We start from the raw sequence: 144,179 nt of genomic DNA on the forward strand, positions 1-144,179 counted from the left end.
TAATAATTATAATGGAAAACAAAGGGGGGAATTTTCCCATTCTGCCCACCACAGGAATCATAGCAGGTGGGGAGGGGGGGTGGGGTGGGGGGTTGGGGGGGGGCGGTGGCACAGCCCATGCAAAAGATCTGTTGACCTCAGGATGAGCGTGGCTGGAAAATCCCGCCCATGGCTAACAATTCTCGCTGAAGGTCCTCGAGAAAATTGATTTGAAGGAACCTTTTCATTTACCATTAGATGTGGGCGTGTGTAGTTGTGGAAAAAGAAAGCCAAACATCGACCCTGCTATATGGCGCGTCAGGGACATCACACAATCACAGCATGCCGTTCCACAGATGTAATGTATCCTGAATGAATTGGCAGTATCTCTTAATCCTTTTAAATTAAAACAATCCCGTCTCAAGTCGTTTCACCCTGTTTGACCAGACGAGCAAGGCAATGGAAACAGTGCAGTTTCCAAGCTACAGGGCATTTATTACATAAAAAGATCAAACCACTTAATTGTTATGCACTTTAAAATGATTCAGTAACTCGCTGGTTAAACCTTTATGACCCAAAGGTACATCGCGTTGAAATAGCTATCGTTGTGCTTGGAAATTGAATTCAATCCACAGCAGAGCCACCATCATTCACCGGGCGGGACAATCTCTTGAAACTGCTGATCACATTTGACCATCGTTGGCTTTGGGGCATTTTTTTCCATAATCTCCCCCCCCCCCCCCCCCCAACATCCCCCAGTTTCTTAAACCCTTTGATCATCACTGCGACACACCCGTTGCTTCCTAAAGGATAGGTGAATGGAAGTGCTCTTCAAATAAACTCAAAAGGTATTTTTCCCTTCCATGCGTTGTTTAGTATTTCACGGGAACAGTGTAGCATCTGGGTACAGCCGTAAGGCAGTCCTTTAAAACCTCGAACCGAAAGAGAAGATCTAGGAGGATGCACTCCGTATAAATCATTCTGTCCATTAAAACCAGACAGAATCACAATTACATTAAAGTTAATACTAATTCTCTGTAACTTTCGTTTCAGAGGGGGTGACAGATGGTAGGTGGCAATACTTAAGTATTGAGTGTCTAAGATCAGAAAGCTAGATTTCTACAGTGTTAAAATATTGTACTTCCTGGTGGGGCAGTAAGAGGCTCTAAAATGAAGCAAGTCACCTGAACACAGCATTCTCAAGTTTAAAGTTTGTTTATTAGTGTCATAAGTAGTCTTGCATTAACTCCGCAATGAAGTTACAGTGAAAATCCCCGAGTCACCACACTCCTGTTCGGGTACACTGAGGGAGAATTTAGCACGGCCAATGCACCTAACCAGCACGTCTTTTGACTGTGGGAGGGAACCGGAGCACCCGGAGGAAACCCACGCAGTCACTTGGAGAACGTGCAAACTCCACACAGACAGTGACCCAAGCTGGGAATCGAACTTGGCTCCTGGTGCTGTGAGGCAGCAGTGCTAACCAGTGTGCCACCGTGTTGCCTCATCTGACATCTCAGGTCAGGTGACATAGTTATTATACAGTAAATATCATCATTGGCCAGATCATAATTAAAATCCCACTTAAAGGGTGGCATTGTGTCACAGTGGTTAACACTGCTGCCACACAGCGCCAAGGACCCGGGTTCAAGTCTGACCTCGGGTCACTGGCTATGCAGAGTTTGCATGTTCTCCCCGTGTCTGCGTGGGTTTCCTCCGGGTGCTCCGGTTTCCTTCCACATTCCAGAGATGTGCAGGTTAGGTATATTGGTCATACTAAATGGCCCCTTAGTGTCCAAGGATGTGTAGGTTAGGAGATGAGCGGGATAAATAGATGGGGTTACGGGAATAGGGCCTGGGTAAGATGCTCTGTCAGAGAGTCGGTGCAGACCTGATGGGTCGAAGGCCTCCTTCTGCATTGTAGGGATTCTACGATCATAAATGCTTCTACTTGTAATGTCCTTTTTGTATTTGGAGTGAGTGCAGTACAGTGTCGAAACAAATGTAGTTTCAGGAAATAACATCTGATGTCTGAGGCCAATAGGTCACGAATTCTCCACGCTGACGATTATTACAAACTGCACTGTGCAAAGTTACAACTTCAACTCATTTCAAAAATGAAGCATTGGCTTCATTGCGTTGCCTGGCTATAGCTGTAAAACTGCCAGTGATTAATTTTTTCAACACAATCACTTCCTTTTGCATTCTGACATCCAGAAGGGATCTTTAAATAGCATTGACTAAGTGACAACAAGTTTTCTTTTGCTGAATGACAAACCACAGCTTTGACCCGTACTCTACGTTGTGGTAACCAGTCTCACTGAGTGTAGCAATCTGCCTGAGTGATTGTGATATGGAGATGCCGGCGTTGGACTGGGGTAAACACAGTAAGAAGTCTAACAACACCAGGTTAAAGTCCAACAGGTTTATTTGGTAGCAAATACCACTAGCTTTTGGAGCGCGCTGCTCCTTTGTCAGGTGGAGGGGCACGTCATCTTCGTCAGAAGGAGCAGCACGCTCCGAAAGCTAGTGGCATTTGCTACCAAATAAACCTGTTGGACTTTAACCTGGTGTTGTTAGACTTCTTTTTTTGGACAGGGAGGCGAGGGATGGGGGTGGGAGTAGATGGGGGCTGCTTCCCTTTGAAGGCTATTCTGAAGATTGTCGTTCAGGCACTGGGGGAAGATAAGAGTGGCTACTCCATAGCTACAAAGTCTGATGACACACTACCAAGGCAGCACTGGAAGGGGTGAGGTAGCAAACCCGGCCTCTGTAGAAGCTTACCCAGAATAGCTCCATGACCAGAAATGGAGGTTTGCCACGCGACATAGCGATGTAGGTGACACCTCACTGCTTGGTCACCTCTCGCCTGCACTTACCAGAATGTTGCCAGGAATGTGAGACTTTAGCAACATGGAGTGAAAGCAAAAGCCTCAATTAACTTCCATAGACTAGAGCAGAGGAGGCTAACAGGCCTTTCGGCTAAGATCAAGTGTCGTCGGATCAATCCCAAGATGGGGTGCGATGTCTTATCTTGTCAGCTTGGATCTTGTATTGGATCTTGTGGGGACCGTGAATTGTATTCAATTTGAATTGGTTTTTGGAGCAAGCAAGGAAATGGATTCCGGTCTGCCCGATCCACTCCGCGCATAGGCTTTGTAACTTTTAAGAATGGAGGTTTTTTTTAAATAGGAAGGAGGAAAAATGCGTCCAACACTGCCCTCATCCCGATGGCCACCTTTGTGTGTGGCTGCATCAAGCCGTACATTAATCCTCAGTACGCGAACACCAAGTTCGGGGCAGCACGGTGACACAGTGGTTAGCACTGCTGCTTTACAGCGTCAGGGACCCGGGTTCGATTCCTGGCTTGGGTCACTGTCTGTGTGGAATTTGCATGTTCTCCCCGAGTCTGCGTGGGTTTCCTCCGGGTGCTCCGGTTTTCTCCCACAGTCCAAAGATGTGCAGGTTAGGTGGATTGACCATGCTACATTGACCCTTAGTGTCAGGGGGACTAGCTAGGGTAAATACATGGGGTTATGGGGATAGGGCCTGGGTGGGATTGTTGTCGGTGCAGACTCAATGGGCTGAACAGCCTTCTTCTGCACTGTAGGGTTTCTATGATTCTGTGAAGTGTCACGACGTACTGAGGTCCTACCTGTCCCCGGTGTTGCGAAGTATAGGTCTGGCCATTCTGCTGCAGAATGTTCCAAGTAGTTGGACTGTGCCATAGCACCTGTCCTTTCTGGAAAAATTTGTTCAGGAAAAACACCTTTGATCACAACAGTGATCCAGCAGTGGTCTGCACATAATGTCCTCGAGGCCCTGAGGGAAAAGGATCTGATGGGGAAGGTTTTTCTCACCACCAGCCAAGCTAGGTATGGGTGCCTGTTTGAAAGTTCTGGTGATGAGGAATTCTGCCAAATGACTCTGACAGTCTGCTCAGGGAACCATCCGACAGGATCCACCACCTCCTTTTCCCATAGAGCCTCTGGGATGGCACGTACGAGGCAAGTTTTTTACACAGAGGGTGGTGAGTGCCTGGAACTCGCTGCTGGGGTAGGTAATGGAAGCAGATACGATAGTGACTTTTAAGGGGCATCTGCACAAATACATGAATAGGATGGGAATAGGGGGATATGGTCCCCAGAAGGGTAGGGGGTTTTAGTTCAGACGGGCAGCATGGTCGGTGCAGGCTTGGAGGGCTGAAGGGCCTGTTCCTGTGCTGTAATTTTTTTTGTTCTTTGTTCACTGCCCGATGTGGTCAAAGGTGTTTCTCTGCATAAATATTTCCACGAGGGGCAAGTGGTACAGCATGGTTCAACTACATGGAGTGTTCCATGGCTGTGTGGCCAGACCCATCCTTCACAACACTGGGAACAGGTAGAACCTCAGCATGTAGTGACACTTGGTGGTGTGTACTAAAGGTTTACACACAGATGCACACAAAGGTGGCTCACAGTGCTAAGGACCTAGGTTCAATTCCAGCCTCGGGTGACTGTCAACGTGGAGTATTCACGTTCACCCGTGTCTGCGTGGGTTTCCTCTGAGTGCTCCGGTTTCCTCCCATGCTCCAAAGATGCGTAAGTTAGGTGGATTGGCCATGGTAATTTGCACGTTAGTGTCCCAAGATGTGTAGGTTAGATTGATTAGCCATGGTAAATGTGTGGGGCGACAGGGAAAGGGCAGGGGAGCGGGCCTGGGTAAGACACTCTGTCAGAGAGTCGGTGCAGACTCAATGGGCCGAATGGTCTCCTTCTGCATTGTAAGGATTCTATGTAATTCTGTGTAAGATGGACTGATTGGCCTCCTCTGTGCTGGATGATTTTAGGGATAACAGGGTTGCCATAAAATCCATCATAATTGCTTTGCGAATTTGTGAAATGGGGAACAAGGAACCAAAGATATAACTCAAATAATTAAAAACGATAAGCCAGAGTACAAATTCGTAGAAAGGATGAGCATCTAGGTCCTTATTGCTATATTATTGCTTTGGTTTCCATGCAGATGAAAGATGTGCGAGTTAGGTTGATTGGCCATGCTAAACCACTCCTTAGTGTCACGCGGATTGGCACGGTATGTGAGTTCACGGGGTTAGGGCCTGGGTGAGATTGTTGTCAGTGCAGGTTCGATGGGCTGAATGGCCTCCTTCTTCATTGTGAGAATTCTATGATTATTGAATTGTAGAATGTAATGACTTCAATCAGGCCATTGAGGTTGGCCTATTGGAATATGAACTCCCTGATTAAGGAGTCAATTGATGGGCCAATCAGGGAGTCTTTTCCTTGTATTTAACCAGGAGTGTCAGTTCTTCTCGCACTCCCGAAAGTAGACTGCTGACTGATCGCACTCTGGGTACTGCTGTCGGAATTTTAAATAAAGGGATCATGGTGAAAGGACTTCTGCCTCTAAAGACTTATTACATAGAAAAAAAACGGTTATAGGTTTCGTTGTAGCTGTCCCTTTAAAACAGAGAGCAGAGGTAAAGGACCAATGGTCCATCTGCAAAACTGTAATATCCTACCTCACATCAAGTCTGTGTGTCCACGTTCCACAACAGGTTGTGGAGAAAATCAGCCTCTCGCTTCTGTATTCCTGCAGTGGATGACATTGGGCCACTTCAAGCAGCAGTCTGCTCTCTGCAAGGCAGAGGCCAGAATCAGATGTTTATAATGTTACGACTCAGTGGCAGCAGCCGAGATTCCAGCAAATAAACCAGTGTTTTGTTTGGAATAAATCTAACTTAGATTTTTGAGAGTTCAGGGAATGGGCCAGAAGGATTGCTTTGCCTGCCTGTGTCAGTTAAGATTACCAGAGCAGTAATGGTATGGGAATTACAATTTACAACTTTGCACTTTGATAATGTAAGGCTGTTGTACGTTGATTCTCTCCAAATGAACGAAAGGCTTGTATTTATATAGCACCTTTCATGGCCAGAGGACATTTCAAAGTCCTTTGTAGCAAATGGGTTCCTTGTGGAAATACAGCTGTAATGGAAGACTCACAAGAACCAGTTAGCACACAGCAAGCTCAAAGTAACAGAAATGTGATGGATGATCAGATAATCTGCTTTTGTGATGTTGATTGTGGGATAAATATTGGCCAGGGGCTCTGGGGAGAAAAACACTGCTCAATTTCAGAATAGCAATGCCCATTGCTGTAAAGAGAGACACTTTGCCAAAGTTGATAGCACTCCTGCTTCTGAGTCAGAAAGTTTATTTATTATTTGATTTGATTTATTATTGTCACATGTATTAGTTTACAGTGAAAAGTATTGTTTCCTGCGCGCTATACAAAGCATACCATTCATAGAGAAGGAAAGGAGAGGGTGCAGAATGTAGTGTTACAGTCATAGCTAGGGTGTAGAGAAAGATCAACTTAATGCGAAGTAGGTCCATTCGAAGGTTTGACAGCAGCAGGGGAGAAGCTGTTCTTGAATTGGTTAGTATGTCACTGCAGACTTTTGTATCTTTTTCCCAACGGGAGAAGGTGGAAGAGAGAATGTCCGGGGTGCGTGAGGTCCTTAACTCTTGTGGCTGCTTTTCCGAGGCAGCGGGAAGTGTAGACAGAGTCAATGGATGGGAGGCTGGTTTGCCTGATGGATTGGGCTTCGTTCACGACTCTTTGTAGTTTCTTTCAGTCTTCAACAAAGCAGTGATACAACCAGAAAGAATGTTTTCTATGATGCATCTGTAAAAGTTGGTGACAGTTGTAGCGGACATGCCAAATTTCCTTAGTCCCCTGAGAAAGTAGAGGCGTTGATGGGCTTTCTGAACGATGGTGTCACGTGTAACACTGCAATGAAGTTACTGTGAAAATCTGCTAGATGCCACACTCCGGCACCTGTTCGGGTACACTGAGGGAGAATTTAACATGGCCAATACACCTGACCAGCATGACTTTCAGACTGTGGGAGGAAACTGGAGCATCCGGAGGAAACCCACGCAGACACGGGAAGAACGTGCAGACTCCGCAGAGACAGTGACCCAAGCAGGGAATCGAACCTGGGTCCCTGGCGCTGTGAGGCGCTGTGAGGTGATACTTAAGATACAGCTCTCACCTGAAGAAGGGGCTTGCAGCTCCGAAGGCTTGTGTGGCTTTTGCTACCAAATAAACCTGTTGGACTTTAACCTGGTGTTGTTAAACTTCTTGCTGTGAGGCAGCAGTGCATGACCTGCTAAGCCTCCTGGGATACTTTATCCACAATTCCTCTGTTTATTTGTAGTTCATTTCAGAAGTGGTACAATGGGAGGTGTAATGGTGACTCTCAAGGAACAAGGAATCAGATACTTTGATTAAAACAACTCCAATTTACCCTTCAGAGGGAAGAATCAAATCTAAGTGAATCCTTCCCCCATGCCCAGTTTAAAAGCTACCTCTCACATTTACTCCAATTATAAACTGTGGCATGACATTATAAGGAGGCTCACTCGCCTGGATCCTGCTCTGTAGGGTAATGCTTTACAGGTTTCCACTGATTAAATTTCGTAGGTAATCCAGGATTTATGGTAATTACTATTACTTTGCATAAAATAAGATACAGTGTTACCTGTCCTCGACCCAGTTGATTATAATATTAATTGACACAATTGATAAATCTCATTTAAATCAGACAGATTATTATTTTCCGCCTTCCTTTTTATTTACTATTAAAGGCTTGATGCCTCCCATGGATGTATTCTGATAGCTGTATTTCCTTCAAGGACATTTAATGTAGGTTTTAAATTCAGCTGCTGTTGGACCACTTTTCCTGCCACTGGAGTTATTTTTTATTCATTCATGGGACATGGGCGTTGCTGGCTGGCCAGCATTTATTACCCATCCCTGGTTGCCCTTGAGAAGGTGATGGTGAGCTGCCTCCTTGAGCGATTGATACAGCTATGTGTTGTTTTTACAGTGTTCTTTTCAATTTGATTGATTTATTATTGTCGCATGTATTAGCGTACAGTGAAAAGTAATGTTTCTTGCGCGCTATACAGACAGAGCATACCATTCATAGAGAAGGAAATGAGAGAGTGCAGAATGTAGTGTTACAGTCATGGCTAGGGTATCGAGAAAGATCAACTGAATGCAAGGTAGGTCCATTCAAAAGTCTGATGGCAGCAGGGAAGAAGCTGTTCTTGAGTCAGTTGGTACGTGACCTCAGACTTTTGTATCTTTTTCCCGACGGAAGAAGGTGGAAGACAGAATCTCCAGGGTGCGTGGTGTCCTTAATTATGTTGGCTGCTTTGCCAGGGCAGTGGGAAGTGTAGACAGAGTCAATGGATGGGAGGCTGGTTTGTGTGATGGATTGGGCTACCTTCACGACCGTTTGTAGTTTCTTGCGGTCTTGGGCAGAGCAGGAGCCATACCAAACTGTGATACAACCAGAAAGAATGCTTTCTATGGTGCATCTGTAAAAGTTGGTGAGAGTCATAGCGGACATGCCAAATTTCCTTCATCTCCTGAGAAAGGAGAGGCATTGGTGGGCTTTCTTAACTATAGTGTTGGCATGGGGGGACCAGGACAGGTTGGTGATCTGGACACCTAAAATCTTGAAGCTCTCGGCCCTTTCTACTTCATCCCCATTGATGTAGACAGGGGCATGTTCTCCTTTACGCTTCCTGAAGTCGATGACAATCTCCTTCGTTTTGTTGACATTGAGGGAGAGATTATTGTTGCCGCACCGCTTCACCAGATTCTCTATCTCTTTCCTGTACTTTGTCTTGTCATTGTTTGAAATCCGACCCACTATGGTGGTGTCATCAGCAAACTTGAAAATCGAGTTGGAATTTGTCCACATAGCCATAGGTGTATAAGGAGTATAGTAGGGGGCTGAGAACACAGCCTTGTGGGGCACCGGTGTTATTTCTTATTCATTCGTGGGACATGGGCGTCACTGGCTGGTCAGCATTTATTGCCCATCCCTAGTTGCCCTTGAGAAGGTGGTGGTGAGCTGCCTTCTTGAATCGCTGCAGTCCACGTGCTGTGGGTTGACCCACAATGCCGTTAGGAAGGGAATTCCAGGATTTTGACCCAGCAACTGCGAAGGAATGGCGATATATTTCCAAGTCAGGATGGTGAGTGGCTTGGAGGGGAACTTGCAGGTGGTGGTGATACGGAACATCTTGTGGAGATACTGCTGGTGTTCTATCTCCAGCTGTAGGGTTCCTGCTGTAGGGTAACCAAGGCTCCAAAGCATGTGTCAGCATGGGGATCACTGGTGCCTGGTAGCTGCTTGTCCCTGTTAACCTCAGGTTTGAGACACTGATTCTCAAACACTTCTTTCCTCAGTCTGCTGAAGGCTAATTTGACACATCGGTGAGCCAATGAATTGAGTGAGCTATGTCTCCCTTCGTTGGGAGGAGGTTTTAAGGTGGCGATGAGGAGAATTGATTTCTCTTAAAAGGTCACTAGAATACAGAATTTGCTTCCTCCGACAGCAGTAAAGGCACCATCAACAAATTTTTTCATTTGATTTTTGATTTGATTTGATTTATTATTGTCACATGTATTAACATACAGTGAAAAGTATTGTTTCTTGTGCGCCATACAGACAAAACATACCGTTCATAGAGAAGGAAAGGAAAGAGTGCAGAATGTAGTGTTACAGTCATCACTAGGGTGTACAGAAAAATCAGCTTAATGCAAGGTAAGTCCATTCAAAAGTCTGACAGCAGCAGGAAAGAAGCTGTTCTTGAGTCGGTTGGTACGTGACTTCAGACTTTCATTCAAGGGCAATCAGGGATGGGCAATAAATGCTGGTTTATGTGCGTGTGTCATTGTGTGTTTGTGTGTATGTGACACTGTGTGTGTGTGTGTGTGTGTGTGTGTTTGTGCATGAGTGATTGGGGAACACTTCAGTGGTCACGGGCATTCGGCCTCTGATCTTCGGGTAAGCATTCTCCAAGGCAGCCTTCATGACACACGACAACGCAGAGTCACTGAGCAGAGACTGATAGCCAAGTTCCGCACACATGAGGACGGCCTCAACCGGGATCTTGGGTTCATGTCACACTATCTGTAACCCCCACAACTTGCCTGGACTTGCAAAATCTCACTAGCTGTCCTGTCTGGAGACAATACACATCTCTTTAACCTGTGCTTAATGCTCTCTCCACTCATATTGTCTGTACCTTTAAGACTTGATTCGCTGTAAAGGCTTGCATTCCAATCATTATTCTGTAAATTGAGTTTGTGTCTCTGTATGCCCTGTTTGTGAGCAGAACTCCCACTCACCTGACGAAGGGGCAGCGCTCCGAAAGCTAGTGGCGTTTGCTACCAAATAAACCTGTTGGACTTTAACCTGGTATTGTTAGACTTCTTACTGCCCATGGTGGGCAGGACTGGAAAATTTATCCCCAGGTCTTTCCAGATTTCTCCCTCTCTCTCTCCTCCTTTAGGTGCTCCATAAAACCTACCTCCTTAACCAAGATTTCTATCCTAATATGTCTTTATGTGGCTTGGGGTAAAATAGTATTTTTTTTGTTATTCACCTTGGCATGAGCATCATTGGAAAGTCCAGCATTTATTGCCCACCCTAATCAGAGTGGCTTGCTAGGCTATTCCCGAGGGCAGTTGAGAGTCAACCATATTGTTGGGGATCTGGAGTCACATGTAGGCCAAATCAGGTAAGGACAGCAGATTTCCTTCCCTAAAGGACATTAGTGAACCAGATGGGTTTTAGGATAATCCAGTAGTTCTATGATTAGCATTATTTCAGATATATTAAATAATTGAATTTAACCAGTTTCCACTGTGGGATAAATCACATTTTCAAATCATTAGGCTGGACCTCAGGGTTATTATATGTGACTGTCGCCGTCTGTCATGTTTAATGTTTATTCATTAGTGCTTACATTGACACTGCAATGAAGTTACTGTGAAAATCCTCCACCCGCCACACTCTGGCGCCTGTTCGGGTACACTGAGAGAGAATTTAGCACGGCCAATACAACTAACCAGCACATCTTTCGGACTATGGGAGGAAACCGGAGCACCCGGAGGAAACTCACGCAGACACGGGGAGAACGTGCAGACTCCACACAGACAGTGACCCAAGCTGGGAATCGAACCCAGGTCAGCCATGCTAACCACCGTGCCACCGTGCTGTGGTGGGGTTGTCTAGACCCGAAGCATTGGAATTCCCTTCCTCAACCTCTCTACCTTTTTTTCCATTTTTAGGCAATCCTTAAATCTACTTCTTTGAGCAAGTAGAGAGGTCACACGACATGAGGTTATAGTCCAACGGGTTTATTTGAAATCGCAAGCTTTTGGAGCGCTGCTCCTCTCCAACAAGAGAGGATCTAACCATCGCCCCTTCGCATTCAATGCAATTACGATCGCTGAAACCCCCACTGTCAACATCCTTGGTGTTACCATCAACCGGAAACTGAACTGGACTAGCCATATAAACGGAAGAGCAGGTCAAAGGCTAGGAATCCTGCAGTGTGTAACTTACCTCCTGACTCCCCAAAGCCTGACCACCATCTACAAGGCACAAGTCAGGAGTGTGATGGAATACTCCCCACTTGCCTGGATGAGTACTCCTTGGGAGTAGTGCTCCAAAAGCTTGTGATTCCAATTAAACCTGTTGGACTATAACCTGGTGTCATGTGACCTCATGTCTTGTCCACCCCAGCCCAACACCGGCATCTCCACATTTTGACTAAGAAGCTCACCTTTGTGTCACCTTAAGTGGCTGAGTGTCGCATTTTATCTCCAGACAATGTTCTTGCAAAACATTTTGGAACATTTTGATGTCAGTCATTGGCACCTTAACTACCATGCTGCTCCTCAGTGTTCTCCCAGGAGAGATAAGCTCCTGTCGCTGGGGTCCTGACGAAAGGGATCACCAGGCTGAAAGGTGAACCCTATCTTGCGTCTTTAGCATTGCCCGTCAGATTTTCAGCAAGAGTTCTTTAAAACATTGCAGCTGTCGGCTGGTTTGAGCATATGTGATTCATCCTTTGGCCTCTGCATCATTCCGGTGAACCAGAGCCCCTTGCTGACTAAAGCCCATTGATGGCACGGAACCTCAAAGAAATCTGATAAAAGGACTCTAAGAATCACAAAATGACTCATTAGTGTTCGACTCAGGGAGCAGATTAATGTGTGAGTTCTGAAGCGCTGTATTATGAGCTCATCCAATGATTTATTTTTGCCTTTTGTAAGAATTCACACTTGAAATGATTTTGAATTAGTAGTACTGTTCCTCTGTCTTCGGGAGAGGTTATTGCCAGGAATTTCCTTGAGGTAATTACAGTAACTTAGCCATAAACTTTGATGGAGCCACGAATATGCACGTACTGCAGTTCCAGCAACTTTATAGGGGAGAACAAAGAGGGGCCACTGAAGAAGTTACTAGCTTGGGAGGTTGCAATGACTCCCGCACTACAACAACATGTTGCATTTATTTATCACCTTTAATGTGTGGAATTCACCACCACTGAATGTAGTTGAGGCCAAAACGTTGTCTGATTTCAAGAAGAAATTCGATACAGCTCTTGGGGCTAAAGGGATCAAGGGATTTGGGGGGAAGGTGGGGAATCAGGATATTGAATTTGATGATCAGCCATGATGAAGATGAATGGCGGAGCAGGCTTGAAGGGCCGAATGGCCTACTCCTGCTTCGAGTTTCTATGTTAACATTGTCAAACATCTTGTGGTGTTTCGGAGACACATAATCAAACAAATCACCACCCCCTCAAGGGTAATTAGGGATGGGCAATGAATGCTGGTCCAGCCAGTGATGTCCACATCTGGTGAAAGGATTGTCTGACACAAAGGAAGATGCTTGTGGTGGTTGGAGGTCAGTCATCTCAGTTCCAGGACAGCACTGCAGGAGTTCCTCAGGGTAATGTCCTAGGGCCATCCTCAGCGGCTTCATTAATGACCTTCCCTCCGTCATAAGCTCAGAAGTGGGGATGTTTGCAGATGATCGCACAATGTTCAGCATCATTCGCGACTCTTCAGACATTGAAGCAGTTCATGTCCAAATGCAGCAAGACCTGGACACCATCCGGGATTGGGTTGGCAAGTAGCAAGTAACAGTCACACCACACAAATGCTAGGCAATGACCATCTCTAACAAGAGAGGATCTAACCATCGCTCCTTAACATTCAATGCAATTACCATCGCTGGATCCCCCACTATCAACATCCTGGGGGTTACCAGTAACCAGAAACTGAACTGCACCTGCCATATAAGTACAAGAGCAGGTCAAAGGCTAGGAATTCTGTGGCGTGTAGCTTATCCCCTGACTTCCCAAAGTCCATCCACCATCTATAAGGCACAAGTCAGGAGTGTGATGGAATACTCTCCACTTGCCTGGATGGGTGCAGCTCCAACAACACTCAAGAAGCTTGACAACATCCAGGACAAAGCAGTCCGCTTGATTGCAACTCCTTCCACAAACATTCAATCCCTCCAACACCGATGGACAGTGTGTGCCACCTATAAGATGCACTGCAGGAACTCACCAAGGTTTCTCAGGCAGCACCTTCCAAACCCATGGGCCCCTACCATCAACAAGGCCAAGGGCAGCAGACACAAGGGAACACCACTACCTGGAGGTTCCCTTCCAAGTCACTCACCATCCTGACTCGGAAATATATCGCCGTTCCTTCATTGTCGCTAAGTCAAAATCCTGGAACTCCCTCCCTAACAGTGCTATGGGTGTACCTACATCTCAGCGACTGCAGCAGTTCAAGAAGGCAGGTCACTACCACCTTCTTAAGGGCAACTAGGGATGGGCAATAAATGCTGGCCAGCCAGCGACGCCCACATCCTGTAAATAAATAAAAAAGTTTTTCAAAATGCCACTAAGCCAAATAAGGTCGTGGCCAAAAGTTTGGTCAAAGACATGAACTTTAAGGAGAGTCTTAAGGGAGAAGGAGAGAGCAAGAGGGAGAGAGAGAGAAAAGAAGAACAGTTTAGGGAGAGAATTGCAAACCTAAAATTGGGATTGTGCAAGAATGCAAGAAATGACTACTTTCGACATACAATCCAGTAGATGCTAGCCCAGATGTTTAGCACATCAGGACAAGGTGTCCGTTTATTGGAACATTATTGGCTGCTCGGGGAAGCTGCTTTTTAACCATGACACTCTTGCCCAAAAGTAGCCGGAAATGCAACAATCTGGATAAAACTTCATCAAGCTGAAGCCAGTAAGGTCCACGTCTACATCTGCTGAATAGTTCCACACTCAATCCTTACAAAAGACATACCAGTTGCGAAGAGGGCAGGGCCTATTGTTAAAATAAGAGCACAGTCGCCACATTGGCTGCAATGATATAATTTACTGATTCGTTCACTTTTCCACTCTACGGCCACTGGGCATCACCATTCCCCTCATTAACGTACCTCGAACCATGTCATTTTCAACATGAATGTTAATCTAATTATGATGTGCAGATGCCGGCATTTGGTTGGTGTGGGCACGGTAAGAAGTCTCACAACACCTGGTTAAAATCCAGCAGGTTTATTTGTAATCACAAGCTTTCGGAGCACCGCTCCTTCTTCAGATGAGTGGAGAGGAAGGTTCAAAAAGACGGCAGATACGCCTCTCCACTGGCCTAATGAAGGAGCAGCGCTTCGAAAGCTCGTGATTCCAAATAAACCTGTTGGATTTTAACCTAGTGTTGTGAGATTTCTTACTTAATCTAATTATGAAGTTGCCCACCGAAATATCAGGGCAAACCAACTTACCGCTGCTGGCTAATGGGTAACTTAACTGAAAATAACATTGGTAAATTCCTGAGAACCACAAGCAGTCAGTTAAGTGCAAATGATGAACTTTGTAATAGCCAGTCAACAGCTGATTTGCCAAGTGTAACCATTCATTGTGCTGACGAATGTGGTTTTGTTTTACCAGGCCCCGACCTCAGAGGTGGGAAGGCCAGCAAGATGGTGTCGAAAGGCAGCGGATGGCATGCCCCTTGACTTCCACTCGGCATGCCATGTTGCCAGCAATGGGGAAGGTGTTGGGTGCGCTCTGTTATGTGGGGAGACCATGGGGTAACTTTGGTGCCCTCCCAGTGGACTCCGATGTGGGGTGACAGGTGCTCTCCTTTTCAGGTGTTCTTTTGATCTTGGAAGGGCTCCCCCCTGGTAGCAATGGCAGCCCATGCAGCAACGACGCACCCGCCCTCGGCGATACCACACTCTGGGGTCTCCCTGCCTCTTCCTAGCACTCCCAGGACCCACTTACCCAATCAGTGCACCCTAATCTGTAGATGCACCCCGCCCCCAGTACTGACCTTGCTAGCCTTTGACGGTTGGAAAATCTTGGGGGCTACCTATCTGCTTTATGGCAGCTACTGCTGCAAAGAAGGGGCGTATCTTCCTGACCTTTGACTTTCTTGCTCTCGACACAAGGTTCCAGGAACCCGCTGAACTGCCCATTTCTCAGCTGGCCTGAGCCGGTGGGTCGAGTGAGAATGCACTTCAAGGTAGGTAACTAGGAACAGAGTGGCAACCTGACTGCAATTGTCACTCCGTGAACTTACGGCCCATTCTCTACCATCTCCCCCGTCAAGCCCCCTTAGAATATTATATGGTCTGGTAAGATAACCTCTTATTCTGTTAAACTCCAATGGGCAGAGATCCAGCCAGCTCAGCATTTCCTCATAAGACATCCCTTCACCCACCAGAGTCAGCCTGGTGAAGCTTGTCCGAATGGCCTCCAATGTGAATATAATCCTCCAGAAATAATGACATTTGAATTGTACATTGTACTCTAGGTGTGAACATAAGAACTAGGAGCAGGAGTAGACTATCTGGCCCCTCGAGCCTGCTCCGCCATTCAATAACATCATGGTTGATCTTTTCGTGGACTCAGCTCCACTTACCCACCCGCTCACCATAATCCTTAATTCTTTCTCTGTTCAAAAATGTATCTATCCTTGCCTTAAAAACATTCAATGAGGTAGTCTCAACTGCTTCACTGGACGGGGAATTCCATAGATTCACAACCCTTTGGGTGAAGAAGTTCCTCCTCAACTCAGTCCTAAATCTGCTTCCCCTTATTCTGAGGCCATGCCTCTAGTTCTAGTTTCACCTGCCAATGGAAACAACTTCCCTGCTTCTATCTTATTTCTCCGGGGCGGCACGGTGGCACAGTAGTTAGCACTGCTGCTTCACAGCTCCAGGGTCCCGGGTTCAATTCCCGGCTTGGGTCACTGTCTGTGTGGAGTTTGCACATTCTCCTCGTGTCTGCGTGGGTTTCCTCCAGGTGCTCCGGTTTCCTCCCACAGTCCAAAGATGTGCGGGTTAGGTTGATTGGCCATTCTAAAAATTGCCCCTTAGAGTCCGGAGATGCATAGGTTAGAGGGATTAGCGGGTAAATATGTGGGGGTAGGGCCTGGGTGGGATGATGGTCGGTGCAGACTCGATGGGCCGAATGGCCTCCTTCTGCACTGTAGGATTTCTATGATTTCCCTTCATAATCTTATATGTTTTTTCAAGATCTCCTCCCATTCTTCTGAATTCTAATGAGTATAGCCCCAGTCTACTTTCCTCATAAGCCAACTCTTTCAACTCTGGAATCAACCGTGTGAATTTAGGTGTGATCTCCACCCTGCACTGTTGTGGCTCAGTGGTGAAACTTTGCCTTACAACGGCCTGGTGTGCTAAAGGTGCTATATAAATAGAAATTGTTATTGGGTGAGATTTTCCAATCCCCCCATTGCCATATTTTCTGGCGTGGAGATGCCGGCGTTGGACTGGGGTAAACACAGTAAGAAGTTTAACAACACCAGGTTAAAGTCCAACAGGTTTATTTGGTAGCAAAAGCCACACAAGCTTTCGGAGCTGCAAGCCCCTTCTTCAGGTGAGTGGGAATTCTGTTCACAAACAGAGCATATAAAGACACAAACTCAATTTACATGAATAATGATTGGAATGCGAATACTTACAACTAATCAAGTCTTTAAGAAACAAAACAACGTGAGTGGAGAGAGCATCAAGACAGGCTAAAAAGATGTGTATTGTCTCCAGACAAGACAGCCAGTGAAACTTGATTAGTTGTAAGTATTCGCATTCCAATCATTATTCATGTAAATTGAGTTTGTGTCGTTATATGCTCTGTTTGTGAACAGAATTCCCACTCACCTGAAGAAGGGGCTTGCAGCTCCGAAAGCTTGTGTGGCTTTTGCTACCAAATAAACCTGTTGGACTTTAACCTGGTGTTGTTAAACTTCTTACTATATTTTCTGGCAGCAGGGCTGCCATTGGTGAGTGGTAAGATCTTTCTGTCCTCTTGATGTCTACACGGTTTTGCTTGCCCCAGGGTACGTGCGGCAGTGCGAGGGGAGTGGGGAGGGGCATTGGCGGGAATGGAAGATTCTGCCAGTGGGAAGGGCTGGAAAATTTCAGCAGTTGTTTATTATTTCAAATTTCCAGCATCAACGGTCTTTTGATTTTGACATTTGGTCATTTCATTTAGGTGTCCAGATCACCAACAACCTGTCCTGGCCCCCCATGCCGACACTATAGTTAAGAAAGCCCACCAACACTTCTACTTTCTCAGAAGACTAAGGAAATTTGGCATGTCAGCTACGACTCTCACCAACGTTTACAGATGCACCATAGAAAGCATTCTTTCTGATTGTATCACAGCTTGGTATGGCTCCTGCTCTGCCCAAGACCGCAAGGAATGACAAAAGGTTGTGAATGTAGCCCAATCAATCACGCAAACCAGCCTCCCATCCATTGACTCTGTCTACGCTTCCTGCTGTCTCAGCAAAGCAGCTAGCATAATTAAGGATCCCACGCACCCCGGACATTCTCTTTTCCACCTTCTACCGTTGGGAAAAAGATAGAAAATTCTGAGGTCACGTACCAACCGACTCAAGAACAGCTTCTTCCCTGCTGCCATCAGACTTTTGAATGGACCTGCCTCGCATTAAGTTGATCTTTCTCTATACCCTAGCTATGACTGTAAACCACATTCTGCACTCTCTAATTTCCTTCTCTATGAACGGTATGCTTTGTCTGTATGGCATGTGAGAAACAATACTTTTCACCGTATACTAATACATGTGACAATAATAAACCAAATCAAAAAAATCAAAATTTTGTATTCCTCGTGAGAATTTATAACCAGAAACACCAGTAATTGGGTAACTGCGATAACACTTTAAATATCTTTTTAAACAGAAAATGATTCTGGGCTATGGGAACCCTAGCTGAGAATCCCAACTTGTCATTTCCATTCCGGGCTTGAAATATCCCAGGACTGGGAACGTAGGAGTGTTATCATCAGTTGACCAATAACTGCAGCAAATTTGATACAAATCTGGAACCAGTATCGTGTGGCTTTCATCTCTCAAAAGAGCTTTGAAAAAGTAATGCGATACATTAACTGTTTGTGATCTTCTGTGGATCGCTTTGCAGTGACTGGGCATGTGTCAAGATGAGCAATTATAATTCCCTACCCTTGAAGATGTTTTTAGATTGCGATACAGAATTGAAAAATCATTAAAGGGCCTCGATTCTGCGGATGCAATAACGGCAACTTGCATTTACATGGCACCTACAATGCTATAAAAACACCTTGGGGTTTGCACGGTGGCACAATGGTTAGCACTGCTGCCTCACAGCACCAGCGACCCGGGTTCGATTCCTGGCTTGGGTTACTGTTTGTGTGGAGTTTGCACATTCTCCCCGTGTCTGCGTGGGTTTCCTCCGGGTGCTCCAGTTTCCTCCCACACTCCAAAGATGTGCAGGTTAGGTGGATTGGCCATGCTAAATTGCCCCTTAGTGTCAGAAGGACTAGCTAGGGTAAATGCATGGGGTTATGGGGATAGGGCCTGGGTGGGATTGTGGTTGGTGCAGACTTGATGGGCCGAATGGCCTCCGTCTGCACTGTAGGGGTTCTATGATACCATGATTCACATGAGTGCGTTCAAACCAAGTTAGACACCATGCAACAGAGAGGAATATTGGGACAGACATGGTCAAAGCGGTAAATTTAAGGAGTGTTGTAAAGGGGTAGAAAGGGGCTAGACAGACAGCCAGGCTCAGAAGGAGATGCTGGGGTTTTCTGATCCCACCTGCGTGGGACTGAAGTTTCCCGCCCCAAAGTCAACGGACATTTGGGCTCAAGCTGTCCAGTCAAATTTTACATCCTGCCCTGCGTCGATCCCTGTAGTGGATGGGATCTGGATCCCTGCAGGAATTCCAGGAAAAAAGTAAAAAGAAAGATTTAGCCCCTTTCCTGAACACAGTTTGGGATCCTTTGTTTGGTTTGCTTCAGTTAATGCAGAGACTTCATTTAAAAATATTTCTGCCTTTGTAACTAACTCTGCTAAGCTTTAAAGTTAACTTGGCCACATTTTAAGACTCAGCAGGCATGCTGGGATAAGCTTAGAAACTGACTGCATTTTTGAAAGATAAACACAGTAAGAAGTCTCACAGCCCGAGGTTAAAGTCCAACAGGTTTATTTGGTAGCAAAAGCCACTAGCTTTCGGAGCGCTGCTCCTTCGTCAGGTAAGTGGAAGTTCTGTTCACAAACAGGGCATATAAAGACACAAACTCAATTTACAAAATAATGGTTGGAATGCGAGTCTTTACAGGTAATCAAGTCTTAAAGGTACAGACAATGTGAGTGGAGAGAGCGTTAAGCACAGGTTAAAGAGATGTGTATTGTCTCCAGCCAGGACAGTTAGTGAGATTTTGCAAGCCCAGGCAAGTCGTGGGGGTTACAGATAGTGTGACATGAACCCAAGATCCTGGTTGAGGCTGTCCTCATGTGTGCGGAACTTGGCTATCAGTCTCTGCTCAGCAACTCTGCGTTGTCGTGTGTCGTAAAGGCCACCTTGGAGAACACTTACCCGAAGATCAGAGGTCGAATGCTCATGACTGCTGAAGTGTTCCCCAACAGGAAGAGAACACTCTTGCCTGGTGATTGTCGAGCGGTGTTCATTCATCCGTTGTCGTCGCGTCTGCATGGTTTCCCCAATGTACCATTGCCTTTTTGAAAGGTAAACAGGCTTTCTTATAAGCCAAAACAAGGCTTTCATGGCCACAGCTGCAAATTGTTTATGAAAGTGAGAGACTGCCTGTACCAAGTAATTTCATAACACGGATAACTGAAAAGTTAGAATGCTCTCTACAGCTATATGCGTGCAGTGTGAGGTTTGGGTCAAGTCTGTGTCAGAACTGGCTTTTGCTGGTACCTCTATCGCTCTTTCTCTCTCTCTATCTTTCTCCAGTAAATCAGTTTTTTCACTTTCTGTAATGTGCTCATTTCAAAATTCTGCTCAATAAAAGAGATTCAACTTACAAGTGCTGTCTACGTCTATTCTGAGGAATGAATGGACCTTAAACTCAGGATGTCTCAAAGTACTTTACAGCCAGCCAATGAAACACTTTCAAAGTGTAGCTACCATTGTAATTTCGGAAATGTGGCAGCCAATTAGTGCACAGCAAGCTCCCACAAACAGCAGGGGGATGGTGAGCTGATGTTCTGTTTTTGTGATCTGGAATGAGTGATGAATATTGGCCAAGGCACCTGGGATAGTAACTTTTTTGCAGTGTTAATGTAAGCTATTTCTGACATTAATAAATAAACTTTAAAACTTCGTCACACCATTCAGACGTAGTGGAGCAGAATTGAGCGTGGGCGGGAAGACAGAATTTGATGGTGTGCAGAGATCTCAGAGAGTTGTCAGGCGGAGGAGGTTACAGAGAAAAAGAGGCAAATCCTTGGCAGAATCTGAAAATTTTAAAATCGAGGTGTTGCATCATAAGAACCAATCAGTTCTGTGCACAACCAAGGCCAAAAGTTAACATTACAAAAAAGCCAATGAATCTCTGTTGTCACATTGACTCATCAGCTCTTTCTATATTCTACGTATCTCTAAAAACATAAGAATTAGGAGCAGGAGGCGACCATTCGCCCCCTCGAACCTGCCCCGACATTCAATAAGATTGTCAGAATTGTAGAAATCATAGAATCCCTACAGTGCAGAAAGAGGCCATTTGGCCCATCGAGCTTGCACCGACAACAATCCCCATAACCCCACGTATTTACACTATTGATCCTCCTGACACTAAGGGGCAATTTAGCATGGCCAATCCACCTAACCTGCACATCTTTGGAGTGTGGGAGGAAACCGGAGCACCCGGAGGAAACCCACGCAGACACAGGGAGAACGTGCAAATTCCACGCAAATTCCACGCAAATTCCAAGCTGGGAATCGAACCCGGGTCCCTGGCGCTGTGAGGCAGCAGTGCTAACCATCATGGCTGATCTTCTACCTGATCACTACTTTCCCACCCAACCCTTGGATTGCTGCGTTATCCAAGAATCTATCAGACTCACTCCTGAATGGGCTTAGTGACTGAACATGCTTGGCCCTCTGTGGTAGAGAATTCCAAACATTCTCCTTATCTCTGCCCCAAGCGGTAGATCCAAAATCCTGAGACTGTGATCCCTAGTTCTAGACTCTCTAGCCTTGGAAATCCTAGCCTCTTAGCATCTTGCCTGGTGTTTATTATTTAATGGCTCTCTGTGTCTCTAAGGATGCCTGTAAATAGGCCGGTGACATTTTCTCTGCTCCCAGGGATTCCTCCAATGTCACGCTAATCTGCGGTTGGCAACTCAGCAACGCCGTGACCTGGAACTAGTTGCTGGAGCACTCGGGCAATCCAAGGTCATTTTCTTGGAGGTGTCTTAGCCCCTTTTAAAAAATGTATTAATTACAAGCTAAGTTCCTTGATAGTTACGCCAGAGGGGGAAAAAAAATAGGTGGCAGTCAACCAGATGTCTTTTTATTTTGAGAAGAAAAAACAAAAAAAGCTCGAAATGCTCAGCTGGTCTGGCAACATCTAGAATCATAGAACACCGACAGCGCACAAGGAGGCCATTCGGCCCGTCGAGTCCGCACCAACTCTCCAATAGAGCACCTTACCCAGGCCCACCACCTGCCCCATCCCCTAACCTCATGCATTTACCCTACTAATCCCCCTAACCTACATATCATGGGACACTGAAGGGCAATTTAGCATGTCCAATCCACCTAACCTGCACATCTTTGGACACGAAGAGGCAATTTAGCATGGCCAATCCACCCAACCTGCTCAACTTTGGACTGTGGGAGTATCTGTGGAGAGAGATACAGAAGAGGAATCATATTGGATGCACAGTAACTGTTTCTTTCTCCACAGATGTGGTCAGACCTGCTGAGGATTTTCCAGCGTTTTCTGTTTTTGTTCCTGTTTTAGGGGGCATAACTATAGGGTTCATGGTGGGAGATATAGGAAGGATATCAGAGGTAGGTTCTTTACGCAGAGAGTGGTTGGGGTGTGGAATGGACTGCCTACAGTGATAGTGGAGTCAGACACTTTAGGAACATTTAAGCGGTTATTGGATAGGCACATGGAGCACACCAGGATGATGGGGAGTGGGATAGCTTGATTTTGGTTTCAGATAAAGCTCGGCACAACATCGTGGGCCGAAGGGCCTGTTCTGTGCTGTACTGTTCTATGTTCTATGTTCCAGATTTCCAGCATCTGCAGTATTTTGTCTTTATTGAAAGGGAAAGCTGTGTCTACCTCTCTCCACCTTTGGCTAAGAACCCCGGAAAAGCTGAGACTTTGCAATCATCCTGGCAGATGAGTTTACAGTCAGAAGCTCTCTTACGGGACTTCCGCAAACATCTATGCCGAAGATCTCTGACGTCGCCCACGGCTGGGATTCTCCGATTGGGAAGGTCGGGAGCTGCGAGTGAGGTGTCAAAGGGCTGCAGATTGTGGACCCCTGGTTTAAAATCTCAGCTGAATGACAGCACCTCCGACAGTGCAGCACTCTCTCAGTCAGCCTGTATTATGTACTCAATTTCCTGAAGGGACCTTTGAATGCACATAGTTCTGACTCGGGAGGGTGCGGGTACTATCATTGAGCCCTGACTGTTGCAATGAGTGGCCATGGTACCAGTGAGCAGACTGTCTCGAAGAAGTTAGTGAGTGAATTTGATGTTACATGAGCTGAACTGGCAAATTATGGTGAAATGGCTCGATCACTGAAGAAACCTGGTTATTGGCTGTGCATCGAACCACTTGATTTGCAGCAATATTTCAGACAATTTGGGTGGGATTCTCTGGCTGTTCACTCCGGCGGGATTTTCTGGTCCTGCTGCAGTGAACAAAGATTTGACTGAGCGCCAAATTCTCTGTGGCAGCGGGGTGTGAATGGCTGGAGAATTCCAGCCTTTATGTTTAATGTGTGACACAAAATTGCTATTTTTGATTTGATTTGATTTATTATTGTCACATTTATTAGTATACAGTGAAAAGTATTGTTTCTTGCGTGCTATACAGACAAAGCATACCATTCATAGAGAAGGAAATGAGAGAGTGTAGAATGTAGTGTTACAATCATAGCTAGGGTGTAGAGAAAGATCAGTTTACTATAAGGTAGGTCCATTCTTAAGTTTTAAACTTTATTTATTCGTGTCACAAGTAGGCTTACATTAACACTGCAGTGAAGTTACTGTGAAAATCCCCTAGTCGCCACACTCCGGCGCCTGTTTGGGTACACGGAGGGAGAATTTAGCATGGCCAATGCACCTAACCAGCATGTCTTTCAGACTGTGGACCATGACATTCTGCCACCACAACATAAAACACCCACAAAGAATAAAAAGTCACCCCATCCCACCAGCTCTGGGAGCCCCCTCATCCCACCCACCCTAACAGGCACACACTGGAGGTGAAAGCACCAAGGCAGGGGAGGACAACAAACTACCTTCAACCAACAACCTACCCACCAACATCCCTATCAAGAAATTCCCAGGACTTTTTTTTCCCACTGCCTGACCTCTTGCCCCCTCCCCAACCGCCCCCCCCCCCACCCCGCAACCCCCAGTAGCCCACCCACTAACAAAACCTTCCCCCCCACCCTGAAAAAACAGAATCGGACTCAGCAATAGACACAAAACCTCCCCAGCCAGGAAACCCCCAAAAAACAACTCTCCAACACACACACACCACTTGGGCATCCATCCCAGCCCCCGGAAATACATAAACCCTGGACCTATCAGCCCCATCCTCCTAACACACACCACCTCAACAACCATTTCCCCAACCACTTAAAGTACGACAGAAGCAGACATCACCATGTTTTCCTTTGTTCTTTCTTTCTCCCCCCCCACTACTCCTTCTCCTCTGCCACATGGGGGTACCCCCCACTCATCACCCCACATAAGAAAAAATTAACACAAATCATAATATATAATATATCAGAAGAAAAAGGCCCAGGAGGCAAGAAGTCAACTATCCACAAGATAAGGGCAAGGCATCCCAGGGAGCAACAAGGTTGGACGTGAACCGAAAGAAAAGTGGCAGAACACGAAGAAAAGGGGACATGTCCTCTCTGTGTCCAACCCTAAAAAACTCTTGGAGATATGTACGCTCCTCTAATTCTGGATTCTTAAGTTTTTTAATTTATTTATTAGTCACAAGTAGGTTTACATTAACACTGTAATTAAGTTACTGTGAAAATCCCCTAGTCGCCACACTCCGGTGCCTATTCGGGTACACTGAGGGAGAATTTAGCATGGCCAATGCACCTAACCAGCACGTCTTTTGGGCTGTAGGAGGAAACCGGAGCAACCGGAGGAAATCCATGCAGACACAGGAAATGTGTAGACTCTGCACAGTGACACAAACTGGGGATCGAACCGGGGTCCCTGCCACTGTGAGGCAGCAATGCTAACCATTGTGTCACCATGCCACTCTGAGCATCCCAACTTTTAATTGCTTCACCATTGATGGTTGTTCCTCAGGCTGCCTGGGTCCTGAGCTTTGTAATTCCTTTGTACACCTCTCTGCCTCTTGGCCTTACTCTCTTTCTATCAGACGTTCCTAAAAAAATCGACCTCTTTGACCAAGCTTTTAGACTTCTGATTCACTACCTCTTCACAAGGCTCGGTGTCAAGTTTTGTTTTCTTATGCTCCTATGAAGCACCTTGGGATGTTTTATTATATTAAAGGTGCCACATAAATGTAAGTTGTTGTTCTGCCTGAAACAAGATGGCTGTTCCTGTTTGCGTTAATCAGATAGACCACAATGCATTATTGTGGTAAATCTGGTCCTCCAATATCAACAATACTGGGCGGTATTTTCTGGCCGTGCTCGCCCAAGGCTGGAAAATCCTGCTCGGATCAATGGACTTTTGCACGGTCTGAGTCCCGCCCACTACGATTCCCGTGGTGGGTGGGATGGGAAAATTCCGTCTACTTGAGTTTTTCGCCGTGGACCACATTGCAACTCCCAACCATGCAATGGACTCTACACAATGGGCTACTGAGCCAATGGCTTTGGTGCGCACCAGTTCCCGGCAGTTGACCCAACCACAGGGGCATCCATCCCCTCCATTTTTGGGGGAGGTTACCCTTATCACTGCTCTCTTTCTCTTCCCTGAATGCTGAAACTTAGCAAAGAGGAGAGTGTTAATCTGTTGCCGATCTTGCAAGTTAAATGAGGATAATTGGTGCTCTGAATGAATGGATGTGGGTAAATTTGATGATTCATGAAGTTGTTGCTTGTTTATTAAATGAGTCTCGTGTTTGTTTTTAAGGCTTTCATGTGAATTTTATTATTTACGACATATGGTATTTTAATTTGACTGATGACAATATTAACTCAGATGCAGAAAGATTGTTCCTAAGTGGCTTCGTCGATTGCCATATCTCTCACCAAAAAGGAGGCAAAATCTACCAAAGTTCTTGATTTCCATTGAATCTGCTGAATTATTCTGAGTTATTATCTTGCATATTTAAGGATACCACTTTGCACATTCTCTAATTCCTTCACCTCTTTGTTGGTGCCCATACTTTACCATACTCTCCTGGTCCCTCCATGCCGACACTATAGTTAAGAAAGCCCACCAATGCCTTTACTTTCTCAGGAGGCTAAGGAAATTTGGAATGCCCACAATGACTCTCACCAACTTTTACAGATGCACCATAGAAAGCATTCTTTCTGGATGTATCACAGTTTTGTCTAGACCGCAAGAAACTACAAAAGGTTGGAACGAAGCCCAGTCCATCAGTCAAACTAGCCTCCCATCTATTGACTCCGTCTACACTTCCCACTGCCTCGGGAAAACAGCCAGCATAATCAAGGACCCCATGCACCCCCGGACATACTCGCTTCTACCTTCTTCCATTGAGAGAAAGATACAAAAGTCTGAGGACGCATACCAACTGACTCAAGAATAACTTCTTCCCTGCTGCCATTTGACTTTTGAATGGACCTATCATGTATTAAGTTGCTCTTTCTCTACACCCTAGCTATTCCTGTAACACTACATTCTGCACTCCTTTCCTTCTCCCCTATTTATTATATGAATATGAATATATTATATGCTTTATCTGTATAGTGCTCAAGAAACAATACTTTTCACTGTATCCCAGTACATGTGACAATAATAAATCAAAGCAAATCAAAAATTTAATGTTTGATATTTGCTTTGCAGATATCTCCACACCACCTCTCTCTCCGCCTTTAAGGCACTGCATAAATCTTACCTCTTTGGCCAAACACTTGGTCACCTGCATGTGCAAGGGTCAAATTTTAAGTTGATTACATTCCTTTCAAGCTCACAGTATTTTAGTACTAACAGCATTGTTAAATACAAATTGTTTTGCTCTAAGGCATTCAGAGTCCAAGTGATGTCAGAAGTTGTTTCTCCTGTATAGCTATTGGCCTCTCAGTCAAATGATTCTTCAACCTACTCATGTTAATTGAATCTAAATATACATTAAGTGAATGTTTTTAATCTATTTGTTGATAGGAAGTGAGCATTGCTGGCAAGGCCCTTACATATTCCAATCCAATTCTCTTCCCGCACCTAGTGGCGCACTAAGGCAGACTTTCATCTGTTTCCATAGTTAGTAATTCCTGGAACAGGTCGCTAGTCTGTCACTAGGGGCTTATAGCTTGGTGGCGCCGCTACACATCAAGTGTGGCTGACCAGGAGTCTCTCCCACTCTTACCGCCAGTTATTGGTGTGTTTGGAAGGATTTTGCAGGTTGGCACTCAACCTGTTTGGCCACGTTATGAACGCAACTTCCTTGACCATCAACTCCTGGGGTGGGACTCGAAGTGGAGATGCCGGCGTTGGACTGGGGTAAACACAGTAACAGTTTACTGTTACTGTGGGACTCAAACCCAGAGCTTCTGGCTCAGAAGCAGGGATGCCAGCCATAGCATCACATGACATCCCCCCACCTCCCCTCAGGATTTATTGCCTATCTCTAATTGCCCTTCAGAAGGTGGTGATGGCTTCTTGAACTGCAGTAGTCTGTGCGATTTGGATACACCCCCGCCGTGCTGTGAGGGAGGGCGCGACAGAATTATGAAGCCAGCGACAATGATGTCGTCCCAAAAGGGGATACTTGTGACTTGGAAGGAACTTGGAGATGCTTGCTGTCCTTGGCCTTCCAGGTGGTAAGGGTTGTGGGCTTGGAAGATGCTGTTGAAGAAGCCTTGACGAATTGCTACGGAGTGTCCTGTCGATGGTACGACACGACCGTTGTTGCATCACTGGTGAATATTTAAGGTTGTGGTGGATAGTTACGTAAAATTTGACCTTAAAACTCAGATTAGCAGAGGATATCTCCGGTTTCCATAGCAACGAGGCCCGGGTTAGCTGGATTGGCTATGGGAATGCGTGGGGTTACAGGGATAGGGTAAGGGAGGGGGACTGGGTAAGGTACTGGGTCAGAGAGTCAGTGCAGACTCGATGGGCTGAATTGCCTCCTTCTGCACTGTAGGGATTCTATGTCATCAGAAACCCAAAACTCTTGTGCTTGTCTCTTTCAAAACCAGGGTTCCAAGTTCAAACCATAGATTCCCGACAATGCAGAAGAAGTTCATTTAACCCATCGAGTCTGCACCGACCACAATCCCCTCCAGGCCCTTTTCCCGTAACCCCACATATTTACCCTGCTAATCCCCCTAAACACTAGGGTCAATTTAGCATGGCCAATCAACCTGACCCGCACATCGTTGGACTGTGGGAGGAAACCGGAGCACCCGGAGGAAACCCACGCAGACACGGGGAGAACGTGCAAACTCCACACAGACAGCGACCTGAGGCCGGAATTGAACCCGGGTCCCTGGCGCTTGAGGCAGCAATGCTAACCACTGTGCCACCGTGCTGCCCACATTTACCAATGTGCCTTTAATAGACATTTTTCTCAGCTATCGTGGCCATGAGGTCTTCTTTAAACGCATAGATGGGCGGCACGGTAGCACAGTGATTAGCACTGTTGCTTCACAGTGCCAGGGACCCAGGTTTGATTCCCAGCTTGGGTCACTGCCTGTGTGGAGTTTGCACGTTCTCCCCGTGTCTGCGTGGGTTTCCTCCGGGTGCTCCGGTTTCCTCCCACATGTTGAAAGACATGCTGGTTAGGTGCATTGACTCGAACAGGTGCCGGACTGTGGCGAATTTCACAGTAACTTCCTTGCAGTGTTAATGTAAGCTTTACTTGTGACTAATAAACTTTATAGATGTGAATTAACGCAGTCCGTAATTTTTTTGTTTGATTTGCCACTCGTTGCAACAGTCAGTTTATTTTCACAGCTTGGTGAAGCATTTCCAAATACAAGGGCATTAAACCAGATTTGCACATTTCTGCATAAAATCCATGTGGTATTTAATGTGAATAAGTAATGCCTGATTACAAGCCATACTCTGAATGTTTAACCGGATTGATTCTGAAATTATTTGTATTGTAAGCTCTGTGCTCCAGAAAAGAGATACAGTTAATTTATTGTCTCGCGCTGTAGGCTAAAAACGTTGAGTCATTTCCTCCAGAGTACATGTCAGGACAGATTAAATGTCACCCAGGGGAGAGGGACAATCTAATATGAATAACCATGGCTGCATTCTCTAAATATTGTCAATGAAGATAGGAAGACAGGTAAAATTCCGCTTTGCTCTAATTTTCGCTTTTCCTTCTTCCGACACCTTGAACTACGGAATAGTTTTTCATGAATGTGATAGGGCATGATGGATGGCATGGTGGCACAGTGGTTAGCACTGCTGCCTCACGGCTCCAGGGACCCGGTCTCAATTCCGGCCCCGATTGAGATTGATAGATTCTTGGATACCGTGGCAATCCAAGGGTAGTGTGGAAAAGTAGCGATGAGGTAGAAGATCAGCCATGGTGGTTAGCACGGCTGCCTCACAGCGCCGGGGACCCGGGTTTGATTCCCGGCTTGGGTAACTGTCTGTGTGGAGTTTGCACATTCTCCCCGTGTCTGCGTGGGTTTTCTCCGGGTGATCCGGTTTCCTCCCACAGTCCAAAGATGTGCTGGTTAGGTGGATTGGCCATGCTAAACTGGCCATTCTGCCGTTTGGCCATTCACACTTTCTATTCTCTCTATGGGCTGCCATTAGCAGCCTTTCCCCTTCTTTCTGTGGCTGTGACTCATCTTTCATTCCCTCACCCTACAGTATAAATATCTCCCACTTTCTATGCCTTTTAGCTTTGACAAAGGGTCATCTGTACTCGAAACATCAACTCTTTTCTCTCCTTACAGATGCTGCCAGGCCCCAGCATTTTCCAGCATTTTCTCTTTTGGTTTCAGATCCCAGCATCCGCAGTCAATTGTTTTCCTTGAGGTGCTGGATTAGAATGCTTACAGTGCAGTAAGAGGCCACATTTGGCTCATCGAGTCTGAACCAACTCTCTGAAAGAGCATCTTACCCAGCCCCCATCCCCTCCCATGCCATATTCTGATAACCTCACACATTTACTATGGCTAATCCATCTAATCTGCACATTTTTGGACACTAAGGGGCAATTTAGCATGGCCAATCCAGCTAACCTGTATATCTCTGAACTGTGGGAGAAAACCGGAGCACCCACAGGAAACAACCGCAGACACAGCTAGAACACGCAAACTCCACATAGACAGTCACCCAAGGCCAGAATTGAACCCTGGTGCCATGGTCCACAGTCTACTCCAACTCACATCTCCCACCAAGTTGAAGGAGTTGCAAACAATAGAAGCAGGGGCAGAAGCAAGCAATATAGAGTCATAGAGTCATAGAGGTTTACAGCATGGAAACAGGCCCTTCGGCCCAACTTGTCCATGCCGCCCTTTTTTTTAAACCGCTAAACTAATCCCAATTGCCCGCATTTGGCCCATATCCCTCTATACCCACCTTATCCATGTAACTATCTAAATGCTTTTTCAAAGACAAAATTGCACCCGCCTCTACTACAACCTCTGGCAGCTTGTTTCAGACATTCCCCACCCTCTGTGTGAAAAAGATTGCCCCTCTGGACACTTTTGTATCTCTCCCCTCTCACTTTAAACCTATGCCCTCTAGTTTTAGACTCCCCTACCTTTGGGAAAAGATATTGACTATCTTATCTATGCCCTTCATTATTTTATAGACCTCTATAAGGTCACCCATCAGCCTTCTACACTCCAGAGAAAAAAGTCTCAGTCTATCCAGCCTCTCCTTATAACTCAATCCATCAAGTCCGGGTAACATCCGAGTAAATCTTTTCTGCACTCTTTCTAGTTTAATAATATCCTTTCTATAATAGGGTGACCAGAACTGCACACAGTATTCCAAGTGAGGCCTTACCAATGCCTTGTACAACTTCAACAACATGTCCCAACTCCTGTATTCAAAATTCTGAGCAATGAAACCAAACATGCCGAATGCCTTATTCACCACTCTGTCCACTATGACTCCACTTTCAAGGAGCTATGAACATGTACTCCTCGATCTCTTTGTTCTGTAACTCTCCCCAACGCCCTACCATTAACTGAGTAAGTCCTGCCCTGGTTCAATCTACCAAAATGCATCATCTCGCATTTGTCTAAACTAAACTCCATCTGCCATTCGTCAGCCCACTGGCCCAATTGATCAAGATCCCGTTGCAATTGGAGATAACTTTCTTCACTGTCCACCATGCCATTAATCTTGGTGTCATCTGCAAACTTACTAACCATGCCTCCTATATTCTCATCCAAATCATTTATATAAATGACAAATAACAGTGGACCCAGCACTGATCCCTGAGGCACACCGCTGGTCACAGGCTTCCAGTTTGAAAAACAATCCTCTTCAACCACCCTCTGGCTTCTGTCTTTCATACAAACATCTTTCATAGAGTCACGTTTTAACTAGAGTTACGGCAGGACTGTTTTGTATTTCTTTTTATTCATTCATGGAACATGAGCATTGCTGGCTGGCCAGCATTTATTGCCATCTCTAGTTGCCCTTGGAGGGCAGTTGAGAGTCACCCACATTGCTGTGGCTCTGGAGTTACATGTAGGCCAGACCATGTAAGGATGGCAGATTTCCTTCCCAAAGAACATTAGTGAACCAGATGTTTTTTTCTGACAATTGACAATGGGTTCATGGTCATCAGTAGATTCTTAATTCCAGATTTTTTTTTATTGATTTCAAATTCCACCACCTGCTATTATCGTTGGATTTGGGTACAAACAACACTGAAACCCAGAGGACTTAACTTCCAAGCTTTAATAACTTGTGCACAAGTAAGAACATGGTGCAGCTGAATTCATTGCAAAGTGTTCTGTTGATACATACAAACAATTTAGCAGTTATAGTTAATTAGAGCAAATGAGAAACAAGCAACTTGCTAATCCTTCATTTGCATACATATCCACCAATCATAGCATAACTTTTTGTCCTTTCTTTCCAATAGAAAACTCCTGCTAACCCTTTATTAGCATAATATGTCCCCATATCTTGCTCTTTGACATTTTGTTGTGGAATTGTCTTATTTCCCATCCTCTGATGAAGGCTGGGAACAAAATATTTACGGAACTTACACAAGATGAAGATTAGTCACTTATCCTGAATCCGCAAGCACTGGCTTCACTGAATACTAGTAAGCATTTTCCATTACTTTACAGAGTTTTTTTTTGACAATTATGGAACTTTAATTTTCACAATTGTTGTAACCTAACTTCCACACCATGGTGGGATTTGAACCTGGGTCCCCAGAACTTTAGCTGAGTTTCTGGGGGACAAGAGAGGTGGAGAGCACAGCAATGTCAGGTTGGGAGTGATGTTGATTACACTGGGTGCGTTATTTAGTATTGCTCGTACAGTTCATCGCCTCCAGTGAATGTGGTACGTCCGAATTACTTCGCAGTTGAAATTGTACTTGTAATGATAGCACCAAACACATGAATCCATTTGTCTAAAATTCAAAGGTGTCATTCAATTTATTTTCAAGTAATTCCACACTAATTTCAACCCAGTGTGGTTTTCTGAATTTATTTTTCAAATGCAGATTTTAGCTCCTTTACCTTCTTTAAAAGCTGGTTAAGCAGGTCCATGGCAAGTATAAATTGAACATAGCCCTTACCACAGCGGTGTATATTGTTTAAAGTGCTTCAGAAGGTGTGCTTTTGATGAGCCAGATAGCCAGTATTTCCATCCAATACAACCTTATGAATTTCACATGACGGTTTTAAATCATGCATTAATATATTTCTCTGCAATTAGCTGGTTTGATTATTCCGCTTTCCCTTTCAAGGTTTTCAGCCTCTAGTGTTAACTTCCAAATGAGAAAAAGCGACGCGGCTTCTTGTTGTTGTTGGGTTTAAGAGGAATCTTTACAGTTAATGGTGTCACCTTCTTAAATTGCTTATGACAACATGCTACGGGCAATCACTGTAGCACTTGAGGCCCCAGCTGTTCCCATCCAGTCTTCATTTCTCAATGACCGTTCTCCTTTATCAGTACGCTTTGCTGAAAAGAGCACATCACTTGAGCTCACCATGGGCTAATTACAAACCAAAGACCCCTGTCTTGGCCAGCTGCAGGAGTAGACGGTGTTTAGTCCTCTCTCTCGTCTTCCTGGAGATTGTTTCTCTGCTCCAGATGTTGCTGACTGGCGAATGCCAAGCTACTATCAGCAAGTCGGGAAATCGGTAATGATCAGTCTATTCTAATTCCTGCCCCCCACTTAAGACCAAAAGGAAGATTTGCACGCAAAGAAATTACCGCAACAACCTCTTTACTGTTGCTTTCAACAGTAAATGGGAGGAATCTTCCCGTCCCGCCTGCCACAGGAATCGTAGCAGACGGGACACGGACCATGGGCAGGATTTTCTGGCATTGGGGCGATCATGACCGGAAAATCCCGCCCAATGAGTGAATCCTCTATCTGTATTTGTGCTCCAAAATGCACAGTGGTTAGTGCTGCTACCTCAGCTCCAGGGACACGGGTTCAATTCCGAGCTTGGGTAACTGTGCGGAGTTTGCATCTTCTCCCTGTGTCTGCGTGGGTTTCCTGCGGGTGCTCCGGTTTCCTCCCACATTCCAAAGATGTGTAGGTTAGATGGAATAGCCACAGTAAATGGGTTAGAGGGATAGTAAGAAGTCTCACAACACCAGGTTAAAGTCCAACAGGTTTATTTGGTAGCAAATACCATAAGATATTAAGACAAGATAAAATACCATAAGTTTATTTGGTAGCAAATACCATGCTACCAAATAAATCTGTTGGACTGGTGTTGTGAGACTTCTTACTGTGTTCACCCCAGTCCAATGCCAGCATCTCCACATTAGAGGGATAGTACAGAGGAGAGGGCCTGGGAAAGATACTGGGAGGGGTTTTCTGGCCACACTTGCCCCAAAACTGGAAATCCTGCCCGAGGTCAACAGACCTTTGAATGGTCCACACCCGCAGTGTTACCATTCCCGTGGCGGGAGGGACAGGACAATTCCCCCCACTGTTTCGGTGCAGACTCGATAGGCTGAATGACCTCTCCTGCACTGTAGGAATTCTATGATATTGTGATTCTATTCTATGGAAGTGCTCTGATAGAGCTGATTCGAACTCCTGATGAGCTACAGCGAGGCCTGTGCAAACTGGAGATGATGTGGAGAGATTCCCAGATCAGATCCCGCGCGGGAAGAGCGATGGTGACATTGTCTGGCCAGCTGACATTCTGACTTTTTGATGAATACCAATCACGCCGCCCAAGGTACCGCTGTCACTCCATGTGCCGGAGTTTAAATACCCGAGGCACATCCTTACACAGCTCAATGTTAAATAGTTTATCAGCCTTCTGCCTTCACCAATTGATATTCATTGTCATGCATGTTAATAATGAATCCGATAATGTTCCACATTTACATAGGTGCACAGGGTCATGAAAACAGAATAATTATCTCGCCCTTCCCTCGATATTTTCTCCCAATTAAACATAAATTGCACTCTTTCCCCCCGTCTAATTAATGGAATGGCGGAAAGGAAATGGCATTAATATCGTATCTCCAGCCCGACCAGAACTGCAATGTGGACAGAGTTAGGGACAAGGTCAAGTAAGTGAGGGTGTGAGACAGGAAGGGGTGAAAATTCAATCTTCCAAGGTGAATGTTTCGGACTAAATTATTGGGCAGTGGAATATTATTGGAGGGTACTAATCGCAGCGCGGTGGCACAGTGGTTCGCACTGCTGCCTCACAGCTCCAGGGACCCGGGTTCGATTCCCAGCCTGGGTCACTGTCTGTGTGGAGTTTGCACGTTCTCCCCGTGCCTGCGTGAGTTTCCTACGGGTGCTCTGGTTTCTTCCCACAGTCCAATGATGTGCGGGTTAGGTGCATTGACCATGCTAAATTGCCGCTTAATGTCCTGGGATGTGTAGGTTAGAGGGATGAGCGGGGTAAATATGTGGGCTTACGGGGATGGGGCCTGGGTGGGATTGTTGTCGGTGCAGACTCGATGGGCCAAATGGCCTCGTTCTGCACTGTAGGGTTTCTATGATTGTATTATCAATGGGTTGAACACACAGGGTAAATCTCTTCCCTGCTGACGGGAGGAAGAAGCCTGCAGGTCAAACAAAGAAGGTGTGGTTGAAAGTTCCCTTCAGGGCTGTGTTGTTAGACCCATGGATTTAATGACGGCAGCATGGCTTAATAATCTAAACTGGGCAGCAAAGGAGAGTAGAGTAACACATCCACCTACATTGTGATGTGTATATTATCCCAGATGCCTCATTCTGGCTCCCCAAGTCGACATCAGCACATCACCGCTCACACTGATCCGCCTTGCAGGTACACCCACTCCGCTCTGACCAAACAATTCCTGTTTATAGTTTATTTATTCGTGTCACAAGTAGGCTTGCATTGACACTGCAATGAAGTTACTGTGAAAATCCCTAGTCGCCACACTCCAGCGCCTGTTCGGGTACACTGAGGGAGAACTTAGCATGGCCAATCCACCTAACCAGCACGTCCTTCGAACTGTGGGAGGAAACTGGAGCATCCGGAGGAAACCTACTCAGACAAGGGGAGAACGTACACACTCCACATAGACAGTGACCCAAGCCGGGAATTGAACCCGGGTCCCTGGCACTGTGAGGCAGCAATGCTAACCACTGTGCCACCATGCTGCTTCTCCTCACATTCCCCCCCCTGTTCATTCACCACTCGCATTTTCATTCTTTACATAATGCCATTTCTCTCCCTCACCGTCCCCCTCAATGAATTCTCTTCGTCCATCCAATCACATACCACTACTCTTACCCATAGGTCTCTCTTTGCCCTCCTTGCAGGAGAAGGGTGCACAGAACACAAGAAAAGGCATAGGACCTGAGATGGCCCTGCAGCTATCTAGTGCATGACAGCTTCCAAGGGGAAGACTCTGGGTGCCAATGGAGTCTTGACGCATTTGGCTGTCAGTGATCAGAGATCCGGCTAGCTGGTGTCAGAGTTTGTTCTCTCCCTAACTTGGCTTTCACCTGTCAGGAAGGTCAAAGTGGCTCCCTTGTTCAGGCTCAGTTAAAATTGCAGTTGGTTATAAATGATACCACCTGGCCCCATAGGAACATAGGAATGTAGGAATTAGGAGCAGAAGTAGGCAAATCCAGCCCTTCGAGCCTGCTCCACCATTCAATCGGATCTTGGCTGATCTCTTCCTGGTCTCAAATCCACCTCCCCACCTGTTCCCCATATCCCTTTATCCTTTTTTTAATTAGAAATATATCTATCTCCTTCTTGAAACCATTCAATGATTCAGACTCCACCGCGCTATGGGGCAGCGAGTTTCACAAATTCACCACCCTCTGTGAGACGTAGTTCCTCCTCATCTCAGTTTTAAATCTACCGCCTCATCAAGCAAAGAAGGACCCCACCAGCTGTGGTTGGTTTACTGCCTGCCCAGAGGGACACATTAAAATTCTGTCAAATGGGATGGGATAAATCACCACTGCAGTGAGTAATCAGTTTGCCGCGATGGGCTCACATCTTCTAGGAACTGGTTGGATATTACTTGACTACCCAGATATGGTTGTGTGATCACTTTACTCATTCAGTCTGTAAGTGTGACAACTATCTTCTGGTTGTTTGCTAATTCTCCTCCCCCCTCCCACTGTAAGTTTTCTATCCTCAGCATCCTACACCGATCCAGTGAAGCCCAATGCAATCCTGAGGAACAGAAACAGTTGTACTTAAAGATGGCGCTGGAGTGAGGCGACTTCTTGCAAACTGTGCCCGGCATACCTTCTAATTCTACCTTTTACTCTCGTTCTGTGCTTCTAAAACTTAATTCCTTTTTAAACTCTCTAACAATGCTCTAATTGACATTCTGCACTCTCTCCTTTCCTTCTCTATGAACGGTATGCTTTGTCTGTATAGCGTGCAAGAACCAATTCTTTTCACTGTATGTTAATACATTTGACAATAATAAATCAAATGAAATCATCTCTCGATTAATCACCTTACAGACTTCTGGTCTCAAAATTGTCTTCAACAATTTCAAATGGTAACCATCACTCCAATTTTCTTGAACTGCAGGGGCTAGTAATGGTTTTACTGTAGCCATTTACACCTCCCTTTGACCCTTAAGAGCTCTCTCTATTTGCTTTAACATTTGAGAGGTGCTTAAAAAACAGACATTCTGTTTAAGATTTCCATGTAGTGCTCAACAGGACAGATCGCAAGATTACCAACAGTCAGGGGAACAACAATTTATACCGCATGAGGAGAGAATTGGCAGTTGGAGAATGCAACAGGGAACAGCTGACTGGGACTTCCACCCCTCAGTGTAAGGCAGTCCAGCCCTCAAGAGCTGTTGGCCATTCTGATTGGCTGGCGGCTCTTGCAGTAAGAAGCCTCACAACACCAGGTTAAAGTCCAACAGGTTTATTTGGTAGCAAAATCCACTAGCTTTCGGAGCGCTGCCCCTTCATCAGGTAAGTAAGGAGCAGCGCTCCGAAAGCGAGTGGATTTTGCTACCAAATAAACTAATTGGAATTTAACCTGGCGTTGTGAGGCTTCTTACTGTGTTTACCCCAGTCCAACGCTGGCATCTCCACATCATGGCTCTTGCAGTCCCAGGGACGCCAAAACTCAGTAGTGGGTGAAGCTGGTACTGCAGGCAGTCCCACAAAGATCGAAGGTGGATGCTGGACCCAGGTAAGCCCCAAGCTTTTTTCAGCAGGGAGTGCACAGGCCCTTGGGCATGTTGTGGAGAGGTTTGTGGGGTGGGGGGGGAGGTTGGCGGTCTGGAGGGGAAGCACAAAATAGGGTATGATCTTGCGGGAGGCTGCCCCCATTGTGATCACTTGATCCTCCTCAGAAGGTATCCCCCATTCTTCATGCCAACTTTGGTGACCAATAGCTTTCCACTTTCACCTTTATTCCACAGCCCATCACCTGAAAAGTAGTGTAGCCGGATTGATGTTTGATTTGATTTGATTTATTATTGTCACATGTCAACATTAAGAGCATTCAAATGGTTATTGGATAAACATATGGATGATATTGGAATAGTGTAGATTAGAGGGGCTTTAGATTGGTTTCACTGGTCGGCGCAACATCGAGGGCCGAAGGGCCTGTACTGCGCTGTAATGTTCTATGTTCTAATGTTCTATGTATTAACACACAGTTAAAAGTATTGTTTCTTGCGCGCTATACAGACAAAGCATACCGTTCATAGAGAAGGAAACGAGAGAGTGCAGAATGTAGTGCTACAGTCATAGCTAGGGTGTAGAGAAAGATCAACTTAATGCAAGGTAAGTCCATTCAAAAGTCTGACAGCATCAGGGAAGAAGCTGTTCTTGAATCGGTTGGTACGTGACCTCAGACTTTTGTATCTTTTTCACGACAGAAGAAGGTGGAAGAGAGAATGTCCGGGCTGCTTTTCCGAGGCAGCGGGAAGTGTAAACAGAGTCAATGGATGGGAGGCTGGCTTGTGTGATGGATTTGGCTACATTCACGACCTTTTGTAGTTTCTTGCGGTCTTGGGCAGAGCAGGAACCATATCAAGCTGTGATACAACCAGAGAGAATGCTTTCTGTGGTGCATCCGTTAACGTTGGTGATGTCATTACGTGGTCCTTAATTGGGTGGCCAAGGTCCTCAATAAACCTAAGAGCAGTCTAGTTGGCTGCCTTATCTACATCCCCCCTCCTGTCCCCCTGCATTATGGGGAGGGTTCAGTTTGGATGGGAGGTGGTGGGCTACCCACTTGGTGTATTCTATGTACCTCCCTGCTGAGAATGCACCTGGTGGGGGTATATTTAATATAGCCCCAAATCTTCCACTCCATCAATCTGAGTGGAGTTCTCAGGCTGAAAGGAATATTTTCTACATATCACATCACGCAAACTTCAAATGAAAAGGCCTTTTAATTCTAAAACACTGACTGTCTTAGTAGTCATAGAGAGGGCCAAGGGTAAAAGGTCATTATAGAGATAATGAGGGACAGGATAAAAAGAAATAGCATCACAATTTTTGGGTGTGAATATTTAGGGCTTTAAGAATTATTAGCCATTACTTAATTGAAGCAATCCTATCAACCTTGAATTCCAAACACTATCCTTCACAAAGTGGCAATCTACCTAATCTCTGCCAACCAAGAGTAAATACCTCGAGTCCGTTTGTGACTTCCAATTTATCAGCATAATTTTCTTACCTCCCAACAGCTGAATTGGAAACGATTGTTTTTGTTTTTTTTTAACCTCGGGTCACTTAAAATTGCGAATACTGGGGAAAAGGAGGAATGTACTTCCAATCTATTTCTAAAGAAATCTACTCACAGCAAAATATCAAGAACAAAGTCCTGGAATATAATGATACGTATGACGGGGCTATCGAATGGAGGCTGTCAGGATAGTGAATTGGTAGCCCATTATATATTCTGTCTGATTTCAACAACTTGTAACGCGACAACTTGCATTTAACTGGTAGCTTTATCTCAGTAAATTGTCCGAAGGTGCTTCGAAGGGGTGATTATCAAACAAAATTTGACTTTGGGCCAAAAGGGCGGCACGGTGGCCAACTGGTTAGCACTGCTGCCTCACAATGCCAGGGACCGGGTTCAATTCTGGCCTCGGGTGACTGTACAGAGTTTGCATGTTCTCTACGTGGGTTTCCTCCGGGAGCTCCGATTTCCATCCACAGTCCGAAAGACGTGCTGGTTAGGTGCATTGGCCATGCTAAATTCTCCCTCAGTGTACCCAAACAGGCGCTGGAGTGTAGCGACAATGGGATTTTCACAGTAACGTCATTGCAGTGTTAATGTAAGCCTACTTGTGGCACCATAGAACTATATATATTTGTGTTCTTCCTCTACTGGTGCATTCCGATAGTATGATTCCTATAACGTCCATGAAAAACTATTCCGTAGTTCGAGTGCTGGAAGAAAGAGAAGCGAAAATTCGACCAAAATTGAATTTTCCTATGAAGTATCCCACTAAAGATCTGGGTGGCATGGTGGCACAGTGGTTAGCACTGCTGCCTCACAACGCCAGGGACCTGGGTTCGATTCCTGGCTTGGGTCAATGTCTGTGCGGAGTCTGCACGTTCTCCCCTTGTCTGTGTGGGTTTCCTCCGGGTGCTCCGGTTTCCTCCTACAGTCCGAAAGACGTGCTGGTTAGGTGCCTTTGCCATGTTAAATTCTCCCTCAGTGTACCCGAACAGGTGCTGGAGTGTGGCAACTAGGGGGTTTTCACAATAACTTCATTACAGTTTGAATATGAGCCTACGTGTGACACTAATAAATAAATTTGATTTGATTTATTATTTTCACATGTATTAACATACAGTGAAAAGTATTGTTTCTTGCGCGCTATACAGACAAAACATACTGTTCATAGAGAAGGAAATGAGAGAGTGCAGAATGTAGTGTTACAATCATAGCTAGGGTGCAGAGAAAGATCAACTTAATGCAAGGTAAGTCCATTCAAATGTCTGACAGCAGCAGGGAAGAAGCTGTTCTTGAGTCGGTTGGTACGTGACCTCAAACTTTTGTATCATTTTCCCGATGGAAGAAGGTGGAGGAGAGAATGTCCGGGGTGCGTGGGGTCTTTAATTATGCTGGCTGCTTTGCCGAGGCAGTGGGAAGTGCAGACAGAATCGATGGGAGGCTGGTTTGGGTGATGGATTGGGCTACATTCACGATCTTTTGTCGTTCCTTGCAGTCCTGGGCAGAGCAGATGCCATACCAAGCTGTGATACAACCCAGAAAGAATGCTATCTATGGTGCATCTATAAAAGTTGGTGAGAGTCGCAGCTGACATGCCAAATTTCCTTAGTCTTCTGAGAAAGTAGAAGCGTTGGTGGGCTTTCTTAACTATAGTGTCAGCATGGGGGATCAGGGCAGATTTTTGTTGATCTGGACACCTGAAAACTTGAAGCTCTCGACCCTTTCTACTTCGTCCCCATTGATATAGACAGGGGCTTTAATAACATAGAACATAGAACATTACAGTGCAGCACAGGCCCTTCGGCCCTCGATGTTGCGCCGACCAGTGGTACCAATCTAAAGCCCCTCTAATCTACACTATTCCAATATCATCCATATGTTTATCCAATAACCACTTGAATGCTCTCAACGTTGACGAGTCCACCACTGCTGCAGGCAGGGCATTCCACGCCCTTACTACTCTCTGAGTAAAGAACCTACCTCTAACATCTGTCCTATATCTCTCACCCCTCAATTTAAAGCTATGTCCCCTCGTGCTAGCCAACACCATCCGAGGAAAAAGGCTCGCACTATCCACCCTATCTAATCCTCTGATCATCTTGTAATAAGCTTTAATAAGCTTTAATAAGGAGGACAGGTATTCAAAAACTTGGTGTAGGTTTTAAGGAATGTCTTAATGAAAGAGAGGTGACACTTCAAGGTCAATATATCCATCCGAAGATGTGATGCCCAGAACTGTTCACGGTACGCCAGGTATAGTCTAACCAGAGCATTGTACCATTATAGCCTGACATTTACTCCTTTCTTGTGCTCTATGTACAAGAGTGGGCATGAGATTTTTGATTTTCTTTGAACCTGTCCATAACATTTAATAATCTATTTACACAAGTCCCTTAAACCTCCACTTCTTTTAGTTTTTCACCTTTAGAAAGTACTCTGATCTATCCAATTTAAGACCAAGTTGGATGACCTCACATTTACCTACATTGAAACTTGTCACAGTTTTGTTCGTCCATTCAATATATTAATCTCTCTTTGTAAGTTTACACTTCCATCTACACTGCTTGCAATGCCACCTAGCCCAATGCCTAGTGTCATGGCTCTTGACCCCATTACCTAAGTCATTAATAAATTTGGTGAATAGTTGAGGAACCAGCAGAGATCACTGTGCCAACTGGAGTACCTGACCATTTATCCCTTCTCGCTGTTTTCTGCCAGTCAACCAATTTCCCAGCTGAAATAACTCATCAGAGGCCAGTGTCCCTTCTCCAGATTCCCTTTATTTACAAACTTAACTCCACTCCTAAGAGTGCTTCAGTTACAAAGTCAGAATCTGGAGTGTCAGTAGCCCTGGCACTCCCTCATTAGAAATACACAGGTGAAGCTCCCTGATGGAACAAAGAACAAAAAATAAAGAAAATTACAGCACAGGAACAGGCCCTTTGGCCCTCCAAGCCTGCACCAACTATGCTGCCCGACTGACCTAAAACCCCCGACCCTTTCCGGGGACCATATCCCTCTATTCCCATCCTATTCATGTGTTTGTCAAGACGCCCCTTAAAAGTCACTATTGTATTGGCTTCCACTACCTCCCCCGGCAGCGAGTTCCAGGCTCGATAGATAATCGATAGATAATCCCCCGCTGTTACCTTTCTTCAATATAAAATCAATCAGTTTCATCAAGGCACAGCCTCCCCTTTATAAATCCAGGCTGGCTCTCCCTGACCAGCTGAACATTTTCCACGTCATAGAATCATAGAATCCCTACAGTGCAGAAGGAGGCCATTCAGCCCATTGAGACTGCACCATCCACAATCCCACCCAGGCCCTATTCCCATAACCCCATGCATTTACTCTAGCTAGTCCCCTTGACACTGAGGGGCAATTTAGCATGGCCAATCCACCTAACCCTCACTTCTTTAGACTGCGGGAGGAAACCGGTGCACCCGGAGGAAACCCACGCAGACACGGGGAGAATGTGCAGCCTCCATACAGATGGTAACCCGAGGCTGGGAATCGAACCTGGGTCCCTGGCTCTGTGAGGCTTTTGAGGAGCTTGTGTGGCTTTTGCTACCAAATAAACCTGTTGGACTTTAACCTGGTGTTGTTAAACTTCTTACTGTGTTTACCCCAGTCCAACGCCGGCATCTCCACATCTGTGAGGCAGCAGTGCTAACCACTGTGCCATCGTGCTCAGTGATGCTCCAGTGTAGCATTTGGTGCATTCCACTGTGTTAACGGTGCTACATAAAGGCCAATTGCTGTTGATTTTATTTCCCGGTCTACATCTGAATTGTCTTGGAATGGTGAGAAGTGCTACCTACAGCAATTATTCTACCATGTTTATTATTCTGAAGCAGTTTGAGCCTACTAGGACGTATCTGAAACATTATCCCCACAACCGAGCTGCTGAACCCTCCACCGGAGAAACGGCTGCCTCCTTGCCTCCCCTGTGACCTCGTCTCACAGGAGTGGACAAAAGAGCAGTCTGAACTTGAAACAAGTGGAATAATTTTTGGTGGTGCCGATCCACTAAGATTTATTGCACTTGACACAGCAGTGTTGTGGCCTAACAGAATGATGAAAGACCTTTATGGTGTTAAATTCCATTGGCAGCTACCATTTTCTCAACATATATTAGTTTAATCGATTTTTGTCGCTCACTGTAAAAGCCAAGACCCTAAACAGTTGGACGGTAAAGATAAAGAGCTCCTCCTATGTTATTTATCGATGCAACTGCATATGTGAAGGGGCAATTTATTTATATCCATCTGCGATAGATTGGGAAAAATGTAGATGTTTATTTTCCAGTCACCAATCTATACACATTTGTTTCACTCAATCTGGTGGCATATTTGACAAGCTTTGTTTCAAACCATCTAAGAGCGATGGAACCTCACGGGTGGCACGGTGGCACACTTGTCAGCACTGCTGCCTCACAGCGCCAGGGACCCGGGTTTGATTCCGGTCTCGGGTCACGGTCTGTGCGGAGTCTGCACATTCTCCCCATGTCTGCATGGGTTTCCTCCGTGTGCTCCAGTTTCCACCCACAGTCCGAAAGACGTGCTGGTTCTGTGAGTCTTCAACTACGGAGCAAACAAAAATAAGTTCCCTAAACTCGGTCTTCCAGTCGCATCTCTGCTAAATTGATCAGTTTACTGAGTTCGTTATCAACTATTCAGTTTACTAGTGTCCTAAAAGCTTTTTTTAAAATCAGAGACCTTAAAATTCCTGTCCTCTCTCTCTGACTCACACTGAACTAGATCATAGAATCCCTACAGTGCAGAAGGAGGTAATTTAGCCCATCGAGCCAGCACCGACAACAATCCCACCCAGGCCCTATCCCTGTAACCCTGCTAATTCCCCTGACACTAAGAGGCAATTTAGCATGGCCTGTCCACCTAACCTGCACACCTTTGGAGGAAACCCACGCAGACATGGGGCAAATGTCCAAACTCCACACAGACAGTTACCCAAAGCTGGATTCGAACCTGGGTCCCTGGTGCTGTAAGGCAGTAGTGCTAACCACTGTGCCAACGTGCCGCCGTGCCACCCTCAGCTTTGGCCACTTCTGACCATGCAATGGAAAAGGGCAGCCTGTCTCTCTTGAGCTCCCTTCAACCACATTCCAATGCCTTTGTCTCCAAGGCAACGCCCCCTTCATTTTACTTTTAGTTCACCCCATGGAGACCACCACTCATGCCCACTCTAGGCTTGCAAAGAAGATTAAAGTAAAAGTTAAAGTTTATTTATTAGTCACAAGTAAGCTTACATTAACACTGCAACGAAGTTACTGTGAAAATCCCCTAGTCGCTGCCCTCCGGTGCCTGCTTGGGTACACTGAGGGAGAATTTAGCACGGCCAATGCACCTAACCAGCACGTCTTTTGGACTGTGGAAGGAAACCGGAGTATCCGGAGGAAACCCATGCAGACAAGGGGAGAACGTGCGAACTCCACACAACGTCAGGTTAAAATCCAACTGGTTTATTTGGTAGCACGATGTTTCGGAGCGCTGCCCCTTCCTCAGGTGAGTGGAGAGTTGGACGCACAAACAGGGCATATATAGACCCAAACTCAATTACAGGACAATGGTTGGCGTCTTACCAGGTAATCAAGTCTTTACTTGTGCAGACAATGCAAGTTGAGAGAGGGTTAAGCACAGGTTAAAGAGGTGTGAATTGTCTCAAGCCAGGACAGTTAGTAAGATTTTGCAAGCCCAGGCAAGTCATGGGGGTTACAGGTAGTGTGACACGAACCCAAGATCCTGGTTGAGGCCATCCTCATGTGTGCAGAGCTTGGCTATCAGTCTCTGCTCAGCGACTCTGTGTTGTCATGTGTCTTGAAGACCGCCTTGGAGAACGCTTACCCGAAGATCAGAGGCTGAATGCCCATGACTGCTGAAGTGTTCCCCGACAGGAAGGGAACACCATTCACCTGGTGATTTTCGAGTGGTGTCCATTCATCCGTTCTCGTAGCATCTGCATGTTCTCGCTGATGTACCATGCCTCGGGACATCCTTTCCTGCTGCATATCAGGTAGACAACGTTGGCCGAGTTGCAAGAGTATGTACCGTGTACCTGGTGGATGGTGTTCTCACGTGAGATGATGGCATCCGTGTCGATGATCCGGCATGTCTTGCGGAGGTTGCTGTGGCAAGTTTGTGTGGTGTTGTGGTTACTGTTCTCCTGAAGGCTGGGTAGTTTGCTGCGAACAATGGTCTTTTTGAGGTTGTGTGGTTGTTTGAAGGCAAGTAGTGGGGCTGTGACCTGTAACCCCCATGATTTGCCTGGACTTGCAAAATCTCACTAACTGTCCTGGCTTGAGACAATTCACACCTCTTTAACCTGTGCTTAACCCTCTCTCCACTCGCATTGTCTGCACCTGTAAAGACTTGATTACCTGGTAAGACTCGCATTCCAACCATTAGCTTGTAATTGAGTCTGTGTCTATATCTGCCCTGTTTGTGAACCCAAATCTCCACTCACCTGATGAAGGAGCAGCACTCCGAAAGCTCGTGCTACCAAATAAACCTGTAGGACTTTAACCTGGTGTTGTGAGACTTCTTACCGTGCCTACCCCAGTCCAACGCCGGCATCTCCATATCAAACTCCACACAGACCCAAGCTGGGAATCAAACTCGGATCCCTGGCGCTGTGAGGCAGCAGTGCTAACCACTGTGCCATCATGCCACCAGTGGCACTGTTATTAATGAGCGGTCTAGCCAAAATTAAAATTAGATCCAGGGTTGGCCATTGTGCATGTGTGTAGGCCCAATTGGGAAATCAAATGAATGAAATTTGTTGATATTATCAATCATATTATGAAGGGAAGTGTCTGGCTATTTAGAAATGCTGAAACAGTTCGAAGTAAGGTTGTCAAATGTGATGAAATGCATGACTGAAGGATTCATCCCATGACTTACCCCCATACTTCAGCCATTATTCGGCCAAGACACCCATCCGTGTGGCACACTGCCTTCCCATGTCAATTGGAAAGCAAAGGGACTCATTATCCAATTGGATGATGCTTGACTATCAGCCAAGCATCCTTTATTCCCCCTCTCATTTTCAATATTCTTATATCTGGTAAAGTGCTCAGAAAATGTCTAACCACTGCCCCCCAACTCCCCGCCCCCACCCGCTCCGCCGCCCACCGCCCCCCCCCCCCATATTTGTTTGAATCTCCTAATATTTTTCTCCAGGGTCGCACTGGCAACCCAAGTTCAAAGGGCATGGATAGTTACCTTAGCAACAAGTTCCAATAGGGCATGCTGAGCCAGAATGTATTAAAATCCTGACAGTGTTGCTGTGCAGTAACAGAAGAGATGGTTGCAACTGCCCTGAAGACCAGATGATTCGCAAAGTCCAAAGAAGGTTTTGAAGGCAAAAACTGAAGGGCTGGACACTTTGATTGACCCTCAGGTCACTGGAGGGAAGAAAGGTTTGAGAAAGAATTATTTAATTGCCAGCAAACTCTACTCTTGTGTACCTCGAGGCCTTCTGGGTGGAGGTAGACCTAGGACAGGCCACTGCAAAGGTTTTCTTCAAATGCCCTTACATTGATGTGTCCAGTGAACATTCCAATTCCAATTCTCTTCCCACACCCCAGTGAACATTACCACAGCAAAGTGAAGAGACAGACCAGGGGCAAACAACCCTTTCACATCCAGGGCTTGCCAAACTAGCCGGACGTATTTCTGGAGGTTCCATCATGTAACCTGCCACCTCCAACCTGGCCTACTACAATCAATGGGCCCCTTTTTCTATATTGTGAAAACTAATAAATGAAAATGTTCAGTGAAAGAAAGCACATTAATTGTGTTTTTCTTATTGCCCATTCCTTGTGACAGTATTCCAGGGATTAATTGTTGACTACTGGAGACTCCAGGACAATGCAGAAGATGGGAAAATGGCACAGTGGTTGGTACTGCTGCCTCACAGTGCCAAGGACCCGGGTTCAATTCCCAGCTTGGGTCACTGTCTGTGGGGAGTCTGCACATTCTCCCCGTGTCTGTGTGGGTTTCCTCCAGGTGCTCCGGTTTCCTTCCACAGTCTAAAGAAGTGTGGGTTAGGTGGATTGGCCATGCTAAATTGCCCCTTCGTGTCAGCGGGATTGGCAGGGTAAATATGTTGGGTGACAGGGATAGGGTCTGGGTTGGAATTGTTGTTGGTGAAGGCTCGGTGGGCTGAATGGCCTCCTTCTGCACTGTAGGGATTCTATGGCTGCTGATCCTGCACCTAGGCGACCCCGCCTGGCTATTGCAAGCCCCAGGGTGGCACTGTAGGTGGGTGGAGTAGGGCAGAGGCTAAAGTGATGGGTTTTCTACCCTACCTCCTCACTGTGCCCCTGTCCTTTGACTCTCCCATCTCAGTGAGAAGGAAAATCTATCCTGTTGTTTACTTCAGTTGTAACTTGCATTTTGTTCTCGAAAAGAGAGCAGCTTGCACCTTACTGACAATTACATTTCAGCATGTGTTCTGAGAGTTCTGTGCCCAGGAGTGTGTGACATACTGAAGAAGGGAAGAATTTGCTTTCTTCCCTGGTAGCGTAGTGCACCTTCCAGTATCTGTAACCTCCATAATTACCATTTTACAATGCACTTCGAGTATCCTTTATTAGTAAATCCAAAGACTGAACACATCACAAACCTTTAATGAGGGGTGTCTAGTTGCTTGTCTGTCTGTCAAAAGGAATGGTGTACAGGTACCCTGTATTTCAAATTCAATGGTACAGCTTAGTTCTCCAGCCATCTTATTGACTTTAGACTCTAGCTAGCCCAGGCTTTGACCATTTTAACATAAGTAGGCCAAGGCCTATGTGTGGCATACGAAAACTAAAATGCTCTGAAATTTGAAACACAGTCAGCCCTGAAGGTTTTGGGTAATGGATACTCGACCTCTCCCGTGCTTGCAAGATGGCCGACACCAATTTCTAGAGATGCACCATAGAAAGCATCTTTTCCGGATGTATCATAGTTTGAATGGCTGCTGCTCTATCCAACACTGCAAAAAACTACAAGGGGTCAGGAATGGAGCCCAGTCCATCACACAAACTAGCCTCCCATCCATTGACTCTGTCTACGCTTCACGCTGCCTCGGAAAAGCAGTCAGCATAATCAAGGACCCCACGCACACCGGATGGGCGGCACGGTGGCACAGTGGTTAGCATTGCTGCCTCACAGCGCCTGGGATCTGGGTTCAATCCCCGGCTTGGGTCAATGTCTGTGTGGACTTTGAGCGTTCTCCCCGTGTCTCCTCCGGGTGCTCCGGTTTCCTTCCACAGTCCGAAAGATGTGCTGGTTAGGTGCATTGGCCAAGCTAAATTCTCCCTCAGTGCACACAAACAGGCGAAGGAGTTTGGCAATTATGGGATTTTCACAGTAAGTTCATTGCAGTGTTAATGTAAGCCTACTAATAAATTAACTTTAACTGACATACTCTCTTCTACCTTCTTCCATTGGGGAAAAGATACAAAAGTCTGAGATCATGTACCAACCGACTCAAGAATGGCTTGTCCCCTGCCGCCATCAGACTTTTGAATGGACCTACCTCGCATTAAGTTGATCTTTCTCTGCACCCTAGCTATGACTGTAACAGTCCGTTCTGCACCCTCTCCTTTCATTCTCCCCTACTTACCCTATGAATGGTATGCTTTGTCTGTATAGCGCGCAAGAAACAATACTGTTAAAAGTAAAAAGTTTATTAGTCACAAGTATGCTTAAATTAACACTGCATTGAAGCTACTGTGATAATCGCCACACTCCGGCGCCTGTTCGGGTGCACTCAGGCAGAATTTAGCATGGCCAATGCACCTAACCAGCACATCTTTTGGACTGTGGGAGGAAACCGGAGCATCCGGAGGAAACTCACGCAGACACGGGGAGAACGTGCAAGCTCCACACAGACAGTGACCCAAGCCGGGAATCGAACCCGGGTCCTTGACGCTGTGAGGCAGCAGTGCAACCCTACCTGTGACAATAATAAATCAAATCGAATCAAATCAAGGCACCTTAGGTCTTAAAGTCTATGTAAGAAAAATATCATTCTGATAAATATGTTTTTCTCTTTGTTTCTATTTTTACCGGTAATGCTCTTAACTTAATGGTGAATCCTGATGCGGTGATTAGTGGAACTGACTGGGAGGAATAATTACCGAGGCTGACAACTGGAGTTGTTTATTGTGCAACATTGACGCTGCGGCTTGAACTGTGCACGATGATTCAGCTCCCTCACGTTGTGAGGCTCAACGGGGATGGAAGTGGGGCGAGATGCGAAGTGGGCTGACAATTCACTGTCATCGCATTTCGCTCTGTCACCCAAGCCCGAGGTCTAACTCGCCGACTCCTCCGACTGCGTTCCTCCAAAACCTTCACCGTTTCAACAAACCAATATTGTAAAAACAAAACAGATTGAACCAGAGGGCAAGGAAAAGCAAAACGAACTTGAAGTCAAGCATTGGCATCCAAAAATTTAAGTGGGGTCCTACCCAGTGTGAATCCGTTGCTAAAACAAGTAGATTAATAATACTTCATTTTAAGGGCAAACAAACAAGTGTTTACCAACAATATAATTAAAATGCAGTTAAACTATCTATTAATATGCTTGGAACGTGGTATTATAAACAATAACAGCATAACATCTGACAGCTATGAGACATCAGTGTGATAATAACACTGTTAACGTATTTCCAGTCAGCTTGAAGAGGTTTGTAACATATTAATAGCAGTAATAAAATAACGCAAGGGTGGTTACAGGATAGTAAGTGCTTGTTCAGAAGTGATTATATGCTTGTTTATGTCAATTTAAATAACTGGATACCTTGCAAGCTAAATGTAAAATGCATACGACCTTTATTTAAATATTTCAGTGAGGCTGTAAAATAATTCTGGCACATGCCTTGGATGTAAAGAGAGGAACCTTGAACAATAAGCCACAATGCTGGCATGGAATGACCCGCCATATTGAACCATTGTTGCTCATTTTGTAACTATCATAGAATTCCTACAGTGCAGAAGGAGGCCATTCGACCCATCAAGTCTGCGCCAACTCTCTGACAGAGTATCTTACCCTGGCCCTCTCCCCAACCCTATCCTCGTAACACCACACATTTAGCATGGCTAATCCCACCTAACCTACACATCTTTGAACACTAAGGGGCAATTTGGCATGGCCCATCCACCTGAGCTACACATCTTTGAACACTAAGAGGCAATTTAGCATGGCCAATCCACCTGATCTACACATCTTTGGACTGTGGGAGGAAACTGGAGGAAACACATGCAGACACGGGGAAAATGTGCAGACTGCACACAGACAGTCACCCAAGGCTGGAATCGAACCTGGGTCCCTGGAGCTGTGAGGTAGCAGTGCTAACCACTGTGCCATTCTGCCACCCCATATGTGCCAACTATAAAATGGGTGTGGCTCGATCGAATTTCAGAGCCCCAGTTTCCATTACTCTAACTGATGCATGAACACAAATACATCTTTTTGAGAAAATTTATTTCTATTACCTATTTAAAAAATTGCACCCCAATAATTTAAATGATGGCTTCAGAATGGGATGGTGTCAAATATCAATATGGGAAACTTGGCTGTAAAGGTACAGGAGATGCTCAATGCCATCAGAGCAAAGCCAGGAGTAAAAGAGGCCAATTTGTGAAGCAGAGACAAAGGTCGGGAGTTTAGCCGCATGCTTGCCATGGGCGCCAACAACGGCATGGGTGCAAAATGCCATGAGAGTCAAAAGACGAGAACCTCACCGGCAATATATTGTTTTTAGATTATCATGACCACACCTCCTTCCCCACCCCGCCAGTGATGTAACGAGGCTACTGCCCAGAAAGGTCTGGAACCTCATTCAAATAAACTATAATAACATGAAAAGACTTTTCCCGCCATCTTGTTCCCCACACACGGGGAGTTCCCCACCCCACTCCCCTCCCTTGCCAACATGATTTCACATTGGCAGGGTTTACAATAGGCTTTTCAAAACAGGAATTGAACAAAGGCAACCTGCTGGGGGCACACAGATAAGCACAGCCCCCAAGGGGAGAACGATATGCCAGGAGCGGGAGATTGGGAGTGGGGGGGAGGGGGGCGGTCGAGGGGGATCCTATGGGAGTTCCATTGCGGGGGTACCCCTTGTCTGTGGGGGGAGGGGGGGAGGTGGCATGGGAGGTGTCCATATTGGGGAAGGGGCAGGGGGAGGGTTGGACAGACCAAAACTAAGGGCCATGACTATAAATAAGACAGTTCATTACTAAATTTAACAGGGAAACCAGGGAAATCTTTACACAGAGAGAGTGGTTAGAATGTACAACTACATGGAGTTCTTGAGGCAAAGGGCATACTTATATTCAAGGGGAACCTGGTTAAGTACAAAGAGAGAAAGGAAGCAGGAGGACATGTAGACAGGTTGAGAAGGAGGTGGGTGAGAGGGGCTGGGGGGAGTGCTAGGAGATTTGTGTGGGGCATCAGTGCTGTCATGGACCTGCGCCAGGGACTCAGATTTGATTCCCAGCTTGGGTCACTATCTGTGCAGAGTCTGCACATTTTCCCCGTGTCTGCGTGGGTTTCCTCCGGGTGCTCCGGTTTCCTCCCACAGTTCTAAAGACATGCTGGTTAGGTGCATTGGCCATGTTAAATTTTCCCTCAATGTACCCGAACAGGCGCCGGAGTGTGGCGAGTAGGGGATTTTCACAGTAACTTCATTGCAGTGTTCATGTAAGCCTACTTGTGACACTAATAAATAAACTGTTTAAACTTCAGTCGGTGTGAATGTCCAGTTTCTGTACTGTAAATTCTATGAGGGCAAAACTGAGTTGGGTCTGGTCATGGTGTAGAATGGTGCCAAAGGCACATGCCAATGAGAGGCTAAACTGAGGTTGTACCAGTCTGAGGCATTTCAAACAATCCTGAAGTAATCCTAATCCATCAAGGAAATGAAGACGGCCTTCTTATTCCCTGACATAAATGGGACAATTTCCACTCCTAACAGACACAACAAAGCCAAGAAGATTAAAATGTGTGATCTAGTTTGACAGGAAAATGGAGAGGGGCTGGAGAGGGGTTTGGGGGATGGCAGAGTGCACCAGTTTTAGTTTATCCACAGGTGAAGTCTTTCAATATTTGACATTTGGCTGCAAATCGAGTTATGGTCATTGTACCATGTATTGATACCACAATGCTGAACACAACTAACAACGTGTCATTTGTATAGAACCTCCTGTCTACAGGTGATGGGTTGTCATATGTAAACAGCTTTAGTTGCATTGCATTCAACTCTTTCCTGCTTGACTCTACTTACTATTGTCAGTCTCCTGAGATCATGAGAAAGCCAAGTCCTGAGGAAATGATTGAGGCCTTGATGAACTCAACAACTTGAATTTATGTAACGCCTTTAATGTTGTAAAGAGGTCCTCGGGTTCTTCACAGGAATGTTATCAAATGACATTTGACACTGAACCACATAAAGACATATTAGGACAGTTGACCAAGAACTTGGAGAAGGAGGGAGGTTTTAAGGAGCATCTTAAAGGTGAAGAAGAGAGGCGGAGAGGGTTAGGGAGGGAGTCCCAGAGTCTGGATAACCGAATGTACGATGTTTCAATGATGGATCCATTATGGCCCATCACCTGGTGATACTGCCGAGTACAGAAGAGCTATCAGAGTGTAGGTCTTGTGTCCCTCCAGCCCTTGGCCCCAGAGAAAGACCCTCTGCTGGCTTGTGAAGTGGCTGACTGGCAGGGGTCTCACTTATTCTCCATCTGGTGCCCGCAATCCTGCCACCTCCATGGGATTCTGGCCTCAGTTTCACTTTCAGTTCAGGGCCATGATCAGAAATGAAACAAGGTTTGAGACCAGAGTTTCCCCCTCCAGCAAAACACTCCTCAAGCCAGCTGTGCAGATGGAGGGCCGCAGAGAAGAGCAGCCCTTCGGTGCAGGAATGGGTCAATGACCTTACCTGTGCCACTAGGGTAGGCAGAACTCATCTGGTTGATGTTCACAAAATCATAGAATCCCCACAGTGCAGAAGGAGGCCATTTGGCCCATCAGGCCTGTAGCGACAACAATCCCACCCAGGCCCTATCCCCATAACCCCATATATTTACCGTACACGTCCCCCTGACACGAAGTGGCAATTTAGCATGGCCAGCCCCCCTAACCTACACATCTTGGGACACTAAGGGGCAATTGAACATGGCCAATCCTCCTAACTTACACATCTTTGGACTGTGGGAGGAAACTGGAGCACCTGGAGGAAACCCATGCAGACATGGGGAGAACATGCAAACTCCACACAGACAGTGACCCAAGGCTGGAATTGAACCCAGGTCTCTGATGCTATGAGGCAGCAGTGCGAACCACAATGCCACTGTGCCGCCCACATATTGCCCAATAGGTGGTGGATCTTGTATCCTTGGGATCTGGAAGAGCACCATTATCACCATCATTCACTGACATATCCACAAGGATGTTTTATTTCCTGGATGATTCAGACTCTCCTCTTTTGACTATTTCTCCTTCACCTTCTCAATCTCCTGCTTACAATCATTTCTCTGAACTTTACTTTAACTTTCCCTCTGTCTCCCCCAACCCAACCAGCTAAAAGTTTTCTGTTTAAACTTGGTATTGTCGAGTCACAGCTTCCCAAATGACCTTCCTTTCTATTGTTTACTCTTTTTAACCTTGGCGACTTCTATCACGAGGGACCTTCTTGCAAAGCTGCAGTCACTCTCCTGTCTGTTCAGTTTAGGCTTTTGTGCACACATCCCCCTTGGTTCAGTTTTGCCCATCAATGTGAACTTTTCCCCAGTGAGCATCTGTTCAAACCCCCGTCAATCTTCAGCTGTGGGTTTTCAGATCTGCCATTGCTACTGGTTCCAATACGACCTTGTTATTGTACATAAAATACCCCGAAACAAATCCACATTGTAGTGAGAATAGAACAAGAAGATTCTGGCAGATGAACAGATATGTCCTTCCCAACAATATTTTAATGGAATAATATCAATGCGGAACACTACACGAAATGTCATTTCAATTACAGCTCTGACATTCTGATTAAACAGGGTTTAGAATAATAATCTTCCTAAATCCTTTCATTTTTAGCCCCAGCTGACTTAGGCCTCGGAATTCAATGGGGCTTGAACACAGGAGTGGGGATCTTGATGTGCGATAAACCCACTTCCATTGGGCGGCACAGGGGCACAGTGGTTAGCACTGCTGCCTCACAGCGCCAGGGACCCAGGTTCGATTCCCGGCTTGGGTCACTGTCTATGAGGAATCTGCACATTCTCTCCGTGTCTGCGTGGATTTTCTCCAGGTGCTCTGGTTTCCTCCCACAGTCTGAAAGACGTGCTGGTTAAGTGCATTGGCCATGCTAAATTCTCCCTCAGTGTACCCGAACAGGCGCTAGACTGTGGCGAATAGGGGATTTCCACAGTAACTTCATTGCAGTGTTGATGTAAGCCTACTTGTGACACTAATAAATAAACTTAAAACTTCTGATGCAGGCAGCATGCAAACTTTGCGCAGGTGAACAGTTGCACCCCAGTGCATGTGGGCGCAAGATCATGAAAGGTCAGGACCATTTAAAGCCAGCCTGCACCTCTTCAATGGGAGGTTCAATCTGACCAGGACAGGTGCTGGAAATGTTTGTAGAAGAGTGTGTCGGCATCCACCATGCTGACTTATGGCACAATGTCTTCAAGTTCACAATGTCTTGGTCACTGGGAGTCTGGAGGAGAGTTCTCATCTCTCCAAAGGTGGCCAGGAGGCCTTGCTGCCAAGCACTCGAAAAACAGTGTAACTGGATCGCAATGAGAGTCTAACCCCAACCTTAATGTAGCACTGCAAAAAGTTCAATGACCTCACTCGAGTAGTCACGACCACTTCCATCTAGAAGGACAAGGGCAGCAGATACATGGCAACACCACCACCTGCAATGTCCCCTCCAAGCCACTCATCATCCTGACTCGGAAACATATTGCCGTTCCTTCGCAGTCGCTGGGTCAAAATCCTGGAACTCCCTCCCTAATGGCATTGTGGGTCAACCCATAGCACGTGGAATGCAGCGATTCAAGAAGGCAGCTCACCACCACCTTCTCAAGGGCAACTAGGGATGGGCAATAAATGCTGGCCCACGAGTAATGCTGTATCCCATGAATGAATTTAAAAAATGTCAGCGAATGCATCTTTGAATTCCTTACCCCACCAACTGCCCCACTAGTCTCACACTGTTTAACACATTACACCTCCAGACTCATTCACTGTTTAACGCATCATCCCTCCCTCACTCACCGACCAAACAATCTCTACAAATCATTATTCATTCCTCTCATTCTGAGCTTTACAGCATCTTCTCAAACAGAGCACGACCTCAAGCCTCGCACCCACATTTGGTTCTCATTCATGGCATTGATGCTGAGGTGGTGCGGTTTGTAACTGGGCCTTCAAGGTCCAAAGCCGCTCAATTTCATTATGCAAGACATCTGCAGAGTCCCCCTCTGAACTTTAATAGCCTTCCGCCAGCCAAGGCTGCAAACCACTGGAGTAGCACTGATCTAATCGAATGCTGGATCAGGCTCGATGGGCTGAATGGCCTGATCCTTCTCCTAATATGTCCATCCTGTCCAGCATGGAATTGATGGCCAACTTCATGAGAGCACTAGTGGACTCACTATAAATCTGCACCTGAAGGCAAATGCCTCAAAGCCAGGGGCAAAAGATGTCTGACACACTGTTCCTTACTGGTGTTGAGGTCTGACCTTGTACCCTGAAGATGCTTGCTGCTTGATGCCTTCTGCTGATGGCCCTCCTCCCCCTCCTCTTCCTCCCTCTTAAGGTAGGTTGTCCTTCTCTTTGTTCATTGTCCCTGTCATGCTTCAGGCCAAGGGGGGGATGGATACAAACTCAAGTCTGGCAGCAAGTGGTCTCAGTAAGAGTTTTAACACAAGAGTGGTGTTGTTAAAACTCTTACTGTGTTTACCCCAGTCCAACGCTGGCATCTCCACATCAGCAAGTGGTCTGAACAGAATCCTTGTACTCAGAGCCAGTGCCTTCCCACACATACCACACCACATCCGATAGACTTTAACAATACAACCAAAGATGTGTCGGTTAGGTGGATTGGCCATGCTAAATTGTCCCTTAGTGTCAGGGGGACTATCTAGGATAAATGCATGGGGTTATAATCATAGAATCATAGAAACCCTACAGTGCAGAAGGAGGCCATTCGGCCCATCGAGTCTGCACCGACCACAATCCCACCCCACATATTTACCCGCTAATCCCTCTAACCTACACATCCCAGGACTCTAAGGGACAATTATTAACCTGGCCAATCAACTTAACCCGCACATCTTTGGACTGTGGGAGGAAACCAGAGCACCCGGAGGAAACCCACGCAGACACGAGGAGAATGTGCAAACTCCACACAGACAGTGACCCGAGCCGGGAATCGAACCCGGGACCCTGGAGCTGTGAAGCAGCAGTGCTAACCACTGTGCTACCGTGCCACCCTGGGCCTGGGTGGGATCATGGTCAGTGCAGACTCGATGGACTGAATGACCTCCTTCTGCACTGTATGATTCTATAACTCTATGACTTTATAACCACTAGACATTTTCACCATCTCAGCAATAGCCAGTTCAAATTCATCATCAGCAACTCACCTGAAAGTTGTTGCTGAATCCTTTAAATGGTGTTGGTTGGGTGTCCTTCCTGCTGTTGAATGTGTGCTCATATAGGCAAGGTTAAAGCAGAGCAGGGTGGTCATGTCTAAAATGGGGACCACTGGTGTTAAATCAGCGATACTCACTGACTGAAGTCACAATCTGCCGATGCTACCAACTAACAAAGCACGCTCCCTTCGTCCATTCTGTGCCTTCAATCTCTTGCAGGTGTCAACGCAGGTTGAGCAACTTCTTCGTTCACTGCCTGACGTCAAACGGGGTTCGGCTCACTTGGAAGCTGCTCTGTTTCTGAGTTTACAAAGTTGTTGGTTCAAATCCTACCCCAGAACCTTGACTTTAAAAACCTGGATTGGTGCTTGAGTAGAGTAGTGAGGGAGTGCTGCACTGTTGGCAGTGTTGTCTTTTGCATGTATTAAGACCGAATCCCTAGGTGAGGTTCCCTCAAATTTATTACTCAAGTGAAATCTCTCAATTTGTTACTATCCGCTGGGAGACCCCAAAATTCTTATACCCCTGGTGAGGAGGGGTGAACTAGCTCCCTTTCTTCATCTAATCCCCTCTGCTGGACACAAGATTCATCTAAAAATCCTTTTCACAGATACCTTTCCCCCGTCCCAGCATGGCCAATCCACCTAACCCGCACATCTTTTGAAAATTGGAGCACCCGGAGGAAACTCACGCAGACACGGGAAGAATGTGCAAACTCCGCACAGACAGTAACCCGTGGCCAGAATCGAACTCGGGTCCCTGGCACTGTGAGACAGCAGTGCTAAGCACTGTGCTACCGTACCACTCCAATGCAGATGCAGATTAGAAGTGAGAAGTGGATGATTAAGCGTTGCAGCCGTTGCGATTTGAAATTCCAGTGGCACTGACTTCAGCAGGTGAATAGTCGATTTCAAGATTCCATTGTTCTGCAATCTGGAGAAGAAGCTTCTCTGTTTTCTTTTCAGCTGTGGTCTTTGCTGACTTGGCTTACTTCAATAATTAGAGAGAGAGAGATAGAGATTTACCTGCAAGACGTTTTGCAGGGGTGCTGCTACTGGCTGGCTTTTTGCTACACTGTCACACAACCTCTGACCTGTTATGCACGAGTTCACACAAATGGACATACTTGGGGCAGTTTTTCAGCTGGCTTTTATCCCAGTCTGTGTATATTCCTGTAAGGCGAAATCCACAAACCTGTCTGGACATTACTCACAGGGTCGCTCTTGATGAGATGATATTTATCTCCCATGATCTCCCATTGTCTCCACTGGAGATGGCAATTGATTTTTGTATACTTTAGAAGTATCATTGTCTGGAAACAAGATGTGGTTCCATTGCATCTCAGTGTATCACCCACCAGCAATTCAACCAGTGACGGACTTTACATCCTCAGCCATCTTTAGTTTGTATGTCCATTTTAAACAAGTCACAGATCTTATTTAAAATTCAATACTTCTGGATGTAATGTGGTGTTTTTCCTTTATTATTACAGATGAGTTATTAAAGTAAGACCCTGGTGCTTTCTCAGGTTACGGGACAGTTCCTAGGGCACTTTTGAAGAAGCGAGTTAGTCCCAGTTTCCTGGCCAGTATTTATCCCTTAACCAAAAGCTAAAGAGTATTACCTGGTCATTATCACTTGAGTGTTTGTGGGAGGTGGTGCTGTGCATATTGGCAGCACGGTGGCACAGTGGTTAGCACTGCTGCCTCATAGCGCCAGGGACCCAGGTTCGACTCCTGGCTTGGGTCACTGTCTGTGTGGAGTCTGCACCTTCTCCCCGTGTCTGTGTGGGTTTCCTCTGGGTGCTCCGGTTTCCTCCCACAGTCTGAAAGATGTGCTGGTTAGGTACATTGGCCATGCTAAATTCTCCCTCAGTGTATCTGAACAGTTGCCGGAGTGTGGCGACTAGGGGGGGATTTTCACAGTAACTTCATTGCAGTGTTAATGTACGAGAACTTGTGACACTAATAAATAAACTTTAAAACATATCCTATATTACAATAGTGACTATATTTTTAATGTACTTCATTGGCTGTGAACTGCATTGGGACGCCTTGAGGTTGAGAAAGACGTAGGATACTGGAGCCTTTGATTCAGAAGACTTTGAATCAGAAATAATAGGAGAGAGTTTCAGTGCTGCCTGATCGATGGAGAAAGAGTGCGGGAGTGGCTAAAGTGGAGCAGCTTCATTTTTTTTGCCGTGTTGCTACTGATTCCCCATTTTGCTCCCACAGGGCGAATAGCATCGATACATTTAATGGGAAACTAGATACAAACATGTGGGAAGGATACGTTGATGGGGTTCCATGAGGTAGGGTGGGAGGAGGATTGTGTATAACCATTGGGGCCACCCAGTTGGGCTGAATGGCCCGTTTCTATGCTCTGAAATGTTATTTGAGCCTACGTTCATCACCTTGGCCAGTTTTCTGATCTCCTTGGAGACCAATACATTTTTAAAAATTCAAATTTCTAATTAATAGCTGAAAAAGCTATGTTTTGAGACTCTAAAGGCGTCAATGAGTTTGGGGAGAGTGCGGAGTATGATGTTGTGATAGAGGATCAGCCATGATCATGCTGAATGGCGGGATAGGCTTGAGGGGCTGAATGGCCTACTTCTATGTTTCTATGTAACAAAATGTCATGTTTTCAGCCATTTATTGTAACAAACAGGCTAAAAACATAATTGACGAAACATTATTTTTGTAGGTTACGACTTTAAACTACAGAACAGAACTTTTAACAGAGTGCAAACCCCAATATCAGGTATATGTTACAAGGGTAGGTGATGACCTCATGGCAATATCACTGGACTATTAATCCAGAAACTCAGTTAATGTTTTGGGGACCCGGGTTCGAATCCCGCCACGGCAGATGGCGGAATTTGAATTCAATTAAAAAAAATCTGAAATTAAGTATCTACTGATGACCATGAAACCATTATTGATGATCAAATAAACCCACCTGGTTCTCTAATGTTCTTTAGGGAAGGAAATCTGCCATCCTTACGTGGTCTGGCCTACATGTAACTACAGTGCCACAGCAATGTGGTTGATTCTCCACAAGGGAAGGGCTATAAATGCTGGCCAGTGACATCCATGTTCCATGAATGAACAAAAATAAAACTGTCACATAAGTAACATTCCAAAAGGTTGCTCTATGCCAGTCCAAAAGTGGGAGAGCGTGGATTCTTTAAAACAAAGATAACTAATAGATAACACCCTTATACCTTCTAATCATAAGTCCAATTATTTGCCTTATAATAGGGAAATTTGTCACTCCAAAAAATGAGAAAAGTAAAATCTGTAGAAAGCCAATATTCAGTTGCAAAATCATTTAATTTGCTTGAGTTTTTGGTTCTACTTGAGGATTTTGCTGAACTGCGAGTGAATGGGGCTGAAGTTTGGTGTAGACATGTTAACATCAACCATTGTAAAGGTAAATCTATAATTACACTGCTTTCTTAATTATAGTATAGAATCAACCTATCCCTTCAAACAAGCTGAATTACATCATTGCAGCTGGGTGTTGCTATGAAGTTTGCTGTCTAAATAAGATACTGAATATGATTCTGTTATAGAAGAAAAAGACACAAGATCATCTGGATAATTACAGAGCTAAGCTGTGATGTCCACGTTTTCACTGATTTACATCTGCGCACTCTGTAATTAGTTCACAGAAATGGGCAGAGCTCGTGGACATTTGTCGGCGCTGCTTGAATGGGGCTAACTGTTCTTCAGTGCTGTCTGGGTAGCATCAGATCTATGCACTCCACCTGTCAAAATATGGTGCTCTCCGCAAGGTGGAAATGTACCAGCTGAACCCAATTCTATCCTTCAGAAGACGCTACCTCCTAAACTCCTTTTGCAGATTTTATAAAACAAATAATAACAGATAATAACAAAAGTTTTTGAGCTTTTACAGATGCACCGTAGAAAGCATTCTTTATGGTTGTATCACAGCTTGGCATGGCTCCTGCTCTGCCCAAGGCCGCAAGGAACTACAAAGTATTGTGAATGAAGCCCAGTCCATCACACAAACCAGCCTCCCATCCACTGACTCTGTCGACGCTTCCCGCTGCCTCGGCAAAGCAGCCAGCATAATTAAGGACCCCACGCACCCCGAACATTCTCTCTTTCACCTTCTTCCGTCGGGAAAAAGATACAAAAGTCTGAGGTCATGTACCAACCGACTCAAGAACAGCTTCTTCTCTGCTGCCATCAGACTTTTGAATGGACCTACCTCGCACTAAGTTGATCTTTCTCTACACTCTAGCTATGATTGTAACATTACATTCTGCACTCTCTCCTTTCTTTCTCTATGAATGGTATGCTTTGTCTGTACAACGCGCAAGAAACAATATTTTTCATTGTATACATGTGACAATAATAAATCAAATAAAAAAAACTGCACCAGTTTTGCATTTCTGACCCATAAAAAGAGCTGAAGAGGTGGAAATGTCTCCTTGTTATCTCCCTGTCCAACTTGCTTAAATGGGACTGATTTTTTTGACATTAATAAAGTAGCGCTCATTTTCATGCATGGTGAAACAGTAGTTAGCACCACTACCACACAGCACCACGGACCAGGGTTCAATTCCGGCTTCGGCCGCTGTCTGTGCGGAATTTGCATGTTCTTCCCGTGTCTGCGTGGGTTTCCTCCAGTTTCTTCCCACAGTCCAAAAGATGTGCTGGTTAGGAGCATTGGCCATGCTAAATTCTTCCTCAGTGTACCCAACCAGGCGCCAGAGTGTGGCGACTCAGGGATTTTCACAGTAACTTCATTGCAGCGTTAATGTAAGCCTATGTGGCTAATAAATGAATGACCGTAGAGTTATTGGCACCTCTTCTGGGAGATGATGGTAGAAGTTTGGAAATGTGCCTGAAATGGCAATTGACATAAGATTAGTTGATGATTTCAAAACTGAGGTGAATGGATTTTTATCACCCAAATGTATTAAGGAATGGGGATGTGGTGGAGATGCTGGTGTTGGACTGGGGTGGACACAGTAAGAAGAGTCACAGCACCTGGTTAAAGTCCAACAGGTTTACTTGGAATCATGAGCTTTCGGAGCGCTGCTCCTTCAAGGGGCAGTGCTCTGAAAGCTTGTGATTCCAAATAAACCTGTTGGACTTTAATCTGTTGTTGTGCGACTTCTTAAGGAATAGGGGGCAAAGGTGGGCTGGTGTTAGGCCACAGCTATGGTCTCATTGGATGGAACAGGGCTGAGAGGCTATAGATGGCCTCCTATTTATGTTTTAGCACCGTAAAACATAGATCTTTTATTTGGCAAGCATTGGTGGCTTTAAAATGAAAACATTCCACCCTTTTCGGAAATAAGCTTATTGAGTTTTTGTGCCATCTGTTACGAAAATTGTGATGTGAAAAAAATCGGAATTTCACAACTTAAATCCGATGGCTAACTATGGAAGGGACCCCATGAGAGTATTGTGAAGAGATGCGGGGGAAATTTTCCTGGTGTCCAGGGCAAACATTTTCCCATATACAGATTATCTGGTTCTGATCTCACTGCTGCCTGTGGGATCTCCCTGTGCGTAAATTGATTGCAACGTTTCCTGCATCACAACAGTGACTGCAGTTCAAAGGTCGCACGTGGACTGTAAAATGCAGTTGGGACACCCTGGGTGGAATTTTCCTATCCCGCCTGCCACGGGAATCAGAGCGGATGGGGGGGGGGGGCGCGGTGGGGGACCAAGTAAAGGTCCGTTGACCTCAGGCGGGATTTTCCAGACGAGCGCAGCCAGAAAGTCCCGCCCCCTGAGTTCAGTGAAAGGTTCTGCACAGACTCAAATCTTTCATTCACTTTTTCCTTCTTGAACCATTTATTTAAGGACAATGGCTGTTTGCTTCTCATATGGACAGTAACTGGATTTCTCTGAGTGGATGATATTTCTCAGAACTGTGGCAAGTGATTCGCCCTCCTGTTGCGTGCGCTGGGGCTGGGTTTTAAATGTCAAGTGGGCTGTTAACCACCTGCCATCGGGATTCTGGTACCTTTGAAAATGAAGAAGAGCCATCCGAGAGCCAACCAAAGGATCTGGAAGCTCTTCGATCTCAGCAGCGCCACTGGGACCGGTGGTCACCGCCAGTACTGCAGGAGGCCCAGCAGCACCAGCATTGATGGGAGGCCCAGAAGAGAGGTGAGCGATGTGGGCTCGCCATGACCAGGCAGGCAGGGATGACATTGTGGAGGGCAGAGAAGGGTTCTTCCAGTGGGGACCGGCCCTTGCCATTGGGGGGCATGGTCACTAAGTCACAAGGTGCCTGATCTGGCGGATCTCCCCATTGCACCCACAGGAGACATGTTTATCAGCAACATTTAAGAGGCATCTGGATGGATACATGAATAGGGAGCGAAAAGAAGGATACAGACTGAGTAAGGGCAGAAGACAATTTTTGAATTTAGTTAGGGCATCATGATTGGCACGGACTTGGAGGGCCCCAGGGCCTGTTCCTGTGCTGTACTTTTCTTTAGCTCTGATGAAGGGTCATCCAGACTTGAAATGTTGGCTTTATTGTCTCTCCATAGATGCTTTCAGACCTACTGAGATTTTCCAACATTTTCTGTTCTTGTACTTTTCTTTGTTCTTTGTTGTTTTGTTGCAGAAAACACCTTCTGCCCTTACTCGGTCTGTATCCCTCTTTTCCCTCCCTCTTCCTGTACCCATCCAGATGCCTCTTAAATGTTGCTAAGAACTTCCACCCTAACCTCGCCACTTAAAGGCCTCAATTGGCCTTAGGCTGGGAGTGCCACCTTCGACCTTTCCTGTCCCTGACTGCACGGGGGAAATCGGAGAGCAACAGGCTCCCAATCCTGTGCCTACCTCCCGATAATCTGACAACCATTTCCACCTCCTGGCCCACACCAGGTGCGGAGGGGCGGAACTTAAATTCTGAACTCGAAGTGACCCTTCCTCTGTTTGTCTGTCTTCCTCACCACCTGCTGTTAGGCCATGGGTAGAATTGTTTAATATCTCCTTCATTTCTAAGTACTGAATTCCACATGGCTACAATGGGGTGTCCTGTGACAATTGGCATCAGAAGTGAGTTCAAAGTGTCAAACTTCCTCAGGCTTTTGTTCCAAACAGATGGGGGAGGCGACGGCCTATTGGTATTATCGCTCGACTCCAGAAACTCAGTGAATGTTCTGGGGATCTGGGTTCAAATCCCACCATGCCAGATGGTGGAATTTGAATAAAAAATACCTGGAATTAAGAATCTACTGATGACCACAAAGCCATTGTCGGAAAAACCCATCTGGTTCACTAATGTCCTTTAAGGAAGGAAATCTGCCGTCCTTACCTGGTCTGGCCTACATGTGACTCCAGAGCCACAGCAATGCGATTGGCTCTCAACTGCCCTCGGGCAACTAGGGATGAGCAATAAATACTGGCCCAGCCAGCGACGCCCATGTCCCACAAAAGAATTTTAAAAATAAAAGATCTTTAATGTACCTGAGTACATGAATCCTAGATTGTGACGGTCAACAGTTGGCTGTAAAACATTGAAATAAATCTCCTGAAAAGCACCATCAAAAACACAAATCCTTCTTTTTGCAAAGTTCAGAGGTGTGGAATCAAGTGGCGGAGGAGGTGCTCAGTGTGAATGGACTGAACACAAATAACACCATCAGACTCCATCTGGGGTATTGTGAGCAGTTTTGGGCCCCAAGGAAGGATATGCTGGCCATGGAGGGTGTCCAGAGGAGGTTCACAAGAATGATCCCAGAAATGAAGGGTTTGTCATATGAGGAGCGATTGAGGAGTCTGGGTCTATCTATACTTGATGGGGTTTAGAAGGATGAGGGGGGGATCTAACTGAAACTTACAGAATACTGAGAGGCCTAGATGGAGTGGACATGGAGAGGATGTTTCCACTAGTGGGAGAGACTAAAACTCAAGGACACAACCTCAGACTGAAGGGACGCTCCTTTAAAACTGAGATGAGGAGGAATTTCTTCAGCCAGGGGGTGGCGAACCTGTGGAACATATTGCCACAAAGGGCTGTGGAGGCCAGGTCATTGAGGGTCTTTAAGACAGAGATAGATAGGTTCTTGATCAATAAGGGGATCCAGGGTTACGGAGAGAAGGTGGGAGAATGGGAATGAGAATCATATCAGCCATGATTGAATGGCGGAGCAGACTCAATGGGCCGATTGGCTTAATTCTGCTACTATATCTTATGGTCTTATAGTCTTATCATAACCTCACTATCCTTGTTAATTTGTCATGGGTGAAATGCGGTTCCAACAGGATTTCCACCATGACATTTAACTCCACAAGTAGGCAAAGACATTCCAGAATTTTTCATTTGCCTGGGGAGAGAGGGGTTTGGGGAGGGTATACATATTGAAGCAACAGCTTTGTCAGTTTTAAGTGCCTCTCGTTTCATCTGCCGGCTCTCCCGTTTCACGTTGCCAGTGCCCCGATCGGAGAGCTGGCAGCGACGGAATGCCCGGGGTTGGCACACTTGCAGAGTGCAGCCAGCGCTGGCACGCTGCACTAATGGCTTCCTTTCATCACCAGCCCCTCAGTGAGAGGCACAGTGGCAGATTGTGGACTCAATTACTCTCGTGTCAGGTGATTATCCCGGGTCTTAATGTAATCTTCCATTCACACATACCATATTTCAATTACGGCTGCTATGTAACATGCTGGGTATTCAAATCACCAATCACCTTATCAGTACTGAACAATGTCAACTGTAAAAAATGCCAGCTGAAGGCAATTACACATGCGTTGAGAACCGATTATGATCACTCTCTGTGGTATTTTGTGATGAGCCAGGGACTGTTCTGAAAATTTAATTTAATGACAATATGCTTGCTGTATAATCCATAACACCTCCACAATTCAGCGTGGGGCTATTAATACTGATAGGAGCATATTATCGCTCAACTGAAAAGCTGGGTTTAGATGGGAGCTGGATTTCCCTACAGGGAGTGATATTTCTAATGGGAGAGGCAGGCTGTTCCAGTTCCTGCTGCACTCTGAAGGTGGTCTTCCTCTGTTTTCTGCCTTTTCCTTTCTCTCTCTACCTCTCTCTCTCTCTCTCTCTCCTTTCTCATTCACTTTCATGCCATGTCTCTCTTTATCATGTGAAAACGCCTGTAGCCAGCTGTGCGTCAGACAAATTAAAAGGAAAAATGGAGTACAGGTTTGAGGGAGAGGGAGAAAGTAATGATGGCTATTTAAGAAACGAAAATCAATAGTGGCATAAAATTGATTTAGTGCTTGTCATAAAATATATGTAAGTGCCAGAAAAAGGAGAAAATTGAGTCTTGTTTTAATCTGCACAAAAGCTGCACTGTACTGATGAAGTAATCTTAGAAAGAACCAATATATAATCTAAAGACAGACACTTAATTGTCACATTAAAGACTCTTTTTATGGCCTACTGCACTATAGGGGGAGCATTCATTAATCATCTGGATAAGAGGAATTGAAATCAAATCACAATTAAAATCTGTTCAATATTGTCTGTTATATGTTTTGCAAGCATTAATTTTTTTCTATTGATTTTTTTTCCCTCGGCCTCACACGAACGCAACAATATATGCAGATGGTGGGAATTTTTATGAAGTTAATGTTGTGGAACCATCTCACTTCCATGGGCTAAACTTTTATGCGGTGGCATAATTTTTCCATCGGTTTCTTTGGATTGAGATGTACTGTAAGTTGTCCCCGTGCTCAACTGAACTCCTTTAGTTATTGGCTTGTTTTTGAAGAGTGAGCAGGAAGGTGTAAAGTTCTCATTAGTGCTGCAGCTCTTAAAAGCCATCTATATCATAGGATCCCTACAGTGCAGAAGGAAACCATTAGGCCTATCGAGTCTGCACCGACCACAATCCCACCGGGGCCCTATTCCCATAACCCCTCATATTTATCCTGCTAATCCCCCTCACCCTCGGGTTAATTTAGCACGGCCAATCCACCTAGCCCGCACATCTTTGGACTGTGGGAGGAAACCAGAGCACCCGGAGGAAACCCATACAGACACGGGGAGAATTTGCGAGCTCCGCACAGACAGTGACCCGAGACCGGAAAAGAACCCGGGTCCCTGGCGCTGTGAGGCAGCAGCGCTAACCACTGTGCCGCCTGCATCAGTCTCTGGGGCAGTGGAGGTTTACTCACATTACAGGTGTTATATAAATGTAGGTTGTATAGGCGTGCGTATGTGTCTACCTTCATATATGTGTGGATAGGATGCGCACAACAGCGACACCTTACCAATTGCATTACATATTCTCTTGAATATAGAAGATTGAGGGGTAAACTAATCGAGGATGATTAAAGGATTTGATAAGATTGATAAGCGAGATTCCCTGGTGGGTGAATTCGGACCAAGAGTGCAACATTAAAATTGGAGATGATATGTTCATAGATGTCAAGGAGTACTTCTTCAGACAAAAGGTAATTTTGCTGGAAAGATGTTGATATGATTTGATTTGATATTGTCACATGTATTGGTGAAAAATGAAAAGTATTGTTTCTTGTGCGCTATACAGACAAAGCATACCATACATAGAGAAGGAAAGGAGAGGGTACAGAACGTACTGTTACAGTCATAGCTATGGTGTAGAGAGAGATCATATTGATCACAACACCAAGGACCCAGGTTCAATTCCGGCCTCGGGTCACTGGCTGTGTGGAGTTTGCACGTTCTCCCCGTGTCTGCGTGGGTTTCCACCAGATGCTCTGGTTTCCTCCCACACTCCAAAGATGTGCGGGTTAGGTTGATTGGCCATGCTAAATTGCCCCTAGTGTCAGGGGGATTAGCAGGGTAAATCTGTGGGGTTACGGGAATAGGGCCTGGGTGGGATTGTGGTCGGTGCGGACTTGATGGGCCGAATGGCCTCCTCCTGTACTGTAGGGATTCTATTCTATTCTCACGGGGCTGGCAGAGGTGGTGGGGAACTGAACGTTTCAAAACTGAGAGTACTAGCTTGTTGCTGTGGACCTAAAGTGGAAGCAGCCACGAGTTAACCAAATGGTGGAACAGACTAGAGGGGCTGAATAGCCTAGTCCTGTTCCCATATTTCACTGTGGGATTGGATGGGGAGGGGAAGGGGGGGAGAAAGGGGTGGGAAATGTTTGCTCTACATTTTGGCAACGCCTCAATTTTAAAATTCTCATCCTTGTTTTCAAATTCCGCTATGGGCTTGCCTCTCCCTACTATCATCTCCTCCAGTGTTACAAACCTCTGAAATCTCTATTCACATCTAATATTGGCTTAATGGCATCCTCAGTTTTAATCAGAAGTGGCAATGATTTCAGCTGCCTGGACCCTAATCTCTGGAATTGTCTCCCTTAATCTCTCCACCTTTCTGCCTCCCCCTCTCCTCTGAGAACTATTGCTTAAGCATTTAAAAAATTCTTTCACAGGATGTGACCATTGCTGGTTGGCCAACATTTCTTGCCCTTCCCTAGTTGCCCTTGAGAAGGTGGTGATGACCGCCTTCTTGAACCGCTACAGTCCATGTGGTGTGGGTACACCCACAGTGCTGTTAGGGAAGGAGTTCCAGAATTTTGATCCAATACTTTGAACAAGTTTATTTATTAGTGTCACAAATAGGCTTACATTAACATTGCAATGAAATTACTGTGAAAATCCCCTAGTCGCCACAGTCCGACGCCTGTTTGGCTACATTGAGGGAGAATTTAACATGGCCAATGCACCTAACCAGCTCGTCTTTCAGACTGTGGGAGGAAATCAGAAATTGGAAGCCCATGCAGACACGGGGAGAAAGTGCAGACTCCAGGCAGTGACCCAAGCTGGAAATCGAACCTGGGTCCCTGGCACTGTGAGGCAGCAATGCTAACCATTGTGCCACCATGCCACCCAAAGCTTTTGGTCATCTGTTTTAATATATACATATATGTGACTCGGTGTCAAATTGTGGCTGATGACATTCCTGTTACACACCTTGGGGAGGTATACTACAGTAAGAGCACCATATAAATGCAAGTTGTTGTTGTTATTGACTAGGTGATAGAGATGGAATGATGTCAAAGGGAACCTGAACGGCTACAACCTACTGGAAGTGGAGGACAAATATTATTCATTACAGGGTAGAGGATAGAAGTTACTTTGCCTATGCAGTAGGATGATTAGATATCTATTAAGTGTGTAATATGGGGTGGGATTCTTTGGGCGCGCTCGCCCCAAAACTGGAGAATACTGCCTGAGGTCAATGGACCTTTGCACGGTCCGCCCCCCCGCCTGCTACGATTCCCATGGCGGGTGGGACGGGAGAATTCCCCCATGGTTTCTAAGTACTGATCTGCTTCAAGAAACGAGGTAAAACGACATTGAGAAAATAAATGACAGGAAAGAATTATGATGAATTATGATATGAATTTAGAATAGAACAGAATGGAATCCATACAGTGCAGAAGGAGGCTATTCAGCCCATCGAGTCTGCACTGACCCTCTGACAGATCATCTTAACCAGACCCACCCAATGCCCTATCCCGATAACTCCATGCATTTACCCCACTAATCCCCAACCTGCACAGACAGTGACCCAAGGCCGGTATCGAACACAATTGTCCTCATTATTTGCATTGTAATTATTGCTAATTATTGTCAATTGAGGAAAAACTGTGACCAAACCATGAAGGGGGGGGGGGGGGGTGGTAGGGGATGGAAATGGGTGAGGAGGAGTTACCCCAATAGTGTAAGAGAACCAGACAACAACATCAGAGTTGCTGCTGGAACTTTCTGGTGGTTCGCGCTGGCAGGATCTTCTGGTCCTGCTGACATCGTACCTCTGCTGCAGGTTTCCCGGTGGTGAGGAATGCATTCAATGGTAAATCCCATTGACAATGGTGGAACCAGTAGATCCCGCTGTTGGCCAATGACGGGCCGCCATTGATAAACACGGGGTGGATTGCACGGATAAACCCGTCCAGTTAATGTCAATGAAGTCTTAGTTTGAAAGAGTGCATGGTTCTGATTTTCCCTTTAATCCCCACCTTACGTTTAGGGCGACACGGTGGCACAGTGGTTGGCACTGCTGCTTCACAGTGCCAGGGACCTGGGTTCAATTCCCGGATTGTGGTCACTGTCTGTCCGGAGTCTGCACGTTCTCTCCGTAGCAGTGTTGGTTTTCCCTGGGTGCTCCGGTCTCCTCCCACAGTCCGAATTTCTGGGTTTCCTCCCACAGTCTGAATGACGTGCTGGTTAGGTGCATTGGCCATGCTAAATTCTCCCTCAGTGTTTCCGAACAGGTGCCAGAGTGTGGCAACTCGGGGATTTTCACAGTAACTTCACTGTAGTGTTAATGTAAGCCTACTTGTGACACAAATAAATAAATAACCTTAAACTTAATAGGTTGGTGCTGTAACCTGTCCGATTCTGTTCCCTGGTTGCATTGTTCTTCCAGTCCTCAAATAATTATTCCATAAAATTAAGTAACACATTAAACAAAAGTTGCTTTTTGAGGAATAAAAAACAATCTTGATTGTACCAGGGCGACACATTCTCCCCATGTCTGCATGGGTTTCCTCTGGGTGCTCCAGTTTCCTCCCACAGTCTACAGATGTGTGGGTTAGGTTGATCGGCTATGCTAAATTGTCCCTTAGTGTCAGGGGGATTAGCAGGGTAAATACGTGAGGTAAAGGGGCTGGGGTGAGATTGTTGTCAGTGCAGGCTCGATGGGCTGAATGGCCTCCTTCTGCACTGTGGGGATTCTATGATCTCTTACCGTGCTGGAGTTCAAATTTCAGCTGCTATCAACTAGGCCTCACTGTGTGCTGACCCTGACTGAAATAAATCACAATCTCAAATTTTATTTAACTGAACTCTGGAAAATATGTGAGGAAAACCAGCTGAACAATTGCGTAACTGCGAATCGGTACTGTCCGAGGCAACGATGCGATTATGAAGTTAAAATTATTTTGTGCTTTGACCTCTGCTTTACAATAAAAAAAAAACGAAAAGAATAATTCAATCACCTTCTTGCCTTGAATGGTATGCAATCATCCAGCAATCTGCCATAAAATATGATTCAAATGCTACACAATTCATCGCACCACATTCCGAGATCTTTGCTACTTTATTCGGCGTGGAGAACGAGAGAGAAAGAAGTCTGAGAATTACGGATATTTGCGTGGCATATTGAGTGGCCCAAGAGTAATGGGAATTATGTGATAACAATATATTGGGCTGCTTTCAGTGGCCTGTGTCTCCCTTGTCATCAGTCATTTTCAGTGGGCAAGGGGGAGCAATTGTTGGGCATCAAATCATCATCAAGTAAACCAGCTCTGACACCAGCTAAAAAGGGAGATGGATGGTCAGCGAGCTCCATGTGGAAATATTCACCAAAAGCTACCGTTTCCTCGGTATCAGAGCACAATCCCCCGAGACAGACCTGACGGTCATTTTTTTTTTATTGGAGCTGTGCGGTCACCTATAATTCTTCGCGGGGTCACCGTTTGATGGGAAATTTTCATAAGCAGGGTGCTGCAGGTTAGGCCAGTCGGGCTCAACTCTCTATTTAGTTTCCTTTTCTGATTCCTTTTAGGTTAGGGAGCTTGCTAAAAACTTCCAATGCTTTATCGTTACACTGCACCGTGATATATTCATCACAGCCGGAGCGTAATTCACATTTATGTACCATCTAATACCCTGTAGTTTTCCAAGAGAAATCTCTGAGGTGAGAAGGAAGGTCAAGTTGTAGCTAAATGATGATTAAGTGACATCTTTCAGAAACAATTATCAGAAGTGGGAGCTTGTGGGATTACAACCGCTTTGCATCCTCTTACCTGATTTCAAAGAGGGGCGATTGGTATATGGAATTCTCAAGTTCTTTTCTCAATCTGACCTCAAAATAAAAAAGCGGCATTCTTTGAAATTTAAATCGTGAATCTCACTGTTTGTCTTGCGGTTGAGGGGCAATGTAGAAAAAGATCATTTTGCTTCATGTGTTTGGCAATGTCGCTCCAAATCCAAACTGCTGATCTCAGCAGGATTTCAATGCCTCTCCCATTTTAAGTCAATGCTCCTTACTTGCATGTTAAAAGATAACTGGTTCTTGTTTAACTCATTAACAAGCGTGGACCTACACTAAGGATTTGAGCTTTAGTCAGTAGGTCGAGTGCAGTTTGACTATTTTGGAATGTACCGTGGATTGGCTAATTTTAACATGAATGTTTCAACATTGTTAACGTTTTGTTTTTTTCCTAATTTCTGTCAGCCAGGCTGAATAGGGTGAGCGCGGAGCTAAGAATCATTGAATCCCAACAGTCTTATGCTTTTTTTAAATCAGAGAGTTTAAAATTCCTGTCTTCTCTCTCGGAAACACTGAACTACATCATAGAGTCCACTAACCTACACATCTTGGGACACTAAGGGGCAATTTAGCATGGCCAATGCACCTAACCTGCACACCTTTGGAGTGTGGGAGGAAACTAGAGCACATGGCGGAAACCCAAGCTGACATGGGGAGAACATGCAGACCCTGCACAGACAGTCAGCTGAGGCCGGAATCGAACCTGGGTCCCTGGCGCTGTGAGCCAGCAGTGCTAACCACTGTGTCACCGTGCCGCCCAAGAGACGGTGGAAAAAATGATAGTGAACCTCATGGGTAGAAATGAAAGTTGTAGCACCCGGAGAGGTAATCACCGTTGGGTTTGTAATTAAAGTTTATTTATTAGTCACAAGTAGGCTTACATTAACACTTCAATGAAGCTACTATGAAAATCCCCTAGTCGCCACACTCCGGCGCTGTTCGGGTACACTGAGGGAGGATTTATCATGGCCAATGCACCCTAACCAACACGTCTTTGGACTGTGGGAGGAAACCGGAGCACCCGGAAGAAACCCACGCAGACACGGGAAGAATGTGCAGACTCTGCACAGACAGTGACCCAAGCTGGGAATTGAACCCGGGTCCCTGGCGCTGTGAGGCACCAGAGCTAACCACTGTGCCACCGTCGCGGTACTGAAAAATGATGATTTATTTTTGCTTTTCCATGAATGGTTTGAAAATCTTAATAAACCCTTCGAAACACTGACAATCAGGAATATGAGCATCTCTTTGATTTCCAGATAGTAAAGGCACCCAGCCAAGCACTATTGCAGGAACCCAGAAGCAATGGTCTTTTAAAACATAGGGACCCTCATTAAGTAAGTCCATTTGCAAATTCATTTGACATTATGGGTGGGATTTTCCAGCTGTGCTCATCCCAAGACCGGAAATTCCTGCCTAAGGTCAACAGACCTTTGCATCGTCTGTGTCCTGCCCGCTGTGATTCCTATGGCAGGCGGGACGGGAAGATTCCACACTCTGTATGACTTGAGGAGTCCTTTTTCCTCCCAATTGTGGTGTGAATGGCCTTAGACTTGTGCTAAGAGGCCAGATTCTGGAAGGGAACTGAATAGTTACAGCTCGCCACTTCTGCTTGTCTCCTAAAGCCACAACCAAGGTTCCAACTGTTTCCATGCTGGGATATGAGGAACACAAACATATTAAAGCATGTTACACTGCTTTCTACTTCTTAGATCAGTGCAAAATACGTTGGAATGTTAGTTTATTACCACGTTAGAATTTGACAATAATTGGAATGTTTCAAAGGGTCAAACCGCTGAGAGTCTATAATTCTCAATCTGCTTGGTACAGGAATGTGCTCATTAATGAGTATCCCTGGGTGGCGCAGTGGGTAGCGCCCCTACCGCTGGACCGGGAGATCCAGCTTCGAGTCCAACGCCAGGACTTTTTGCCACACATGAGGAGCACCTGGCGTGTTTCAATGGACTGATAATCAGCTAAGGAATTCTAGTGGTGGCACGGTGGCGCTGCTGCCTCATAGTGCCAGAGACTCGAGTTCGATTCCCGGCTTGGGTCACTGTCTGTGGAGAGCTTGCACGTTCTTCCCTGTGTCTGTGTGGGTTTGCTCCGGTTTCCTCCCACAGTCTGAAAGATGTGTGGGTTAGGTTGATTGGCCATTCTAAATTTTTAAAATTTATTTATTAGCGTCACAAATAGGCTTACGTTAACACTGCAATGAAGTTACCGTGAAAATCCCCTGGTCGCCACACTCAGGCACCTGTTCGGGTACACTGAGGGAGAATTTAGCATGGCCAATGCACCCTAACCAATACATCTTACGGACTGTGGGAGGAAACCGGAGCGCCCGGAGGAAATCCATGCAGACACGGGGAGAACATGGAGACTCCACACAGACAGTGACCCAAGCCGGGAATTGAACCCAGGTCCCTAGTGCTGTGAGGCAGCAGTGCTAACCACTGTGCCACCTTGTCACCCAGATTGCCACTTCGTGTCAGCGGATTAGCAAGGTAAATGCGTGGGGTGACAGGGCGAGGGGCTGGGGTGGGATTGTGGTCGGTGCAAGCTTGATGGGCCGAATGGCCTCCTTCCACACTGTAGGATTCTATGAATTCCCCTCACTATTCCCCAAAGGATAAAAAAAAATAGTATGGGCGTGACGATACGCAAGAGGGAGAACGAGCATTCCTGAACATGAGAATAAATCTGACTGTCGCACACTCAAAGGGCTGATTTAAGACGGGACGGGACTGAAATCCGTCGGAGATCAGGCAGTGTCATTTCTAAGCAGCGCGTTCTGCAATATACCTGCTCCACATTGTATCCTTGCTATAAATACAGAGTTCTGATGCAGTCTCCTGCTCATGACATCCAGCCAATAAATTCACATGACAGTCATGAAACGCTCCTATAATCAGTGACATGGGATGATTTTCCGCTCCTGACAAGCCCTTGTATTGAGTATGATAACAGTTACTCTGTCTTCATCCACTGCTAGAGTATAATATCAATCCGTTTGATGATCCAGCAAACGAAGACCAACACTTCTGTATCAATCTTCATAGAGTGTGCTGCCTTTCGTCTAACAAAGAGGCTGAAATGAGATCATTCAATCACTTTGCTGCCTGCATGCATGTTCAAACCTATTTTTTTTTCTCTTCTCACTGCCCCCCCCACCCTCCATCCCCCTCGCCCCCCCCCCCCCCCCCCCCCCCGATCATTTCTGCCAATGTGTCCTTCCAGAAAGCGTGGCACGGATGGTTAATTGGCACCTCAAATATCATAATTTTACGGCACCCTGATATTCGGGGAAACGCCATACGGACTTGCTGCCTTTTGCTGACACACGGCAAGGGTGGACCATTTGTTGTTTTTTTATTCTTCCCTCCCTCATTTTCCTCTTGTTCATCATAAAAACCCGAAAGAATTATTTTTGCACCATCACCATTTTTTTTCCCCTTTCTTTCTCTTTTTTTTTGCAAGGCTTCCAAACTGCCCGCAATTAAATTAAGCTCATAAAATGCACAGCCATGGTTCTCCTGGACAGGCAGATCCATTTAAAACTGCGTGTGCTCTGGCTTCTGCTGTCCTCATGAAATATTGTTCAATCAACGGCCAAACTTTTCCTTGTCAGTTTTGATATATCCGATAATAACTGTAGGTTGTTTTGCAATGTCCAATGTTCGGGCTTGATGGGCTTCTCATATTCTTTATTGTTTTTTTTTCCCTGGCACAATGTTGCCTGGACTTTTCTTTTCTCTGCAGTTTTGTGAAATGAAACAACAGCAAAAAACAAAATATATCTAATCCTTTAAGGGCTGTTTTTTTTTTTACTGCAAATGAGTGTCCTGTAGGGCTAATGAATGCCTTTTGGTGGGGTAAATAATGCCACTTGTGGCTGAAGGTTATCCATAATTGTATATTGGGATCACAGACCGATATAAAATGTGCATTTCCATGGCAAACACAAACCAATCCGTATTAATACAACAGACATGTCCAGAACTAAATTCTAGACTGACCTGGAGAGGGGTATATTTTTTAGCCAACTTCCTGTGTCATTTCTATTACGAGCGGTGCTGTACACAATTCATCCCACGCAGCTTTTTTGAATGGAAGAAAATCTTTTTCGCCACATAACATGGATGATGATTTTTCTCTATCCAAATCTTGCACGTCGACTCGCTCTCTTCAAATAAATAGTGGCGCAGTGGTTAGCACCGCTGCCTCACAGCGCCAGGGACCCAGGCTTCAATTCCGGCCTCAGGTCACTGTGTGGAGTCTGCACGTTCTCCCTGGATGGAATTTTACCGGCATGTCCGCCTGAGGCTCGTAAGATCCCGCCCGAGGCCAACGGAGAATGCTGTTCTGTCCCCCCGTGTCTGCGTGTGTTTCCTCTGGGTGCTCCGGTTTCCTCCCACACTCCAAAGGTGTGCGGGTTAGGTGGATGGTTCATGTGAAATTGTTGTTTGTGGGATCTTGCTGTGCTGAAACCAGTTGCCATGTTGCCCACGCTACAAAGGCTACTAAACTTCCAAGTACGTCATTGGCTTTTAAGTGCTCTGGGGATGTCTTTGAGGTCACTGAAAATCTAAAAGTTCTTTTTTTTCCAGAGTATGCCACTATCTAAATTAAGTAGATTCATAGAATCCCTAAAATGCAGAAAGAGGCCATTTGGCCAATCGAGTCTGCACCGACCCAGCTTTTTTCTTGTATCTTATCCAGCCCCTATCCCCATAACCCCACATATTTACCCCACTAATCCCCCTAACCTTGGGAGACTTGGCAGCTAGTTTCAACACAGCAAGATCCCACAAACAGCAATGAGATAATCAGATTTTTTTGTGACATTGGTTGAGGGATAAATGTTGGCCAGGACAACTGGTGATAACTACATTAAAATGGCAATATGTGATATCTCACAGCTATCTGCAGGGTGATGGGGCCTCCATTTAACATCTCAGCTAAAATGCAGCCCCTCACTCCCGCATTTGTGGCAGCATAAGATTTTAGAGTGGGATTTGAACCTTTGGGGTCAGAGGCAAGACTGCTACTCACTGAGCCATGGCTAACACCTATATTAATCCAACGGTCAGATTGGCATCACTGGCTGGCCAGCGTTTATTGCCCATCCCTAGTTGGCCAAGGACTGTTGAGAGTCAACCACATTGCTGCGGATCTGGAGTCACATGTAGGCCAGACGAGGTAAGGACGGCAGGTTTCCTTCCCTCAGGGACACGAATGAACAAGATGGGTTTTTCCAACAATTGACAATAGTTTCATGGTCATCAGTAGATTCTTAGAATCATAGAATCCCTACAGCGCAGAAGGAGGCCATTTGGCCCATCGAGCCTGCACCAACAGCAATCCCGCCCAGGCCCTATCCCAGTAACTCCACATGTTTACCTTGTTAATCCCCCTGACACTAAGGGGCAATTTAGCTTGGCCAATCAACCTAACCCACACATCTTTGGACTGTGGGAGGAAACCGGAACATGTGGAGGAAACCCACGCAGACACGGGGAGGACGTGCAAACTCCACACAGTCACCCAAGGCAGGAATTGAACCCAGCATTGTGAGGCAGCAGTGCTAACCAACAGTGCTAATCTTAATTCCAGATTTTTAAAATTGAACTCAAATTTCACCATCTGCCATTGCGAGATTTGAACCCAGATCCTCAGAACATTAGTTGAGTCTCTGGATTAATAGTCTAGCGATAATACCATGAGGCCATCGTCTCTCTTTATGCGGAATGTAGTGTTACAGTCATAGCTAGGGTGCAGAGAAAGATCAGCTTAATATAAGGTAGGTCCATTCAAAAGTCTGATGGCAGCAGGGAAGAAGTTGTTCTTGAGTCGGTTGGTACGTGACCTCAGACTTGTCTATCTTTTTCCCGATGGAAGAAGGTGGAAGAGAAACTGGTTCACTTGCCACATTAATGACGAGATCAGGAAATCTGTTCATAAGGTTTCACAGGCTAATCAGTAAAGAAGCACCTCAAATTCATATCCCTGATCTCAAACCCTTTAATTTCTTCACCTCCTCCCTATCCCTAAGCATCCCTAACTTTCCAACCCTACAAAGGTTTTGTGTTGCCCCACTCCCAGCCTCTTGTATTCGTATACAGTGATAAGTATTGTTTCTTGCGCGCTATACAGGCAAACCATTCCTCGAGCACATAGGGGAGAGGAAAGTCATTCATGGGACCTCAGCGTCGCTGGCTGGCCAGCATTTATTGCCCATCCCTAGTTGGCTGAGAGCTGTTGAGAGTCAACCACATTGCTGTGGCTCCAACACAGTGGCTGCCCTTCAGTTGTGTGGGCCCCGAGATCTAGGATCTCCTCTCACTCCTCCTTAAATCCAAAATGATTGACCAAGCTTTTGGAGACTGGACCTAATATTCCTTACATTGTTCAGTATCAAATTTAGGAGTATAAAATGCTCCTGTGAAACACCTTGGGCCTTTTTACCAAGTTAAAGCTGCTATATAAATACAAGATATTGTTAATGCAAGGTTTACTCTTCTGTATAAATGGGAAGCTTTTGGTGAAGCAGTTGAGGCTACCTCATTGAATGTTTTTAAGGCAAGGATAGATACATTTTTGAACAGTAAAGGAATTAAGGGTGAGCGGGCGGGTAAGTGGAGCTGAGTCCATGAAAAGATCAGCCATCATCTTATTGAATGACAGAACAGGATCGAGGGGCCAGATGGCCTACTCCTGCTCCTTGTTCTTATGTTCTTATGGTCTTTTGGGGCGGCACGGTGGCACAATGGTTATCACTGCTGCCTCACAGTGTCAGGGATCCAGGTTCAATTCCGGCCTCGCGTGATTTACTAGGATGCTACTTGGATTTGATGGTTTGAGTTATAAGGAGAGGCTGGATAGACTGGAACTTTTTTCTCTGGAGCGTAGAAGGCTGAGTGGTGATCTTATAGAGGTCTCTAAAATAATGAGGGGCATAGATCAGCTAGATAGTCAATATATTTTCCCAAAGGTAGGGAAGTCTAAAACTAGAGGGCATAGGTTTAAGGTGAGAGGGGAGAGATACAAAAGTGTCCAGAGGGACAATTGTTTCACACACAGGGTGGTGAGTTCCGGAACAAGCTGCCAGAGGTAGTAGTAGAGACGGGTACAATTTTGTCTTTTAAAAAGCATTTAGACAGTTACATGGGTAAGATGGGTATAGAGGGATATGAGCCAAATGCGGGCAATTGGGATTAGTTTAGGGGTTTAAAAAAAAAGGACGGCATGGACAAGTTGGGCCGAAGGGCCTGTTTCTATGCTGTAAACGTCTATGACTCTATGACTGTCTACACATTTTCCCCGTGTGTGTGTGTTTCCTCTGGGTGCTCAGGTTTTCTCCCACATTCCGAGGATGTGCAGGTTAGGTGGATTGGCCATGCTAAATTGCCCCTAAGCGTCCCCATCTGTATATATAGGTTAGGGGGATTAGTGAAGTAAAATACATGGGGTTATGGGTATAGGACCTGGGTAAGAATCAGTGCAGACGGGATGGGCCAAATGACCTCCTGTAGTGATGCTATGATTTTGCAGGTATGTTACAGAAGTTTCACCTGTTTTCTTTATCCTGTTAATGATTACAAAACTGAGAAGCGCATTAGCAATTATTCTAATATATGCTCCAGGTGAAACAGACTCTAATACCTGAACCATCCTTTGGGAACATTGATCATTACACCCCCTCATTTATATTAATGGGAATGTCATGTACGCACATGAAAGCTTGTAGAGGGATCTCAGTGTTGAAAGCAGCACATTTATTTTCAACTGCATTTTTCATTATTTTAGCAGCTAGTCTATTACTGGGAGAAAAAAATGTTTTAATTTCCTTCCTATAGAATTGTAGAATCCCTACAATGCAGAATAGGCCATTTGGCCCATCGAGTATCCACCAACCCTCCAAAAGAGCACTCTACCTAGGCCCACTCTCCCACCCGAACCCTGTAATCCCGCGCATTGATCATGGCCCATCCACCTAACCTGCACATCTTGAACACTAAGAGACAATTTAGCATGGCCAATTCGCCTAACCTGCGGATCTTGGAATACTAAGGAGCATTTTAGTATGGCCAATCCACCTAACCTGCACATCTTGAACACTAAGAGACAATTTAGCATGGCCAATTCGCCTAACCTGCGGATCTTGGAATACTAAGGAGCATTTTAGTATGGCCAATCCACCTAACCTGCACATCTTGGACAGTAAGGGGCAATTTAGCCTGGCCAGTCCACCTATCCTACTCATCTTTGGACACTAAGGAGCAATTTACCACGGCCAATCCACCCAACCTGTTCATCTTTGGACACTAAGGGACAATTTAGCATGGGCAATCCACCTAACCCGCCCATCTTCTTTTCCTTGTAAAAAAGATTTTTTAAATGCCTGACCATGAATGAATTCCCTTTTATGAATTGGCCCCTCAATTTACCTAAGTTTTGCCCAATATCCTGTCAGAGGTTTGTTGAAATCTAAGAACAAATTGTCCAGGAACCCTCAAGTTTTAAATTCTTATCAGCCTTCAAACCCCTGAATGTCTTGCCCCCACCCCCACCTCTGCAATCTTCTCCAGCTTTGCAACCCTCTGAAAAGTTTACATTCCCCCACTTCTATCCTCTTGCTCCACCATTGGCCGCCATTTAGCCATTGGCCAACAACTCGAGAATTTCCTCTCTGAACCTCAGAGGTGGTAAATTCCAGGTAAAGGAATTCTTCTATTTAGTTCTAGATTTGGAACTCCACACTTCCTCCAAAAGTTTATTTATTGGTGTCACAAGTAGGATTACATTAACACTGCGATGAAAGTGAAAATCCCATAGTCGCCACACTCTGGCACCTGTTTGGGTACGCTGAGGGAGAACTTAGCATGGCCAATGCATCTAACCAGCACAGCCTTTCAGACTGTGGGAGGAAACAGGAGCACCTGGAGGAAATCCAAGCAGACACGGGGAGAATGTGCAAACTTCACACAGACAGTGAGTGACCCAAGCCGGGAATTGAACCCGGATCCCTCATGCTGTGAGGCAGCAGTGCTAACCACTGTGCCACCTTGCCATTCCTCTCACTGCTAACTGGCGCAATTTGCAACTGGTGTCCGGACGCATTCGTCCTTTGGAATTTTGTTTTTTAACTAATGTTCCCTCTGGATAATTTGAAAACATCTTCAAACTTCAGAATGGATAGAATATCATTCTAAAAATGAAAAGATAGGGACAGATTTTGGTTTTCAGCAGTTTCATTTCCTCAAAAATGTTTCCTCAACATTCTTACATCCTGCGCTCACCCCCTTTCATTGCAACATTGTACTTCCTGTGACTCCTTACCCAATTTACAGAGGCACTATATTTCTTTTCATTTCCCGCACCATTGACAAATATATTGGATGTGCCTCAAAATTGGATGGTGTAACAGGGGAAAAGAGAAGGAAAATTAAAAAGTCTTTAGACAGTTACATGGGTAAGATGGGTACAGAAGGATATGGGCCAACCACGGACAATTGGGACTCGCTTAGTGGTTAAAAAAAAAGGGCGACAAGTTGGGCCAAAGGGCCTGTTTCCATGCTGTAAACCTCGCTATCTATGACTCTAATTGGATAGGAAGGTCTACAGTCTCTTGCCCATTGGGCGGCACAGTGGCACAGTGCTTAGCACTGCTGCCTCACAGCACCAGGGACTTGGGTTCGGTTCCCGGCTTGGGTCACTGTCTGTGGAGAGTTTGTATGTTCTCCCTGTGTCTGCGTGGGTTTCCTCCAGGTGCTCCGGTTTCCTCCCACAGTCCAAAGATGTGTGGCTTAGGTGGATTGGCCATGCTAAATTGGCCCTTAGTGTCAGGCAGACTGGTAGGGTAAATACATGGGATTAAGGGGATAGGGCCTGGGTGGGATTGTGATCAGTGCAGACTCGATGGCAGAATGGCCTCCTTCTGCTCTATAGGTCCTATGATCTATGATCTATCATCCTACTTGTAACCGCAACCTGCATTGCTGCTCCTCCCTGCAGGACCAAATGCCACGTGTGCTCAGATTGCTACCCTGCATGTAAATAGCACGATGTGGAGATGCCGGCGTTGGACTGGGGTAAACACAGTAAGAAGTTTAACAACACCAGGTTAAAGTCCAACAGGTTTATTTGGTAGCAAAAGCCACAAGCTTTCTGAGCCTTAAGCTCCTTCTTCGGGTGAGTGGGAATTCTGTTCACAAACAGGGCACAAACAAACAGTTCACAAACAAGTCCTTTAAGACTTGATTAGCTGTAAGTATTCACATTCCAACCATTATTCTGTAAATTGAGTCTGTGTCTTTATATGCCCTGTTTGTGAACAGAATTCCCACTCACCTGAAGAAGGAGCTTAAGGCTCCGAAAGCTTGTGGCTTTTGCTACCAAATAAACCTGTTGGACTTTAACCTAGTGTTGTTAAACTTCTTGCTGTGTAAATAACACGGCAGAGGCTGGGCCTTTCTTTCCATTTAATTTCCCAGTTTATCACTGCAGTCCCCGTTCTTGTTGTATCGCACCCATCCCCACTTCCGACCCCCTCCCCCACCATTAACACCTGGAACAACCAAGAGTATATGGCGTGAACCTCTGTATACCCTGTGGTATTAGCAAGTCAATTGGTGATGGTGTCGGAGAGAGAGGTCGGAGCAGTGGGCAGCTTTTTCCCCCTGTGCTGGTTCTAAAAACCTTCCACCTGAAGGCTGGACCCAGTCCATTTGTAACTGAAGTCTAGCCAATTCCAGTGCTTCTGACTGAGTTTCTGGCAATTTCAAATGCTGAGCTATCACTATTAGAGCAATTATCTCCACCTTCCTTGCCCCTTCAGGTATAGTCAACTGCAACAGGCCCGCCAATTCCAAAATCTTTGTTTGAACCACCTTTTCATAGAATCATAGAATCCCTACAGTGCAGAAGGAGGCCATTCAGCCCTTTGATCCTGCACAGGCAACCATCCCACCCAGGCCCTATCCCCGTCACCCCACACATTTACCCAGTCCCCCTGTCACAATGTGGCAATTTCGCATGACCAATCAACCTAACCCACACATCTTTGGACTGTGGGAGGTAACAAGAGCTCCTGTAGGGAACTCATGCAGACACAGGGAGAATGTGTAAACTCCGCACAGATATTCACCTGAGGCCGGAGTTGAACCCAGACCCCTGGTGCAGTGAGGCAGCAGTGTTAACCACTTTTGTAGGTCGTTAAATACGACTGAAGATCCACTAATTTTATCAAAGCATGATGTTGGTATTATGATGACACTGTGCCTTTAAGAATTGCAAGGGGTTTGTTTGAAAGTCAGCACTGTTTTATACGGTGCAGATTTATATTATGTGTGCTCTTACCTTCTTTAACACTGTGTCATAGGCACACTATAATCTCCAAGGCACACATCACCCAGACCTGGATAGTTCTGCCATCCCTTCATCTGTTGTCACTGTTAATATCCTGGAATACTCTAACACTACTGTGGGAGCACTATAACAGAACGCACATCCACTCTTAAAATGACTGTTCAATGGGTAATCAATGCAATTTTGCCTGCACCACTCACATCTCAAGAACAAAGGTTTAGTGATCTTGTGTAAGAAAATAAATTTTCCTTAAATAATTGCATCTGTTTATGCAACAATCCTATGAAATGCAAATCCTATGAATTAATTATAAATCATCTCAATCAAATTCTTCATTAAAAATTGTTAGTTTGAAGAGGAATGCATTAGGCTGGATTCTGGGCTGAGCAATGAAGGAATGACGCCCAGTGTTTCAAGACATCTTGCGTAAGGATTTCCGTCAATCCAGCACCCACTTCAATATGACACCCACTAGAGGGGATCTGTGGTGTCTGTGAACAAGGCAAGCCGTAGGGTGGCTTTCCAATCAATCACCTTGAGTATCCTCACTGAGGCTCATATATAGAAAGCATGAGGTAAAAGAACTGGAAGCATATTGTATTTAAATCATGTACAAGATGCATATGAAAGCAAGTCAAAAAGACAGTTTAAAGGTTATTTATTAGTGTCACATGTAGGCTTACATTAACACCGCAATGAAGTTACTGTGAAAATCCCCTACTAGCAGAAAAAGTAAAATAAAGTTTGCTGACCCAGCAAAATTAATTTTCTTCTGAGGGATTGGGACTCCATACTTGTCAAATGAGTTTATCAAGGCCAGAGACAGTGTTCAGCAGTTGGTACTGGAGGCCTCATGAGAAGATGTGCTGATCATGTGTGGTTGCGAAGACAGCCATTTTGGATTTGACAGGGAGGTGAAAAAGCTCTTAGCTCCTGGGTGTAACCTTCAGGAAACCCGGTCATCTGCAGTTAAATTCAAAATAGCGAATAATAGTGAGATTCACAACCGCATGATAATATTTAAAATGCTAGGCTGTCTCCTGGGAGAAGAGTGGTTACCCACCTATTTCCGTTACAACCAGAAGTGGGCAGTTTGCAGATGTGTCATTCAACCGTACTCAACCCAATTCCACTTTCTTCAGGGGTTAACATACCCCCTTTTTCACCTACGCACTTAGTTACCGAGATTAAATAAGTTGCACTATGGTATAGCAAAGCTGATTTTATTAAACCGAAAGGTCATTTTAATTGAAGTATTTTTCTGTTGAAGTAGATTATTTTTTGACCCTGAATATCATTAATTAGATAATAATAAACTGTGGCTTCAAATTGTAAAATCTGGCTAACTTTAATGACCTGGTTTGTTAATAAATAATGTTTTATTCACCTTTTGAAACACTAACTATATTAACATCCGATGGATGATACATTGAGCTGGACACAATAGGGACACCAACAGGGAATAGCTTATGGTCTAAAGGTGCAATGTATTTATTAAGAAACATTAGTTGAATAAGCAGGCTGCCATTACACTCTGCACTACAACATACATACATGTTACTTGATGTCTTATAAGGTCTTACAACAGTTGTCTGCTATTATTACCTACTCTGTATAATGGAATAATGATGATTATATGCCCATTTTGCAAGGATCTTAAACAAATGGCGTAAGGCATGGTTAAAAGATTTGTGTTGGAGAATTTCTTTCACACTCACAGCTCTCCCTGTTAATTTGGTCTGTGGAAAAGGCACACCAGACAATGCTCGTAAGATGTGAGTGCAAAAGCAAAGATCCTTCAACCTTGGCACAGTGAGCAGCTTGTAATGCCACAATACTTTCATCGGAAGGAAAGCTTTGGTGATTTGCAGAGCAGAGATGGTATATCTGTAATGATATACTTTCACAGATTTCATTAGTGAACAACTAGGGATTTATTAACAAGTCATGAAGAGCAGCGAGTGGCATGTTTGCAGCTGATTCGTGAATACCTCCGCTTAGGAAAACCCCTCCCCCCGGGGTGACTCCCCACTCTGAGTTCCGATTGGTCATCCAGGCCAGGTGACCCTTACTCTGCTGTGTTGCCCTTAAAGGGACAATCACCACAATGTTGTTGTCAGTTGCTTCTTGTAACACTCAAAAACATTTGTCCTTTACATTCATTAATGTTGAAAACATCCCAGTGAAGCTCTGTAGAGAATTGGTTTACACACTGACTGTGATCATTAATATTGGGGTAGTAGATACAGAAACATGGTGCCTACCCTGATTTTTAACAAATGAGCAGAATCGTAATTCTTAGGCCAGAATTTTCCAGCTGCACTCACCCCCAGACCGAAAATCCCATCCAAGGTCAATTGACTTTTGCATGGTCCGCCCCCACCCGCTACGATTCCTGTGGTGGGCGCAACGGGAAAATTCCGCCCCAATTAGTCTTCACCTGGACTTAAGTAAAGGATGGCTTTTCCATTAGTAGGACACGGCTGGTGGATTACACTGGCCCCAGTGCAATCTAGTCATGTGCAAGCCACATCCTGTATTGCTTTCACCATGAACATTGGCATTTTAAAAATGTTGTCAATTATGGCGAAAGAGCATCCAACAGGAATTAGTCGTTCAATTGTACATCAGGGTGAGATTCTATCAAAGCTATTCATCTCTACCGCACCTGCGATGTGGGATAGCCATCCAATCACAGTAAGCAGGGAGAATGTTTTTCAGTGTTTCTCCAGTTCTGCTTCCTTGAGCATCCTAGATTTTTATCACTTCGTCATTGGCAGCCATGTCTTCAGTTCCCGAGTCCCAAAATTCTGGAATTCCCTTCCTAAACCTCACCGCCTCTCAGCTTCTCTTTCCTGCTGAAAGATGCTCCATAAAATTTACTTTTTGACCAAACTTTTAGTCACCTACCATCTCCTTATACGTCTCGGTGTCAAATCTTGTTTGACCTTGTCCTGGGATTCATTGGGTGGCACGATGGCACAGTGGTTAGCACTGCTGCCTCACAGTGCCAAGGACCTGGGTTCAATTCCCGGTTTGGGTCACTGTCTGTGTGGAGTTTGCACATTCTCCTCGTGTCTGCGTGGGTTTTCTCCGCGTGCTCCGGTTTCCTCCCACAATCCAAAGATGTGCGGGTTAGGTAGATTGGCCATGCTAAATTACCTCTTAGTGTCAGGGGGAACTAGCTAGGGTAAATGCATGGGGTTATGGGAATAGGGCCTGGGTGGGATTGTGGTTGGTGCAGACTCAATGGGCTGAATGGCCTCCCTCTGCACTGTAGGATTCCATCCTAGGTAATAAAGGGGCTTTGGAGGTCTTGTGCAATGGGTAGTGTCCATAGCTCTGGGCCAGGAACTCCGCTTCAAGACCCACTTCAATACATTATAAACATGAAAGGTGTGTTTGTAATGTGGCTAAACAGGTGATCAGCCTGTAAGTCCTGCCAATACATCTGATGGTGGGTGGTAAGAACAGGATAGTTTTCTGATCAGCCACACTGCAGAAGGAATGGCAAACCACTGCAGTACTTTGGCAAGCTTGGACTAATCCAATGGAAGGCCATGGTCACCAATGCTTTCTTCGGGCATGGTACCTGAAGCAGGAGGAAAGGGGCTATCTAGTGGAGCGACACGGTAGCACAGTGGTTAGCACTGCTGCCTCACAGTGCCAGGGACCTAGGTTCAATTCTGGTCTTGGGTCACCGTCTGTGTGGAGTTTGCACTTTCTCTCCGTGTCTGTGGGAGTTTCCTCCGGGTGCTCCGGTTTTCTCCCACAGTCCAAAGATGTGTGGGTTAGGTTGATTGGCCATGCTAAATTGACCCTAATGTCAGGGAATATGCAGGGTAAATGACGGTTGGGGGAAGAGGGTCTGGGTGGGAGTGTGGTTGGTACAAACTCGGTGGGCCGGGTGGCCTCCTTCTGCACTGGAGGGATTCTATGATTCTATGATCTAAATGCAAATTGGTTTTGAAGAAAATGGGTTTCCATTTTAAAATCAGATTTCTGAAATCAATGCAAAAGGAAAGTGAGGCTGGGCATATAATGTGGGGAAGGTGACACATCACATTTCCAAGTGAAGAGTTCCCCCTTGTTGCTTGGTTTATATTTTATACTTTTTTGCAGATTGTCCTGTCCATTACTTATCTCTTTTGCAATGCAAACTGAAGTAACAATGTCAAATGGCAGCAATCATTTATCTGCTGCTGAATCTATGTTGATGGTATCAATGTGAAATTACTGTTGCTTCAAATCAACGTTATGGGAGGGGAGTAATGTTATCTTTTGGTGACAATACAAAACAACAATAGTTTGCATTGATATAGCACCTTTAGTGTAGCAAAATGGCCCAAGGCTCTTCACAGGAGACTTAACATTTGACCCCAAGTTACATAGGGAATCATTAGATCAGGAAAAGGTAGATTTTAATTAAGTAAAGAAGGAGAGAGTGAGGTACCTTCTTGATCCAAGATGGCGCTGGAGCATGGCAACTTCTTGCGAGCTGTCCTCAGCATAGCCTCTAATTCTATCTTTTTCTCTCTTTCTATGCTTCTAAAACTCTATCCTAACTCTTTTAAACTCTCGAACAATAATCTTTCTCTGCGCCCTAGTGACTGCAACATTACATTCTGCGCCCTCTCATCTCCTTCTCAGTGTATGGTATAGTTTGTCTGTATAGCGCGCAAGAAACAATACTTTTCACTGAATACCAATACATGTAACAATAATAAATCAAATCAAACCAAGTCAAAAAGATGAAGAGATTTACGAAGGGAATTTCAGAGCTTAGGCAGCTAAAAGCGGCCAATGTAAAAACCATTAAAATTGAGAATGCACAATTGTGTCAGCTACCCTTTATATATCATTGGTACTGCAATTGACCCAACAGAAAAGTTTAAGGTTTATTTATTAGTGTCGTAAGTAGGCTTACATTAACACTGCAATGAAGTTACTGTGAAAATCCCCTAGTTGCCACACTCCGGCGCCTGTTTGGGAGAATTTAGTATGGCCAATGCACCTTACCAGCACGTCTTTTGAACTGTGGGAGGAAACCGGAGAACCCCTCATATTTATCCTGCTAATCCCCCTGACACTAGGGTTAATCTAGCATGGCCAATTAACCTAACCCGCACATCGTTGGACTGTGTGCACATACATGTGTGTATATGGGAGGGGGGGGGCATGCTGTTGGTGAGCAGACTAAAGGTGAGCATTGCTACCTCACAGCACCAGGGACCTGGGTTTGATTCCCGGCTTGGGTGACTGTCTGTGTGGAGTTTGCACGTTCTCCCCGTGTCTGCGTGGGTTTCCTCCGGGTGCTCCAGTTTCCTCCCACAGCCAAAAGATGTGCCGGTTCGGTGGATTGGCCATGCTAAATTGCCCCTTAGTGTCAGGGGGACTAGCTAGGGTAGACACATGGCATTATGGCGATAGGGCCTGGGTGGGATTGTGGTCGGTGCAGACTCCTTGGGCCAAATGGCCTTCTTCTGCACTGTAGGATTCTATGATTGTATGAAAACTGCATTACTACTCATTCCACCTTTCTGTCAATTTCAGGTCAATTTCACAAATTCAAAGTCAGCCCACCAGCGATCTCTGCTTGCAGAAGCTGATTTGGAGGCGCGACTGCCCTCATTCAGAATGCAGCAATATCAAAAAACGATCAAAGTGAACGACAGAAATGTTCCCAACCCTGTTGGGAAGCAATCAGCATAACCGTACGCAGAAAACGTTGGGACATTTAACTTGCTGTTCGATTGGGAAGCAGGTCAGCACAAACCACGGCAAAATAACCTGATGAACCAGAATAACCACGCTCACCTGAGGAAGGAGCAGCATTCCGAAAGCTTGTGATTCCAAGTAAACCTGTTGGACTTTAATCTGGCGATGTGAGATTTCTTACTGTGCTCACCCCAGTCCAACACCGGCATCTCCACATTAAGGCAAAAGAGACTTCAGGTGGACCAGAGTCAAAGGTTTTAGATTAGGTTATTAGATTTTTAAGCCCAACTATTAAGTGCATTTTACTCATCTTCGCACTTTGCCTTTTAAGTGGGAAACCTTCCCTTTTAAGTACTGCAGATTTAACCTGGATTTGTCTCCAATTTAGTCACCCTTGTCTTTTTTTAATGCTGTAAGAAGTTTAACAACACCAGGTTAAAGTCCAGGCTACCAGTGATCACTTTTACAGAAACCTTTGAGAGTTTTGTATTAATCATCTAAAGGATCAGGTAGGTCAATTTATAAAAGATCCTTTTATGTCTGTTCAGGTGATTGGATCTTCTGAGGAATCTGACCTTCCTTTAAGTCTCTAGATGTTAATGATGAACGCACAAGAACGACATGATTTAAAATATAGACAGGCTTTGCAATTTAATGGAATCTACTCTAACATGTCCCCATTGTACTCTTAGTATTGGTTGGCAACTCATTTGTCAGATATATCATCATGCACTGTTTTTTTTATATATCCAACGAGGAAAATGACTCGGGATAAAAAATTCCATGTGAAATCACTTAGCATGAAGAGGACTATTCTGAAAATGTTCTGCTGGTTACATTCCCGGCGTCTGTGTTATTGTTTCTCATCTGTGAAATAAAGTAACAGGTACTTAACGTACCAAAAACAATTTGTACAGACATTATTCCACCAATTCAAACTGTGCATGCCTCACTGAGGACTCCTTTATCTAAGTGTGGCTTAATACATTCTCATGCTGTGCTCTGATAACTTCATTTTACAGTTGAAAAGATCACCTGCAGCATGCAGAGCTTGGAAATGGGACTCTGGTAATTTTGGATCGTGGAATGTACTTAGGTGTAATGCAGAAAGAATAATCGCGAAGCAATGAGAATTAAATAGCAGTGGTGGTTTAACTTTGTACGTACACCCTAATAAATATCCGTAATTATGAATTCAGTTTTAAAGCCATTTAGTCTCTTCAGCTGTGGAAGTCTTTTGTTATTATAATCTTAGGTAAATGATTGCAGACAATTTAGAGTTAGATTGTGCTGCAGATAAATTAAATTGATGTGCCTTCTAAGTTTAAGGCATAAATGCTCTGCAAATTGAGCTTTCATTTAGTGATGTATGGCCTACCCAAGCCAACCCCTAATTCCACCGCTCTGAAAATGGCACTTCGCTTTCTCGAACGTTCACCTTTACATGTTAATCTGTTATCTTAAACTCTTAATCCCACCCCCGCCACCACGTTTACAAAGAAAGTTCTGATGTTGTGATGTAAATCTTCAATGTATGGTTGTCACTGTTCCCGACCTAAATTAAGCAGACGGAAAATCTTTTTACGGTCCACATTGGAACTGAAACTTGGAGGATATGAATACAATGCAATGCAGCGAAGTTAGGTTCAAGTTTAGTTCAAGGTAGGTGGAGTGTGAGTTCAGTTTCTTCGACAAGTCGTGAGTGAAATACAGTGCATGACTTGCATGACTATCAGACATCTCAAAGCACTGTGCAACCATTGGCACAGTGGTTAGCACTGCTGCCTCCCAGTGCCAGGGACCCAGGTTCAATTCCAGCCTCGGGTCACTGTCTGTGCGGAGTCCACAACTTCTCCCCGTGTCTCCGTGGGTTTCCTCTGGATGCTCTGCTTTTCCTTCCACAGTGCTGTTTAGGTGCATTGACCATGCTGAAGACATGTACCAACCAACTTAAGAACAGCTTCTTCCCTACTGCCATCAGACTTTTGAATGGACTTACCTTATATGAAGTTGATCTTTCTCTAAACCCTAGCTATGACTGTAACACTGCATTCTGCACCCTCTCCTTTCCTTCTTCATGAACGGTATGCTTTGTCTGTATAGCGTGCAAGAAACAATACTTTTCGCTGTATACTAATACATGTGACAATAATAAATCAAATCAAATCAAAAAAATTCTCCCAGTAGTCGCCGGAGTGTGGCGACTAGGGTATTTTCACAGTAACTTCATTGCAGTGTTAATGTAAGCCTACTTGTGACTAATAAATAATAAACCTTTACTTTTATTAGCTCTGTACGGAGTGTATAGAGGGTGAAGGGGCATGGAAGTGCCATAGGTTGGCAGGGAGGGTGTGGGCAGACATTGTGCTTTCAACTGAGCTGCAGCTGACACAGTTGATTCCACACATTGATAGGAAGATTTGTAAAGGGATGCAGAAAGTGGAAACAAAGGGATAGATTTACAATTTGGTTTACCAGGTGTAAAAGTGAGGATTGGTTGCCTGGTATATAACCACACTGTATGTAGGGAAGCTTCTACAACAGGCAGAGGGTCTGTAATGCTAGTTTAATGTCCTGATGGCAAGTTAAAAATCCAGTGCATACTCTTTCCTGTTGGAGGTTCTTATGTTTGCTAAAATACTACAATTATTACTGATCTAAGCCATGCAGGGCTCAAGTTTTCTTAATATTGTGACCACAACCTAAGGTTATAAGTGTTCCGTGGGCTGCAGTCTTGGGCAACTGAGAAGCATTCTAGGAATGAGAGATATATGAACTTTGTCTTTTAAGTACTTTCTGCAGTTGGCTATTATCATTAAGCATATTTATTTATATCATACAAGTTAAATTCACACTGTCTTTTGTGAAAACTGTGTTTGCCAAATTACTTTCATTTGCCTACAATCACGCAACATAGAATCATAACCATGCTGAGTACTGGAGGAGGCCATTCAGCCCCTTTGTGGCTGTGCTGGCTCTTTGAAAGAGTTAATGACGATGCATATTCAAATGCATTAAAGCCACCGTGGTCTGGAAAACATGTGGACAAATGATCCCAGTTATGATGTACCAATCAGGAGCCTCTGCCAGAGGTTTCAAGGTTAGGAGGAGTTTGAAGCAAAATATTGCGGACGCTGGAATCTGAAACAAAAACAGAAAATGCTGGAAAATCTCAGCAGGTCTGACAGCATCTGTGGGGAGAAAATAGAGCCAACTTTTCGAATCAGGATGACCCTTCGTCAGAGAGAAGGCCCTTCGTCAGAGGGAACTCTTCATCTCTGACGATGTGTCATCTAGACTCGAAACATTGGCTCTATTCTCTCCCCACAGATGCTGTCAGACCTGCTGAGATTTTCCAGCATTTTCAGCTTTTGTTGGGAGGAGATTCTCCTCTTTTTGTATGAAATGTAATCAGGATAGATGCATCTCGGCTACTGATCAGAGCAGGAAGCAGTAGGGTCAGAAACTGTGGCCGAGGGAAGCCAGAAATGTCATCATCCCATGACTTCTGAATCTAATCTCCCCTGGGTATTTGTACAAAGGGTCGGGTTAATCTTCTGGCATTTCAGGCCTGTACTTCCAGGTGGTTTTTTTAAAAGAGAAAAGCCATGGGATGCAGGCATCACTGGCTGGGCCAGCACTTGGTGCCCATCCCTAATTGGCCTTAAACTGAGTGGCTTGCAAGAGCCATTTCAGAGGCAGTTCAGAGTCAACCACATTGCTGTGGGTCTGCAGTCACATGTAGGCCAGACCGGGTAAGGACAGCGGATTTCTGTCAACATTCATGAACCAGATGGACAATCAACAAGAGTTTCATGGTCACCATGGCTGAAACTAGCTTTTAATTCCAGATTTTAATAATTGAATTTAAATTCCACCCTGTTGGGATTTGAACCCCTGTATTACAGAGCATTGGTCAGGACTTCTGGATTATATTGACATTACCACTGCCCCACTGTCTTCCCTCTCCCTCCCTCCCCTGCTTCCACTCCCACCGGCTGGAAAGCTGATACTCCTTTTGAACCCAGCTCACAAATTACCCAGAGGATTCTGGGCTGTGGGAACCATAACCTCCACAGCCATGATCATTTCCCTCGAGCTTGCCCCATTTAACCTGGCAGCCGTGCATGGTAGATGGAGGTTCCAACACAAACATGATCCAGTGGGGACTGGCACTGGATGCCATGACACAGATCATAGAATCATAGAATTAACAGAAAGTGGCCATTCAACCCATCGATCCTGCACTGACTACAATCCCACCCAGGCCCTATCCCTGTAACCCCATGTCTTTACCCAGCTAATTCCCCTATTAAGGGGCAATTTATCATGGTCAATCCGCCTAACCTGCACATCTTTGGACACTTGGGGTGAAAGGGGTCAAAGGTTATGGGGAGAAAGCAGGATTAGGTTATTGAGTTGGATGATTGGTCATGATCGTGATGAATGGCGGAGCAGGCTCGAAGGGCCAAATGGCCTCCTCCTGCTCCTATCTTCTATGTTTCTATCTTTGGACACTAAGGGGCACTTTAGCATGGTCAATCAACCTAACCTTCACGCCTCTGAAGTGTGGGAGGAAACTGGAGCACCCGGAAGAAACCCACTCAGACGTGGGGAGAACATGCAAACTCCACACAGACAGTCACTTGAGGCTGGAATCGAATCCGGAACCCCAATGCTGTGAGGCAGCAGTGTTAATCACTGTGCCACTGTGCCGATAAGCTGGGTATATCCTTGTCTTTGTGAGGTTCACTCCTGGTGGAAGGTCCTGATCTGGCGATGCCTCAATTTCGAGAATTTGCATACTTACTGGGCGGCACGATGGCACAGTGGTTAGTACTGCTGCCTCACAGTGCCAGGGACACGGGTTCGATTCCCGGCTTAGGTCACAGTCTGTGTGGAGTTTGCACATTTCTCCCCATGTCTGTGTGGGTTTCCTCCGGGTGCTCTGGCTTCCTCCCATAGTCCAAAGATGTGCGGGTTAGGTGCATTGACCATGCTAAATTCACCCTCTGTGTACCCGAACAAGCGCCGGAGTGTGGCGACCAGGGGACTTTCACAGTAACTTAATTGCAGTGTTAATGTAAGCCTACTTGTGACATTAATAAATAAACTTAAAACTTACTTGTAAATCTATCCATGGCCTCACCCCTCCCTATCCCTGTAACCTCCTCCAGCCCCAACACACACTCAGATCTCTCAACTTTGTCAATTCTGACCTGTCAAGCTTTTTGACATTTTTGGGGGGGATTTATTTTGATGGAACGGGGTGAAACCCAGATGCTAAGTTCTGTGCCAATCATACACATCTGTTTGAAAGTTTGTTTCCAACAGGCGATGTTAGCCCTAGTCACTGATTACCATTATCTCAACTTGCCTGAAGGTGTTAACACAGACACCTGAAGTTTTATCACTCAAATACTGATTAGAAGCAATTTTCATGGAGCGTTATGTCATTACTTCCTGGCACGGCTTAAAGCTAACCTGTGCCTCTTAACGGGAATCTGCATTGCGACTCCTGAGGTACTGAGATCTTTGGAAATTGTACTGTGCAACAGTCAATGATGGCTTGCACAGCAAAGGTCACTGGATTGATCTCTGGGCTGGGAGGGTTGTCTTATGATGAGTGGTTGAGTAAATTGGGTCTCTGGAATTGTGAAAAACGAGAGGTGACATGGTGGCACTGCTACCTCATAGCACCCGGGACGTGGGTTCAATTCCGGCCTTGGGTCACTATCTGTGTGGAGTTTGCATGTTTCTCCACGTGTCTGTGTGGGTTTCCTCCGGGTGCTCCGCTTTCCTCCCACAGACCAAAGATGTGTAGCTAGGTGGATTAGCCATGATAAATGTGTGTAATTACGGGGATAAGCAGGGGAGAGGCCCTGGGTAAGATGCTATTTCAGAGGCCAAATGGTGTCTTCTGCATGGTAGGGATTCTATGATTCTATGACATCAGTAAAACAGAATTTGTGAACAGAATTTCCACTCACCTGAAGAGGGGGCTTGGAGCTCCGAAAGCTTGTGTGGCTTTTACTACCAAATAAACCTGTTGGACTTTAACCTGGTGTTGTTAAACTTCTTACTATCAGTAAAACATACAGAATTGTGAAGGGACTTGACAAGGTAGACACTGAGAGGATGTTTCCCTCCGATTTGGGAACCATGAAGTTGAAGACATAGCCTCAGGATAGGGATTCAATAATTTCGGACTGAGTTGGGCAGAAATCTCATTCGGAGGGTAGTGAATCTATGGAATTGTCGAAGCCGGAGTGGGGAGGATATTCCATCGTTGAGTATATTTAATGCTGAGATGGACAGATTTTTGGTCTTGCAGCAAATCAAGGGATATGGACGGCACGGTGGCACAGTGTTTAGCACTGGAATGACGGCCTAGGTTTTGTGCTCCAGTTACTGGGAGTACCCTGAAAAAGCATGTCAAAATCTGTCAAGAGAGATAATGATGTGGAGATGCCAGTGTTGGACTGGGGTAAACACAGTAAGGAGTCTAACAACACCAGGTTAAAGTCCTTTAACCTTTAAAGGACTTTAAACTGGTGTTGTTAGACTCCTTACTAAGAGGGATAATGACATCTTACATAAACCTAACAAATTTCAATTGTAAACCTCCAGCTGGCACTCACCATTCTAGATGATTGTGTCCATATAAGGGTAGGCATGTTGACACTGCTGCCTCACAGTGTCCCACGTTCAATTCCGTCCTCGGGCAACTATCTGTGTGGAGTTTGCACGTTCTCCCTGTGTCTGCGTGTGTTTCCTTCGGGCACACCGGTTTCCTCGCACACACCAAAGATGTACAGGTTCGGTGGATAGGCCATGCTAAATTGACCCTTAGTGGCCAAAGATGTATAGGTTAGATGGATTAGCCATGGTAAATGCGTGGGGTTACGGATATAGGGCGGGGTGGTGGGTCTGGCTATGATATTCTTGTAAGAGAGTCTGTGGAAACATGATGGGCCGAATGGCCTCCTTCTGCACTGCAGGGATTCTATGAAAGTGGAGTTGAGGCAGAAGATCAACTAGATTGTATTGGATGGTGGAGCAGGTTATGGGGTCACATGGTCTATTCCTGCTCCTACTTTTGATAATTATATCTTCTGAAGTGTAACGTTATGAAGAGATATTGATAGGTTAAGGTCCATATCAGCAAATGGATTTTAAAGTAGGTTAATTTGAGATCATCCACGTTGGACAGAGGAAAGATAAAGCATGGCACCTACTAAATGGTGGAAAGCTTGAAAAAGTGGCGGTCCAGAGAGATTTGGAGGTTTAGATCATTGAAATGTCATGAACAGAAACAGAAGAGAATCACCATATCTCCAGGAATGTCACCTTTCTCTCTAGAGGACCACAATATAGAGGGACAGAAGTCAAGCTTGAACTTTACAAGTCCCTGGTTAGATCACAGCTCAAGTTACTGGGCATGATGTGGAGATGGCGGCATTGAACTGGAATGGGCACATTAAGAAGTCTCACAACACCACGTTAAAGTCCAACAGGTTTATTTGGAATCACGAGCGCTTTCGGAGCGCTGCCCCTTTGTGCCTCACCTGATGAAGGTTCAAATAAACCTGTTGGACTTTAACCTGGTGTTGTGAGACTTCTTACTGGAGTTACTGAGAGCATTTCTGAATATCACACCTTCAGAAGGATATACTGACCTTGGAGGGAGTGCAGTGTAGATTCACCAGAATAATACCCGGACTCCAAGGTTCAAATACAGGGGAAAATTACACAAAGCAGGATTGTATTATCATAGAATCATAGAATCCCTACAGTGCAGAAGGAGGCCATTCAGCCCATCAAGGCTGCACTGATAACAATCCCACCCAGGCCCTAGCCCCATAACCCCACATATTTACCCTGCTAATCCCCCTGACACTAAGGGGCAATTTAACACGGCCAATCAACCTAACCTGTACATCTTTGGAGTGTGGGAGGAAACTTGAGCACCTGGAGGAAACCCCCGCAGACACGGGGAGAATGTGCAAACTCCACAAGACAGTATCTGGTGATTAGAAGATGATTTATTGATTTGGTTGACATTTCCAAGGTATCAGTTCCCTTCCAGTCGGGGAACACTTCAGCAGTTAAGGGCATTCAGCCTGCGATCTTTGGGTAATCATTTTCCAAGATGGCCTTCAAGACACACGACAACACAGAATCGGCGAGCAGACAATCGACAATGGTTTCATGGTCATCAGTGAATCCTTAATTCCAGATATTTTTCATTGAATTCAAATTCCACCATCTCCCGTGGCGGGATTCGAACCCGGGTCCCCAGGACATTAGCTGAGTTTCTGGATTAATAGTCTAGCGATAATACCACTCGGCCATCGCCCGTCCCATTGTTCCATCTGTGTTAAAAGTGAAAGTTGGCGGTTTTGAGTAGATTCTTTTTTCAGGTTTTCTGAATCTCAATCTCTGACCCAACTCCAAACCATTAGTTTTGACAAAGCGTCGTCAGCTCTTTTCTCGCTTTACAGATGCTGCCAGGCCTGCTGAGATTTTCCACCGTTTTCTTTTGGTCCCAAACCATTCGATTTGGGGAGTTAAGGTTCAGCCTAAATATTTTCATTTGTGTAGCATCTTTCTCAGCTTCAGAAAGAGGTTGGACCTGATGGCCAAGCAAATGAATGGAGTCACTGCTGTAATGTAGGAAATGCGGGAGTTAATTTGTGCACAGCAAGCTCTCACGTAACAGCAAACGTGACAATGACTAGGTAATCTGTTTTTTGTGGTGTTGATTGAGGAACAAATATTGGCTGGAGTATCCCTTCTCTTCTTCAAACTAATGCCATGAGATTTTTTGCATCCACTTGATCCATGGCACAGAATTTAATGTCTCATCTAAACTCTGCTATAATTAAACCTAGTCTTTTTCTAACCATAATCGTCCCATGAAAGAATTCTCCATGAGAACCTTTATAACAGAGTGTAGGTCTTAAACGTTAGTTCAGATACAACATAATACCTTCCATGTTTAACAAGTGATGGAAAATATTAACTAGGCGCATTTCAGGCTCTCCTCCTCTGTAATTATACATTTTATTGCTGCTTAATTACTTTGACGGTAACCGTTACTTGCTGCAATTAAAGTGCAGTGAGATATGCGGAATGGTAGTAAATCCACCCAAATTTGGATTAACACTGGAAATCCCATTTGAAATGACCGAATAAATTCAGCCAAACACAACTGCAAACCCCATAACTTTAGGGCAGCATGGTGGCACAGTGGTTAGCGCTGCTGCCTCACAGTGCACGGGACCCAGATTCGATTCTGGACTCGGGTGACTGTGTGGACATTTGCCCCGTATCTGCTTGTGTTTCCCCCTGGTGCTCCGGTTTCCTCCCACACTCCAAAGACGTGCTGCTTAGGTGGATTGGCCATTATAAATTGGCCCTCAGTGTCAGGGAGATTAGTAGGGTAAATACATGGGGTAAATATGGGGATAGGGCCTGGGTGGGATTATTGTCAGTGTAGTCTCAATGGGCCGAATGGCCTCCTTCTGCACTGTGAGGATTAGGGATTCTATAACACTTGCGTGTATGCGTGTGCATGCATGTGTCTGGGTTTGTGGTTGTATGCGTGCATGCATGTATCTTTATGCATGTGTGTGCATGCATGTATCTGTATGTATGTGTGTGCATGCATGTGTGTGTCAGTGTCTGTGTGTGCATGCATGTATCTGTATTTGTATGTATGTGCATGCATGTTTGTGTCTATTTTGTGTATGTTGTGTATGTGTAAACTTGTCCATTTTCCACAACTGGATATAGCCTGCAAATCTAAATATGTCAATGGGTGCTTTATACATCTTGGTGATGTTTCAGGTAGAAACTTCAACACAAATGGTGGAAGGAATACTCGGGTGGTGCCATGAGCAGCATGCTTGCTCCTGCACAACAATACTTTTCGCTGTATACTAATACATGTGACAATAATAAATCAAATCAAATCAAAAAAATTCTCCCAGTAGTCGCCGGAGTGTGGCGACTAGGGTATTTTCACAGTAACTTTATTGCAGTGTTAATGTAAGCCTACTTGTGACTAATAAATAATAAACCTTTACTTTTATTAGCTCTGTACGGAGTGTATAGAGGGTGAAGGGGCATGGAAGTGCCATAGGTTGGCAGGGAGGGTGTGGGCAGACATTGTGCTTTCAACTGAGCTGCAGCTGACACAGTTGATTCCACACATTGATAGGAAGATTTGTAAAGGGATGCAGAAAGTGGAAACAAAGGGATAGATTTACAATTTGGTTTACCAGGTGTAAAAGTGAGGATTGGTTGCCTGGTATATAACCACACTGTATGTAGGGAAGCTTCTACAACAGGCAGAGGGTCTGTAATGCTAGTTTAATGTCCTGATGGCAAGTTAAAAATCCAGTGCATACGCTTTCCTGTTGGAGGTTCTTATGTTTGCTAAAATACTACAATTATTACTGATCTAAGCCATGCAGGGCTCAAGTTTTCTTAATATTGTGACCACAACCTAAGGTTATAAGTGTTCCGTGGGCTGCAGTCTTGGGCAACTGAGAAGCATTCTAGGAATGAGAGATATATGAACTTTGTCTTTTAAGTACTTTCTGCAGTTGGCTATTATCATTAAGCATATTTATTTATATCATACAAGTTAAATTCACACTGTCTTTTGTGAAAACTGTGTTTGCCAAATTACTTTCATTTGCCTACAATCACGCAACATAGAATCATAACCATGCTGAGTACTGGAGGAGGCCATTCAGCCCCTTTGTGGCTGTGCTGGCTCTTTGAAAGAGTTAATGACGATGCATATTCAAATGCATTAAAGCCACCGTGGTCTGGAAAACATGTGGACAAATGATCCCAGTTATGATGTACCAATCAGGAGCCTCTGCCAGAGGTTTCAAGGTTAGGAGGAGTTTGAAGCAAAATATTGCGGACGCTGGAATCTGAAACAAAAACAGAAAATGCTGGAAAATCTCAGCAGGTCTGACAGCATCTGTGGGGAGAAAATAGAGCCAACTTTTCGAATCAGGATGACCCTTCGTCAGAGAGAAGGCCCTTCGTCAGAGGGAACTCTGGCTTGGGAGTATAATCAGGGTTGACGATCAAGGATAGGATTGGGGAGCTGTATCTGGCAGAGGTGTTATCCTCTGGGTGAAGTGTTAACTGTGGCTCTGACTGACAATGGAAGTTAAGGATCACTTTGACACTGCTTGAAATCCATTCTGCTGCTGTCCTTTGCCAATATGTCACCCGTAATTAAAAGGACCGACATACAATAAGCAATAATGAACTCGCCTTCTCCCCATTGACTCCAGTATAATCTTGCAACATGCAGTTTTGATCATCATTATTGCCTCCAAAATATTTGCCACTGTGCTGGACAAGAACCCAGTTTCTGAGGGACTGCTTTCAGATGCTAACACAGGTCCCATTGTAGAAAATGTTGGCTTCTTTGGATGATGAGATCAAACACCAATCAAGTTCAATTTATTATGTTTTCTTGTCCTGACTGAAATTTGTTGTGGGGTACAATTTCTTATGCATAGAATGGAAGCATTTCAGAGCAATATAACATCATTACAGTGCAGCACCAATATCACGGCCAAAGAGAATAAAAAAGTTAGAGATAGAAGGAAGAGTCTTAGATCTTCGCGCTCCTTTACCAGTACAGCTATATCCAATAACTACATCTGAATTGCTATGACTGTCCTCCAGGCCATCTTATCATAGAATCATTACAGTACAGAAGGAGGTCATTTGGCCCATCAAGTCTATACCGGCCACAATCCCACCCAGGCCCTATTCCCGTAACCCCACACTAGGGTCAATTTAGCATGGCCAATCCATCTAGTCTCCAGATCTTTGGACTGTGGGAGGAAACCGGAGCACCCGGAGGAAACCCACGCAGACATGGGGAGAAAGTGCAAACTCCGCACAGACAGTAACCGGGGCCAGAATTGAACCCGGGTCCCTGGCACTGTGAGGCAGCAGTGCTAACTATTGTGCCACCCTGCCACCCTACTGTGCCACCATGCCGCCCTGGTCATCACTGGTCATCAATGGTATTGAGGGGAATGGAGATAAGGCGGATACAGAGTTTTAGGAAACCCTCCAATCATGCATAGGCACAGTTGGGTTGGCAGAGACTCCACCATCCTTAACATCTCGCTATCTCTCCAGTACCAAAAGCTTCCGGCCAAGGAGAGGGTGTGCTTTTGTTGTCCCAACCCACTCCCCACTGGGGGATTCTGACACACAGATCCCCAGCTCAGCAGTAATCCTTCTAATTCTCATCTCCTCGGCTGCACACTTGCAGGTCTGGTGCTATTGAAGATCCGACTCCAGAAAGGGTGTAATTACATTCCACATCCCTGAGACGATGCAGCCAATCCAAACTGGTCCATGTCCAGCATGACTGACCATTGCTCTGGGGCACTATCTCCCACTCCACATGAAGCCATCTTGCAAAACGGCTGCCATCTCGTTGGTCCTGTTATTGTTAGCTCTTTGACTGGATGCAGCTAATCAGTCCTATGTTTGGAGACAAGTATCCCATCTTAAGCCGCAATGTCAGAGGAAGGAACTGAGCTTGTTCGAGCTCTTTCCTAACCACAGGGGGAAACCTGAGAACACCAGGAGGCAATTCTTTTTTCTTACCCTGGCCAATCCACCTAACCCGCAAATCTTTGGACTGTTGAGGAAACCAGAGCACCCAGAGGAAACCCACGCAGTTTGCACTTTCTCCCCGTGTCTGTGTGGGTTTCCTCCGGGTGCTCCGGTTTCCTCAACAGTCCAAAGATGTGCGGGTTAGGTTGATTGGCTGTGCTAAATTGACCCTAATGTCAGGGGGATTAGCAGGGGTGGGGTTATGGGGATAGGGCCTGGGTGGGATTGTGGCCGGTGCAGACTCGATGGACCTCCTTCTGCACTGTAGGGATTCTATGATTCTATGATTCATGCAGACACAGGGAGAACGTGCAAACTCCATACAGACAGACACCCAAGGTCAGAATTGAACCTGTGTCCCTGGCACTGTGAGGGTGCTCCGGTTTCCTCCCACATTCCAAAGATGTGCAGGTTAGGTGGATTGGCCATGGTTAAAAAAAAGAATTGCCCCTGAGTGTCCAAAGATATGCAGGTTAGATGGGTTATCCATGGTAAAATGTGTGGGGTTGCAGGGATAGGGAAGGGGAAAGGGCCTGGGTAAGATGCTCTGTCAGAGTATTGGTGCAACCTCAACGGGCTGAATGGCCTCCTTCTGCACTTTAGGGATTCTATGAAGTCACTTTGAGCTAGCGTTCTATGATTTATGAGGAGTTCTGGAAGACACTTTTTGAGCAAATTATCTCTCTATCCCTTTAGCCACAGAGTACGGGCGAGATGCAGGAAGGTAATCCAATCTTTTACATTGGACCTGTGAATGGAGAATAGTGTAGCATGAGGCAAAATGAACATTTTAATCTTGAGTTGCTGTCTGGGCATGAGAAAGATGGCTGCAGTCCTGTGAGAGTTAAACCTCTTACTGTATAGTGGCAGAACACAGCAAAGAGAGCCTGGATAATTCCCCAGTATCTGCCTTAAACACCACTGACTTTAAACAGGTTACCACAAATGTGCTCCACAGTATGAAAGCACATTAACAACAGAAAACCTCAATGCTTTTCTTCAGAATGCTCGGCAAGATGTATCTTTGAGTGCATGTTGTAAAAGTTAGTTAATTAACCGTTACCCTCCAATGAACTTGGGGTACTTCCACTCATATAATTGATTAGGCTCCAGCAATCCTTGGCTATTTATCTTCTTGAGCAACATGGTGGGATTTGACTCCCGAACCCCGATGTTTGTTAGGCTGGAGTGCTCAGCCGGCTGGGTTGATACGTTTAGCATCTACAGCATGGTTGTAAGTGGCAAGAGTCAAAGCAAAGCGAATGTCAAAGGCTCTCACTGGGCTGCGGTACCCAGGCCTTGTCTGCCGTCTCAACTGGACATGAGATCGTTTGGAACTATTCTGAAGACGTTTCTCCCCAGAGCCCCAACCAATATTTTTTACTCAGCCAACACCACTCGAAAACCAACTTATGTGCTCAGCATCACAATGCTGTTTGTGGGAGCTTGCTTGTGCACAAGTCATAGAATCACTCCAGTGCAGAAGGAGACCATTCGGCCCATTGAGTCTGCATCGACTCTACTGTTGTACCTGTTAATTCTCAGATACTTTCAACCAGTTTACTTACTCCAAGGTTTTACCCCGGTGCCCTTATTTGCAAGGTGGACAAAGGACAAACACAAGTAAAGGTTCAACAAGTTTATTAATAATAACACTATTAACCCTTAAATTACCCACATAAAACAAGAGGATACCCCAGATTCAAGTATACTACCCGTAAAGATGGCTTGGTTAAACTGCAGGCCCGATTCTCAGAGTCCCTCTGGTCTGTCGTCACGAAGGTGAGTCTCGATGGCCGCTTCTTCCTTCCTTCCTTCTCTGGTCAGTCTTCCGAATGGTCACGGCCGCCTCCCCTGTCGAGTCTTCGCTGCAGTGTGCCTCTGAGTGTGTCCCTTTATCCCCAGCCTGCTTGCCTTTCCAGAAACTTCTCTGGCTTCTGGCCAATGAGGTCCCAGGAGGGGGTTCCAATACCCAGTGGGTTTCTTGATGTCTGCCTGACAGGACACCAGGGTCCGCCCCCCCAGGCTTCTTGATGTCTGCCTGACAGGACACCAGGGTCTGCCCCCCAGGTGTCCATCTCCATGTTGTTGAACTTGTTCTGATGTGGAGATGCCGGCGTTGGACTGGGGTAAACACAGTAAGAAGTTTAACAACACCAGGTTAAAGTCCAACAGGTTTATTTGTGTGGCTTTTGCTACCAAATAAACCTGTTGGACTTTAACCTGGTGTTGTTAAACTTCTTACTGTGTTGAACTTGTTATCAGGTAAGGTTTCTACAGGATCTCTTGGTGACAGAAAGTCTGGCCCGATCTGGGCTTCTAACAATAGACCGATGCATTTCAATGAGGTGCCATGATCTCCTGCTAAGTTTCAAGTAGAGTGTAACGACCTTTGATGGGTGGTTGATGGGTCAAGCCCAGACACATTTGTGTATTGTACAATTGGCCTGCCTGAGGTGTGACTGTGTTTGATTTCAAAATGCCCAATTCTTTAATTTAGGATATCCAATTTTATCAGCCTTAAAACTAGGCCCTGTTTATATCACCACACTACAACAGAGCATCTTACCCAGGGCCCACCCCCCACCCTGTCACCGTAACCCCACACATTTGCCCTGCTAATCCCCTGCACCGACACATCTTGGAACACCAAGGACCGATCTACCTGACCCGCACATCTTTGGACTGTGGGAGGAAACTGGAGCACCTGGAGGAAACCCATGCAGACACAGGGAGAATGTGCAAACTCCACACAGACAGTCACCCGAGACCAGAATCGAACCCGCGTCCCTTGCGCTGTGAGGCAACAGTTCGAACCACGATGCCGCCGTGACGCACGAGAGGCAGGTCATGTAATGGGGCAGATGTTAACTTTAGGGCAAGGAATTCCGTTTTTTTTCAGAATTACACTCAAAGTTGCAATTATCCCAGTGTACCCTGAGCTCTCATGCCATATATATAGATATTGAATTATGTGAAAATGAGTTTAAAGTACATTCATTTGCGTCACAAGTAGGCTGACATTAACATTGCAATGAAGTTACTGTGAAAATCCCCGAGTCGCCACACTCCGGTGCCTGTTCGGGTACACTGAGGGAGAATTTAGCATGGCCAATGCACCTAACCAGCACGTCTTTCGGACTGTGGGAGGAACCCATGCAGCCACCCAGAGAATGTGCAGACTCCGCACAGACAGTGACCCAAGCCTGGAATCGAACCCGGGTCCCTGGCGCTGTAAGGCAGCCATGCTAACCACCGTGCCTCCACGTGAAGATGCAAAGAGATAATCACCTTTGTTCACCATCTACCCAAACAGTTAAGCCAGGGCCAGGGCAACCATAGACATCGCATAACTTTGAAATCCACCTTCACCTTTGAACCAACTTCCATGGCAGGACAGTAAGTAACAGAATTAGGTGTCTTGTGAGTCACTCCCAGACCATAACTTGTAAAAAGAGTCAGTCCTTTACAACCTCTCTCTCTCTGTCTCCCACTCTCCCTCTCTCAGCCCTGAAGCACTAAAACTGGATGACACATTTGTTATTGTCTGAAAAATGATCGCTGCTGGAGTTGCAGCAATAATTGGTGTGAGATTATGTTATAGACAGCTGAAAGGTAAGAACGTAAATGGGATCAGTGACACAGCTTCTTGTTTTCCACTCTGTCAGTTTTTCTCTCAGCTATGGATTTGTTGTCATCGACTCCTGATGAACCCACTGACACCTCTGTCACAAAATGAATTTTTCACTCCTCACTTGATTGACTCCATTTGTTGGATGTAACTCGCAAAGTCACAAAAACAGACGCCCATCACCACCCCCCCCCTTCTCCGTTTTGAGCCAAGGCGCTGATGTGTTAGGCCTTTCTGACTTTGAGTTTCTTCAAGAAAGAAATAGCTTCCATTGATACGGTGTCGTTCATGACTGCAGGATGCCCCAGCACACTCCACAGCCAGTGAAGTACCTTGGGAAATGCAGTCATCCTTGTGGTACAGGAAATTCGGCAGCCAATTTGCACACAGCAAGCTTCCACAAAAACCACAAGGGTATAGAATCATAGAAAGCCTACAGTGCAGAAGGAGGCCATTCGGCCCATTGTGTCTGTACTGACAATTGCACCTAGGCCCTTTCCCCGTAACATTACATATTTACCCTGCTGCTCCCTCTGACACTAAGAGGTAATTTAGCATGGCCAATCAACCTAATCCGCACAGCTTTGGACTGTGGGAGGAAACTGGAGCACCCCGAGGAAGCCCACGGAGACACAGGGAGAACGTGCAAACTCCGCACAGACAGTGACCCAAGCCGGGAATCAAACATGGGTCCCTGGCGCTGTGAGGCTGCAGTGCTAACCACTGTGCCACCGTGCCATATAAACGATCAGATCAGGCATTTTCTTTTGGTGTTTGAGGAAGTAACGTTGGCCAGTTTATTCATTTGTTGGACATGGGCATTGCTGGCTGGCCAGCATTTATTGCCCATCCCTAGTTACCCGAGGGCAGTTGCGACTCAACCACAATGCTGTGACTCTGGAGTTACATGTAGGCCAGACTGGGTAAGGACGGCAGATTTCCTTCCCTAAAGGACATTAGTGAACCAGATGGGTTTTTCTGACAATCGACAATAGTTTAATGGTCATCAGGGCGGCACGGTAGCACAGTGGTTAGCACTGCTGCTTCACAGCTCCAGGGACCTGGGTTCGAAACCCGGCTCGGGTCACTGTCTGTGTGGAGTTTGCACATTCTCCTTGTGTCTGTGTGGGTTTCCTCCAGGTGCTCCGGTTTCCTCCCACAGCCCAAAGATGTGCGGGCTAGGTTGATTGGCCATTCTAAATTGCCCCTTAGTGTCCTGGGATGCATAGGTTAGCGGGATTAGTGGGTAAATATGTAGGGATATGGGGATAGGGCCTGGGTGGGATTGTGGTTGGTGCAGACTTGATGGGCCGAATGGCCTCTTTCAGCAGTGTAGGATTCCAAGAGTAGATTCTTAATTCCAGATTTCTCTTATTGAATTCAAATTCCACCAGCTGCTGTGGCGGGATTCGAACCTGGGTTGCCAGAACATTAGCTGAGTTTCTGGATTAATGGTCGAGCGATAATACCATTAGGCCATTTCCTGTGGGTGGATCTCCCCTGCTTCTAGTCAAAATAGCACCATGGGATCGTTTACATCCACCAGAAAGGGCTGAAGGGACCTCAATTTAACATCTCACCTGAGAAAGGGTACCTCCAACCGTGCAGCATTCCCTCAAGTACTGCACTCGAGAATTAGATTACGTGCTGAATTCTCTGTTGGAGGCCCAAGGGAAAAATGCAATTTAAGGCAGCAGGTTTCAAAACAGAGCAACAAATTCATAATGGGGATTAAACATACACATTAGATACTTTAACAGGATTGCAAAAAGCTTTGTTGGATTGCCTAGGTTAAAAAAGACACAGTGAGGGACAATGTAACTCAATATTTACCTACTGAAGTATCTTAGTGAGGACAAAGACCGATGAAAGTAGACGGTGGGATTGTTTTGGGCTGCATTAACAACTCATTTAATTATTATTGTTTTGAATCTCCTTTTACACGGGGCTGTGTATGAAATCTAGTTCTAAGAATGCAGCTGGTGCTAACCTGGGACAGGCAGGTTGGGTGAAAGTTGGTCAATGGGTGGCATGGTGGCATAGTGGTCAGCACTGCTGCCTCACAGCACCAGGGGCCTGGGTTCAATTCCCGGCTTGGGTCACTGCCTGTGCGGAGTTTGCACATTCTTTCCGTGTCTGTGTGGGTTTCCTCCGGGTGCTCCAGTTTCCTCCCACAGTCCAAAAGACGTGCTGGTTAGGTGCGTTGGCCATGCTAAATCCTCCCTCAGTGTACCCGAACCGGCGCCGGCGTTGGTGACTAGGGGACTTTCACAGTAACATCATTACAGTGTGAATGTAAGCCCACTTGTGACAAATAAAAATAAACTATCATGCAAACCAGCCTCCCATCCATTGACACTGTCCACACTTCCTGCGGCCTCAGGAAAGCAACCAGCATAACTAGGGACCCACCTAGACATTTTCTCTTCCACCTTCTTCCATCAGGAAAAAGATACAAAAGTCTGAGGTCACGTGCCAACCAACTCAAGAACAGCTTCTTCCCTGCTGCCATCAGACTTTTGAATGGACCTACCCCGCATTAAGTCGATCTTTCTCTACACCCTAGCTATGACTGTAACACGACTCTCGTTTCCTTCTCTATGAACGGCATGCTCTGTCTGTACAGCATGTAAGAAACAATACCTTTCACTGTATACGAATACATGGAACAATAATAAACCAAATCAAATCAAAGCAATGTTTAAGGAACTAAGGCAAGCAATGTATTGGAACCACCCATTGCAAGTGTCCTGACGAGTGGCTTTGCACACCATGCACTCACTCGGCGCCGTTCAAATGCAGCTTTCTCCATTCTGACATTAAGCCTGGCAAGCTCACCTCAGGTCAAACTAAGCCACACAGATGGACTGAGCATCAGCCAGTAACCACTCCGCCATAGCCGCAGAATTGTCTGTGTCCTGCCAAAAGCAATAAATCACAGGTTGAGGCATAGATTCAGCGTGGCTGCATTGCTAGATTTGTAAGACCTGTTCTGGCTGACAAAGAACAGCCAATCTTCATGATTAGTAATCCCAATTTCTGTCACGCTTCTCTGCGATGGGGTTGGACGGTCTGGTTGAAGGAATGGACTTGGCCGCAGTCAGCCTGTTTATTGTTGCTAGTGTCACTCCAGGACAGGCTCAATATAAGTTACTGTCTTACCGATGGATGGAATTGGGCTTGCCAGCTTTCTCTTTGGCTTCACTCCTTCGTTGACGTTCCAATACAGCAGAGATTTCCATCTAGTGACCTAGCTGAGAATGAGTGAAACCGGAGCTCAGTGTTAGGTTCAACTCTGAGTTCAGGCGAGGCTGTGATTATGATTAAATATTGGAGAATCCAAGATGTTCAACATCTCCTCTGGCACAGTATTAATGTGCAGCCATTGGAGGGTACCCGTATCATTACTAAAGGGTCGATTTTAACTCCTGGTGAGAGTGGTGTGAGAAAGGCGCCTCGGCCAACAGCAATTATCTGCAATGAGAGGTATGGGAGATATTAATCTCTTCTGTTTATAAGCCCTAACCATCTCCCACCCAAATCCAGCAGTAAGTGCCAGATGTCCAGTGGGATTTTGGACACCAGGAAGCCGTCCCGGAGGATGTGAAGGCATGAGACTTGGAAAGTGGTTGTGGGGCAGCTAGGGGAGGGGAAGGTCAGGGAGCCATCACTCTTGGCAGAGGGACCCCTCAGGTGGGTGAGGTTTCATTGTCATCAGGATTGGAAAGTTTCATTATGAGGAGAACCTGAGTGTATCTACTGGAGCCGAGGGAAACAAAGGACATTAGACCAGAGGTTTTTTTAAATGATGAAGTTTTTTGATAAGGTGGATGGGGAAAGAACATTTCTTTGAGGTGAGAAGTCAGAGAAATCATCAATTTAAGATTACAGAGTGTGAGGCTGTGTGATTGAGAGTGAAGGAGAAATCTGGAGACCACAGGAACATTTCAATGGACTGATCAGGTGGGCAGATGGACCTAGGAGTGTCTATCCAAAGGTCCGTGAAAGTGGCAGGACAGGGAGACAAGCATGCAGGCTATTTTCCTTTATTAGTCAAGGCATAGAACAAAGTGATGTCACAGGTGGATAGGGTCGTAAAGAGTGCCTTTGGTACATTGTCCTTTATAAATCGGAGTATCGAGTATAAAAGTTGGAGTGTTATGGTAAGGTTATATAAGGCATTGGTGAGGCCGAATTTGGAGTATTGTGTACAGTTTTGGTCACCTAGTTACAGGAAGGATGTAAATAAGATTGAAAGAGTGCAGAGAAGGTTCACAAGGATGTTGCCGGGACTTGAGAAGCTGAGTTACAGAGAGAGATTGAATAGGTTGGGACTTTATTCCCTGGAGCGTAGAAGATTGAGGGGAGATTTGATAGAGGTGAATAAGATTTTGATGGGTATAGATAGAGTGAATGCAAGCAGGCTTTTTCCGCTGAGGCTAGGGGAGAAAAAAACCAGAGGGCATGGGTTAAGGGTGAAAGGAGAAAAGTTTAAAGGGAATATTAGGGGGGGCTTCTTCACGCAGAGAGTGGTGGGAGTGTGGAATGAGCTGCCGGATAAAGTGGTAAATGCGGGGTCACTTTTAACATTTAAGAAAAACTTGGACGGGTTCATGGATGAGAGGGGTGTGGAGGGATATGGTCCAAGTGCAGGTCAGTGGGACTAGGCATAAAATGGTTCGGCACAGACAAGAAGGGCCAAAAGGCTTGTTTCTGAGCTGTAATTTTCTATGGTTCTATGGTTCTATAAGGAAATTTGATATTTCCACTACGACACTCACCAACTTTTACAAATGCACCATAGAAAGCATTCTTTCTGGTTGTATCACAACTTGGTATAGCTTCTGCTCTGCCCAAGAGTGCAAGAAACTACAAAGGGTCGTGAATGTAGCCCAATCCATCACACAAACCAGCCTCCCATCCATTGACTCTGTCTACACTTCTCGCTGCCTTGGCAAAGCAGCCAGCATAATCAAGGACCCCACGCACCCCAGATATTTTCTCTGCCACCATCTTCCGTTGGGAAAAAGATACAAAAGTCTGAGGACGTGTACCAACCGACTCAAGAACATCTTCTTCCCTGCTGCCATCAGACTTTTGAATGGACCTACCTTATATTAAGTTTATCTTTCTCTATGACTTTAACACTACATTCTGCACTCTCTCCTTTCCTTCTCTATGAACCGTATGTTTTGTCTGATTAGCGCGCAAGAAACAATGCTTACAACTATATCCCAGTACATGTGACAATAATAAATCAAACCAATCAAATCAAAGTTATGCTCAAACAGTATAAAATACCAGTTAGACAATAATTAGAGTCCTGCGTTCAGTTCTGCGTTACAGGAGTGTCACTGGCCGAACAATCTTCAGATATTTCATCAAGGAGCTTCTTCACAACATAAGGTCAGAAGTGAGGATGTTTGCTGATGATGTGTAGGTTAGGTGGATTGGCCATGCTAAATTGCCCCTTAGTGTGCCAAGATATGTATGTTAGATGGATTAGCCATGGGTAATATGTGGGGTTACAGGGATAGGGTGGGGGAAAGGGCCTAGGTAAGGTACTCTTTCAGAGAGAGAGGTCCACCAACCCGCCTGACCTGCATGTCTTTGGACTGTGGGAGGAAACTGGAGCACTTGAAAGAAACCCAGGCAGACACGGAGAGAATGTGCAATCTCTATACAGTCACCCAAAGCTGAATCGAACCTGGGACCCTGGTGTGAGGCAGCAGTGCTAACCATTGTGCCACCATGCTGCACATGGGATTAGAAACATAGAAACTAGAAGCAGGAGGAGGCTATTCAGCCTTTTGAGCCTGCTCTGCCATTCATTTTGATCATGGCAGATCATAAATTCAATATCCTGATCCCCCCATACCCCTTGATCCCTTTAACCCCAAGAGCAAAGCTAATTTCTTCTTGAAATCACACAACTATCAATGGCCTCAACTACTTTCTGTGGCAGTGAATTCCACACATTCAACACCCTCTGGGTGAAGAAATTTCTCCTCACCTCAGTTCTAAAATGTTTACCCCTTATCCTCAAACTATGATACCTAGTTCTGGATTTCTCCTACCATTGGGAACACTCTTTCTAAATCTATCCTGTCTAACCCTATTAGAATTTTATATGTTTCTATGAGATCACCTCTCATTCTTCTAACCTCCAGTGAATATAATCCTGGAAATATGAGTTTTAGATTGATGTAGCTGAGAGCTAGCACAGAGCTGATGGACCCAATAGCCCACTGCATTTTATGGCGCTACTTTCTATTTCCTTTGATGATCAGCGATTAGTTTTGAAACACCATTCAATTAGAATATGGGGTTTTTTTAGCACTCAAGGTCTGACCAGCAGAATTTGGGTTGTCTATTGAGCTGTTCCTTCTGTGCACTTACTTGCTGCAGAAATTATTCTAAGGATGATCCTGAAAATTCGCAAATGTTAAATGTTTCGAAGAGATGAAATAATCGCTGGGGAATTAATTTATGAATAAAAATAAAGCCGTTATCGCAGAGAGCAGATGTTGCTCGGAAATGTGGAATTGTTTTCTTTTCCACACTGAAAGAGGATGTTCTAAGGAAGCATTGTCCCCAAGTTAGCCTTCAAATCACATTGACCTGTCTATCTGAAACCAAACACAAACAACACACACGTCTTTCCATTTGAGGCATGATGAATCTCTGTCCCCAATCACAACAAGTACTGTACCAAAATATTTCCGTTTCAAATCCATTATAAGGCTTCCAGAATATTCCGCAAGGGAATTTAACTTGATTCAGAAACTCCAACTGTCAATATTAGTTGGAATTTGGCATCTTTTCCTGGTACAAATGATTCTCTATTTTAATTATGATGACATCAGCATCTGTTGCGTGTGACAGGTTAGTAAGACGGTCCATTTCTTTTGAGAACATAAGATACTGTAGGGTGGAAATTGTTCTTCTTGGTAATTTACACGCGATCCAGTTGTGTAGGTTAGGTGGATTGGCCATGCTAAATTGCCCTTCAGTGTCCAAAGTTGTGTAGGTTAGGTGGGTTGGCCATGCTAAATTGCCCCTTAATGTCCAAAGTTGTGTAGGTTAGGTGGATTGTCCATGCTAAATTGCCCCTTAATGTCCAAAGTTGTGTAGGTTAGGTGGATTGGCCATGCTAAATTGCCCCTTAATGTCCAAAGTTGTGTAGGTTAGGTGGATTGGCCATGCTAAATTTCCCCTTAATGTCCAAAGTTGTGTAGGTTAGGTGGATTGGCCATGCTAAATTGCCCCTTTGTGTTCAAAGTTGTGTAGGTTAGGTGGATTGGCCACGCTAAATTGCCCCTTAGTGTCCAAAGTTGTGTAGGTTAGGTGGATTGGCTATGCTAAATTGCCCCTTAGTATCCAAAGTTGTGTAGGTTAGGTGGATTGGCCATGCTAAATTGCCCTTCACTGTCTAAGGTTGTGTAGGTTAGGTGGATTGGCCATGCTAAATTGCCCCTTAGTGCCCCAAGTTTTGTTGGTTAGGTGGATTGGCCATGCTTATTTGCCCCTTAGTGTCCAAAGTTGTGTAGGTTAGGTGGATTGGCCATGCTTATTTGCCACTTAATGTCCAAAGTTGTGTAGGTTAGTTGGATTGGCCACGCTAAATTGTCCCTTAGTGTCCAAAGTTGTGTATGTTAGGTGGATTGGCCATGCTAAATGTGCAGAGTTATGGGGACAGGGCAGAGTGGAGGCCTTGGGTGGGATGTTCTTTCAGAGAGAGTGCAGACTCGATGGGGAGGATGGCCTCTTTCTGAACTGTAGGGATTCTATGTGAGAATGACCCTCTCTCTGTGGCCCTCCCTCTTTCCGATGAGGTGTTAAGGTCAGGCTCCACACTCCTCTTCAAATGGATGTAAACGATACAGTGGCCTTTTCTTGAAGAAGATCAGGGGGGTCTTTTGGAATTTGGAAACAAGAGGAAGCGATTCATTCACATTAACTGTAAATATTTAGAGAGATCATTACCATGTACCCAGCCTGCCTCTGTTTCTCGTTATACTCTCTCAAAAATTTGTCAATCACAGTTTTCCTCAGTTGCGACTGATCCGTCGCTCCACTCGACACTCAACAATGCCGTGGAGGAGGGACTTCCAAGTTTCTATCACACTATGTGGAGTTCTCCTGCTGTCAAATCAGATAGAAACCCCCCTCAAGTGATGTCACCAAAGTGGAATGATGGTAACGTTTAACCAAACTGCATTGTGACATCCTGAGGATGTGGAAGATGCATTATGAATGCAAACTCGTTTTTTAGTTTGACCATCAGGTTGATACGGAGCTCCAGAGGTAAACTGAGATCTATTGAATGCGCTATTCCTGAGTCCCAAACACTCTTTGATCCATTAAGGTCAACGCGATTAGGAGACCGTGCAGGCTGATGACAAGGTGAGAGTTCTACTGCTCGAAACTGTCTCCCTGCAGCAGAATGCTTCAGTTTTATGTCCTTGTGCGACCACCGCGCAATTAGCTACATCAGGCCCTTCCCACTCAGCGATAAGAGTTGGCCAATCGGGAGGATTGCATCGCCCTCTCCAAATGTGTCTTTGGTAAGCGGCAGGAAAAAGGTGAACAGATCAGCACCTTTCCATCTCCTGAGAAATTGCACAATTAGCACGGTCCAAGCTTTTTCTGGGACCAGTGATAAATGATGCTGCCTTCCAAAGTCACCTTAGACTGTCAGAGCGGGCTCCTGCTGAAAAGCAAAGAGATTTAGGCATTCAGAATCCCTCCCAGAGAGTGTAAAGTTGGGGTTTAACTTCCATATAAGTTTCTCTCTATTCCTACCTTAAAGCTGGAAAGGTGCGTACAATCTCAGCATTTTTAATTCTGCAGATTTGTGGTGTTGTCAACTGTTTTAACCATTGGTGTTAAAGTTGCTTAACTTTGCTGAACTCAAACTGAAAAGACTGGTGTAGGAACATAACAATGTCCTAAAGAACTCAATGATATAACAGTGTGTTGGCAACAGTCATGGTGGCACAGTGGTTATCACAGCTGCCTCACAGCGTCAGGGACTCGGGTTCGATTCCCAACTTGGGTCACTGTCTGCGTGGTGTTTGCACGTTCTCCTCGTGTCTGTGTGGGTTTCCTCCAGGTGCTCCAGCTTCCTCCCACAGTCCAAAAATGTGCAGGTTAGGTGGATTGGCCATGCTAAGTTGCCCCTTATTAATGTCTCTTGCCTCCGGATGTGTACCACCTTGCTCCGTGAGAATGAAGGAAGTCTATCACTGAGTGTCATGCGATATGTTTTGGTCATGTGGCTGTCATGGTTGAATAGCTGACAGCGTGTGGGTGTGAGGTGTGTGGGTGTGAGGTGTGTGGGTGTGAGGTGAAACATATGAAAGTGAGATCGGTTTCCTGATTGATAGAGATGTGTCGATAGGTGAGTGTGGACAGCATGGTGCATTGAACGAGTGTGTGAGGCCGAGTGTGCGTTTGATGGGATGTGAAGATGCATTTACAACTTGACCACTCGAAAGGTTATTCAACTTCTCTCAACACTGCATCCAGGCCCCTGGAGCTTAACTTCAGGCAATGGTGCCTGTGGCTATTTGTAACCATTGCATTCTCGGCTGTGTACCTGGAGATACTCCTGGCCCACTGTACATGCAGGACATCTTTCCTCAAGAGGTGCTGGCTAGTTTTGATGGTATTGATATGGAGATGCCGGAGTTGGACTGGGGTGGTCACAGTAAGACGTCTCACAACACCAGGTTAAAGTCCAACAGTTTATTTGCAATCACGAACTTTCAGAGTGCTGCTCCTTTATCAGGTGACTCACCTCATGAAGGAGCTGCACTCCGAAAGCTCGCTAATAGTGTTGGCAAGAAATTATATCCTTCCCCCCAACCCTTGCCGATACATGCAGCCAATGAGGTTAATGCTGGCTGCATGTAGCAATCATGATAATGAGCAGGTAACAAGAAGATGGAGTTCTGCATACATGACACTGAATGAGTTGGTGAGGGGTGATCAGACTTTGCCAATATCCGTATCCATTGGGGTGACACGGTGGCACAGTGGTTAGCACTGCTGCCTCACAGCACGAGGGACCCGGGTTCGATCCTGGCTTGGAGAGCTGTGCGGAGTCTGCACGTTTTCCCCGTGTCTGCGTGGGTTTCCTCCCACAGTCCGAAAGACGTACTGGTTAGGTTGATTAGCCGTGCTAAATTCGCCCTCAGTGTAACTGAACAGGCACCGGAGTGTTGTGACTGGGGGATATTCGCAGTCACTTCATTGCAGTGTAAGCCCACTAGTGACTAATAAATAAACTTTAACTTTCAACTTTATTTTCAGAGCCTATCCATTTAGTCTGTGATCTGTTTAAACGCTTTCTATATCAACAGAGCAAACAGAAATCACAACCAGATAACAACAGGGTAATTTCTCCAGTGAAGTGCAGCAGAGTTACATAATTCAAATGATAAAAGCAATCCCAGTCACTTCCAGCAGTGCAACCTCCAGATGTGATTGACAGCGGGGTTAATCATCTCCACTCTACTTGGGACTAGCGGGTGTCACCGTATGCATCCCGTAAAGAAAAAAAAGTTTGACCCTTTTCAATCTATTAGCCCTGCACCCTTGAAGCAACAGGGAATGCACAATGATCAAGTGCCCTCTTGACCTCGAAACTGCGTGTGGCCTGAAGTATCAGCAATGCAAGTAGCATGCGAACTAAATATATCGCTGCGCAGAACTTGTGTAAAGCAGTCCCACCCCGATATATCAACAGACCAAATGGTGTAAAACCGACCCCACATTTACGCAGGAGTTTGATTCAAGCCAGCTAGCCAGCGAAACACTCACGGATTAAAAATGCCAACATAAAACAGCGATCAGCTGTTTTCTGATTGAGACAGATGTCCTGAAAGTAGCAGCATTTTAAAGTATTTACTTGTAGTGCTTTCAGATGGCATTAACATGTCGGCTGAGAGATAGAAGCTTAGCTTTTGTGTAGTAATCTATCTGTAATGAAGCTGAGAAAGCTTCTTGTTATTTACAAGTGACAGAAATAGTTCTGTTTTCGCAAAATCAAACCCAAAGACAGATGCTGGCTGATTAAGGACATAATGCTCTGTAACTGTAAATTTAATTTCCCCACAAAGAATGCTCACATATGAATATTTTTTTCTGCCATCACATTAAAGCTGCGGAATCCTTCCTTGCCAGCTCGGCTCATAGTCTGTAGTCAAACTGTCAGAATCCAACTCTGCACATTTACCTCATTAACATACATTAAAAGCTGAATTAAACTTGTTTTAAGGAAAAATTAAGGCATTGGACAGGACTAATTCTTTGTACAGTGCGCAAGATAAAGTAAATAGGTGCGAATGTTGACTCTTACTTGTCCAACCTTAGGCTTGTTTGACGGGAAAAGCTTAACTTTCTGTCATTTTAATTCAGAATTGCATTTGACCTTGTAATCATTCACAAAAGATTTTGAGGAAAATAACACTTGGCCGTATTGCCAAGATAAGGCAGATCCAGAATATGGTTAGCGATCAGGCGGAGAATTTAATTAACATCTCAGGATGACATGGAGCTAATTATTCCGCATTGCCAAGGCAAACTTGTTGGACTTGAGAGATGGGTATCGAATCACCAAACTGGTCCTGACTTCCAACTGAACTGGAGCTCAGCCACAGCAATCCTGGCTGGACCAAATCAGCAATGTGCTATTGGAATCTAGGACCCAGTGGAATCAAAGGCCGTCTGAGTGATGAAGTGAAGACTTAAGGGGGTGACCTGATTGTGAAAGGGTTTTATGTTGGATTTTATAGGGGTCTATAATGTCTGGCTCTTGAAGAATGAGATCCAATGTCATTGAAGCAGCCAAGATCCTGAAGGGTCTTGATAAGGGAGAGGTTGTCTCTGATGGTTGGAGAATCTAGGACACAAGGAAACAGCCTTAGGATAAGGGGGCAGATCATTTCAAACAGAGATGAGGAGAAATTTCTTCTCTCAAATGTCCAATTGGGTGGCATGGTGGCACAGTGGTTAGCACTGCTACCTCACAGCGCCAGAGGACCTGGGTTCAATTCCGGTTTCGGGTCACTGTCTGTGTGGGGTTTGCACATTCTCCCCGTGTCTGGGTGTGTTTCCTCCGAGCGCTCCGGTTTCCTCCCATAGTCCAAAGGTGTGCGGGTTTAGGTTGATTTGCCATGCTAAATTAACCCGAGTGTCAGGGGGATTAGCAGGGTAAATATGAGGGGTTGTGGGAATAGAGCCTGGGTGGGATTGGGGTTGGTGCAGACCCGATGGGCCAAATGGCCTCCTTCTGCATTGTAGGGATTCTATGCCATGACTTTCATTGGAGGGCTATGGACCTCCTGAGTTTGGTCCGTGCCTAAAGTTTATTTATTCGTGTTTCAATTAGGCTTACATTAGCACTGCAATGAAGTTACTGTGTAAAGCCCCTCAGGAGTGGGAGGCGGTGGCGTAGTGGTATTGCCACTGGACGTGTAAACCAGAGATCTAGGGCACTCCCCAGGGGACCCTGGTTTGAATCCCACCACAGCAGGTGGTGAAATTTGAATTCACTTAAAAAAATCTGGAATTAAAAGTCTAAAGATGACAATGAAATGATTGTCATAAAGACCCATCTGGTTGGCGAAAGTCCTTTAGGGAAGGATATCTGCCATCTATAGCTGGTCTGGCCTACATGTGATGTGGTTGACTCTCAAAATGCCTTCTGAAAAGGGCAATAGGGATGGACAATAATTGTTGGCCCAGCCAGTGACACCCACTGTCTGCATCCCATGAATGAATTTTAAAAAAGTAAATACATGTGTTTAATTTCCAGGGTGAAAATCTTGTGATTACCAACAAGTATACTTATAGAACATTAGATAGGGGTTGGAATTCTCCGGCCTCACCGCGGCTGGGATTCTCCGGTCCCGCTGCAGAGAGTGGAGCATCGGCTGAGTGTCAAATTCTCCGTTCTCGCTGGCAACGGTGAACGAGATCGCAGAATCCCGGCCAAGGTCAGCCAGGATGCTATTGATGGGGAGACTGACTCGGAGATGAAAGGGTGAGGGAGGAGCGTAGCTATTTTTACATGGATTAGTAAAATACAAAACTTTGAGGACAAGCCTCCCCTTCAATTGTGGCGAAAGACAGCTTCAGCCTGGATTTAGACACATGTGTTGCTGTTTATAATTAAAATCACTTAAATCCCACTATAAAATAATGACCAATTAAAGGGGTGGTTGTGGTTTGTGTTCTGAAGCAGCTGCAAACCTAAGGACAGCCAAAAACAACTCACGCCAACAGCTGGCCATATTGGTTCCATAAGAATAATCTATGGGGTAGTAGATACAGTGAACTGCACTTTATTCCCATGTTTTGTTCTGAAGGGAATTGAGAAGGCAATGTGTGGTGAGAGCCTGATTTGAATGTCATTTTGCACTGACTCAAATATATTCATGCTCTAGTCTTCCTAAGTTTTTAGGTGTCCAGATCACCAACAACCTGTCCTGGTCCTCCCATGCCAACACTATAGTTAAAAAGCCCACCAACGCCTCTACTTTCTCAGAAGACTAAGGAAATTTGGCATGTCAGCTATGACTCTCACCAACTTTGACAGATGCACCATAGAAAGCATTCTTTCTGGTTGTATCACAGCTTGGTATGGCTCCTGCTCTGCCCAAGACTGCAAGGAACTACAAAAGGTCGTGAATGTAGCCCAATCCATCATGCAAACCAACTTCCCATCCATTGACTCTGTCTACACTTCCCGTTGCCTCGGCAAAGCAGCCAGCATAATTAAGGACCACACTCACCCCGGACATACACTCTTCCACCTTCTTCCATCGGGAAAAAGATACAAAAGTCTGAGGTCACGTACCAACGACTCAAGAATAGCTTCTTCCCTGCTGCCAACAGACTTTTGAATGGACTTACCTTGCATTAAATTGAACTTTCTCTACACCCTAGCTATGACTGTAACACTACATTCTGCACTCTCTCATTTCCTTCTCTATGAACGGTATGCTTTGTCTGTATAGCGTGCAAGAAACAATACTTTTCACTGTATACTAATACATGTGACAATAATAAATCAAGTCAAATCAAATCAAATCAAATTCCTACCTTTTACTGGGAGGAGGAACCACAAATATTGAAATCTGATTTAGTAAAAAATCAATCTCAGAAGGGTTGACATTTATTGCCCTTGAGAAGGTGATAGTGGTGGCAAGCCATCTCCTGGAACTCAATTCTTCTGGAGGGCGGCACAGTGGTAGCACTGCTGCATCACAGCACCAGGGACTCGGGTTCAATTCCGGCCTTGGGGCACTGTCTGCGTGGATTTTGCACGTTCTCCCTGTCTCTGTGTGGGTTTCCTCCGGGTGCTCCGGTTTCCTCCCACAGTCCAAAGATGTGCAGGTTAGGTGGATTGGTCATGCTAAATTGCCCCTTAGTGTCACAAGACGTGTAGGTAAGGGGGATTAGTGGGGTAAGTACCTGGGAAGACGGGGATTGGGCATAGGTGGGATGCTCTGTCAGAGCTTCAGTGCAGACCTGAGGGGCTGAATGGCCTTCTTCTGCACTGTAGGGATTCTATGATTCGATTCTATGAAGATACCCCACAGCGCTATTAATGTATGGAAATCCAGTGTTTTGACGCAGTGACAGATCAGGAATAGCGAGGAGGTGTCTGCCTTGGAGGGAAACTTGAGCGGAGGGGGGGGCGATGTTCCCATGGGCTTGCTGCTTTTGTCTGTCTAGATGTAGGTCATGGATTTGGAAGGTTAACAGAGTCCTGGTGAGTTGCTGCAGTGATTGAGAAGTATTCAGATTTTGTAAAGCTATTTGATTTGTGTTTCATTTTCATTCACAATCCCATTGCAAACTGTGTAGGGTCCATAAATGCTTGCTTCGGAGATGTTTCAAGGTGAAAATGTATTCTACCCATTGAACATAACAGGAAATTTATTCCATCAATAGTACGTTTTATTTGAATGCAGGAAAATCCCAGCCAAGGCGTAGCATTTACGTTACAACTTTCACGTGGTAACGCAAAGGGTTTCGCCCATGTGTTATCAAACAACATTTGACCGTGAGGGGAATATTAGGACACGCGACCAAAAGTTAGGTCAAAGAGGTAGATTTAAGGACCATTGAGGTGATGGCCTCGTGGTATTATCGCTAGACTATTGATCCAGAAACTCAGCTAAAGTTCTGGGGACCAAGGTTCGAATCCTGCCATGGCATATGGTGGAATTTGAATGCAATAAAAAATGTCTAGAATTAAGGATCTACTGATGACCATGAAACCTTTGTTGACTGTTGGAAAAACCCACCTGGTTTACTTTAGGGAAGGAAATCTGCCATTCCTACCTGATCTGGCCTACGCATCACGGCGGCACAGTGGTTAGCACTGCTGCCTTGCAGCACCACGGACCCGGGTTTGATTCCCGGCTCAGGTCACTGTCTGTGTGGAATCTGCACGTTCTCTCCGTGTCTGCGTGGGCTTCCTTCCGGTGTTCTGGTTTCTTCCCACAGTCCAAAGATGTGCGGGTTAGGTTGATTGGTCATGCTAAATTGCCCCTTCGTGTCGGAGGACTAACAGAATAAATATGTGGTGTTACGGGGATAGGGCCTGGGTGGGATTGTTGTTGGTGCAGGCTTGATGGGCCGAATGGCCTCCTTCTGCACTGTAGGGATACTATGATTCAATGTGACACCAGATCCACAGCAACTCTCAAATGCCCTCTGAAATGGCCTAGCAAGCCACTGAGCTTAAGGGCGACTAGGGATGGGCAATAAGTTCAGGCTAGCCAGCAATGCCCATGTCCCACAAATGAATAAAAGAAAAGGGTGTAACAGAGATAGAGAGCAAGATTTTCCCATCCCATTCGCCACGGGATTCATAGCGGGCGGGACACGGACAATGCAAAGGTCCGTTGACCTCGGGCAGGATTTTTCAGTCTTGGGGCTAGCGCGGCCAGAAAATCCCACCCAGAGAGGTGGAAGAGCTTAGTGAGGGAAATAACCATGCTTAAGATCTCAACAAGTGAGGGCACAGCCATCACAGATGGAATGATTGAAATCGGCAATTAAAAGAAAACTTGTCAATTAATCAAGAACTGGGAGTATCAGTGTCGATTGTGCATTCAGGGCCTCTAAAATACCATTTCAAAATGCAACACCGAATTGCTGCAAGACGTTGCGGTGACTTTTCGACAGTGGGTTTGCCTACCTGGAGAACAGGCGTTTCTTCTCTAAGCCGCCCTCGCCTGGTGGCATGTTGATTGAGAAGACTGCATGGAACGAAGAAAATCACCAGTCATTTTTCAAGAATTCCCTGTTGTACGCCCACTGCGCAGTTGATTGAAAGAAAACCGTCAATGTAGCCATTCACTTTCATTACATGAATTAGTCATGTATATAACAGAAAGAATTGAACGAAAAATTATTGAACAGAAGTATGGATTTTTGTAATCAAATCTTCATGACAGGCAGGGCACTTTTGTGGTTTTTATCATTTGATTCAATGCAGTGCGAAAATGAAGATGCCAATAATTACTTCATTAGGCCAATTTTCCTGTTTTAAGACATTTTTTTGGAGGACAGAACGTTACATTAACCATACATAAGTGGCAAAATTCCTCCATTCTCACCGGTACTGCCAATACATTCACAGAAAGTCCTGGCGTTCAGCGGTTTGGTGAGATGGGGAAGCTGTTTATTTCAAATTGGTTAACAACGTGTCAAAGCAGCGCACAAAAATCAAAGGCAAACACGTTAACCCGTTGTGTTAAAATTTAAGTGATGAGAGGAAATTGTCTGTCATCGGTATTGGTCAGTAAATAGGCAGCTTTTTGATTTTCGGACAATTGGTTTTCTGCCCAAGTCACATTAAATGGATTCATGAATATCGAACAGCTTAAAACCACAAGAATCTTTGGGTAATGGTTCCAAATTATTTTCAGCTACTTAAATGTGGAAGTTAAACGGCAAACCACATCCACATTGCAACATGCATTGTACTTCAGGCCTCCCTAACTTCATAATTGTGAAAAGGAAGGATGAAATTATGGGTTCATAAAGTAGTTTACCTCCACAATGCGGGCATAGCAATCGCTGGGTCGAATTTAATAAAACCTTTGATCAAAGAGTTTCTGAGATGCACCTTGCAACCTCTGATATTCAATTACAGATGTACCATTGAAAGCATCCTTTCCGGATGAATCACAACTTGGTATGGTTCCTGCTCTGACCAAAACCGCAAGAAACTACAAAGGGTTGTAAACAAAACCCAGTCCAACACTCAAGCCAGCCTCCCATCCATTGACTCCGTCTACACTTCCCGCTGCCTCGGCAAAACAGCCAGCATAATTAAGGACCCCACGCACCCGGATATATTGCTTTCCATCTTCTTCCGTCAGGAAAAGGATGCAAAAGTCTGAGATTACGTACCAACTGACTCAAGGGTAGCTTCTTCCCTGCTGCCATTGGACTTTTGAATGGACCTACCTTATATTAAGTTGATCTTTCTCTACATCCTAGCTATGACTGTAACACTACATTCTGCACTCTCTCCTTTCCTTCTCTATGAATGGTATGCTTTGACTGTATAGTGTGCAAGAAACAATACTTTTCACTGTGTGCTAATACCTGTGACAATAATAAATCAAATCAGATCAATGTTGGTCAATTGGCTGCCAGAAATGACAAACTCACAGCTCAGAAACCATATCCATGAAGTACCATTGATCTTATATTCATCAATTTTTTTCTGTGTAGTTCTGGTAAAAAATGCTACATTCCTTTCCTTTATTTCCCTCCTTCAGCCATAAATTAGTTAAGTAGCCAATTGGAGTGACAGCTCCATCTATGGCCTATTTCTTTGAATCCTTAAAAAAATAACAGCTTAGAAATAGTAATTGCATATAGTTGATGATATTAGCAGGTTCATTAAGACCATAAGACCATAGTTAGGTGGATTGAGCCAAGTTAGGTGGATTGGCCATGCTAAATTGCCCCTTAGTGCCCAAAGATGTGCAGGTTAGGTGGATTGGCCATGCTAAATTGCCCCTTAGTATCCAAAGATCTGCAGGTTAGGGGGATTAGTCATGATAAATGCGCAAGGTTACAGGGATTGGGTGGGGAGTGGGTCAGGGTGAGATGCTCTTTTGGAGAGTCAGTGCAGACTCAATGGGTTGAATGGTCTCCTTTTGCACTGTAGGGATTTTATGGTTCTAAATGTTCAGCACCTTCATGTGATATTCCTCTTCCACCCTAACTTTGCTAATTTATGAAAAACCATACTTACAAAACCATAAAGCACTTTGATGAATGTATCATAGGCGAACTTTTTAAAAAAATACTTTCACGGGAAGTGGACCTCGCTGGCTAGGCCAGAATTTATTGCCAATCCATAATTATTCTTCAGAAGTTGAGCCGCCTTCTTGTACCGCTGCTGTCTAGGTGGTGTAGGTCCACCCACAGTGCTATTAGGGAGGTAATTCAGGGATTTTAACCCAGCGACAGTGAAGGGACGGCCGATATATTTCCAAGCCAGGATAGTTTATGTCGTTGAGGGGAACTTACAGGTGGTGGCGTTCCCGTGCACTTACTGCCCATCTCCTTCAGCTGGCAGAGGTCAAGGGTTCAGGATAGTGCGTAATCATGTCAGAACTCTTAGCGAGTTCGTACAAATGTCATATTTCAATTGAGGTGCTTTCTGCTTGTTCTAAACTGGTTTGTGGTTCTATTAAAACAGTGGCTAAATCAATTCCACACAAACATACGAGTAATACGCTGATATTCCATGGCATTGCTACAAGGACAATGATTTTTATTGGCAGAACAAATGTCAAAATAATAATTTTGTATAGTACTAAACAGAGCAACAATTTCCTCCAATAGTCCCCCCATAAGTAAAGAGCATTCCCCCATCCATTGTTTTAAAATTCATTGTAACAACTGAACGTGAGCCACTCTTAGATCCTATTTTGGTGTCTTTCTATTGTATCTGTGTGCGTGGCGGGGAGCATAGGGCAACTATTCTTAATATCATGCTTCTATTTGAATGGTGAGTACTGATGACATGATTGGAAAACTGATCTTTTAACTGGGTGTTGCAGCAATCGTATTATTTCAACCATGTAAAATGTTAGTTTATTTTTCATGCTCCTGAATTCCTTTCCTCTGCCTCACTACTTCTCTCTCTTTCTTTAAGATGCTTTTTTAAACCTACCTGCAGGATCACCTGATGAAGGGGCAACGCTCTGAAAGCTCGTGCTACCAAATAAACCTGTTGGACTTTAACCTGGTGTTGTGAGACTACTTATTGCGTCTACCCCAGTCCAACGCTGGCAACTCCACATCATGACAACTGAACAGAACTGAACTGATTAGATAGCTGGTATTAACAATATATGAGTTCAGTTAGCTGAGTTATTAAAGAGCTGGGTACAAGCAGTCTTCAGTTAACATAAACAATTGGCACTGTGACCATGAAACATTGCAGTTTATCTTATGAGAAAGCCTGGTTTACCTTACAATGTACTTTCAGGGAATGTAGCCAATTCCTAAGCTCAGAATTCTAAGCTGAGTTTTAAAATGTGGCCAAGTTAGCTTCAGTTGGCTTTAAACATAGTGTAATTAGTTACATTAGGCAGAAATAACTTAAAGTGAAGCATTTTAACTAATGCAAGCCACACAGAGGATCCCACACCACCCTTTTGACCATGCTTTAGCTCACCTCTCCCAATATCACTCAGTTTAAGATGCTGTTTGCTACGGCTCCTGTAATGTGCCTTGTAATGTTTTAAACATTAACTTTTTACATAACAGTTTCTGTAAAAGGCACTATATAAATGCAAGTTGCTACTCGGGTCCCATCGGTCTTAACTGGCCTGATTTTAATTCTGTGCGAACGAGTGGGTGTTGAATGAGTCAGAGTGTGGAATTTTAAACTTTAACTTTTTATATAACAGTTTCTGTAAAAGGCGCTATATAAATGCAAGTTGCGATTTGGGTCCCATTTGTCTTATCTGCCCTGATTTTAACTCTGTGCGATCGAGTGGGCTTTGAATGAGTTAGATTGCGGAATTTTCCTGTCCCGGGACATGGTCCATGCAAAGGTCCGTTAACCTCGGGTGGGATTTTCCAGTCTTGGGGCGAGTGCGGCCGGAAAATCCCGTCCAGAATCTCGCTCAGTAATTCCAAATCATGGACTCCTTACAGTGCAGAAGGAGGCCATTTGGCCCATCAACACTGCACTGGCAACAAACAGGTGGGTACAGATCGATATATACCCCATCCTATTTACTCTTCCATTGAACTGAAATGAGAAGAACACTTTCAAAAAGTGAGATATCTAACAATCTGCTGACACCCCTTTTTGCACGCCCAACAATTTTGAATTTTAACCCAAAGTTTGGAAAGCAATAAACATACGGAAAGCCCCTACATCTTGAAGAGAGTTTTAAAGCATATCTTTGCAATAACATTTTGGCTGATCTGATTCCCAGACGTCAGATTATTTTACACTGAGGTACATTTTCAATGTGGATTCTTTTACCTTGTGCACCAGTTACTTGCCCAAGGACAGGCGAGTAGCCAAGCTCTTCAAACTCAAGAAAGACATTTCTGATGGAAGAATGAAGCAGGAATAAAGGGAGAATGAAAACAAACATGCCACTTTCCGCCTTGGCTACCAGATGTCAGAGGCCGCGGGCTGGCTTCAAGTTTGTGCTGCAGGTTCAAGTTAAGCTCAGCACTCATGTGTTGGAGCTGACACTGGTGTGTAAGCACCCTCTGCTTTTCTTCTCCCCTATGTACTCTATAAACGGTATGCTTTGTCTGTATAGCATGCAAGAAACAATACTTTTCAATGTATATGAATACATGTGACAATAATAAATCAAATTAAATCAAATCCAAAGCAGCAGAGCTGAGAGGAAAAAAAGCAGAACTGAGCTAGTGTAGAAGTAATGAACTGAACAATATAATCTTCTGATGATGCCATGTGACAGTCACAGTAGGGCAAAGTGTATGCAAAACAGTTCAAGTCCATCGTGACATCAGCTTCCTGGCTTAGAATAGAATGATAGAATCCCCACCATGCAGAAGGAGGCCATTCAGCCCATCAAGCCTGAACTGACAACAATCCCACCCAGACCCTAACCTATCCCCGTAACCCCACATATTTGGCCCGCTAGTCCCCCTGACACTAAGGGTCAATTTAGCATGGCCAATCCATCTAACCTGCACATCTTTGGACTGTGGGAGGAAATCCACGCAGACACGGGGAGAATGTGCAAACTCCAACTTGCTTGATTATTCCTCTGAGTGATATCAGTAGCCTTAACATTGTCATGAGTAATGACTGCCCAGATTCACTCACAAGTACGAGCATCTCATGAAGAATTATACAACTGAAGCACTTACTTATCTCAACTATATTCAATAAATTCTTTACTGGTCTTGCAATTTAGCCAACAACAAGAGACTTGCATTTATATAGCATCTTTCATGACTTCAGGATTCCCCAAAACATGCTACAGCCAATGCAGCACTTTCCTTTAGAAGTGGATTCGTTGTTGTACTGCCGGGAGCATGGCAGCCAATTTGCGCACAGCAAGCTCCCACAGACAATGAGATAATGAACAGATAAGCTGTTTTTCGGTGTTGGTTGAGGGTTAGATATTTGCCAGGGTGGCGAGAGTAATTCTCCTGCTCTTTTTTAAAATAGAGCTATGGAATTGTCAACATTTACCTGAAAGGACGGCTGGGGCTCCAGTTGAACGTCTTGTCTGAAAAGTGGCACCTCTGACAGTGCAGCACTCCACAAGTATTACATGGGCGCTTAGTGCTTTATTGAACTGAAGAAAATAATTAAACCTTTTGTATCTTTACTAGGACACCTATTAACATTATGCCCACTATGTTGACCAGTGCACACTAATGAATCTAAAAAATCTTAGAAATACACAGCTGATCAATCAGCAATGGGCGGCACGGTGGCACAGTGGGTAGCACTGCTGCCTCACAGTGCCAGGGGACCCGACTTTGATTCCAAGAGACTGTGTGGATTTTGCACGTTCTCCTCATGTCTGCATGGGTTACCTCTGGGTGCTTTGGTTTCCTCCCACAGCCCAAAGATGTGCAGGTTAGGTGGATCAGCCATGCAAAATAGCACCTTAGTGTTCCAAGATGCGTGGATTAGATGGATTAGCCATGGTAAATTGCCCCTTCGTGTCCAAAGACATATAGGTTGGATGGATTAGCCATGGTAAATGCATGAGGTTACGGATATAGGTGGTGGGTCTGGGTAAGATACTCTGTCAGAGAATTGGTACAAACCCGATGGGCCGAATGGCCTCTTTCTGTAAGGATTCGCTGATTCTGTGACCATCATTTTCTGCTTACAGGCAGATATTTGGTCTCTCCTTTCCTCTATTTTTGCCGCATATCTAAGCTGTGGGTTGTAGTGATATCCATACCCTCCAAAACACTGCCGCTGAGAAGCGTTTCAAACTAGCCTATGACATTCTACTGTCTGCTTTTTTAACAGTTATTTTACATAGACAAACCTCTCAAGTAAAGTCGTGCACAGAGGAATGCTGCATGAATGCTTTGATGTGTTGGGCTGAAATTATTGGTGACAGGCATTTTTGTGCGTCCATATGCATGGTCAGAAATGCACTATTATTCTATATCGCACCATCACACAGCAGAGACCTGGACTGTGTATCAGTCACATATAAAAGTGCTAGAGAAATATCAGCTATGCCTCCGTCACATTCTCCAGATCCAACAGAAGATCATCAGACAAATCTTGTGCCCTTCTTGAAGCCTGCCCCTCAAGCACTCAGGCAAAATACAACTATGATGAACTGCAGGCCGGCGAAGCTCGGAGGATGGCATTCTCCGTTGGCCTCGGGCGGGATTGTACGAAACTTGAGCAGACATGCCGGTAAAATTCCGCCCTGTGTCTGGATTGGCGAAACAATAACTTCCCCCCATCAGGTCCTGCTTTTCCAAATCTCAAATGGCCAACGATCCAGGGGAGGACAAAGGTTGTCAGCAAGTTGGCGCAGTGGTTCGCACTGCTGCCTCATAGCACCAGGGATCCGGGTTCAATTCCAGGCTTGGGAGGCTGTCTGTGTGGAGTTTGCATGTTCTCCCCGTGTCTGCATGGGTTTCCTCCAGGTGCTCCGGTTTCCTCCCACAGGTTAGGTGGATTGGCCAAGCTGAATTGCCCTTGTGTCCAAAGATGTGTAGGGTAGGTGGATTAGCCATGGTAAATGTGGATATAACAGGGATGGGACAGAGGGGATGGCCTGGGTGATTTGATTTGATTTATTATTGTCACATATATTAGTATACAGTGAAAAGTATTGTTCCTTTTGCACTATACAGACAAAGCATACCGTACATAGAGAAGGAAAAGAGAGAGCGCAGAATGTAGTGTTACAGTCATAGCTAGGGTGTAGAGAAAGATCAACTTAATGCGAGGTAAGTCCATTCAAAAGTCTGATGGCAGCAGGGAAGGAGCTGTTCTTGAGTCAGACGCTTGCATCTTTTTCCTGACGGAAGAAGGTGGAAAAGAATATGTCCAGGGTATGTGGGGTCCTTAATTATGCTAGCTGCTTTTTGAAGGCAGTGAGAAGTGTAGACAATGGGTGGGAGGCTGGTTTGAGTGGTGGACTGGGCTTCGTTCATGACCCTTTGTAGTTTCTTGTGGTCTTGGACAGTGCAGGAGCCATACCAAGCTGTTTTATAACCAGAAAAAATGCTTTCTGTAGTGCATTTGTAAAAGTTGGTGAAAGTTGTAGCGGACATGCCAAATTTCCTTAGTCTTCTGAGAAAATAGAGGTTTGGTTGGCTTCCTTAACTATAACATAGTTCTGGGCTGAGGACACAGCCTTGTGGGGCACTGGTGTTGAGGATTATCATGGAAGAGGTGTTGTTGCCGATCCTTACTGATTGTAGTCTGTTGGTCAGGAAGTTCAGGATCCAGTCGCAGAGGGAGGAGCCGAGCCCCAGGCCACGGAGTTTGGAAATGAGTTTCATGGGAATAATGGTGTTGAAGGCTGAGCTCTGTCGATAAATAGGATTCTGACATAGGTTTCCTTGTTACCTAGGTGTTCCAGCATTGAGTGCAGGGCCAGGGAAATAGCATCTACTGTGGACCTGTTGTGGTGGTAGGCAAACTGTAGTAGATCCAGGTAATCCGGGAGGCTGGGATTGATTCGTGCCATGACTAACCTTTCAAAGCACCTCATAATGATGGACGTCAGAGCTACTGGACGATAATCAGTAAGGCATGCTTCTTGGCTTTTCTTTGGTACTGGGATGATGGTCATCTTCTTGAAACAGATAGGGATCTCAGATTGTTGTAAAAAGAGGTTGAAGATGTCTGCGAATAGGCCCGCTGACTGGTCCACGCAGGATCTGAGTGCACATCCTGGTATCCCATCCGGGTCAGTCGCTTTCCATGGGTTGACTTTTGAGAAGGCTGCTCTGATGTCTGCAGTGGTGACCGTCTGAGGATTCTGGGGTGGAGGGTGTGCTCTCGCTGACCTCTTACTCAAAATGGGCGTAGAATGCATTGAGCTCATCAAGGAGGTGTGCATTAGTGTCGGCGATTTTACATCCCTTCATCTTGTAGCCTGCTATATCTTGCAGACCTTGCCACAGTCAGCGGAGGTCTAGCTTGGTCCAGTACTGTCTTTTGACATATTTGATGGATCTCCTTAGATCATATCTGGCTTGGGACACTGTTTCAGAGAATTGGTGCAGACTCAGTGGGTTTGATGGACTCATTCTGCACTATGTTTCTATAATTCTAAAAGAAACACTTCAAAGATACTCTGAAACTCTCCTTGGAACATGGCAGCATTGACATTAATGAAGGGTCTATATTCAATGCAAAATCCAGCCTTCGGTACAGACACAATATTTGGATAGATACTGAACTCGGACATGAACCCATCTTTTCACTAAGATTCTTAAAACATTTAAGATTACAAATCTGAGCATGTTAAGGGAAAGGAGTTACACCGTTTTTTTTATTTTAAATGGCAAAGCTTTGCTAAAACTCAGTAAAGTTTCTTTATTATTTATTAGTCACAAGTAAGGCTTACATTAACACTGCAATGAAGTTACTGTGACATTCCCCTGTACGAACTATACATAAATGTGGTGATATTTCGTAAATAGAGACTTAGAAGCATGATTGAAAGTTGACAAAATAAGAAGGTAAAAGATGATCATGTACAGAGAACAGCTTTCCACATTAGACATCAACAACTGGTAGCTTTGTGATACCTCTGCTTGGGCGTAGATAATTGATGGAAACAAGGAAGTGATTTTTGTTGATGGGCTGTCAGTCCCTAATTTATTCCCAAACCGTGCGCTAAATCTGTCTCCACCGGAACGGGTACGCATACCTCACTTTCCAGTCTCAGTCTGCAATGTAAATAAAGAGACGTTTGCAGCCAAGCCCTTGGACAATAACTCTCTGTGTTTATTCCTGATCTCCAGTTGCTTTTATCCTTGGAATCGTTTCCCTGATTCAGGGCTGTGAAGATTCCGAATAATTGGCTGGAATTTTCTGGCCATTCCCGACGGCGGCATCTTCCGTCCCGGCCGATGGCAAGCCCCCACTGCGGAGGGTGCAGACAACGGGAAACCCCTGTTGACTGGAAGATCCTGCCACTGGCAAATGGTGGGCCACCTCTGTGAAACACGCTGCAGGAGTGCACGGAAAATATCGCCCCATAAATAAGAGACGAATCATAGAACCACAATAACTGTAGTCCAGCTCATTACCACTCTTTAAACAATATTACCTCGTCCACTTAATAACGCATGGCCTCTGTCAGTTAGTTATAGCTTGATAGAGGTTTTCCACGTGCCTGCTTGTGGCCAGGTTCCAGCTGGAAAATTGGCCACACAGACTCCCGGGTCACATCTGCCTGTCACTTCCTCTGCACTTTAAACCCGGCCTTCTCACTGAGGGGATGGGTCAGCAGCACGGTCCAATCATCCCGTTGACACAACCTACAGCTCCATTTCAAGAAGAACCGAGAGCAGGAATTAAAATTTAAAGTGCTTGTCTTTCTGGCCTCACGTCTGCTTCACAATTAATGGGGATTTATTGCCTGGGTTCTCTCTCCCTCACCGTCTGGGGTCAAAAGGTAAAACGCAACCCATCGCTGATGTCACCGTCAAGGTCACCAGTAGCAAATGGACCCTGACAAGTGCACTTTGAACGGAATGTTGTTCGAAATATTCGGAGCACGATTGGGAGGGAAATAAAAGTTTCAAACCTATCGAGATGCCAGGCTATTAATCCACCAGGCCCAGTGATGGACTAAGCCTTTTAGCGTACAATTCGGACTCTGTCTGATCCTCTTTTGACACAGTGTCAGATGCTGACTGATGTTATTAGCTGAGTCAAACTCTTGTACATTGATATTTAGGCAACATTGAATATTGTGCAGTAAGGATGAACTCAGAAGGGAAGGGAAGAATAGCTGTGCTTAAGGATCAGAAATGCCAATAATATTTTTAAAATGAAATAGGGAGGTAATGCATAGTTTATTGGCACTATTCACTCTGAAATCATTCCTGATGCCTCGCAATGAGATTAAGATATTGTTATATTAATGTTATATTAATGTCACACAGGAAAAAAAAACGGTTGGTGATTGTTTTAAGTAAGAAGTTTAACAACACCAGGTTAAAGTCCAACAGGTTTATTTGGTAGCAAAAGCCACACAAGCTTTCGAGGCTCTGAGCCCCTTCTTCAGGTGAGTGGGAATTCTGTTCACAAACAGAACTTATAAGACACAGACTCAATTTACATGAATAATGGTTGGAATGCGAATACTTACAACTAATCCAGTCTTTAAGAAACAAAACAATGGGAGTGGAGAGAGCATCAAGACAGGCTAAAAAGATGTGTATTGTCTCCAGACAAGACAGCCAGTGAAACTCTGCAGGTCCACGCAACTGTGGGAGTTACAAATAGTGTGACATAAATTCTGATTCTAGGATCGCATGATAAAGACTCAGGAGGAAAAAAGCAGAAATATTTATGTGAAATAGTGTGACATAAACCCAATATCCCGGTTGAGGCCGTCCTTGTGTGTGCGGAACCTGGCTATCAGTTTCTGCTCCGCGACTCTGCGCTGTCGTGTGTCGCGAAGGCCGCCTTGGAGAACGCTTACCCGAATATCAGAGGCCGAATGCCCGTGACCGCTGAAGTGCTCCCCAACAGGAAGAGAACAGTCTTGCCTGGTGATTGTCGAGCGGTGTTCATTCATCCGTTGTCGCAGCGTCTGCATAGTTTCCCCAATGTACCATGCCTCGGGACATCCTTTCTTGCAGCGTATCAGCTCGGGACATCCTTTCTTGCAGCGTATCAGGACAATACACATCTTTTTAGCCTGTCTTGATGCTCTCTCCACTCCCATTGTTTTGTTTCTTAAAGACTGGATTAGTTGTAAGTATTCGCATTCCAACCATTATTCATGTAAATTGAGTCTGTGTCTTATAAGTTCTGTTTGTGAACAGAATTCCCACTCACCTGAAGAAGGGGCTCAGAGCCTCGAAAGCTTGTGTGGCTTTTGCTACCAAATAAACCTGTTGGACTTTAACCTGGTGTTGTTAAACTTCTTACTGTGTTTACCCCAGTCCAACGCCGGCATCTCCACATCATGACTACCATAGACACCGCAAACTGCCGGCTCCAAGTGGAGAGGATCGCCAAGAAGATCGCGCATATCGACACAGACATCAAGTTTCTACAAAGATGCAAGAAAGCAGACAAGATACCGAAAGGACTACAGATCACGAACCCACTCAGGTCAACCTATAACACAGACTACGCTGAGAGACTTTGCCGTCGCACCTCTCTCACCCTCCTCAACCACCTCATACACCAACTCTACAGCAAACGCCGCAGCCTGGAAACCAAGATCGAATCCATATTCTCAACTTGCGCTCAGGACGCAGACCAGCTGCGAAACTCTGCCAAGCAGACGAGACAAAGGAACTACACCATCTACATGCACACCAAGAACAGGAAACTTGAGAAACTCGGCATCACCACCAGCAGCAACCAAGCCTCCCCCGGTACCACAGTAGGAAACAGTCCCACTGCAGGGAAGTCCATTGTCAACTTGTCCGACTACACACTTCAACCAGATGAAATCGAAGTTCTCAGCCGAGGGCTTAATTTTTGCCCCACCACCAAAATAGACCCCATCAGTCTCGCAGCAGACACAGAGGAATTCATCAGGCGAATGAGGCTGAGGGAGTTCTTCCACAAACCCCAAGAGGCCAACAACGAACACAATGAGACAGCCAATGAACTGGAACAGCCGACAGAGAGATCCGCAGTGCATCCGAAGAGGAAAGAGTCGAATTGGACTCCTCCGGAAGGCCGCTGCCCTCGACTTGACATGTATGCCCAAGCCGTCAGGAGGTGCGTCAACACCAAATTCATCAGCCGCACTCACAAGACAGCCCCGAACATCACCCAAGCACAACGTAACGCCATCCACGCTCTCAAGACCAACCGCAACATTGTCATCAAACCAGCAGACAAAGGAGGGGCCATCGTCATACTGAACAGAACGGATTACTGCAAAGAAGTGTACCGACAACTCAACAACGAGGAACACTACAGACAGTTACCTGCAGATCCGACCAAAGAACACACCCGTCAACTCAACACTCTGATCAAGACCTTTGATCCGGACCTTCAGAACACCCTCCGTGCTCTCATCCCACGTACTCCCCGCGTTGGAGATCTCTACTGCCTCCCGAAGATACACAAGGCAAACACACCCGGCCGTCCCATCGTATCGGGCAATGGGACCCTGTGCGAGAACCTCTCCGGCTATGTCGAGGGCATCCTGAAACCCATTGTACAAAGAACCCCCAGCTTTTGTCGCGACACGACGGACTTCCTACAGAAACTCGGCACACATGGAGCAGTTGAACCAGGAGCGCTCCTCGTCACAATGGATGTCTCAGCACTCTACACCAGCATCCCCCATGACGATGGCATTGCTGCAACGGCCTCAGTGCTCAGCGCCAACAACTGCCAGTTTCCAGATGCAATTTTACATCTCATCCGCTTCATCCTGGACCACAATATCTTCACCTTCAACAACCAGTTCTTCATCCAGACACACGGAACAGCCATGGGGACCAAATTTGCACCTCAATATGCCAACATCTTCATGCACAGGTTCGAACAAGACTTCTTCACCGCACGGGACCTTCAACCGGTGCTATACACTAGATACATCGATGACATTTTCTTCCTTTGGACTCATGGTGAACAATCACTGAAACAACTCTATGATGACATCAACAAGTTCCATCCCACCATCAGGCTCACCATAGACTACTCTCCGGAATCGGTTGCATTCTTGGACACGCGCATCTCCATTAAGGACGGTCACCTCAGCACCTCACTGTACCGCAAGCCCACGGATAACCTCACGATGCTCCACTTCTCCAGCTTCCACCCTAAACACGTTAAAGAAGCCATCCCCTACGGACAAGCCCTCCGTATACACAGGATCTGCTCGGATGAGGAGGATCGCAACAGACACCTCCAGACGCTGAAAGATGCCCTCATAAGAACAGGATATGGCGCTAGACTCATTGATCAACAGTTCCAACGCGCCACAGCGAAAAACCGCACCGACCTCCTCAGAAGACAAACACGGGACACAGTGGACAGAGTACCCTTCGTTGTCCAGTACTTCCCCGGAGCGGAGAAGCTACGGCATCTCCTCCGGAGCCTTCAACATGTCATTGATGAAGACGAACATCTCGCCAAGGCCATCCCCACACCCCCACTTCTTGCCTTCAAACAACCGCACAACCTCAAACAAACCATTGTCCGCAGCAAACTACCCAGCCTTCAGGAGAACAGTGACCAAGACACCACACAACCTTGCCACAGCAACCTCTGCAAGACGTGCCGGATCATCGACACAGATGCCATCATCTCACGTGAGAACACCATCCACCAGGTACACGGTACATACTCTTGCAACTCGGCCAACGTTGTCTACCTGATACGCTGCAAGAAAGGATGTCCCGAGGCATGGTACATTGGGGAAACTATGCAGACGCTGCGACAACGGATGAATGAACACCGCTCGACAATCACCAGGCAAGACTGTTCTCTTCCTGTTGGGGAGCACTTCAGCGGTCACGGGCATTCGGCCTCTGATATTCGGGTAAGCGTTCTCCAAGGCGGCCTTCGCGACACACGACAGCGCAGAGTCGCGGAGCAGAAACTGATAGCCAGGTTCCGCACACACAAGGACGGCCTCAACCGGGATATTGGGTTTATGTCACACTATTTCACATAAATATTTCTGCTTTTTTCCTCCTGAGTCTTTATCATGCGATCCTAGAATCAGAATTTATGTCACACTATTTGTAACTCCCACAGTTGCGTGGACCTGCAGAGTTTCACTGGCTGTCTTGTCTGGAGACAATACACATCTTTTTAGCCTGTCTTGATGCTCTCTCCACTCCCATTGTTTTGTTTCTTAAAGACTGGATTAGTTGTAAGTATTCGCATTCCAACCATTATTCATGTAAATTGAGTCTGTGTCTTATAAGTTCTGTTTGTGAACAGAATTCCCACTCACCTGAAGAAGGGGCTCAGAGCCTCGAAAGCTTGTGTGGCTTTTGCTACCAAATAAACCTGTTGGACTTTAACCTGGTGTTGTTAAACTTCTTACTGTGTTTACCCCAGTCCAACGCCGGCATCTCCACATCACGATTGTTTTAAGACCATAAGACCATAAGACATAGGAGCGGAAGTAAGGCCATTCGGCCCATCGAGTCCACTCCACCATTCAATCATGGTTGATTTCAACTCCATTTACCCGCTCTCTCCCCATAGCCCTTAATTCCTCGAGAAATCAAGAATTTATCAATTTCTGTCTTGAAGACGCTTAACGTCTCGGCCTCCACAGCCCTCTGTGGCAATGAATTCCACAGACCTACCACTCTCTGGCTGAAGAAATTTCTCCTCATCTCTGTTCTAAAGTGACTCCCTTTTATTCTAAGGCTGTGCCCCCGCGTCCTAGTCTCCCCTGCTAATGGAAACAACTTCCCTACGTCCATCCTATCTAAGCCGTTCATTATCTTGTAAGTTTCTATTAGATCTCCCCTCAACCTCCTAAACTCCAATGAATACAATCCCACGATCCTCAGACGTTTATCGTATGTCAGGCCTACCATTCCCGGGATCATCCGTGTGAATCTCCGCTGGACCCGCTCCAGTGCCAGTATGTCCTTCCTGAGGTGTGGGGCCCAAAATTGCTCACAGTACTCCAAATGGGGCCTAACCAGTGCTTTATAAAGCCTCAGAAGTACATCCCTGCTTATGACATTAACTAAACTTCTCGATGTCTTTTATGGTTTGAGAGATCGCCAGCAACCTTCATTTAGCTTTTAGGTCAATTGAATGCAGTTTGTGGCGATCTTTCCTTTTGATTTGATTTGATTTATTATTGTCACATGTATTGGTATACAGTGAAAAGTATTGTTTCTTGCGCGCTACACAGACAAAGCATACCATTCATAGAGAAGGAAAGGAGAGAGTGCAGAATGTAGTGTTACAGTCATAGCTAGGGTGTAGAGAAAGATCAACTTAATGCAAGGTAGGTCCATTCAAAAGTCTGACAACAGCAGGGAAGGAGCTGTTCTTGAGTCGGTTGATATGTGACCTCAGACTTTTGTATCTTTTTCCCAACGGAAGAAGGTGGAAGGGAGAATGTCCAGAGTGCGTGGGGTCCTTAATTATGGTGGCTGCTTTGCTGAGAGAGTAGGAAGTGTAGACAGAGTCAATGATGGGAGGCTGGTTTGCATGATGGACTGGGCTACATTCACGACCTTTTGTAGTTTCTTGCGGTCTTGGGCAGAGCAGGAGCCCATACCAAGCTGTGATACAACCCAGAAAGAATGTTTTCTATGGTGCATCTGTAAAAGTTGGTGAGAGTCGTAGCTGACATGGCAAATTTCCTTAGTCTTCTGAGAAAGTAAAGGCAAAGTAGAAAGTAGATCTCTAACCTTCACTCCACAATATTTGACAGCGTACAATATATATGGCCACACAAGGTATGAACTGAAAGATCGAGATTTATGTTTTCAAAGCTAAAACCTTGTTCAGTATTTAGAGGATTAAAGACTAAAGGGCGGAACTTTCTGGCCATTCACGTCAGTGGGATTCTCTGGTCTCACTGCAGTGAACGTAGATTCGGCTGAGCGCCAAATCTTCCGTCCTCGCTGGCAGTAGCAGCGGGGCGTGAACGACCGGTAAGATCACAACCATAGGGCAGAGTTTTCCATCCCCTCCTGCTGGTGAGATCTTCCAGCAACCCCACCCTCTCCCGCCTCATAGCGGGTTCCCCGGTGGCAAAGGGTGCGGGTCACACAAAAACCTATAAGCATCGGTGGGACAGGAAGATCCCGCCACCATTCAATGGCAGGCCGCCTTTGCCACCGGAACACACACTGCAGTGTTGGGGCAGGGGAGAATGGGCATAAAATATCAGCCATAGTTCAGATGATCAGCACTTCCTATCTGCCAGGGTGCATTTTGTATATGTATATATATATATGTAATAAGGACAGACCTACACTTATATAGCGCCTTTCACAATGTCAGGATGTCCCAAAGGGTTTTACAACCAATTAAGTACTCTTGAAACGTAATCACTGTTGTAATGTAGGAAATACGACAGTCAACTTGTGCACAACGAGCTCCCACAAACAGCAAAGTGATAACGGCCAGAGAATCAGCTCTTGCTTTGTGAGGTTGCCTGAGGAACAAATTGGACGTCAGGGAAATCTCCCCTGTTCTTCCTCAAATGAGTACCCGGGGATCTTTAATGTCCTCTTGGGTCAGATGTGGCCGGCCTCAGTTAAATATTTCACCTGAAAGACAGCAGCTTTGACACTGCAGCATTTCCTCAGTATTACACTCGAGTGACTGCCACAAACGTCCAGTTCAGTGGCAAGAGTGCTACAAATTGAACCACGGCTAACACTCTTGGTCTTGGTCTCTGCTTCTGCATGAGGACCTTACACTACTGTGGTGAACCATAGATGGTTACCACTATGGGTACTTGTATATATGTTACTCTCGTTGCTGTTGGGGTTAGGGTTGTTGGGTGTTCCACCTGTTATTATTGTTTATGTGGTACACTCCGTTCGGCTCCGCCCAGGACTCTGCCTTCTTACAGGAGTATAAAGGTCACTGCTACTTCCTAGTAGTCTTTAGTCTGGGATAATATTTTTGAGTAGTGTGCTCCTATTTGTTGTGAATAAAAGCCTTTATTCCCGGGTACGTTCTAGCCTCCCGTGTGAATCAATCGCGCATCAACTACCATAGTGCTCGATGAGATAAAAGAGGAATGCACATTCAGAGATTTCATTGGTGAACAACAGTACTTTCTAGAATGAACTATAAAACCAAAGAATCCCAACAGCGCAGAAAGAGGCCATTCGGCTCATCAAATCTGCACTGACTCTCTAACAGAGTGTCTTATCCAGGTGCTCCCCTCTGCCTTATCCCCACACATTTACCATGTCAATCCACCTAACCAGCACATATTTGGACACTAAGGGACAATTTAGCATGGCCAATCCCCCGAACCTGCACATCTTTGGACACTAAGGGGCAATTTAGCATGGCCAATCCACCTAACCAGCATACCTTTGGACACTAAGGGGCAATTTAGCATGGCTAATCCACCTTACCTACACATCGTTGGATGCTAAGGGGCAATTTTAGCATGGTCAATCCACCTAACCAGCACATCTTTGGACACTAAGGGGCAATTTAGTATGGCTAATCCGCCTAAACTGCACATCTTTAGATACTAAGGGGCAATTTAGAATGGCCAATCCAGCTAACCTGTGCATTTTTGGAGTGTGGGAGGAAACCGGAGCACCGGGGTAAACCCACACAGACGCAGGAAGAATGTACAAACCATTCTGCAAGTAGAAGTGTTTTCTAACATCTCTCCTAAATGGCTTGGTCCTAATTTTTAGATTAGGGCCATTTTATACATGTTGGTTCAACTAAATCTGGATAAATGCTGGAGTCACCAATTGGCGAATGTAGAGGCATTACTATGGCAAATTGGGAACTATGCTGTCTTTTCCTATACCAATCATGCCAGATAAAACTCTGAGAGTTAACAATTTTAGATGCATAGCACCTAGCTTGACATTTGTCACATGTGTGTCTGCTTGTGACTATGTGATGTCTAAGAGAAAGTACAGAGCTGAGAATCTTTGCACAAAGAATGGAGACTTACTTTGCGTGGAACCTTTCTCTCAAAGCAGTTGAAATGAGGATAGACACGTTAATAACAACTTCCGAACATCATTTTATTTTGGATCAGTTGGTGTGAGAGATTTTGAGGAGTCTCAGCATCTGTGCCGCCTTACTGTAATCACTGAGTGATGTGAGTATGTTGGACATATGGTTCAATCATGCCGTATTAAAGCCCTTTTCTATCTGCTTAAGAATTAAATGTTTCTCATTTAAGATACAGGTTATGCTCCTGCAAAGCTTGGGTAAAATCAAAATTTAATCACAAGTTGGGTCAACGTAGGCCATAGAAAATTTGCAGCTATTTTAACTCAGTTAATAAATATCTTTTTCAAATAAGGCAGAAGAGGTTGAAGAATTAAGAACTGAAAAACGGAAACGCGCATGTTGGAAAGGCAGCTACGCAGAACTCTTCATCGACAATGCTTGGCATTGCTTTTTGATACAAGAACTTTATTGCTGTGTAAAATGGAATGCATTGTTTCCAAGTAAAGATTGATCTCCCTACCAGCCGTTTCCTACTCCAATGTTGCTCTGGCGTCACAATTTTATGAAATGTCCCTGTCAAAACTCAGCAATTGTAACACTACGTTCTGCACCCTTCCTCTTTTCCTTCTTCCCTATGTACTCTATGAACGGTATGCTTGATCTGTGTAGTGCACAAGAAACAATACCTTTCACTGTATACCAATATATGTGACCATAATAAATCAAATCAAATCTATTCGGGGAACGTACCCAATTTTGAATGGGTGTAGTTTCCACTATGGTTCGAGCACTTAAAGTCAAGGCTGACATTCCGGTACAGTACAGAGGGATCACTGCGCTGTTAGAGTTGCGGTCTTTCAGATACGAGATCAAACGGAGGTCCTGTCTGCCTGCTGGGGTGGATGTAAAATATCCCGGGGCTTTATTTCGAAAGAGAGCAGGGATATTATCCCTGGTGTCCTGGCTGGTAATTATCCATAGAATCCCTACAGTGCAGAAGGAGGCCATTCAGCCCACCGAGTCTGCACCGACCACAATCCCACCCAGGCCCTCCTCCTGTAACCCCACATATTTAACCTGCTAAGTCCCTGACACTAGGGTTAATTTAGTACGGCCAATCAACCTAACCAGCACATCTTTGGAGGAAACCGGAGCACCGAGAGGAAATTCACGCAGACACAGGGAGAATGTGGAAACTCCACACAGATAGTGACCCGAGGCCAGAATTGAACCTGGGTCCCTAGTCCCGGGAGGCAGCAGTGCTAACCACTGTGCCACCATGCCGCTCTCAATCAACTTCACAACAAACACAGATGGCCTGGTCATTATGACATTGCTTGCTCTGAACGCAATTTTGCTGCTGGGTTTTCCCAAATTGAAATGACCACACTTTAAGGGAGCATTTCATTAGTTGTGAAGTACTTTGAGATGTCTGGCAGCCAGGAAAAGTGCTATATAAATGCAGAACTTTCTTTCCATGAGGTCCAGACATGATATTCACAGTCAGTGGACACTCGGGCCGGAAGCCTCCTCTCTCATCGCTCATGGGAACCATAGAATCAATCCCTTTCATTTCCTATAAACCTCAGTCAAATCACCCCTTAATCTTTCCTATTCCTGGTTAATATAATCTTTCTTCATAATCCAATCCTGGAGACCCTGTTATCATTCCAATGATTTAATTCCATCCAAAGTCAAACATATTTTTCTTGAGTTGCGATGCCCATTACTCTACACAACATTCCAGGTATGGTCTAACCAGGTCTTTGTATGGCTGTGGCAAAACTTCCCTTTATATTCTAGCCCCGGGATTATAAAAGGTAATATTCCTTTAGCCATCTTTGATTTTTCTTTTTGTAACTGACTATTTTTGTTTCAAAGTTATTGGAAGATGAAAGGAAATTGGGGGTGTTGTATAATTCTAATCATTCCAGACCGAGATTATTGTTTTACACAGTCATTCGAGGTCAAAATAACACCCATGGAGTCACAAATAGTGTTAGAGTCAAACAGTCCCAGGAAGCAGAGAGTTGAGAACCAGCACGTCTTTTGGACTGTGGGAGGAAACTGGAGAACCTCACGCAGAGAACGTGCAAAGTCCACACAGACAGTCACCCAAGCCGGGAATCGAACCCGGGTCCCTGGCCCGGTGAGGCAGCAGTGCTGACCACTGTGCCATCGTGTCGCCCTATTATGGAATTAACGAAACTGGCTCTCTGTCTTTGCACACACTGAATTGACCAGGTAATGATAGATGGCAGGGCAGAAGACACAAAAGCCTAACTCTGTTCCACTGACTACACAAGCAGTTATTTTCCTGATTGCTTATGGCGAGGATGTAAACGTGGGAATATTTTATACTTGTACAAGACCCTTTGGCACTGTGATATTAAGTGATCCGGTGTCTGCACAGCTTGATAATGTAAAATGATTTTGCAGTAAATGAGTGGCTAAAGATTAGCTGCAGCAACACTGTAAAGAGCTATTGAATTTTGAGATAATTTGTGCACATGACCATATACCACTTTTCATCAAAACTGCAATCATTTAATTGTTTGCATTTAGTATCCTCCCACCCAGAGTAAAATTGCTCTTTGGAAACTATGATTTCTCTTTGATTGCACACTGACAGGCAACCTGTGTTCTGTCAGCATATGACAAATGCTCCATCGGTCAAAGTGAAATAGCACTTAACTCAGAAATAATAACTGTTTACTCCGATTCTAGTGTGCCGCTTGAGTGTTTGCCTTCAGTGATTGCTGATTGGCTATATATATCCATCTCGTCAATTAGAAAGGAATAGCTTCGCAAAGGAGCGCTGCCTTCTGAACATTGAGGTAAATAATGGAGATGGATAAATGAAATTTACTAAATCAGGATGAAATATATTCGCAGGTCGCTTGTCAGTGAAGCTCAAAGCTCGATCTCAGGAGAGAACGGAGCAGCTGGTCACAAAGCCAAGGTCAAAGGTCTGTCGGTGGGGGGAGTCTGCTGACACTTGGGATAATGGCTTGCCTGAAAGGTGGAATAGAGAGATCTTAACCAGATGATTACAAGAGCAATCCCATTCTCCTCGTTGTAAATGCTCCATCACTCCAAGGAAGCCAAACACTGGCAGAATGTTTTGCAATATGTGATATGACGTAAAGTTTAGAAATCCACTCACCGTGTGTAGCTTTCTGAGCCTCTCAGCTGAGATTCTGGGTTAAAATGGTCAAACCATTTCTGCAATTTGAAATTTGAATCAAAGGTTTAACCAATCACTATCCAAGAACATTGTTAGCCTTAAATTTTCAATATATCTACAGATCTATGGGGGAATGGGCAGGGATTGGGATTCATTGGACACGAAAAAGTTGACGCACATGATGGGTCAAATGGCTTCTCTGTACTTTGTTGACTTTATAATTCTCTTATATTACAACTTTAATGCTCTTTAATTATCGTAGAATCCCTACAGTGCAGAAGGAGGCCGTTCAGTCCATCGAGTCCGCACCGACCACAATCCCACCCAGGCCCTATCCCCATAACCCCATGCATTTGCCCTAGCTAGTCCCCCTGATACTAAGGGGCAATTTAGCATGGCCAATCCATCTAACCCGCACATCTTTGGACTGTGGGAGGAAACCGGAGCACCCGGAGGAAACCCACGCAGACACGGGGGAGAACGTGCAAACTCCACACAGACAGTGACCCGAGCCAGGAATCGAACCCGAATCCCTGGTGCTGTGAGGCAGCAGTGCTAACCACTGTGCCGCCCCATTACAGTGGAAGCAGTCTGATTCCGAATTCAATTTATTTACTGTTAATCTTCTGAGTTTTGAGGTTAAACCCTATTCAGATAAAGGGGGGCAATGGCAAAGTGGTATTGTCACTGGACAAGTAACCCAGGGACCTAGGGTAATGTCTAAGTTCAAATCCCACCATGGCAGATGGTAAAATTTGAATTCAATAAAAATCCATGAAACCATTGTTGATTATCGTAAAAACTAATCTGGCTCACTAATGTCCTTTAGGGAAGGAAATCTACAGTCCTAACATGGTCTGGCAACTCCAATTCTACAGAAATTTGGTTTACTCTGAAATAGCCCCGCAAGCCATTTACTACAAGGGCAATTAGGAATGGGCAATAAATGCTGGCCTGAAAAGAGGATTTGAGAGATCCTAACCAGTTGATTACAAGAGCAGTCCCATTCTCTCAGCCCTAAATGCTCCATCACTCCAAGAATAGTCTTTAAAAAAATTATTTGGTTATCATACATAATGCCATCAATACACTTACTGCCTTTTTGTTGGGAAAATATTTAGCTATAATATTTATTTTGTATCTTCATCTGATTGCACTTTGTTTTCCAATGAATTGTGAAAATGTCTGTAGGGGGGAATTGGCTTTGTTCCAGTCAGGCCCTCATGGGTGATTGGAGATCAGGGGAAGGGATGTTTGTCCTTTGGGTTTTGGTCTGGGTGTTTGCAATAGTTCTGCAGAAGTTAAAAGAACTTACAATTCTGCTAACTTTTTCGGAGTAACTATTGGTCTAACCCTGACGGAACCAACCAAAGTTGGTGATTGGGATGGCACTGCTGCCCCACAGCGCCAGGATCCCAGGTTCGATTCCGGCCTTGGGTCACTGTCTGTGTGGAATTTGCACGTTCTCCCCATGTCTTTGTTGGTTTCCTCTGGGTGCTCCGGTTTCCTCCCACACTTCAAAGATGTGGGGGTTAGGTTGATTAGCCATGCTAACTTGTCCCTTAGTGTCAGGGGGATGAGCAGGGTAAAAATGTGGAGTTGTGGGAGTAGGGCCTGGGTGGGAATGTGGTCGGTGCAGATTTGATGGGCCGAACGGGATTCTATGATTCTATGAAATTGCATTTTTGGATGGTTCCCAATGCAGAGCAACTGTCCAGAGAAAATTAGCAGAGAGTCGGAATAAATGGGTGCTTTTCCAGTTGGCAATCAGTGACTAATGGCGTGCCGCAGGGATCGGTGCTGGGGCCTCAACTATTTACTATATACAT

Source organism: Mustelus asterias, chromosome 7, assembly GCF_964213995.1.
Source record: "Mustelus asterias chromosome 7, sMusAst1.hap1.1, whole genome shotgun sequence".
Lineage (NCBI taxonomy): Eukaryota > Metazoa > Chordata > Chondrichthyes > Carcharhiniformes > Triakidae > Mustelus > Mustelus asterias.